The sequence below is a fragment of the Falco cherrug genome, chromosome 12 (assembly GCF_023634085.1).
Source record: "Falco cherrug isolate bFalChe1 chromosome 12, bFalChe1.pri, whole genome shotgun sequence".
In the NCBI taxonomy this organism is placed as follows: domain Eukaryota; kingdom Metazoa; phylum Chordata; class Aves; order Falconiformes; family Falconidae; genus Falco; species Falco cherrug.
Window position 1 is genome coordinate 9,842,632 of NC_073708.1, and position 121,896 is coordinate 9,964,527.

Genomic DNA, 121,896 nt, shown 5'->3' on the forward strand with positions numbered 1-121,896 from the left:
AGATTTGTGGGGGTGGTCCGAATGTCAGGGGCAGCGTGGTGTGGGGAGTGTCACCCCACACCTGCACACCAGGACTAGCCAGGCAGCAGCTCCGGCTCTGCCACTCCATGAAATGATGGTGGGGAAGACCTGGCAGCCTGGCACTGGAGGGGCAGAGACAGAAGCCGTGCTCCGGGGCAGCCCAGCCTAAAGAGCAGCATCCCTACAGGAGATACCATCCCCCACTCCCAATGCTTCTTTCCCACGGTGAGGAGACAGGATAAGTAGATATCTTCCAGACAGCATTCAGAGCAACCTCAGGGAGTGATGTACTGGCACAGGGAGAGCACTGGTCTTGCGGCAAGGCCCAGGCTGTCACCTCCCTCTCCCTGTACATTGCCGGCTTCCCAGAACTGGGCTGTGAAGATGCTTCTGGAGCATGCCATTGCCTTAGGATAGCAGCAGCCTGCTCCAAAACACTGGTTTTGCCCTTGGGATACCCATAAGACCCTGTCCAGAGGCTCTCAGCACCCTCCAGCATTTGACAGGGCACATAAGAGGCCCAAGGGTCCATCAGCACCCCGACGGCTCTGGGGTTCAGATTTGAAAGGGGAGGGCAGCGAACCCCCCAGGGTGCATCCCCCAGGCACTGCAGCATGGCTTTTGAGTGTCTGGTCTGTAGCTTTGCTGGTCCCATTGCTTGCCTCCTGCCTGGAAGGGTGGTAAGATCCTACGCCCCACCCCAGAGCTCCTGTCTCTGCCTGTTCATCCACCATGGCCATCCCCTGGGGACAGCCAGCAGTTCTCATGCATTCTTGTGCTAGCCCTGCTAGCACCAGGCCTGCTAGCCAATGGCCCTGTCCTTAGAGAGGTCACTGGGCAGCAAGGTGTCCCTGTCAAGGGCAGTGTCATCACCCAAGGACGCGTGAGGTGGGTGAGCAGCCAGTGACAGGCAGGAGCTGCATTACCCCATGCCAGTGCTGAGACAACTCATTACGCACTTGGCTGGCTTGAGACTAAATTATAATAAATGCATAATCAACTATTTAAATTTCCAGCAATGGGATGGAAGCGCAGTCGTTTGCCCTGCTGATGCAGGGCTGTAACAAGCACCCTTTCCCCCGGCACCATGGGGCCCATTGCCTTCTCCTGCAGCACACCCACATCCCCAGCAGCTTGGGCAGGCCACCAATTAAAATAGCTTTGGATAGTTAAAATGAAACCAAATGCAAATTACAACGGAGGCCAGGCTGGGGGAGCAGCAGCAGTGGCTTGCCCTTGACACTTATGCTGGGTCTGTTTGCACATGCCACCCAGGGAGCCAGACCTGCTCCACCCGCTGGATGAGCATGCACGTCCTGTGGCAGGAACAGAGCCTGCCAGCGCCGGGTCATGGGATGAAATCTTGACCCCAGAGATGGATGATGGTAAATTCAAAAGACCCTTCCAAAACCTTGCCTGCCACTGGCACACACACTCCCCTGCTCCATCACTCAGGAGCATGACCATGTTTTGCCCGGGAGCAGTTTCCAGTCTCAGTCCACCAGATGCAGGGTTATTTTTAACCTGCTCTCCTCTCTGGCAGGCTCTGGCTTTGGCAGGAGATTTTTGCAGTGCCACAATGCCAGGCTAAGCTTGGAAACATCCTGTGGGGACTGCTGGAGGACCAGATAAATGGCAGAGGCTCTCGCTGGCTGCAGCCACACATGTACTATGTGACAGGCGTACACCAGGCAGCATCCCTCCGGGCAAGCAGCAGGTCTGAGCCAGGCTGCTTCTCCCTGCTGCCTCAGCTAGTGCAGCTTGGGCAGTGCAAAGGGAAAGCAGCAAGGAGGTTCCTCCCTGATGCTTTCCTCACCCTGATACAAGGCCAGAGACCAAATGGAGATGATGTTGCACTGCTACAACCAGACCATGGGGGTCCTTGGTGCTCCGGAGTGAGGGAAGCATCTCCTCCCTGCCGTCTGCTGTGGGTGCTGCTGGAGAACCTAACCCTGGTCTCTGGCCAAGGCAGCAGTGAAATCAAGGGTCCTTCTGGTGGGACTGAGACCCTGGTGGGTGCAATGAGGTGGGATGGGGAGGGGGTTCATCCCAGAGGCACTCTCTGCTCACCGCTGCAGACTTCTACCTCTGCTGTGCTGGCTTCAGCTTGGGGAGCCCCTGGGGTAATCTGAGGAGGCTTCATCCTTGTGCTAGGGAGCTCTCTGTAGCCAGGGCCAGCAGCCCGTCACGCTCCGCGATGTGCTCATCTCCGGCTCGCTGCTATTAATTCACGATCGATACCTCCCTCGGCAGGGTGCCCTTGGTTTGTCGGTACGGTGAGCAGCACACAATAAACCTGCGGCTAACTGCAGCAATTGGGGCACAACACCCACCCCACCCCCACCCCCAGGTTACAACCGGGAGGGTTATGGCTGCCAGGTACCTGCACCCAGGAGGTTTCCAGCATGCATCTCTGTGGCACTACATCCCTCTGAGAAACAGGGTTGCAGCAGGTTGAGATGAGGAGGAGGAGAACAGAACAGGGTGGGACAGACAGACAGACAAGCAAGAGGCAAACAGCCCAGGTGCATGAGTGCCCTTTCCCTTAGGAAGCCAGGTTAAAAGTCACTTCTTTTCCTTGGCGCAATGTGAGACAAGCTGTGCCTACACTTCTCCGGGTCCTGAGCCCTGCCCCCAGGTAATTAGCTCTTTAACTGTCTTCACACCAAAGAGTGATTTAAGGAGCTCGATCTGTTTAGCTTATTAAAGAGCTGGGTAAAGAAGAAACCTGACCACAGCCTTTAAGCACCTGTCTGTGGAGATGATGTATGATATTGAATAGGTCTTTGCAGTAGATGATGAAGACACCACAATGTCCAGCACTGAAAACTCAGCAAATTTCAAGCTGAAAACATGATGAGCACTTTGCTTGTAGGAGCAGTTGGCTGTCTAGGAGATTACTGAGACATGTGATGGGCTCAGCGCCACTTGGAGAAAACTTACATGAATGCTTCCAGCTGCCAGTGCACAGCAATATCCGAGAAGGGCTGTCCCGAGCAGAGGGTGGTGGATGGACAGCCCCTTGGAGAAAGCAAGCAGTACATGGAGCAGCAGGGAAACCTGGGAGTGAAGAGAATAGATATAAGGGAACCAAAACTAGAGAAAGAAGTTGAGTGGAAGTCCTTTAAACCTCCAGACAAGCTTTCACAGTGTGCTCTGGCGCAGGTGTATTCCTTGCAAGTACACGGAACTAATTGCTTTTCCTCATCACCTCCGTGGGCACAAACATACTCTTTGAGTTCTCCCATCATTGTTGCTCCAAATTCTTCAGCTTCCCTCTGAATCAAAGCTTTACTTTATCTCTGCAAGTACAATAGAGGGAAGGAATTGTACACAGAGGAAAGCAATTAAAAATGTTCATTTTTTGTTAAATTGTTGAAAAGACAAAACTGACATAATTTCTTAGCACAGCATGCTCTCAGGAAAGTCACTGTTCAGAGCAAGGACATGGAAATACATGATGACTACCTCACCTTCAGGACCACTAGCTTGGAGCTGGCCATATCTTGCAGCTCCTAGCTCCTAGCTTTGTAGAAACCTAGAGGTCCGTGCCACCAAAGGATCCTGAGGGAGATGTAAAGCAGCGTATGGAGAAGATGCATTTTGTGAGACAGCCAAAGCCACGCCATGCACTCCGTGCTACTGCCAGCTGTAGCCACAGGGTCTTGCAGGTCACAGAGAGCTTGCAAATCTCTGAGCTGGCCTGATGTGGCCCTGGGGATGGTGGTGAGCACCAAAAGCATCCAGACACATTTTCTGCTCCCTGCCCCGTGAGCCTGAACACCTGGTTAGCTGCCTGGCCGGTGGCTTGGTCCAGAGATTTCTCAGTAATTCTTGGAGGTGTTTACTGTCTCATGCTATGTATTTGCATACATCCAATTTACAGTTCCCATCATCTAACTGCCTTGGTAATTGGGCAGCTGGTCTCAGAAATGCTGATTTACCACTCTGCTGATGACATAATGTGTGTTTGCATTTGCAAGAGGCAGCCGTGAAATCCCTCCCTCCTGAAGTGAATTCCACTATTGATTTTGCTTTATTGGATTAATATTACCATGACCTGCTGTTTTACTTGGTGAGTTTAATATACCAGCAGGAACGCACCCATGCAGCTCTTTCACCACAAACTGCATCTCCTGCATGGAGCACTTGCAGCTCCCCGGTCTTGGCACTCCTGCAAGGGAATAATAATCCCTGCCCGCTGGGAACAGCAGCGAGACTGCAGCTGGAAGTGCAAACAGTAAAGGCCACCTCAAAATGTTTCTGGTTGGATTGTGTTTTGCTCTGCCAACAACTGCCTGAGGCTGGGAGCAACTTTACTGCTGCCTCCCCATCTTGCCCCGTGACCACCACTGGCTGCAGGATCCAGCTCAGTGGCCGAGCAGGGGGCTTTGACGTGGCTTGTTCGGGTGGCTGCATGCATCCCTGCTGAGCTCCGTGCACCAACCATCTCTAGTGCTGGCAGTGGCGGTGGTGCCTGAGCTGCCCAGCCCACACTAGCACAGCTGACTCAAGGAGGACAACGTGCAGGACAAGGGAAAATGGTAATGAAGCGTTCCCCGTCGCAGAGTGAGAGCGCTCAGAGCCAGCTTCCCACGCGGCCAGCTGTCTCATGTGCTTTTTACATTTGGTTGCCGTCCAACCTGAAATAAGAGCAGTCTCCAAAGGCAGGCATTTGTCACTGCCCAAAAGGACTCGTGAGCAAGGTCAGCCCGGACCGCTGCAGCACAGCTTGCCGGTGCCTTGTGCTGAAGAAGGGCTTGAGCATACTGTCCCCAAACCCCGGTCCATGTCCCCCTGCAGCCCCCGAGTGCACAGAGAAGGAAACAGCTACAGTGCAGGCTTGCTACAAATAAAATAAGCAAGAAAGTGATTTTGCTTATAGACACCCTTATTCTTGCAGTCCAGAAAAACTGATTATTTTTTTCTGTAGCTGGTAATTCTTGTATTTGCTTATTTCCTAAAGGAAAGCTTTCTCTTCGAAAGCAGAAATGACAAACACCGGTGTTTCATTCATACGGTGCTTCAGAGGCTTGCACATCTCTGCGCCACCTGCTATGGCAGAGAGCAGGTACCTGGGGGACGTGGTGTCGCTTTGCATCACCGACTGGCTCAGGATGTCCAGTCGCAGAGAGCGAGAAGCTTTTAAAATTTCTGTGCAGTCCTTATGTACCAGGACTTACAGCAAAACCTGCTTTTTTCCAGCACTGCACAACACAATTGACTCAGATTTCTTAATGTGCAATTTTGGGTAGCAGAAAACAGGCACCAGAAGGATAATTTCAAGAGAGCAAATGATGAGGAGAACGTCACAAAAATGAAATGCACTGGAAGGAAAAATACTTGCATAAAGCAAGTTGAGGCTGCCTGAACGGGACTGGGCAGTGGATCTCCATCTCTGTGATGGATAATATTGTTTTCTACTAGTTTTTGAGTTGCTTTTATTATCGTGGAGATGCAGGAACAAGCTCGGACCATGCCCTTGGACCGTGCCCACCTCATCCATCCCCGAGCTCTCCGTTTCCCATGCTGGGAGCCCCGCGGGAGGCAGTGGCAGCCGGGGCTCAGGGGGGCCGGGAGCAGCCCCATGCTGATGAGCCCCAATCACCAACTCCACGCAGCAGGTGGGCTCGAGCATATTCAAATGCCAGTCTTCCAGCTTCGCCCATACTAATTTTCTACGGTCTCTTAGTAACTGGCTGGTACAGGTTATGTTAATATAGATCTAAATTCTCCAAAGAGCAGAAAATTAAAGGAAATTATGAATCAATTTACGTTTCATCTGATTCATAAACCTACACACTCTACAAAATGAGTTGATTTGAAATAATTAAGGTTAAGAATGTCCTCATCACCTCTTCAATAATCCTACTAGATGCACTGCATTTTCCCCGTCTTCACTCTTGTTCTCTTTAGCATTTCAAATTGCACAACCCCCTTTGTTTTTTTCCAAACTATTGCAAATTTACCAGGCAATTAAAGAGTGATATGTAATAATAATAACAGCAATAACAATAATAAGAGCAATAGGCTGTGTTTGCAGCAGGAGGAGTAAAATGCTGAAGGAAGGGAGATGAACAGGGAATTCCTGTGTACATGGAGCCCTTTGCAGAGCAGCCCCAGCGCATGTTATTTGTCAAGCCATAGGAATCAGATTATTTATAAGCCCTTTCACATGTCAGAGCAGGACATGGCAGCAGGACTCCTCCTCTGCAAGCAGGCTCTCCCTGCACCTTCAAGACCCTCCCTGGTGCAACAGCCCCCAGCACAAGTGAACATCTTCCTTTGCCTAGCAAACCATGCTCTGCTATAAGAGTTTCTTCTGCAGAGCTGCGAGGATGATCACTCCAACCCTTCCAAGGATTTCTCATTACGGTAATTTTTTTACCAGCAGGTTTTTTTGTCAGGATGATACATTTAAATCAGCTCAACCACAGCTGACTCACATGTGAATAGCCCCCAGTGAGGAGCAGAACCTACTCCTCCCATGGAAATTTTACAGGGAAACGGAGAAGGGATTTTTCCATCGCCCTGGACCTGGCATAACACATCCCCCATGCCATTTTGGTGGTAAGATGACCTAACTGCACCTGGGACCTCACAGTACAAATGCATGGCAATTTTCTTTATCTACTGAAGGTAAAGGAGGGAGAATGGCTGTTTTCATGGATGAATTTCATGACAATGGGATGCACTGCTCCAGTATGCGTTTGCTTCCGTTGCTGATTTTTATCGGCGATTAGTTTGTCAGTGGTTACAAGTCTCTTCATTGGGAAATAAACATCAGCTACATGCAACTACATGGCGGCAGCAGTATTTAGCTCCAACAGACAACTGTTGTCTGTCCGGATTGCTCCAGCTATAAAGCAGAAACTGTCATGCATCCCCAGTACCACTTCCACAGGTCTCCAGGGAGCAACAACGTGTCCTTCCCCACCCGACATCAGACAAGTGTTATGGCGGGGATTTGTGAGCAGGAACTGCCACAGCCTTCTGCTCGGAGTCGGATGCAGCAGGCAGAAAAGTACCCAAGGATCAGGGCCTGATGCCATGAGAAGATGTTTCCTGGTGCCAGCTGAAGGGCTCTGCAGCATTTCCAATGGAGCAGAAGGGCTCTGCAGGCACTGACATGTGATGTTAAATAGAAGTGAATCGTGTCTTTCCTTGGCTTGGCTTGCTGAACCCTTCAGCACTTTGCAAAGGAGAGGGTGTTTGATTTGAGCAGGGCGACGCGGAAGCTCAGTCATCTCCTTCATGCATTGATCCGGCTCCATCCACTGCAAGCCAGAGAATTCGCTCCAATGGTGGGTGACCCTGTGGTTGGTGGCCAGCTGCCTGTCATCTCAGGGAGGGGTGGATTTGTGACCCCCTCCTCAGAAACAGGCCCCCAGGCATGCCAGTCTGCAGAGACACCGCAGGACAAGGCAACCACATCCTGGGCTACTTTGGGATGAGGAAGGACAGGTGATGCAGGGGAGTTATGACATCGTTCTGCTCAGTGCTGGCAAGGCTGCGCCTGAAGTAGTGCCCACTTTGGGTCCCACCCCCAGCTCAGAAGAGGCTTTGGGGAGAAACCAAAGGCTAAGGTGGTCAGGGCCAGATCTAGCACTGGTGATAGTCCTGCTCTGAGCCAGACGGGCTGGATTAGGGGCCAGACAGCAAACTTCAGCGATTCTGGGGTTTGACATGCAAGGTCTTCCCTGCAAGGGAAGGACCGTGACGTCTTTGGGGAGACAAGCATGCCGCTTCTTGGTACGCTGCAGCAACAAGATGAAGACGCTGAACCCTTGTGAACCATAGTCTGAATTGCAGCCTTGCCAAACAGACTCAGCCATGTTCAAATGGTAAGAGAAATGTCCAGGGGCAATGTCAGACCCTGGGACATACAGAGCAATTACAGCAATACCCAACAAGGCAAACCTGAGGCTTAGGAGAGTAGCTGCACTTTTCTCTTTGAGCCTTCCAGTTTGTATTGCATCTCAGGAGCTATTCCCCCTCTTCCTCCCCTCCGTGTGGACCAGCAGCTTGGATTCCACTTGTTGACACAGTTGTAAATCACTCTTGACAAATTTAACGACGACTCAAGGGCAGCAAAGAAACAGTAAACAGCAAAGAATGAATGTTGTTCCTGCTAAAATCAGTGCGTGACCGGTGCATCCTCCCGCAGCCACCTGTGCCTGCCTCTGTGGGGCTGGGAATACGTGCTGACTGTAGCCAGAAAGGTCACTCACCCCCACTTAGAGATAAAATGTCAAATCACAACTGACATCTCACTTAAACTCCCCTAGCCAAGTGTGCTTCAACACACTGCTCCGGGCAGGCTTGTGCCAGCCAAGGCGAGCAGAGCCCCTGGCCCCTTTGCAGGTGGGCTCACCTCTGCAGCTGATGCTCAAGGCTGGGAGCGCTGCCATCCCCAGGAGCTAATGACCACGGGCAGCACAACTCCTGGTTGAACCTTCCTTGTGAGCTGCAGTCCTTGCTCAGTCTTGGATGTTGCCCTGGATGCTGCTGGCTGGCTGGGGCTTTTAACCAGGCACAACCATGTGCATCCTGCAGAAGAGCCCTCTCTCCCATTTCATGCTGCCAGCAAAGCAAGGGGCTGGGTTTTCCCCTAGCACAGGGGCTGGAAGCGGACTCACAGCTCACTGTGCCAGTAACTGAGTCCCCTGTGGGGGTGCAGGCTACTTCTCTTTTAAATAAAACCATGGGGCAAGGTCAAGAGCCCAGCCCCACAGCTAGGATAGCTCATGCCCTTTTGCTCCCTGCTCCAGTCCTCACCAGTACATGCAGAGAGCACAGTGAGCACCCAAGGAGGGGTCCTGTGACCCAAAACCAGGTCGGTCTGTGACATCCTCCTTCCAGCAGCACCAAAGCCGGCACTTGCCTGCCAGGACGCCCAGCTGTAGTTGCCCGTGCTCTGCAGCCACCCTTCCCCCTGGCCCCAGTGCAGGGATTTTCAGGTTTTCATGAGGCTGTGGAGAGCTCCTGTCACCAACATGTCTTGCCTTGATTTGTGTTTCAGCCCTTTTGCTCTGCAGACTCCTGGGGCTTGGGTGTTCTGCGTGCTCCCAGCAGGACCGTGTCAGTCAGAGAAGCAGGCAGGGGTGGAAGAAGCCTGACGGGCTATTTGCATTGATAGCAGGAGATATGATGGGAATGAATATCAAACTGTCATCTCCGTCATCTTGTGGCCAAGGTAACGGTGGGAAGTGGGTTCGCCTTGTTGAATCCCTCTTCAGATGAAAAATAGCTAGCATCAAGCTGCTCTTGCTCACAGATTCCTCCTGTTCAGTTTTTAATATAACGATCCAATTTGCTCAACACAGCTGCAGTTTTTGGGCTCTTTCCAGCTTCCGTGTCTGATACAGAAATTCTGCCTCCTGTGCAGAAAGGAGCTGTCCATCCTTACACAGGATCCGGCCCCTTCCCCCTGCAATGCTCCCCGAACACACTGTCCCCACGCCCCAGCGTGCAGGACAGGAACCGGTACACCTGGGAATCTTTCCTGTACTTTTGAGGTTTTATTGCCCACGACAAAGAGTTTGAAGAGTGCAGACCCGAGAGGGGATGCCCAAGCCAACAGCGCGCAGTCACACCATGCCCTTCCCTTACCCACAGCTCTTTCCCAAAGGCACTGGGAGCTCTTCCTTTAACTGGGCTCTCCCTTGCACACAGGTGCTTTGCTCCCTGAATTCCTTTGCTGCAAGATTAAGGTGTATGGCAAAGAAGCAGAGCTGCCCAGGTGGCGTGGCTCTTGCCTGCAAGAGAAGAGCACCTGGAATTCTTCTGAGGCTTGCTTCCTTGGGTGCGGGGCCAGCCAAGAGATCCCCATTTCTCACCCGGATGGGGGAATCGAAAGTTCCCTGGCCTGCTCAGCTTCACTGAATTACCCTAATCCGGCAGGAGAGGAGGATAACGCAGAAGGGGGTGCCCCCCTCATGCTGCACAACTCTGTGCAGCTAAATAAGAGCTTATTATTCTTAATTCTTGCTTGTTCTTACCCTAAGTGCTGCGGTTTCCCCATGCTGCAGGTCAGCTGAGCCCCCTCCCCACGCCATACAGTCTGCAGCACTTTTCCATCCCCCGCTCAAATCTGACACCACTCCCATGGGGAAGCCAGCGCGCTTGCAAATCGGACCATCTTCCCTCTGCTTAAACAAAACCCATCCTAAATATAACCTTGCCCTGGGCAGTGGCTCGCCAGGCTTCCTGTGCATTGCAAGAGCTGTGCAGCTGTGAAAGCAGCAGTGTCTCCGACGGAGGGCTGCTGGTCCCTCGCCCTGCACACAGTGCTCAGCACCCACGGCTGGGTGCACAGCACCCATTAGCTGCGGGGGATGCTCTGACAGACAGACCCCTCAAACTTTCCCCATTTTACTGAGCAGCCCTGGGAAAGGGACCAGACCTCAACATCTCCCCTCACTGAAGGGCAGCAATCTCTGCACCTTGTCCTCTGTGCCATGCAGCAGGAGTGATGCTCAGGAGCTCTGACCTTCTAAAAGGGGATGTGGAGGTGGCAAAACAAGCCCTGCACCTCTGCTGCCAGGGACAGGCAGGCATGGGGCACTGCCGCTGCTTGGGGGGTGGCTGATGCCATCAAAGGCTCATTTCTGCTTCACTGACAGTGAGAGAAGAGCCATGCAGAAGGGCAGAAATCAGAGGCACAGCGCAGCTCTGGCCAGGCAGTTTGCTCATGCAGCTCCAATTCAGCTTCTTGAAAATGTTGTCCTACTTATTTAATCTTTCAGAAAGATGCCTGATGGGTTTTATAAAGTGTCTGAGTGCAGTTTATGCTCTTGGGCTGCAGAAAATTCAGTGCCTTTTGGTTGTCTCTGAGGGTAATAAAGAAAGAGTTCGGAAGCCTTATTAGGCTTCATTTCCATTTCTCTCCGTGTTGAAGGCATACTAAATAACTCCATCTGGGTGGATTTGGAGTATCCGTCATTTGCTTTTCTTCAGGACAAGCACCAGTATAGATTATGACAAGTTAAAAATTAAACAAAAATCTTACTCAGTCTCTCATTTACTTTATTTTTTCACCTTTTTCCCCATGCCTATCACCTTGCAATTGTAAACAGCTTGGGCAGCTGAACTACTGTTTCTCCCCAGTTCCTCAGTCCCAGACCCTGAGACTTCAAAGGCATACTGAAATCCAGAAAAGAGATGGCTCCCACAAATTCTTATGCTCAGGTCATGTTTCTGTGGCTCTCCAGGAACAAGTGTATTGTATTTCTTCTTCATTCCAGGCTCAGAAGGGTTTTTCTCCCACGTGTTTTGGATCTGTTTCTTTGAACGGAGCAGCCTGAGGGTGACCAAGCACAAAGCAAGTGTAAGATGAGGCTCCCCAGTCATTGAACCTGCCTTTAAATTGGTCCCTTAAACTCCTCCACTGAGTTGTTGCACCCAGGAAGGCTAAAAGTCATTTGGACTCCACAAATTGGGCACAAAGGGAAAAACTGAGTTTCAGGGAGGAAATTTAGCTTTCCCTTAGACTGTTACCTGATGCTACACCCCTGCTTGTACTGGCACTTCTCACCACACACCTGGCTACTGAGCTGGTTGCAAGGTGTGGGGCTTAGGGGGCAGGTGGATGTAATTCAGGTCAGGGAACGAGGCTCCTGGGAACCCGAAGCAGGAGAGGAGCTTTTCTCACCTTCCTAAAAACAACACTTCTATCACAAAAAAGCCACTTGGTTTGCTGCAAGTGACAGAATCCACGCTCTTTGACATTTCTGTTTCCCTGGGAAATTTCTTTTTTACATCCTGTATATTAAAATATATTCTAAATGATTGTTATGTCACAGGGAAATGGCATAGCTATTTTAGTAATTATCTGGCTTATAGATTCAGAGGCTTTAGGGCCAGAAGGGACTATTATCTGCAGAGCCGCAGCCAGAGAAGCTCGCCTGATGATTCCTCCCTCAAGCCCAGCATTTCTGGCCAAGTGACAATCCATCTTTACACAGACAGAAACCCATTCATAACTAGAAAGCATCAAATGCTGGAGAATTTACATCACCTGTGGGTGCCCTGTACCTGTGCAGGGTGCTTGGCAGTTCTCCTCCCCAGCCACCCTGACAGCAGCAGGGGGGCAGCCCACGCGCCCTGCAGCCAGCTCCCGGCTCGCTCTCATTAAGACAGAGCTCTGTTTATAGCAGAAAAAAAGCCAACCCTCTCTGCTTCGACCGTTTCCTTCCTAATGTCTGGAGCAATTGCAGAGGAAGGACGAGCCGAGGCTGGGCTGGCGGCACCAATCCAGCCGGCTGCTGCCATCTACGGCAGGGGCGCACATCGGCCAGGGCTGTGCCAGTTCCGGAGAGCCCAGCCAGGGTACCCATCCCTGCACCATCCATCACCTCCCTTCTCCCCATGGGTGTCAGCATCTGTAACATCCAGGGCAGCACGACTGGACATCACAGACCCTGCCAGAGCCCCTGAGCCTCTCAGTTATTACCCTTTCCTTTCCTATGAGGAGAAACGCCTAGAAGTGGGACCTGGGGCCCTTCACAGAAGCCACAGGGACTCCAGCCCCTGGGGTGTGAGGACCAGTTGATTGCTCCAACACGAGCTGTTGATCTGTTACCTCCAGACCCTCCTTTTGGGGCTGTGAAGAGTCTTGCAAGTGCAGTAGGCAGAGACTGATGCGCTCCCCGCTGCCCGGGAGCCCCTAGCCCCAGCACCCGGTCCCTCGCACCCACTGCAAAGCAGTTGCAGGTGGTTGTGGCATCGTGAGCTGTTTCACCTGCATACCACAGTGGGGGATGAGGAATTAAGTGGACTCTAATTTTATCATCAGGGTTCATTAGGTTAATTAAATACTGTGGATGCACTCCGTTAATCAGCTTTGCAATGGGAGAGTGGTTTCAGCAGGAGTCAAGGAGCTGCTCAGAAGCCACTCAGCTAATGGTGCTAAATCCAATTTCATGCAATGGAACAGCACCGGGGAGATGATTAATGGGTTTCATGTCTCCCCATTTGTGGGGGCTGTCCCCAGCTCCCCCCAGAGCCGAAGGGAGCGGACGGTGGGCTAGCCCACAGTCAGCTTGTTGCTGGCTCGCAGTGCGACGGAGCCTGGTGGAGCTCATTACTCCTTGAAACAATCTTGGGATCTGGGCAAGGGAAAGAAGAAGTTTTTCTGGGCTGGTGTCAGCATCCTGATTCCAGGCAGGGTCAGCCCAACTGCTCCGGTGAGCCTCCTCCCCGTGCCCAGCAGGGAGATGCTGATTTGGAGCCATCACGGCAGAGAACACTCCAGAGCTGCACTGAGGCAGGGCAGTGATTTCAGGGACAGACAACAAATTGCCCATACAAATATATTACTGAATTCAATGATCTAATGCCGTTTGGAAAGGGTTTGCATTTTCATACGTCTGAGAGGAAGATCAGAGACACCACCTTCAAAAAAGCTCTCACGGGCTAGTCCCTCCTCTCTCCTCAGCACACAAGAAGTGACTTTGAAATATGAAACGGCGTTGACGGCAAAGCAGTTGTAATAAAAGTACTCGTTATGCGACTCAAAGGGTGGGGAAAATTATCACCTGAACAAGCAGGAGGATGTGACTAGTGGTGGCGTGAGGACTGGGCTCCACGCAGAGCAGTGACACAGCCGCCCCGTGCTGGGGGATTGCCCCATGCTGCTGAGCCAAGCAGCAGTGGGGGGATCAGAAATAAGGGTCTTTTCCCACACTGCATGAGAGGGAGGAGGGAAGAAGTGGGCACCAGAGCATGCTCCAGCTAGGCATGTTGACTGACAGGCTGTGAAGGAGCTGGCAGAAGGATGGACTGGAGCCGTGATGGGGATAGCATCCCTCGTAACTTCACAGCAGCAAATAAAGGGCAAGTTTACTGGGATTCAGTGATTTTAGAGTGAGTGATAAGAAGAAAATTCATGCCCCTTCTCTGGCTTTTACGAGGACTCTGTGCTCATCAGATAATTCTGATTTTGCTCTTTGGTGAGGCTACAGCTTTGGCTGGTAAAGGTAATGGCACAGGCATGAAATACTTGGGCTTTCCTGGCATTTGAATCTGGACAGTGCAACAGTTTGACTTTAAAAGTTATCAGGAAAAGACACATTAGGTGAGTTAAAACACAGCTGACAAGCTTGTTTTAAGAAGTCGGTATGAGCCAGAAACCCGGAGCCGGTAGGCATCACTGGGGTCTGTGCAGGTCAGGATTTGGCATTTCTGCCGGTAGCTGCTGGAAGTGTTTGCTGCTTGGCCAGGGTGAGCCAAGCGGCCACGAGGGTGAACACAAAAGGCTGAGCTTTGCAGTCTGTGCCAAACGGGGAGACAGGGGTAGGGGCTTCTCAAACAGCTCCCCTTCCCTAGGCTGAGCTAATTTAGCTCTCAGCTTCTGTCCTTAGAGCCTGTGCTCCCATGCTGGCCACCACAGTGGCCTCACCGGCCTCGCTTCGGGATGTCACTGTCCTTGTGCTGGGGAGCCCAAGCCAGCCCCAGCTCTGCAGCTGCATTTTTCCTCCATCATCACATGAACTTGGGTGGTGCTATTTTAAAAGCAAAAATATGTCCATGTGCGCTTTTCTTACAGACAGTAATCTCAGCATCTGTTCAGGCTGCTGAAGCACCTTGTAGCACTGGAATCGCGTGCTCCAATATTTGTTAAAGGACAGGATTATTTTCTGTTGATTTCAGGCTAATCACACAAAGAAAAGCAACATCTGCTGAGTGAATGGGCTCCCAAGGAGAATTAACCACTCTCACACAGAAAAGAATGGGAAAGAGTTGAACCAGCAAGATTCTCTTTAGGAAGAAGAACATTTATTTTTAGCGCCTTGTGTGGCCCCATCCACCCCTCCCTCTTTTCTGCCAGCGCCTGTCGGAGGCAGGCAAATACCGCTGGCATTGGCTTTTCTCCTTCCTCCCCCTCATCCCCAACCCCACATTATGACCCCCTTTCACTGATTGAGCCACTCGGGGAAAAAACACAATTTCTAGCAGGAAAACCTCACAATTTCTAGCATGTTGTCCATCTATCGTGCGGATAAACTTATTTGCCCGTGAAATGAGTGCAACAGAGATTATTTGAATCCATACCAAGGTTACCCATAAAACACAAATCAGCCACACAAAGGTGGAGTGGGGAGCCCCGGTAATAAGATGGAAGCAATATAAGAAACTATCCTAACAGGAGTGTGGTAATTAGAATTGGGCTGTTTGTTTCCCATTGCATGAAGAGGCAAGCCATAAATCAGGAAGGCATCTGCCGTGCAGGATCCAAGGGCTCTCAAAGCAGTAGGAAAAAGCCATCCATCACTGTTAGCGGAAGGAAGATTTGAGTTTAAATTACGGATTCTCAAACTATGCGTTTGCAATTGTTTGGAAACAAAGTCCTCTTTAATTTCTCCCTTGGCTCTGGGAGGGGGCTAAACTGGCTGCAGCAGGGTTCAGCTGATGCCTAATCAGGCCCCAAAAGGAGCAGAAAGGGAAAATAAAATGGGGACCCAAGGGCTCTGGTGTGTAGCTGCTGCTTTCCCACCGAGCACCCACACCTGCCCTCTTACCCACCTTGCCTTCTTTCCTTTGTGGGCATTTTGCCACTTACAGCATGTTTCTGAAATAACCCGGTCCTTGAAACAGAGAAGAGGCAAGAGAGGGACAATCTCAAGAGCTTTCTTCCGGCTGCACACTCCCGCTGGCACGCTTCCCTTCCCACTGACCTCTCTGTGCTTCCACCAGCACCAAAACCTCCTGCAGGGAAGCAGACCCGGGGTGCCCAGGAGATGCAGGCATGTTCCCCCATGCCTGATCCTCTGACAGTCCAGGCACTCGCTCTCAGCCCAGGACAAACCCTGTGCCACAGATTTTTGGACAGATGACCCTTCCCTGGGTGCCAACTTCAGCTGAGGCTGTGGAAATGGTTCCCTCTGGATCCCAACTCCCAGCTCCTCCTGCGGGGCTTGGTCACCCCCGCTAGCCCCATCATGCAGCCTGCAGCTACATCCCCATGTCCCCTTCTTGCCCATTCACTGTCACCCTGCTGGCATGCCCAGCACATCTCCACATCTCCCACAGCCCCGGTTCCCCAGTGCTGAGGGACACCACCCCACCCGGTGTGGCTTGCCACCTCCCTCTGGTGGCACTGGTGATGCTGAGGACCAGCCATGCTCTGGCTCTGGCAGGCAGCTGCTGGGCACAGGGGGCTCTGAGCATCCCTTACCCCGCTTCCCAATGTCCCACCAAGGAGCTGGCTTGGACTCAGCACGGTGGTCCCCACACCTCCTTCCATCCATCTGTCCACCCATCCCAGCAGCAGCAAGCACCCACCTAAGCTGTTCATCCCTTCTCTCGCGAGTGTCCAGCCACAGTGAAATTACGTGAATTCTGTAATGATGGAAACCAGGGCTGTTAACTGTGCTGCTTTAATTCTCCCCCAGCATTTGCAGTCACTGGGTTTTGGGGGCTGATATATATTATTTTTTCATGTGAATACATCTCCAGGCAAGAAAGTTGAGCAACAAACACAGAAATGTTCATTGCTCAGATATGAGAGGTCCCTTAGGAGAATATATCAGAGTTATGGCGTTAGCATGTACAATACATGGGAGTGAGAGTGAAATATTGACTTCGCAGGCCATTGCCTATCGACAGGCTGTGGGAAGAGAGCTGCGGGTGAGGAGCAGAGCCAGGGGAGGTTTTCTAGGTGAGGGTAGGGACCGGTGTGTGTCCCCAAAGTTGTACGTAAGTGCTGAGAGAGACATTTGCCATGAGCTTTGCCCTGGCAGGGCTGGGTGCAGGGAGTGTTTCTGGGAACGCTGCACCCATCTGCAGGCACTGGCCCGAGGGCACAGCTATGGCACAGGTACAGCTGTGGTCTGAGCACCCATGGGATTTTCACATCCCCTTGCACGGGGAAAGGTGTGCACACTCTCACTTTCAGCAAGGGTGAAGACCGACCACTCGTACCTAGCCGGAGAGGAGCTCCCCCAGCCTGGTGGGCTGCACGGAGGTGTCCCAGCCCCTGCCTCACCACTCTCGTAAGTCACTGCATGTCAATCCCCAGATGAACACAGGCGTGTGTCAGAATTAATCATTCTGGCAGTTTACAAGGCAATTAAAGGAAGGGGCCATGTGTCTGATTATACAGCAAATAAGCCTTGGCAAATTACAAACATATCAAAGGTAGTTCCAATTAGCTGCAGTGATTCACGGGGGAGAGCACCCAGGATAACAGCTCCTCCTCATTTTGGTGTCTTACACTCGGGAACCCAGCAATAACATGTCTGAAGATCAAAAGCTGCATTCCCAAATGAAGAATGCTAAGTATTGTATTTATTTATCAGCCACAAGTGAGGCATTGCTACAAGAAGCTTGACAACTAGATGCGGCAATTAACATATCATTTGAATATGGCTACTTGCTTGTCACACAAATAAGGAAGATGCTCTTCTTCCTTGTGCCTTGGTATAGAAGCTGAGAAAAGCCATATTCCTTCTTTCTCATCTCTGGTGCAACATAAAAGCTATGGCCAAAATCCTGCCCTCTGGACGGGGATGATAGGGACAAGGCTAGCTTGGAGTCCCAGGCGTCCTGGGCTCTTGCTGCCGTGAGGGAAGTCTTGCTGTATAAATTCCCTTACATTCAGACAAAACCAGCCTCAAGACCTTTCCTTCCACAGTGATTCAACCTTGGGAACAGCATCCTGATAAACCGTGAATGAATTTCAGACCAGCAGCTCTCCGAGCCAGCACCTTGCGGTGTCACACCCCCAGGGCATCTGCTTGCTGCCGCAGCCCACCCTACCACCCTGCTGCGGGATCGCCAGCAGGGCTCCCTCTCTCTTCAGGTCCTCGCCCTCCTCTTGGGCATCTGCCCTCTGCAATTCCCATCCTCATTGCTGTGTACAGCTCAAACCTTGTGTGGGCAGGGGAACCTGCCAGCCAGCCATGAACAAGCCCATTTGTTGGCTTCTTCCACTTTTGCATTTTCTTTTTCACCTCCATGGTCTGACAGGTAGCGTGGGGCAGCTTGTTTCATTCATTGGGAGTATGTGGAGGAGTGATGATTTAAGAGGATATGATTTACCTTGCAGTGAGGTGGTCTGGCATGATATCTTGGGTGGGCAGCCCTCAGCAGCTTGCTGCAGATGTTTTCTGGCTCCATCTAGATACAACCTAAAAGTTCTGGGAACTGGGGAAGGAGCTGAGCCCTGGTGCTGTATGCTGTGCTTGCTGTGGGGATGGCTAACACTGTACATCAAGAAGGTAAGTTCTGGTTCTTACAGTGAGCAGCTGTTAATACATTTATTGATAAGTTTACTGACAACTATTGTAACTGATCATGCTGAGGATCGTTAAGAATGATGTTTATGCAGTGTGTGTTTCTTATTATGCCTTGTAGGCATGTTTATCATTAATGGGCCAGTGAGATTAGAACAAGACGAATATTGTACAGTATGGCTTCTGCGTGGCTGGGAAGTGGTCAGTGGATATGGGTGTTGCTCCAGCCCGCTGTGGGAGTACTCCTGGTCCTGGGTAGCTCCTACATGTGGAGCCCCGTAGGAGGCTCCCAGGGGTGGGCTCTCACTGCCACTAGCTCCCTGCCATGGCACTGGGACCCTGGGTGCTCCATACCTTCCAGGCTCTCCTAGCTTAGTTGCAGACTGTAAGCTGTCGGGGAGGAACATTAATTTTAGCCAGCACCTGCTTCACTCCCCGGAGTGTGTTTATTTCAGAAGCACCATGTGTTTGTCTTTCTGAAACAAAAATGTTTCAAGACTTGAGGTTTGTGGAGAGCTTCCAAAAACCTGGGCTAATTGCAAATTGAATAGAAATCATAGTGCAAAGAATCATAATGCCTACAAAGACAAAATCTGAGTTTTCAGGTTGTTCCATTAACAGTCTGTCTGCACCCCAGCAGATATCAAAGATGTGCCTGTGTTTTTAAAAACAGCTCTGGAATTGTTCCCAGTCCCACCTCTAAAATAAATAAATACATAAGTGTTTGCCTGATGAGAATGAGCGCTGCCAGCTCATCAGAATAAAATGTCAGCAAATGCCAGCAAGTTCCTGACCTTAATTCAGCGGCTTGCCTTCCTCCCCTTTCTGAAGTTTTTTGCTTCCTTCCTAGCCCTTGCTATTTAGATGTTAATCACCAGGTTTTATTAGGCAGAAAACGAATCTGCTTGCTGTGCTGACCCACATGCCTTGCTTAGCACTTCTTCCACCTGGGACTGTGCATGTGACTGGAGGGACAAGGTGACTCCCTGCCCAAGCCCATCATAAGCTCACAGGCAGTGAGCATTGGGATGCTCTACTGTCACACAGGTGTGTGCTCTAGTGCACTCTTCAACTGCAGGACCATGACCTTAAAATAATTTACTGCTATAGGATTTTGTGGATCTAGAGCACCCAGCTATGAGCTGGATCCTACCTTTCCCATTTGAATGCCTGCCTAAGGGCCAATTTGTTTTATAATTTATTGCTTAGAGCTGCAAAATCTGCCATCTGCTCATTACCACTCATAGCCACGCTCTGCGATGTTTCCCATTCCCACCCACATCCAGCACAATAAAAAAAATATTTGCATACCTGGCCAAAAGCTCTTTTATTATCGTTGTCTGGAGGAGGGGCCTCCCAGGCGCCCCCGAAACCACCATGCTGCGCTGTTCCTGGGGGAGCAACAAGTGCGATGGTGGCTGTGGAGTAATCAGCTGTGTGTGCATGGAATTGCTGGCTCTGGGAGCACTGGCAGCCAGGGAAGGGGGTCCCGGCCTCCTGGGGCTGTGGGGAGTGCTTGCCACCGGCTGCTTCACAGATGGCTGTCCTCTCCTCCCGCAGCCGTGTGGCACAGGGGCTGGGGGGAAGGCTGCAGTGTTGTCATGCTGGTGCAAACAGTGTTTTGAGGTGCCAAGTGCTCTGCAAACATTGCGTTTCCCATGTCTTCCAGGCTAGGTTAAGGATTGCAGGTGGATTCTGTTAGAGGCTGTGGATATTTCAGTAACAAATGTACCTTTCTGCTGGAATTACTGCAGCGTGTATATATAGAGGGTGTGTTTGTATACATAGATAGATAGATATAGATATGCACGCAGGTTTTTTTAAGGGTGAGACCAGACAATGGATGCTGGCACTTGCAGGCCTGACTACCTTTATTAAATACTAGCACGATTATCAGCTCTTCTCTAGTCCCAAACCCTACCAAAGCTTTGTGATGCTTTGAAAACTGCCACAGGCAAACCTGAAACCCTCCTGACCCACTCTTCCAGGCTTTTGGGTACGTGTCCAGTGCGGACCAAAGCGTGCCCAATGGCACCCCAGCACCCGCGGCCTGGAGCGGGGCTGCTGGGCCTGCCTGGAGGGCTCGCCGCTGCGGGCACGCAGTGACATCCTTGGTATATTTTTGTCCGGCTTTCGCATGCCTGGCTGCAAGAACATCCTCAACGGACGGGGGATGGCGGGCGGCGGGGAGCAGGCCGGGGCCGGCCCGGTTTCGAAGCTCCGGGCTGCCGCGCAGGGGGCTGGGACCAGGCCGGCGCCAGCCGTGGCCGCCGGGCCCGGGCTGCCTGTGCTGCACTCCCCGGCCTGCTCAGGAGATGGCAGCCCAGCCTCACAGAGCCACACGCCGCGGCGGGCGGCCGGCGCCGGGAGAGGCCTGGGCAGGGCCCCCGAGCGCCGGGGGCGGAGCGGGGCCGCAGCCGCCTACCCCCGGCACGGCCGCCCGCCCCGCGGGGCCCTGTGCTGGCCCACGGAGGGGCCCTCGGGGACCGCCGGTCGCCCGTGGAGGGGCCCGCGGGGCCCTGTGTTGGCCAGTGGCGGAGCCCGGGGGCCCTGCTCTCCTTTATGGAGGGGCCCGTAGGGCCCTGCCTGTGACCCCCTGGCCCATGGAGGGGCCCTGGTGGCCCTGCCCCCCTTCATGGAGGGACCCTGGGAACCCTACCCGTGCCCCCCTGGCCCATGGAGGGACCCGAGGGGCCCTGCCCTCCTTCATGGAGGGGCCCTGGTGGCCCTGCCCACGCCCCCTGGCACACAGAGGGGCCCGAGGGGCCCTGCCCTCCTTCATGGAGGGGCCCTGGTGGCCCTGCCCACGCCCCCTGGCACACAGAGGGGCCCGAGGGGCCCTGCCCTCCTTCATGGAGAGGCCCGAGGGGCCCTGCCCGCAGCTCCCAGGCCCATAGAGGGGCCCTCGGGGCCCTATGCTCCCTCCTGGAGGGGCCCTCGGCGCCTGCTCGCAGTTCCCTGCCTCATGGAGGAGCCCTTGGGGCCTGCTGAAACCTCTTGTTAATAGATGAGCCCTTCAAAATGTCTTTGTGGTTCACTCGGGGGCCATGTCCCCGATCATAGGTGTCCCTGGCTTTGGGGTCCCCCCCCTGCTGGGGTGGCACACGGGACCTTTGTCCCCGGCTGTTGCGTGAAGGCGGGCGAGCCGCGCAGGGTGGAAGTGCATGGGGCTGCAATAACAAGCAAACCGGTTACACAACTCCAACGTGTGCTTCCAGGGCTTCTAATTATTGATTCTGAGAGCGAGGAAACAGGTTCCGGACCTGCAGGACAAACAAGAGTGTGAGAAATTAATCCTCTCCCTTTCTTTGGAGATCTGTACTTTCTGGTAGTGGACTAGGCTCAATCCTGGGATCAAAAGCCCAGAAAGGGTCTCCCAGGACAAGGTGGTGGCTTGGCAGGCATAGGGCAAAGGCAGGGAGAGCTGGTCACTGATCTTGGAAAAAAAGACAGTGTTTGTTTTTATAACAGGAAGGTGGAATCATGTGAAACGCCAGAAGTATCCCAAACCGCCTGCAGCACCTGTGTCTGGAGCACCTCCTGATGCAGCAAGTACTACCCAAACCACACTCGGGGCAGCAGGTGGGGGCTTTGGGGATAAACAAGTTGCAGGAAGAGTTACACACACACACACACACACACACACACGAGCTGCTGTTTCACACACCACAGCAGTACTGAGCTGCTGATGTGGGGGCCCACAAGCTGATCCAGAAGCAACTGTGGAGTGAGACTCGTCCTTTGGTTCAACCCTGGTATTTTCAGAGGAGGCTCCAGGCACCACAGCAGTTGGTGAAAACAGCCACTGTGACCATGAAAGGGTCCAGAGGAGCTGGCTATGGACTGCCCAGGGCATCCACCACCTACCAGGGGCTGCCAGCAGCCCCAGCGCTGCCAGGCAAACCCACCAAGACTGCCTGGGAGGGACTGGTTTGCTTGCCAGGCTCTGAAGTCTTTCCATCAAACACCAATGTCTGCGCCTGGGGAAAAACCTCCTGAAAGGCACCGTTCACTGAAGAGATGCTCACAAGCCTTCCCACATAGGAATTCAGTTCTTCACCAAATCTACAGGGCTTTGCTAGCTGTGGAAAGCCAGCAGCTGGCAAGACTGTATGTCTTTAATCAAATTTAGTACAGGAGCAGGGCTCCAGAGAAGCTGTGGGATCTCTGTCCCTGGGGATACTTGGAGCCTACCTAGACACAGCCCTGAGCTGCTGCTCTCATCTTGAAGCTTGCCCTCCTCGGTGCAGGCGTTGGACTAGAGACCTCCAGGGGACTTCTCCAGTGGCTGTATCATTCCCAGCACTGGGACTTCAGTGCTGTCAGCTAAAACTTTGCTAGAGGTAAACAGAAACCTTCAGCAAGAAGCCAGAGCATCAAACACCATGGAGCAGATCCTGCCTCAAGACTGTCCCACCAATCTGCCTTCTCCAGACTTAAGTGAGCTCGAGTGCCTTGTGGGTGTTCAGTGCTCTGCACCCTTTTCGCCCAGGGATCTCTGCAAGCGCAGTCACCAAGCTGCTGCAGCTGCAACACACAGCGCTGATCCCCTGCCCCCTTCCAAAACAAGGAGTAAAGGCTTTCAAGAGCCCAGGGCTTGCTGGCATCTTGCCTTCAGTGGGAAATCAGCCCTTGATTCACTAGTCCAAATGCTGACAGCTCCGTGTGATCCCACCCTGAGCGGCACAGCAGCCATTCCCATGCACATCTCCTGGGCATGATGGAACACAGGGATTTCTCAGCCTCTAGGGATGCTGGAAAACTTGCTTTGCTTTGAAGGGAACAATAATTTTTCAGATGTGGCTGGCTCTGTAACTATGTTACAAATGCACGAGTCTGAAAAATCAATGGCCCTGAATCTATTCCACCCAGGAAGGATCAACAGTTAGCACCACTGTGGGCACTGCAGTCATTTAGAAACCCAAGGCACACGAGGGAAACGTGTGCTGGTGTGTAGAAACATGCAAGCAGAGCAATGCAAGGGCTTTGGGAATGGGGGGGTCTCCTGTGGAGCGGGAGGGTGCATCTTGTTCCAAGCATAAGGCCAGCATGAGTTCTCAAGCCATACTGCAGTGAGATGAGCTCCACGGCTGTGTCTGTGGGTACCAAACCCCAGAGGGATAGAGCCTGACCTGCGGATGCATGACGTGTGCTGGGGGGAAGGGGTGACACAGCCTGCGCTTGCAGGCAGAGCTGGGTGAGTGGGTCTCTGTGCGTCTGGAAAGCAGCGGTGGGGTGCTTTCCGTGGGTGGGGGGGGCACTGTACAGCTTTCGGGGCTTCTCTAAAGTAGGGCACAATAGTGTCTGCTCATGACCGTCGTTAAGCACAGGGTGGTGATTTCGGCTTGATTGCCGTCGCGTCGGGTGCCGATACCGAGACCTGGACATAGAGTCCATCGGCCCGCGTGGCTGTAGCAGCCCGGGATCTCCCAGCCAGGGTCTCCCGGCCCCGCTGCCAGCCCCCGGGAAGGTGACACGGTGCTCCGCCACTGCTCTGCGCGCCCCGGGCTCGCCTGGCCCCCCCATCCCGCAACCACGTGCCAGGCTTTTTAATGTTCCTTTATTTATTATATTTGGGGTTTAAAAAAACCAACAACTTCGGCGGGGCCGGGGTGCATACCCGGCACCGCGCACTAGGTGTCAGCGGTGCCTTCCCCGGCGCCCCTCTCGGGTGCTGGTTTTTCGCCGGCTCCCCCGCGGGGGGGTGCGGAGACCCGCGCTGGCAGCCCCCTCCCCGCCCTTCCTCCGCGCTGCGCGGCGGCGCGTCCCCGCCCCGGGGCCGGCCGGTGGCGAGGGGCGGAGGTTCCGCGGCGGCGGCGCCGGGCGCGCTGCAGGGGCAGCCCGGCCGCCGCGGGGCCGCCATGCCCGCCAAGTCCAAGTACAACCTGGTGGACGACCGGCATGACCTCCGCATCCCCCTGCACAACGAGGACGCCTTCCAGCACGGCATCTGCTTCGAGGCCAAGGTGGGCAGCGGCGGGAGAGGTCCGCGGGGGCCCCTGCCCAGCGCTCGCACCCTCACCCCCCGCGATTCCCCGTTTTCCAGCTCTCCCTTCTTGGGTTTTCTCCGCTTTCCCCGGGAGCCCTTCCCGTTGGTGTTGCCTCCTCTTCCCCAAACTCAGCTGCAAAGAGTTGGGTGAGGCTTTCCACCCATCCCGTAAGGATGTGGAAGCTGGCTAGCCGAGTCAAGCGGGAGCGGGGCCACCCTGCTGCTTCACCCCAGCATCCCTCCGTGGCCCTGCATCCCTCCACGTCTCTGCCTTGCGCTGCTTGGGGCCGTTGGCCCCAGGGAGCCGGGGGCTGTGTGCACCTTCCCGGGAAAGGGTCGCGGGCTCGGGCTTTGCCCTGCGTTCCCACCGCCGTGGGTAGTGCTGGAGTGGTGGCTGGCGGGTGGGCGGTGGGTGCCTGCAGGATGCTTTGTACCCTGGTGCTCCGCTCATGGGATAAACCCATCGTGTGTGCAGCCGGAGGAACCGCATGCCACTTGCAGTGCAGTGCAAGAGGTCAGGGCCGCCCGCCTGAAAAAAAATCTTGCTATTTTTCCTTACCATTCTCGCTAGTGGGTTTGGCAGGAAGCGCTCTTTCTTTTTCTTTTTTTCTGTTGGGACCTCTCAGTCTCTTACTCCACTTAGACCGTGGCTTCCCGCTGGCTGAAAGCTTGCAGTCTCGGGGCGGGCTGAGAAAAAGCTGAGCTACCTGTCCGTGGGTCGGTAACGCTGGCTGGCAGTACACCGGGAAGTCGCTGACCATGGAATTTGAAAAGGGAAAACAAAATCCTTCCCTGTTTGCTGTTCCTGGGGGATACAGTTATCACACTGTTGAGATACGCAAGTGAGGTCGACTTGGAAAAACACCTGGTGTGAAATAGTTTTGAGTGGCAGGGAAGCAGGCATCTGTCACCCACTGTTTTCCTCGGAGCACATGTACTGGTAGGGGACACAGATATGGCATCTAATTGTGCACAGTGCCCTGGGGTCAAGGCTGTGGCTCATGGGAGGGTGTTGAAGTGTTGCTTTGCCCCTTTTCTCAGGGCTAGGAGGGTTCCTCTGCAGACACCATCACCCACCCGATGGCAGGCACCCTGCTGCAGAGTATAAAGCAGCAGAGTTGTTTACGGAGCAAACTTAAACCTGCTTTGCAGCTGTTTCCTGGGAAAAACTGTTCAAATTCAGCTTTTCAGCCTTTTGCTCCTGGGTTATTGGAGCCAATTGCCATTTTGTTGCTAGTACCTGCTCACCCCTCACCTGTGGGGAGGCTGCAAAGCATCTCGCCTTCTAAACCCCGTGTGCCTCTTCCATGCCTGGCTTGGGGGGTGAGGAGTGGGATGGGGCTTCAGTTGCCCCTCAGTCTGCTTGTGGCTCATCTTTTTTTCCGTGCTGCTGGGTTTGGCTGCATTAATAGGGTAGTGCGTATTAGTCTTTGTTAGCTCCTCTTTCTCTTATTTGGTATCCTGTGGCACGCGTTGATGCCAAGCACAGTCCGTACAAAACCCATCTTCCGAATTTGTGGGTTTCTCCAGCATCCCCTAATGCCAGATGCAGAATGCAGATGGCTTAGGCAATTACTCCATCCTTTTATTAGATTGCTGGAGATTAATTAAATGCTTACACTCCTTTAGTTCCTTTTATCCCCAAGAATCCGGAGCACTTAAACCAGCGCGGCTCTTGTTTCTGCCAGGCACCCAGTGCGAGTCACAAAAATGAGGAACTCTGATTTAGAGCAGAACTTTGGGGGAAGATTGAAGAAGAAAAATACTCATGTGGGGTGCTGGGACTTGTGTGCCTGTCTCCTAAAAGCCTCCTGGGATCACTGATAGTGCAGGCAGTGGGGATCCTGGTGTTAACAGCCCTCAGCAGCTGGATCAGTGCTCTTTGCTCTGCCGCCTGGGATTCCTGACGAGCTTGCTTGGGGCTCACTGCAGGGGGGTAATGTGGGCTTGGGTCAGTATGTGCTGATTTATTGTTTTAATTTTTAATATTATTTGTAAACTCAGACCTACGCTGTCTGTTGCTGTCTTTAAATGGCACGTGTAGTGGATGTAGTGTGTGTTTTGGTTCATCAGTAGTTGCTGACATCCATGCTGTTGTCCCCTTTGCCTTTCTCCCAAGGGAGTCCTGGCATCCCAGGGGTGAGTGGCTGCAGGCAGTTAGGATTTGGCCATTTTCAAGCACAGAGCAATGGACTCACTCTGAAGCAAGAGGTACTGTCACACGTGATGCCATCAGGAGACTTTGTTGCTTGTCCCCGCTGAAGCCATTTGCAGCCATATGCTCTGGCACAGGGACACTGCGTCTGAGCGAAGTGTCCTCTAAGGATTATGTTAATCCATTTTCTGGACATAAATCCAATAGTTGGAAAATCCCACTCCATCTTCTTAGGAATAGTAATACATTTCACACTTTTGGATCTGTTTTCATTGGCCACCTCTCTTGACATCAGACCCCTGTGTGTCCTGGAGCCGCCTCGGCCAGGCTGCTGGGAGTCGGAGGAGCTGGCTCCAAGGGGAGGCCAGAAGTTCATTTTCTTCTGCGCCTTGTGGTCTGAATTGTTGAGTAAAATCAAAAGCCTGGCCTCTTGGTTTAGCTGAAGCGTTCAGAAGAAGGAGCTGGGAGCTGCAGCATGGCACAGGGGAGCAGACAGAAATTCCCACTTGTGCAATGTTTTTTTGATTAAATAACTGGCTATGTAGAGAGTAAAGACAGCTCGTGTCCTCCTCCACCTCTCTACGCAGCACGGCTCCTCCAGTCCGGGTGAAGAGGAGGGGGATGCAAGCTTACTCCTTATCTTCCCAAGGCCTTGGTGCTGCGGGACAAAACCCAAGGGCCATCTTGTGCAACACCACCAATTCCGCACATTCAGAAATCATGACTCAGGCTACTCCAACGCCTCCAGAGAGATCAGTGTGTAGAGGGTATTAAGTGGGGTGTTGGAGCCTGTCTGGAGTGCCAGACCCCCTGTCTGTTTGAGTGCAGGGGTTCTGGGTGCTGCTGGGTTCGCACAGGCAAGGTGTTACTGGCCCCTGTTAAATCTGCTCTCGGCAGTTTCGCTGGGCTGGGCTCTCCTCCTGCCGTGGAGATCTCGTGGCCCACAGTGAGGTCCCACCTACCGAGTACCCATTATTTGGAAACAGCTGTCAGTCCTTCAGTCCTGAGACTCATTAATCCAGTCACAGTGCTCTAATGTACATGGTTCCCAATGAAGGGGCAGGTGGGTGCAAGGACCCTCTCTGCTGCTCCCCCATCAGCAGTAGAAGGGGCTGTCCAAGCAAACCCTGGTCCTTGGAGAGACCCACCACCTGTCGTCCAGGACTGCCAAGAGCTGGGACGAGACACGTGCTGGTGTTCCCAATCCCAGGCCTGTTTGCAGGTAGATGTGGGGCTGGAGGTTTGGGAGGATTGCTGTTCTTCTGGGCAGCAGGTGGGTTTTTTGCATATGAGTGGTGGTTCGGTTTCTTCTTTTTTTCCCCTTAAGGGATCTTGGCAACCAGGCATTTTCTCTCGTTTGTCAGTACTTTTCTCCTCTTTTGTGCGTGGGAAACTGAAGTCGAACCAAGCATCTGCTGCTGTCTATGTTTGGAGACGGGACATGAAGGAGACTTTATTCTGATTCAGTTATGCCCTTTCCTATGAACCCTGCAGCTCACCTGCCCGCCATCCTTCCGAGGCTGCAAGCGCTGGCAGTGCCTGCCAATTGCTGCAAAGATAAATCATTTATCAGGAAAAAGGATTATAGCCTCAGGTGAACACTATGCAGCGGATGCGTGTTTCCATTCCTGTGTGTATTTTCATGTACATAGGGGCTATACATGAAAGGGTTTTGAAGTGAGTTGAATTGCAGGCAGCTCCGATCAGGGTTTTAGTTCCCATCCTCTGCTTCAGGCTCCCTTCCCAGCGAGGTTCCCTTTCCTCAAGGGCTGGGAAGCTGGAGACAGGTTATGTGAAGCTCTGCACTTCTTTAGCTGGCTGGGAGAGACTTGGCAGCTTTATTTGGGGGCTGTTTGTACTGGCAGCTCTGGGGTATGGTGTGCTCTGTCAGGGCTGCTCAGCCCAGAGCAAAGCTGCTGTGTGATTTAGCCAGGGATTGCTTGCTCAAGGCTATAAATAACCTTCCCAAGTGCCACAAAAGTTCTCATCTTGAAACAGTGGCATATTTCTGCCATACTTGTTAAGTCAGTTCACAGGCTGCTTAGTGAAGCTCTTAGCAAAAAAAAAAAAAAAACCAACAAAAAAACCCCAAACCAAAACCGCCCATCTCTGCTGGGATTTGGCAGGGCTGTGCATGCCCAGACCACGGGTCCCGGCCTGGCAGCGCGTGGGCTTGGCGGATGCCAGAAGGTCCCGAGGAGGGAGCGATGGGTGTGGGATGCTCCCAGCCCTGCTGTCTGGCCGCTGCAGTGCTGGGCTTGCACATCCCATACCTGAAGGCTTGTTAAGTCCCGTAGCTGGGTGTAAGTGCAGGAAGCTTGGCCCCTGCGTGGGGGCAGCTGTGGGCGGCAGGGCTGGGTGGGTATGGAAACGGGGACGAGCGTACAGCCCTACTCTTTTGATATGGAAAAACTTCAGCTTTCCTGCTGCACCTGCTCGCTCTGGGTCCTGGTGTTCCCGCTGCAGGGCCGCTTCCTGCTGCAAAGGTGTCTGCTGTTACCACATGAGCCCTGTTTTGGCTGGCGAGAGGGGAGCGTGGGTGAGGTACACATGGCTCTGGTGGGTGCTGGGGTCTTGGGACCCTCAGAGCTCTGTTTATGGTACTCGAGCCCCAGTGCAGCTCATAGGCAGTGCAAATGATTCTAGTATCAGCAGGCAGATAAGCACTAAATATCCTTAAGGCATCAATTTGACCAGTGCTGCCTGGTGTGAGGTGTCCCAGTGCTAATGCCCGCTGTCTGTCTGGTTGCGTAGCTCTGCATGGATCTGATATGCTGCATTAAACTGCCTGGCTGCCACAGCTAGGTGCACCCTGGTTTCTCGGGGTGCAGAGCCCCATTAAGGGAGGACCGGGCAGGGCTAGAGCCCTCCAGCTCAGCAGAGGCTGCTGCACCTGCCTGCCAGGCTCAGGCTGGAAAGCCAGGGCTTTTTTCCACTGAAGTCAGCTGGCATGCTGACTTTTCCATCCCTTTTGGCCTCTGAGCCTGCACCACCACAGCCTGAATAAACTTCCCCCCATTTCCTTCCAGCGAGGCTGGGTGTTCCTGGGGCGCAGGCAGAGCTGGGGCCGTGCCAGCCCAGCCCCGTGGCTCCTCGGGCAGAGGCCGTGTGTGGGCAACCGGCAAGCGGGAGCACCAGGACAGCGAAAGTCGCAGGAACTGGATTTCTCCTTGCTTTCCCTGATGGCAGCAGCCCTGGGGGAGAAGTTCTTACCAGCCAGGCTGCAGACAGGCTGCGTGTTTCCCTGGGCGCTGGTGAAATAAAGAGGTTTCTTGGGGCACCTGGCTGGGGACTGGTGCCTGAGCACTTTGGCCCTCGCTTTGTGGCACAGCCGTGTGTCATGGTGCCAGTGTCCCAGTACCAGGTACAGCCTCACACGGCCCTGGACTCTTCAGAAATCATGGGACACTTGCACCCCGTATCTGATGTCTGCCACCCAGCTGCCGGTACATCTGGCAACTCCTTCCAGCCAAGCTGGGGTTGAAGCAGGACCCCCTGCTTGGACGAGGCTCCATGGCCCAGGGGATGGCTGTGTACACCGTGGTGCGATGCCCCAGCCTGGGCCTGATGCCAGTGTGTCTCCTCTGCCTGCGCTGCCCCGTTGCCCACCTGCCTGCAGCTCCTTTGCAGAAGCAGTGGCTCCCCATGCGTGGCAAGCTCTCTGACTCAGGGTGGCTTTTGAAGCTGGAAGCCCGGCAGCCAGCCAATCTAGGCTCCCCTGTAAGTTGGGTATGATTCAGCGCTGACCTTTGCATGCAGTGTGGGGCTGGCAGAGCAGCAGTGTGCCTCCCTCGGGAAGGCGGCAGCTCCTCTTTGGGAAGGCTTTCACTGCCCACCACTGCCCACCACCCGCAAGGGATCTCATCAACACTCCTTGGAAGGTGTCCCCCTGGCAGCGATGCAATCGGCCTTCAGGTTTCTGAAAATATCTGCCACCTGCTGTCACAGAAAAAGCACCTTCTCAAGAAAATGAATTTCTGACAGAGCAGAAAAAAAGCAATATTAAACAACGTCAAGGAAAAAAGAGAAACTAAGTGACTTGTGCAAACAGTGGTTTGGCAAAGTGATCTCCTTTGTTTTCTTGTGTTACATTTTTTTCCCTCTGGCCAGGGAAGGACCAGTATTTCCCTGAACTGGACAGGTCTTTCGTAAGCCGTAGGAGGAGGGTGCGTGGTGTGGGCTGTGTCTGGGACAGACAGAGGAACCTGTTTGCAGGGGAGGGGGGCAGCAAGCAAGGTCCCCTCAGGTGCTGAGAAGCCCGGTGGGTGACAGCCACCAAGCCTGTGCAACAGCAGAGAGAGGGGCTGCCCTTTCTAGAGGCCCTGACCGATGGAAGGCTGGATCCCACGCAGGAGGATGAGGAGCAGTGGAGCACACAGGGGACCAGAAGCACCCTGCAAAAGAGGTGCTTTGTGCCTCCCTGCCCGTGCCACCGGGCGTGACGTGGCCCCGAGCAGCTCTGACCGTTTGCAATGCGAGGGCTGCCTTTGTCGGGCTGCCAGAGCGCCTCGTTACAGAAGGGACCCCCTCAGCTGCCCATTCACCAGCACTCTGAGAGGGTGGCCTTTCTTCTCCTAATTGGACCGGGGAGGAGGGGGCTGCCTGGGATTGCCCTCCCCACTGAGCCAGCCGTGCCCCCTGCTTTCAGAACATGGGGATCAGTGACCCCCTGATCCTGCCTGGCTCTTGGGTGCACGTGGGGGGCCCCCACCTCTGCCCCCCATCCCCGGCAGTGTGGTGGGGCCATGGATCTGGAGGTGATTATTTGGAAAAGCCACGTCCTGCATATGTACATATGGTTTCCTCCTCAGTTCCTGGCAGCGTGGGGAGGGTGGGCTCTTTCATGGGTTTATTTTCTTTGTCAGCTCTCTTTCACACAGCTTTATTTTCCCTCCTTTTGTCTCGGGCGCCTTCCTTTCTCCTCCCCGGGCTCAGCCCCAGCCCTGCTGCCTCCCTTTCCCGCAGGGTCGACCTGCTGGTACGGATGCTGGCATGGATGCCAGCTCGAGCCCTGGGAGCCAGGACGCCAGCCCCTGCGGGGACCAGGACCACCACCATGCCTGGCACCCTGCCTGGGGCACATAAGTTTTAAAGGCAGGCAAAAGCCTATGCCTGGGGTCTGGGAGCCCCAGTGCTCAGGGGTCCCTGGGGCTGCTGCCCTGGGAGAGGGGACCTGGGTCTCAGCGTTGGGGTGGGATAGGGGGGAAGTCCCACACCCCGGAGGCTCCGGCTGCTTTGCTGATCCTTGCCTCCGCCTTGCCTGCTTTATCCCACACCTCTTTCCGAAATGGAAGTCGGTGCTGTGAGTAGGAGGGCTGGAGGGGAGTGGAGCAGGAGCGGCCCTCGGTGCGCTTATCGCCTGCAGATCACTGGTAAATAGGGGCGGTTTCTCAGGCCATCCCTGCTCCTCGCCTGGGCAACGGTAGCTTAGCTGACAGGCTGACCTCCGAGTCCACGTTTTTGGGGGGATGCTCACCACATTGGGAAGGGTTACTCCTCTGCCGTGCAGTTCCCATGTGGGATTTCTGCCCTGAAAGCAAAAATAATCTGGGGGGACTTTATCCTTCTGTTGAGTTTTGTGAAATGTGCGAAAAATACCTGGAACCGGAGGGAGAGGTGGGTGTGTTTGGAGCTGTGAGGACAGTAATTGTGTGGAGCGAACCCACACTGGGGCTGGAGCTGCCATGGGCTCTGGCAGGGGCACACTCCCGCGGAATGTGGGATGCAACAGGATGCCCTGGAGCCCAGGCTTAGGAGAAAAGGTGAATCCTGCATGGTTTATGTCCCGCGCCCCTTGGTTTGGGTACACGTGAACGTGCGCTGGAGGGGAATAGCTGAATAAAGGGGTGTAGATAGGACAGCATCAAGACATTCCTACTGTTGGTGCTGTTTCCCAGGAGGGCCATCCAAGGAGGTGCTGCCTGGTTCAAGGTGGTGTCTGGCTTCTGCTCCATCACTTGCTTATGAGGCGACCCAGCCCTGCTGGGGTCCCCCATACAATTATGGGCATGACTGAGTGTGGCTGCTGGCCAAGGTTGTGGTTGTCAGCCAGGAGGTTGGCATTGCTCGAATTCGTGTGGCTGTGGGAGCCAGTGGTGGATGAGGCCGTCTCCTGCCCTGCTGATAGCTGCCGATGCTTGCCCTGTCCTTGCACGTGGCTGTATTCTGCGCCCGCCTGGGGAAGGAAAATGCAGGGAAAAGAAAAACGATTACCCCTCTGGTGGCAGTGACCTCGTGCTGTCGGGAATAGTTGGAAGGAGGCAGATATCCTCTGGCTGCAAATGGCTCTCCCTCTCCTCGTCTAAGCTATAGTCTGCCTTGCAGGTGCATGGGAAGCAGTGCCGGGCAGTCCCACCCAGAGAGCAGCGTGGGGAGGCCGGGTGGGAGAGGTGCTGAGCAGCTGAGATGTTCACCTGGCAGGGGATGGTGGGGGAAGGTCCTTCCTTACGTGCTGCACTGTCATCGTGTGCCCAGGGCTCTGGCTGCCTCAGCCCTCCTCACCTCCTACTTTTTATTGATGATTTCCAGACTTTATGTAAGAAAAGAGAATCGACTGATGTCAGAGATGCCTCTCTTAATATGGCCTGAACCTTTGAAGAGGTGGGAAGGCTCTGCTTAGGGGATGTGACTGAAAATTTATCAAAACCTGTGCTTTTGCAGTCGTGTGGTTGGGGTCTGGGCAGTTAATGTTGCCGTTGCCGGTGGTGTGCATCGTGGGCTTTAATTCCTGCTTACATAAAGCTGCCCTGCACCGTGGCAGCCTGCTCAGCACGTGACAAACATGCCAGCTGTTTGGTGTTTATTTTTATATCCTCTGTCTTCACATCTACTCTCAGCACTGACTGCCCGGTGCCGGCCGCTGGATGCCTGCCTCTGTCTCCACCCCAGGCAGCTGGGGCTGGCCATGCTGGGTGGTTGGGCTTGTCGAGTTTGTGGTGCAGACGTGAGGGTGAGCAAGGAGGGCTCTCTGGGACAGCATGCACACACTAAGCCCAGGCAGGGTCACACAGCCCCCACACTGTGCCCTCAATAGAGGTGGCAGCAGCGTCCCAGCGGAGAGATGCTGGCACTCCCGTGGCAATGCTGGGTGAGAAATAACCCCTCTCCACAGCCCCTTCCTGTGCGGTGACCCCAGCACATGTTCAACCATGTTAACTACTGGTGCTTGAAACCAGTGACCTGGGTTTTCACGGTGCCAGTGAAGGTTATGGCCGTATTCACAGGAACATAGAGCCCTGCCAGCTTTAGTGCCTGTGCTGCGCTGCCGAGGGTTACGTCAGCGCTCATGTCGAGATGAGGCGTGGGAGCACAGGGGGCTAGTAAATAGACTCAAACCACTTTTCTTCTAACTACACGTTTTTAGCGCTCAGCTTTGACTCTTCATCGCTTGTCTGTTTTCTGATCCTTCTTCTGAATCTGCCCTCTTCTATTTTATTTTTAAAAAGGTTTTTGTTCGGCATCTCTCTGTGCTGGGTCACAGTGGTGCTGCCTTTGGTCCCCTTTGAATAGCAAAGCGGTTCCTTTATTCTGGAGGCTTGGCCTGGAGGCTCAGCATTGCTGCAGAAACAGCCAAGGGTTTGACAGTGCTGTAATTAAATACTGAAGGGCCTGTCACAGGACAGGTTGCCCCAGCTATTTTAGGGATATTCCAATATCCAAGTCTCTAATAGATGACTCGGTGCAGCCGAGGGGATATTGGCTTATACCTATGTACTTTGGTTGCGGCATAGATGAATGAGTCCTGCTGGCCTGATCACTGAAGTTATTTTCCTTTTAGAATAAGGGCTGCTGAATTCTTGAAACATTGCAGTGAGGGAACAGCTTCATGGTGGGAGGCGTGTAAGGCTTCAGGTGCAGTGGGCAAAACACCACCTGTTCCCCAGAAGTGTCCCTGGGTTCCTTCCAGGCATGCCATCGAGGCCGTGGTGGGACTATGAGGTTTCCAGTGCCATGGAAACTCAACTAATCTGCTGTTTCTTTCCCCCCAGTACATCGGGAGCCTGGATGTGCCGCGGCCAAACAGCCGGGTGGAGATTGTGACGGCCATGCGGCGGATCAGGGTGAGTGTGGTGAGGATGCTCGTTCCACTTCTGCGTTGGGGTGGTGGGTGCACCGATCCGCCCTCTCTGCTTACAGCCTTTACTTGCATAAATCCTGTTCTCCAGGTTATTCATAACTCTGTATTTTTCACCGTCCTTCTGTCCATTGAGATCTCCATGTAATCCAGCACGATGCCTGCAAGCTTTATGTGCCACACCGTCAGTTTGGAGCATCCCTAGCGCTGGCTGTCCCCTGTGGTACCTGGGCATCCCGTGTGCCGTGGTAGCATGTCTGCAATTTGGAGGATTTCCTCATGCATCAGTCCCAATTAAAAAATAATAGCAAACTACTTGTGGAAGAGGTCTGTTTGTGTTTTACTGCTTGTGTCAATGCTTCAGCTGCATGAGAATTTGGGCACTGCCTGGATATGCCAGCAGGTTAGTGCCTGGTAAATGGCAGTGTGCAAATTAAAGTGCTGAGTAATGAGCTGCTGGGGCCAGCCAGCAGCGAGCTTGTTTAACAGCAAGTAGGTCAGGGGATGTCATCTGGTAATGAAGTCATCTGGCTTCCCAAAATACTTATAGCCAGGGTGCGGGGTGCTCTTGCCATGTAACGCTTGGCTGATAGCCAGGAGAGGAGCTTTTCTTGTGCTCCCTGGCCTCTCGCCTGCAAACTGGAAGGTGTTCAGGGGCAGACTGGGTGGTGAGCAAACCACACACCCGGGGAGCTTGCTGCCCCCAGGGTTAAAACAGCACAAGCCTGACTGCTTTTCGAGGTATGAGACAGCCCTTTGGTTGGACCTTGGTCTGGCATACATGGTGGTATGGCCATAGGCACAGGGAATTTGGTCTGCTCCGTGGGTCACAGCAAGGGGTCTCCCCTGTCTTCCAGGGGTGGCTCTCTCCTTGGAATAACATTCTTAACTGGAAGGAACTGAGGATGCTTGCAGGGATGTTGAGTAATGGATGAGCTGTCTTTCTGGTGGCCTCATGGGATCCTCTAAGCACCGGACCTGCTCGTGCAGCTGAGCAGCCCTACCAGGGCTCTGCTGTCACCCTGCTCCTCTCTCAGCCCCTTCTGTGGACTCAGGCTATAATCTCGTTTTCCCTTTTCTCATCACCAGTGGAAGAGAGGAGTATCATATCCCAAGAAGAGAAGTATTGTATCGCAAGGACACAGATTGCAAGACTCATCTGTTTCAAATTTTCAGGGTGTAAATACTTTGTGGGCTTTTCTCAACAGCTTTCCTACCCCTTGCCCTGTCCTCTTGGTGGTGAACGTTGTGGCCACTGCACAAGCTGGGAAGTCCTTTCTGGCATTAGGTTTGCTCACCTTGGTTCCAGATGAGGTTTGGGGCAGAACAACTGTTACGGTGTCAAGAGCTGTTATAAACAGCTGTTTCCTTCCCTGCCTTTCAAGATAAGACTTTTGAAAGAATGCAGCTCCACCCCCAAAAATCATGTAACTCCACAGCTGTATGGGAGAATGGGCACAACTTTGGGGGCTTAAATAAACCCTAGGCAGAAAAAAAAACCCAAACACCAAAACATCCTTGTTGACAAATATAAATAAACTTAACCATAGTCGAGAAAATCCATAGGTAAAGCTCTGAATGGGCAGGGGAAGGACACAAATTAGGGTAAAATAATGATTTCTCATGGTGAATGATGTGCTTGAAACGTGTGCTCAGGCTTCCCTGACCTAGTGTAAGGCAAGAGAGATGCAAGTCATTGAAAAACCGTGATTTTGCAGATCAGATCTGCCAGGGAGACTTTTAATGCCTGTTTATTTGTTATGGTGTGCTGTTTGTGAAGAGGATGCCAAGATGGTTTGTTTTATGGAAATTTAGTCCTGTAGCCCTTCCCTGGTTTCCCATGTTTTGTGCTGGCCTTGCACCCAGCAGCAAGACGTTACTGCAGCATAGCAAGGGCATTTGTTGGCTGAGCTGGGTGCTGGAAGCTGGTTTCAGTTTGGCTGGAGGTCAAGGAATGCATGTTCTTAAAGCAGAAGGGTAGTTATGTTCTTCAAGGAATAAAGTAATCCCAAAATATTGATATGGGGAAACCAGAGGAAGAAAAATTTTATTTAGGCACAGAAAGCAAGCAATGGGAGATGGTCAGGTGCAAGCTGCAGTGGTTCTGCATGTGGTGTGTGAAGCAGCTGCTGTCCCTGAGGTTTGTATGGATTTTAATGCAGTCCTTGGTTTAGGAAGAAAGTGCTGTGTCCCAGTATGTTCTGAGTTAGTGGCTGCTGGTGAAGGAGGGAGACCCTCGCTGGCTGCCCTGCTGCTGCAGCTCCCCTTTCTCAGTGCTGCCTTCGCCCTAGCCGCTCGCTGGGCTTTGCCTCTGTTTACTAAATGATAAAAAAAAATGATCCTGTCAAGAAGTGAGGAAGCATGCTGCCTGGCTGTGAGGGTCCCGAGGGGGAGAGCGCTCTGGAAGACCCCTGTGCTGGGCTGGGAGCAGGGAGGGATGGGGCCATGAGCAGCAGCAGCTCCTGCAGTGCTGCCTGCCCTCTCCTCCCTGGCAGCTGGGACTGCAGGGCAAGTGCCTCAGGCCTGGCTGATCCCAGCGTCCTGGTTAGGTGGAGACCTGACCCTTTGGGGGCAAAGAGGAGAACACAGCATAGCCAGCATTGCTGGAATTCCTGCTCCGGCAGGGCCCTGCTGCCACTCTCCCTAGAGCAAAGCAGAGCAACGGCTGTGGGCAGAACGGCTCCGCCAGAGCAATATATTTTTATATATATATCTAAAGCCCAAATCTGGTCCCTTTCGTGGGTTGGATTGAGAGGGGTTTCATACAGGGCATCAGTGTTGCAAAGCAGGGGTGCCATCCCCTTCCTACCCCCAGCTGAAGGGCTGGCAGTGGCATGGCCATGGTGACTGCACTGGCTGCAGGGAGAGTTTCTGTCCAGAAGCAGGAGGATGTTGGAGAATTCCCGGGATTCTTACAGCTCAGGGGAGAGAGGAGGGAAGGGGAGGTGCTCAGCCAGCTGCCTCTGCCTTCCTGCTTTTCCTGCTTGAAATGCGTGCTCGGGCTTCCCTGATATAGAGTAAGACAAGGGAGATGCAAGTCATTGAAAGGCCATGGCTTTGCAGCTCAGATCTGCCAGAGAGACTTTTAATGTCTGTTTATTTGTCGCTGGGCTTTCCTGGGATATCAGCTGGGGTTGTTAGAGACACAGCCCCATCCTGCTCTGTGTCTTGGTGCAAATCCCTAGCCCTGAAAGGACTCGGTGGAATGGGACATTAGCCGTGCCAAGGATGCACTTGGACAGCAGTTTTGCAAGCTGCAGCTTTCCTCCAAAGCCTACATCTTCTGGCTGTTTGCTGCAGCTTTCCATCAAAGCTATGTCTTCTGGCTTTCCTGCAGATCACTGATTGCCATGTCAGTACTCATAAATACAACAGGCAAGGACTTGTTTTCCTGGCAAGTGGCTGGGCTTGTGTCTGTACAACTGAATCCCTTCTCCTCATCATCCCAAAACAGGGTGACCCGGTCTGTGTTGCTTCATGCCCTGCACTGCTGGGGTAGGTTGGCCTTCAGAGTGCTCTTTGGCTCCTCAGGATGCAAGGTGTGAGAAACCAATCCGTAAGTCCAGATAGTTACCTGTTGGGCACCTGAACATCAAAAAATCCTAAGCTCAACAGTAATTAAATGGTTGTTAAAGCTGCAGCCAGCCTGTCCTGTTGGGGTGTGCCCGGGGGATCTTCCTTGCCCAGGCTCTCCTGGGAAGCAGCAGCCCAGAGGTCACAGTGCTCTTCTGCTCTGTGCCGGTCACGGGCAAGGCTTGAGAAACTCACATGGGAGCTCATGAGGGTGGTCTGGGACAGGTCGTACACCCATCAGTTGCCAAAGAGGGTGTTATGGTACGGGAGAGCAAGAGCCCAATTGATGCATCTTCCCAACCATGAGGACTATGGGCAGTTTAAAGTGCCTGAGCTAGCTGCAAGACATCCTTTCTTGTTTTCTTTTCTTTCCAGAATGGCTAAGCACATGGGGCCCTAAATGGCAAGGATAACTGTATATTTTTCATGTTGTCGTGATGTAAATATATGCAAATGCTTTCCTCTTTGTGCTCCTGGCATGTCGCCAGTGCTACCTGGCTGGGGCTTGGTGCGGTCGTTCTAGAGAATTTGGAATGATCCCTTTTTTGCTGCTTGGATTGCTGAGTGCAGCTTTAATCCAGGTTTTCTTTGGTGCCAGAAAGGATGAAGTCCTATATAGGCACTTCTTAAAAGCTGCTTCTGTGGAAGTCTTCTGCAAGCCTGTTTCTGGGAAGCGTCCAGCTGAGTTTTGCAGGCTCAGAACAAGGAGACATTTAAAGTATTTTAAAATCTAGCTCCTCTACGCCTCCTACTCTGTCAGGTACATCTGATTTTGTGGAACTTCTGCTGCTTTGCATAGCTGAGCTCTGATTTAGCAAATTGGCAAAATTGCTGAATTTCAACAAGCTTGTTTAAAGCGAGATTTTGCATCCTCTGCTAAGCCACATGCACAGTCGGACTGGTGTGAAAATTAGTGCATGCGGGCAGTTATTTGTGTAGAGCACCTGGTGTAGTTTGAGCTCATTTAATTAAAATATTTCTGAGATATCCCTGTTCTGCCATGGCGAGTTTTTAAAAGCGTTGGGTCATTTACAATGATGCCTTCCTTTTTTTCCTTTTTTTTGGTTTTTTTTCTTTCATCATGCAACGAGCAGCATGGATGTCCCTGCTGTAAAGCAGAGCAGGATTTGAAAGTGAGCTGGCCCTGCGTGCAAGAGCCCTGCCTGGGGGCAGCCCACCCCTGGCTGCCCGTGGGGGACCTGCAGGCAGGCAGCAGGCTGGCCAGGAGATGCTCAAGCTTTGGCCTCCCGAAAAGCTCAGCCTGCTCTTTGCCAAGGCACTCCGTGCAAGGTGAATTATCGCCGGGCTAATGACTTGATGTGATTATCCCAGATGAACAAGATTACGTTGTATTAGATCTGGGAGGAATCGAAGGGATATCTGTAATAATTTCAATTGCTCTTTCAGTGCTCTGACAATCGCAGTAAAAAGACTGAAGGCTTCCGGGCAAGTTCATTGTATTTCTCCCGGCACCACCAACGCCACTTAACTTCTTAATGAAATAACGGCTAGTCTGCTCTTGCTACCAACGTGCTGCCTACTTGATTGCATGAAATAGGTCAGGATCTCATCCTGTGGTTAGTATTTAATGAATAAACTGATTAAATTAGTACCCAGATTCACTGGAGCAGCCTTTTAACCAAGACTACCTATAGGGGAAGGATGGTTTCCAGGAGAGCTGGCCAAAGCGTGGTGGCCCTGGCTTTGCTCTCTGTTTTAATACCATGGCCAGGGTGCGGCAGGTGCTTTCCAGTGATGCTTTGAAGGTTACTGGCAGTGTTAAGTAGTGTGAGTTGTACATAGGCTCTGTTGTAATGCATGTGTAGTAAAATTAGAAGTTGAAGGAGGTGAATGATTCCATGTGGCACAGGGCAGGCATCTGAACTGGTAAGAAGGTGTGGTGTGAGACATTAACGATGGAAAGCAAGGTCTGAGCCCCTGGGGAAGCCAGGTGGGGATGAGGCTTTGGGCACTGCTTGCCAGAGGGACTTCGGAAAGGCACTCCCGGGCAGATGTGAGCAAGTATTGCCTGTGCCGGCTGTCTGCCAGGCTTGCTGGGTCACGCAGTGGCAGGAATGACTGGGCTCAGCCAGATGTGCAACATGATGGGTCCCGAGGAGACGAGGAACAGGCACGTTCCTCTTCCCCCAGTAGCTGGCCTCGTAAGTAAGTCATGATAAGCTCATTGTCTGTTGGCTTTCAGCAGTACCTTAGCTAAGAATCCTCTGCTAGGGTTGGGGCAGCAGCATGTCCCTTGTGGCCAGTCTCCAAACCATGGTGGGGAGGGGAGCTTGGTGGCAGGGGGTCCAGCCTGGGAAAGAGCAGGGGGTTCCCAGCCAGACGGAGAGCTCAGTTGTGGAACCAGTGAGGATGAAGGAAACCGTAACCCAGGTGGGGGAGAGTGCTTTGGGAAAGCTAGTGAGCCAGGAGGTGCATGCTGGCACGTGGTCTTCCCCATACCTCCTGTCTCTCTGAGGAGCTCAGCACTTCTGATCTGGGCGAGTGTCCCAGGGGCAGGCAGTGCTCTGGCAGGAACACATCAGCTGACACTGGGCATGCCAGTGCAAGCAGTGATGCCCTGGTGGGCGATGCTGGCCTGTAGCCAGTCAAATGCCTTTGAGAGGGCTGGAGCCAAGTAGGCACTGAGCCTGGGGTGGGACTGGAGCTGCTGGCAGAAAGCTGGGAGGCAGCAGTGCTTTGTGTCCTCTGCATCTCTGTCACACATCCTTGCCCTGTGTTTGCTTGGGTTGGCCTTTCCTCGGCTGGGCTTCCTTCTCTGAAAGCCGGCAGTGGCTCCCTGTGACTCATCTCACTCCCAGGCTGGGGGCTTTCCCCACCGGCACTCGCCGTGAGTCAAGTTACCAGCTTGCCGATGCCTGAGCCATTGGCAAGTGTCTGCTGGGAGCTGAAGGGAGAGGACGGGGAATAACATCTGCCAGGCTCCCTGAGCATGGGGGGGAGGGCAGACCTTCGCATTGCTCCTTCTCAGCCAGGTGCTACTCTGCCAGCTCCCACCCCCCCTCTAAATTCATGGCCAACACCTAAAGTCATTTCACAAATGTCTGTCCCCTTGTGTGCCCTTGTGCTCCCTCCTCTCACTCCTGCTTCATGCGTGTTCTTCCTTGGAAACGTTACTTCAGGCAGGCTGTAAGTATTGCACTGATGGGTTTCGTTACCTGTTGGGCTCAGCAGAGCACGTGCAGGGGTGTCACTGTGTGCTGGAGAGGTGCCCCCGGCTTTCCGTGGCTCCTTCCTTTGAGGCTCCCATATTGCACACGCGGTTTTGGTAGCACAGCAGGCCCAGTTCAGTGCCAGGGCTCAGCTGCACTGGAAGCAGGGCAGTCTGGTGCTGCAAACCTTGCTTTCTGCGGGAACGTGGCGTAGCTGGAGCACTGATGCACAGAACCTTCTGCAAATGCTGTGGAAGCTGCCAGCGGTGCCCAGGTCGCCCTCCTGCTCCCCGTGTGCCTGCTCTGGCTTTTCCTCCTGCCAAGAAAGGAGTGATGTGTTACATGCTCTGACTCACGGGCATGAACGGATTTAGCCTGGCTGTCAAGGGGGAGGTCTGCAGCTTGCTCTGGGAGCTTTGGGGTCACGAGGGCACTAGTAATTGCTGTTTGTGAGGGTTTGAAGAGTGCTTACAGAAACCATTGTCCTTTGATAGCTCTCTGCTCCTTCTGCAAGGTGACAGAGCTGCCTTTGATTGCCTGACCCTCTAACCTGCATAAACCTCTGCAGAAAGTATTATTACTGAGGGAAGGGACTGTGTTCAGTGTCACCAGCCGTAATGCACCCAGCTCAGTGCTCTCCAGCCCCACCACTGTCACGAAGAGGTGACAGTCTCTTCTACTGCTAGAAACTTGCTAGCAAAGATAACATCTCCACTTACCTTTGCATTTTAGAGTAAATTCCAAACTGCATGTAAGAGGGAGCTCCTGGCAGACCTGAGAGGTGGTTGAGAGGAGAAATGGGTTTGAGAGGGGTACGCTGAGGTATGGCTGATTTCAGGGTCTGCAACTCATCCTAGCATCTCCCAGCACTTCCCTGAGCAGCACAGAAGGTGCCAGAAAGGAGTTCTGTTGGTAGTTCTTACACTGCCCCGGTAGCCAGATGAAAAGCACCACAAAAGTTGGGCTACCTGCTTTCTGGGCTGAGATGGGGAACCGCTGACTTTTGTACTCGGCCGGAGAAGAGAGCTGGACCCATCCCTCTTTTCCAGTTCCTTTGAGGGTGTGTCTCTTCACACCCATGGCATTGCTTTTGTTTGGAGGTTTTTTCTTCTACCACAACATGGAATTTTCCTGTGTTTTTTAATATATCAGGGCTTTCATCGGTTTGCTGCCACAATGGCAGCATTTTACTCTTGGGATGGAGCGGGGTCCAAGTGCTGCCTTGTGCTGAACACTGGAGTTTACGGACCTGAGCAGGAGAGACATGGGCAGCCATATCCTGGGCAGCTGCCTCTTCCAGCCAGGCATGAGTGTGTCCAGAGATGACGCCTGGCTCTTGCTCTGTGATTAGGGGGAGAAATAGCTTAGGAAAAGGAGAGCAAAGAGTAAAAAAAACACTAATAAGCAGGGGGTCACAGGTCAAACAGTATTTAGTATCTGTCTTATGGATGAGAAACTGAGGCATGGGGAGACTAAGTGACCTGCCAGACTCCTTCCGAGGGAGGCATCTCTGCGCAGGGAACCGGACTGAATTAAAATCAAACCAAGCTGAAGCCAACACTTTACATGCTACTCTTGTGTGTGATTCTTTCTGCTCTCGTGCTTCCCTGCCAGTCCTGGAGGGCCAGGGACCTCTTTATTTAATTTGTTGAACTGTTCTCTGCTGCATCACCTTAGAAGAGAGGCAAAACGCAGATTTACAGCCATGCAAAAAAATGCCACGTGCCCCAGTTTCTTCACTGTTAAAATAAATTTTTGGTGGTTTTGGCTTGTTGCGGCAGGAAGATGTTCCAGGGGATGCTGTACACCAAACAGCCGGGGGGAAGAGCAGTGTCAGAGCCTGCCTTGCAGCCTGCAGCAAGGTGCGAAGGATTTTGGCACGGGGGTTTGTGGCTGTGAGAGCTGTAAGGGCGGGTGCGTAACGGTGTGTTCCTGCGGTGTGCGGGAGCAGAGGAAAGGATCGCATCTGTTTTAAGTGGAGAGGCTGCAAAAACTATTGTGTGCGCTGGTCTGTGGAATGGATCTTGTTTAATTATAGAGCTGGTGGAAAGGATGTGTCTATTGTAGGACAGCAGAACAAGCACAGCCGAGAACAAGATAAAGGAGCCGAGTCCTCTCCCAGTCCTAGCGGAGAAGGGCTGTAGCCTGCAAAGCGTGATGAAAGCCCTGGAGGTCCCCTGCCGCCTTCTGCCTGCACCTCTCACCCTGCGGGGAGGCCGTCACGGCCGTGCAGGAGCTGCTGCTGCTTCTCGGCACGGCACTGCAGCCACAGGCCAGGTCCCCGGCTGCCCCGCTGCCCCCGTAGACGATAGTCGGTGGGTGAAGCAATGTGCTTCAACTGGGATTTTTGGAGGGATTGGACTTTCCCAGGCTGGAGTGAAGTCTACCCTGGGCAAAGATGCTACATGAAGAATGTAGCCAAATTTGAATGAATTTTCGGAGAAGAAAACCTTCTCAGGTCAGTCTTCCCCAATGGAGAATGAGGATCCTAGTGGTTCTTAATCTGTCACTTGGTTTTCACCAGCCTGAGTTTAACATGGTGAGAAAAGGCCCAGCCAAATCAGTTCTCCTTGCCATATGCTTGCCTATGGAAACTGCAGATCCCTTTCAGTGGAAACTGTAAAAATCGGCCTGAAGCAGGTATTCATTGCAGGAAACTGCAGCAAAGAAGGTTAAATTTCATCTTAACTCTTCAACTGAGAACAGCCCCGTTCACAGTAAAACTGTGATGTTTACAGTGTTGTTCTTGGATTGCAATAGTGATATGCATTATAAAGAGCCAAGGCCTTTTTCCCCTCCAAGGCCTCCAGTTTTGTTTTGGCATTTTGCTCCAATGACATTTTGTTACTCCCTCTTAACATGATGGATGGGACTGTGCTGGACTCCTTCAAACACTCCCTGATCCCAAGGAATTTCGGGGATGCATGCGTATCTCTCCAGTACTGGAAACACAAAGAGCACGTCTCTGCTGACCTCTACATGCGTGCTAAGGAATCCTTAGTATCTAAAAAAGAGCAATCTGGAGTAATTGGCCCAAAGCTGGTGGTGAGTGTGATTCAGGGTGCAGGTCCTGTTGAGCTTTCTGGGAAGACAGACGCATCTTTCTGTGGTTTGAACGGGTCCGACTTCAACTCCCAGTTAGTCAATCTTCTCCATTTGCCTAAAGTCAAAGACCCTTCGATGTGCCGAAGCTCTCCCCGAGTCCCAGGTCTCAGCTGTGGACAAGTCCCCCCCAGCCTACTCTTTAGATAAGCTGAGTGGAAGGAGTTTGTTTTAACCTCTGGCACTTCAGAGTCTGAGAAACCTGCCTCATGTTCCTGTTGCTTTTTTCTAAACTCTTTTCTATTGCTTCAAGTGTATGATAAAGCAGAACGTTTTATGTCAGGATGGGTATTAGTAGTGATTCCAGCAGCGGCATGTTTTGAGATAGTATCACCTTGCTGTTTTGCTACATGTTGCCCTGCTCATGTGCCCAGGACCACACGCTCTTCAGTGTCCTTTCCACTGGGTGACTCCTATCAATGTCTCCAGGGGTTTTTTAGGATGCATTTCTGCATCATGTGCATGCAGCTTCTGTTCCTTTTTCCTTTGGGAGGCTGCTTGGCCAGTGCCATGTAAAATCAACCTGAAATGAGTGGATGCTGAATTCCTGTACATTTGACATGGAGAGCAAATACTCTTTTTTTCTTCCAGACCTGCATAAAAGTGAGCATTGCTGTGCTCCCCTCGCCATGGGGTTTCCTGGAAGCACAGCACCATTTTGTCACCTGTCTGTCATTGCTTCATTTGGGGCTCCACCAGTGAGGTGGATTTTAGCCCCTTAATCTGGGCTGTGTGGTCACTTTAGATAAAGTTTTTTGTCAAAACGCACGCAAAGGGGGAAACGGCCATGTATTCTCTTCAGTTTCTCAGCCAGACTGATGGGTTTGTGAAGTACACACTTAATTTCAATGAGATAGTTCAGGGTTTCAACTTGCATAGAACTCATGCTGTGCCAAGTTGTACTGCAATCCTTTTGCTAGATATGAAGTCCTGTGCTGGCTGTTTTCTAACTCTGCCTAAAGTCTTGGAGCTTTTATTAGCTTGGAAATTTTTCTGTAAGTCTTTCTAGATCTCTCTAAAGGACGTTCTTCTGACTTGTTGACTAACGTGTAGAATGTAGTGAATGATTTTTAATACCTGCATTAGTTATTGCTGAAATAGGAACCGTGAAACAAGTGTGATACGAATCATTACCTCTTTTCTCCAGTTACAACCCAGAAACATCGTTGAGCACTGCCAGCATCTAATGAGCCCCACAGGGCTGGCTTGTTTCTGCTGTGCCGAGCATTTAATGCTGCTGCTCATTCATTCTTTATTAATTGTCTGAATTTCATAATTGCTGATTTAGTTACACTGTTACCAGCTTGCCTTCCTTCCGTTCATCACTGTATTTAGTAGGGCCTGTAGCCATAGGATGAGGGGTAATGATTTTAAACTCAAGGAGGGTACATTTAGATTAGATATTGGGGAGAAATTCTTTACTGCGAGGGTGTTGAGGCACTGATGCAGGCTGCCCAGAGCAGCTGTGGATGCCCCATCCCTGGAAGTGCTCAAGACCAGGTTGGACAGGACTTGGAGTAACTTGGTTGGAAAGAGATGATCTTTAAAGTCCCTTCTAAACCAAACCATCCTATGATTCTGTAATTCCACCTGGCTGTTCTCATCTGCCTTCTCAGCTGGTCTTACTCAAGCTTTTTATGCAACTGTGGGAGAGCAGCTCTTTGGTGAACAGTAGAAAAATACCAAAATAAATCCTGTATTTCACAACTTAGGGTGTAAATCTCGCCGCGTTCTGATTCGGCTCGCTTTGCTGAGCTGAAACCTTTCTGAAGCACTGCGTGGGCATGTTCTTCTGGTGCCCCTCTCTTTCTCACCTACTTGGGGCGACTCCGCGCTCTCCTGCAGTGTCAGCCCGGTCTCCAGCCCCCTGCGTGGGGGTGGCGATGATCTCAGCTGCCTTGAGGCAGGGTCCCTCTTAGAAAGAAAGCATTTGGGGAAGAAAGCTAATCTTGAACACAGAAATGTTGTTTTCCTGCTGAGGCGGTGGAAGATGCCCAGCTGGGCACTGCCTGCACTGCTCGGCACCGCGTGCTCCCGGGGTCCCCCAGGGCATCGGTTCTTGCCGCGCCAGAAGGAAGCAGGAGTTTAATTAGGGATTACTGTAAACAGGCATGACTAAACTTCTGCAAATGGCAATGCTTTTCGTTAAGCTGAGCTCATTCTAGCACATGGGTTCGAAACCGCTGTAGGCTGAGTGAGTAGAGGCCATTTCAAGGCTATTGTAGCTTCTTACCTTCAAAGGGCGATTGTGAGGAACCGTCACCAAACAGCTAGTGCAGCCACTGCCTTTGCCTGCATAGGTCAAACCAATGCTTATCTAATTAAAAATGCCACAAATTCCAGTCAGATGTGGAGTTCCCAAGGAATGTGCTTCTGCTTCTTTTAGCAACAGGTGGTAAATATTAAAATGTGTACAGCTCATCTCTTGTCTTCTGTCTCCAGGGCTGTGAAAAGCAGTGCGAAAGCAGTGCCTGCAGATGCACACAGAGCCTGCTCCTTCTTTTTGTTAACCGAAGGGAGCAGCTCAAAGCCTAGTTATTTTTGCAACCAGTTCAACCAGTATCCCATAGGCACCCATGCACCAGTTAATCTGTGTGCGCCGTGCTTGGTCATTGGAGATGGCAGCGTGTGAAGGCAGGTGGGAGCCTGCTCTCTCCCACACAGGTCCGGTCCCTGCTGTTATCACTTCCTTGGATTTCTGAAAGGAGTCTAGAGAAAATTTCAAGGCAGGGGGTAGCCTGTGGGACGGTCTCCACTGGCCTTCAGGCCTGGCTGAGAGGCACTGCTTTTCCCAGCCCATGAGCAGTTGCTGCCACTCGGAGCCGTCGCTGTGTGTGCCCAGCCTGGGGGAGAAATTATATGGTTGTGCTGGGATGGGGTCTCTCAGCTTTCTTTTATAAGCTTGGTATTACTTAAGCCCCAATGAAGTGAACAATAACACGTGCGCAGGGACCTGTTGGTGGCTTTGATGAGCTGCTGGGTGGAGCTGAGGGGTGTTGCTGGGGAGCGTGCTCCTGCACCACCGGCTCCATCCCTCATGTGCATTGTGCTGCTGCACCCCTCTGCACAGCGCTGGGCTTCCACAGCACACAGAGTGGCTGCAAGCTGCCTTGGGAGGGGGGATATGCTGGTGTGTCTCAGGTCTCCTTTGAATCTCTGATTTGATGTAATTTAAAAAAAAAAAACAAACCACCACAACACTGTAAGACTGGGACAAGGAGGTATGGAACCCCTAAGGATTTCCTGTAAGGGAGGTAAATAATCTTGTAAATAGAAGTCTGCAAAAGAGGGGGTGAGAATAGGTGCTTCCTAGAGGAACCGTCTCCGTTTAACCCTATGATTGATATTGATTTAATTGGTACCAGTTCTGATTTCTCTGAGATTCCTGTGAAACTGCTCGGATGGAAGATGGCTTTTGTATGTGACCCAGTTTGCCACCTCGACCCGTGAAGCATGCAGGTGGTGAGGGGAGGCTGGCGGAAGCAGATCAAGGCAGCTATCTGGTAGGAAATAGCAAGCCAAGCAGAAAGAATTTATTGTGAAGTATTCAATGTTATTGGAAAATATTTTTTCTGTGATAAATGGGTATGCTGTGATCCAGGGATTGTTTCAAAGAAGCAACTTTAACTCTGCTGCTCTCACAACATGGGTATTTTTAGACTGATTCCCATTTATACCCATCAGTACTCGCAACCGTCACAGACGGATACCAAAATTAAACCTGAAGTTGGATGGGAAAATAGGCATTGACCTTGTCAGTACGAACCAAAATCATCTTATTTCAGACAAACACATGCACCTCGGAGTTGCATTTTCCCATATGTGCAAATGCAAACTCTGGAACCATGGAAGAGTTTTAAAAAGCATCGTTAAGCCCAAGAACAAGCATCCAATACTTCATTACTCCTCCCCCACTTCCAAATTACCATGCCCTTTGATTAAAGTCTAGCTACTGGCAAAACCACCAGCACCGGGGTGTAGACAGTGTGTTGGGGGAAATGTAAGCCTGAGGAGCAGCTCAAATCTGAGCTGGTAGGATGGCAGAGGCATCCAGCTTGTTTGCCCATGCCGTGCTGGCAGTTGTTTGCTGATGGAGCCAGCAGGAATCTTGGTCCTGCCCCGAAACATCTCTGTGATTTCATGCCCCGCAGTGGGAGCCATCCCCACCGCAAGTGCGAGTGCTGCAGGCTGGTTTTGTCCCAGGTTTTGGTGGCAGGAGAGGGGAGCACAAGCAAAGTGGCCACACCAAGGAGATCCCCAAATCTCCCTGCTGTCCTTGTCTGTCTCCCAGCCCCAAGAGAGAGCAGGGAGGTGCTGCTGGCATCCCACGGGTGAGCCCCTGCTGGTGCGTGGTGCACAGGCGTGACCACGGCCATGGCCAGCATGTACTTTACAGCTGCATGTGGGAATTGAGGTGGTAACATGTCTTCACCAGAGCTGCAATGGGATTGCATGCCCCTGGCAAAGGGTCAGGGGAGTCCTCGACAGGCACAGGCAGCAGCACAGCACTTTGGTAGGGCAGCTTAAGGCAGTCTTCTAAAAATGGGTTTCAGTCCATTTATTGCTGATCAGATTAGTAGACTAAGCAGGTATTCCAGCCTGCTCCCCTCCCGCAAGCCTGAGTCCCTGTGGGTTTAAAGTGCAGCCTGGAAAAGCAGACTGTCAGGTTTTGAAGCCTTGTTCAGAAACGCCTCTTGGATGAAGCTGACCGCGTTCCTGGGAGGTATCACACTTTCCAGCTGCTTTATCCCCTGACATCTGCTGCTGCCACGGTAGAGCTGGGGCGATGCACGAAGGAGAGGTGGGCTGGGGCGGGCTGGCATGTGCCTTTGTGCTAGTGGGAGCAGCAGCCCGCAGCGGGAGGGAGTGATGCTGCACGCCTGGGGACCCCGCGGGCAGGGCAGGACCCCCGGCTCTCCGCTGCCCTGCCCGCCTGACAGCCGTGCTCTCGGGAGAGGCAGTGCTGCCTGCGCTCCCTGCCCCGTGGCAGGCTGTGCCCAGCTGCCTGCCACACGCCACTCTGATATTCCCAGACCCGTGTGGGTCAGGGACTCTCTTCTGATCTGCGAGGCTACTCCTGGCCAGGCTGCATCTGTCTGCTGCTGTGCCAAAGCTGTATTTTAAATTATTCTCTTTCTCTCCAGTGCTCTTATCTTTCTGCCACTGCGTTTAGAGATACTGGTCGTGTTCTCCCATTTAGCAGAAATGCTTACACTTCTCTTGGATGGCCAGTGCTCCCGGCTGAAACTCATCAGGAAACCTTTCTCTGTGCTGCTTTCTTGCCCACATAAGCCTGTCTGGGCTTGTACCGTGTGATTCTAATGAGTACTCATCCTGCACAGTGGCATTGCAGCGCATCCTTATCGGGCAGGGTTGCATTTGATGCGTCCTGTATGTGTGGCGCCAGTCCCAGCGCACAGCGTGTCTGCACCTGGCAAGCTGGGCGCAGCGTGTGCCTTGCCGACGCGTGGGCTTTGCCAGCCTTTGGGCCCAGGAAGCTGTTGGTTCACAGGACCCACAGGCACGTCACCGTCCTGTGCTCGCTGCGCTGCCTGCCTCGAGGCGGTGCAGCCCCTCCATCACTGGAAGCCCCGCTTCTCCTCCAGTTAGCAAAGCACCAGAAGGAAAAAAAAGAAGCAATGAGATGTTCCTGGCTGCGGTGTGCTGCCAGTGCTTCGGCAGGACCCTGGCACTGAGTTCTGCATGTTGTTTACCCCACAAAGGGCTAGCGGGCAGCAGGTGCTGCCTACCTGCTCCTTCTGCTTTCCAAGCCCATCGGCTGGGCAGCTCAGCACCCCTGGCCAGGAAGGGGCTGTGTCCCTCCCAGGTTCCCTTTCCTGCACAGCCTGCGGGCACCTGTGAGTCATCCAAGGGCACCAGTGTTGGTGCCATTTCCTTGTGTGTTCAGTAAAGCGAAGTCCTTGTCCCCTGCACAGTGCCGCCGTTAGCCGTTCCTCCCAATTACTGCTGTTAGGATCCTAGCAGGGTTTCTCAGGCTTCCCTCCTGCGGGGTGTGCCTGATCTCCTGTACCTTTCTGAGATTTACTTTCATTCTCTGTGTTTTCAGCAGCAGAAGTTTCAAGGTATGTGGTTTCCCCCCACGGTCATTAATACTTGGAGCTGTGGAGCCTGTGCCTCAGCTGTCATTTTGCAATAAGTTAATTCTTCATCAAGAGAACAGTACCACTCCTCCCCCCAAAGTGCTTTCACTGGTCTGCCACGTCTTTCGTTAGCCTGAGCTGACCTTGGGTTAAAGTCTAACTCTGAAGGTATTTTATTAGCTGCCGTGCCAGGCAGCTGCGAGGAGGAGCCAAGGGAGTGGGCACCGGCTCCCAGCACCCTGCCCCGCTCCCCGGCCAGCGCCAGCCCTGTGCTTGCCGTTGGGTCCCCATGACAAAGGGTGGCAGGAGCCATGGGAGAGCTGCGGGGACATCACAGCAGGCACAGGTCGGAGGGTCCTGGCCAGCCAGCCCTTCGCACTCAGCTAAGGTGGCTCTGCCAGATGCCACTTTGCTCAGGTTTGTGTCCTTTCCATGTAAACACAAAGAAATACAGTTTTCTGGCAGAAAAATACCCCCCTTTCTCTGCTATTTCTTACAGCAGATCTTTTTTCTCCTGCCTCCCAAGCTAGCAGAGTAGCACCGAATTTTGTTAATTCTCAAACCACTGCTCTTTCCCCAGCACAAGCTTGTAATTTTTTTTTTTTAATATGAGGAAGAGGAGGAAGAGGATAGAGGATGGAAGGGGACAGGGACAGCTCGATGCATTTAGGGGAACTTCATTAAAAAATTTTCTGTTTATTTGTGTTCTGCTAGCACAACCTGACCATATTCCTGGTACCATATTCCTGGTACCTTCCCTTCGTGATGGAGAGTGCTAGTGGGCAGACTTAAATCTGTACCCGCCGCAGTTTAGATGGGCTGGAATAAAATGGGGCCAGTTTTATTCAAGTTAACTTTTTTCAGGTGCTTGAGAATGTGGGGGGGTGGGGTGGGGGAATATGATGAATCTAGAAAGACATCATCTCTCCTCTTTAGTGTCTGATCTGCCTAACCTAGTGTGCAGTGCGTGGTTACAAGTTTTCTTACACTTTTACTGTGTAGAAACAGCGTGACAGGGATGGATAACACATTTCTAAGGATGCTGAGTTTTCTGTGCTTTTCACACATACCCGTAATACTTGGATTCATACACAATTTTACTCTAAGCTGACAAGGTTACATGCGCTCTCTATTAAGCAACATATGTTACTCTGTTCTCCAGAAAGGGCAATTTTAATACTCCACCAGTAGGAATATGTTGCACAATGATGCATACCCCAGCTGCCGTTATTTTCCATCTAAAGTTATTTAAATAGTGAACTCTGCATAAAAGGCAAATGTTGAAAATAGACTACTACTAACCTCAGGTGAATGGTAAGGTGCTCATGATCTGATTAAATGGACGTTTCTTTTTTAATTGGGAAGATGAACATCTTTCTTTGTGGGCAGTGTAAAATTAATGGATAATCTGTATTCACCTCTTAGCTGCTTGGGGTTTATGAGTGATCTTTTTTATTAGTGTGACCACCTGTACTTTTTTTCTTGATTATTTTTATATATATCTCTCTCATAGGTTCATTTTCAATGTGTGCTTAAAAATTTTAGTAGAGTGCTTAGAGCTTCAGCTGGAGACTGACTGTGGAGCTGTGCAAGTCCAGGAACAGACTGGTGTCTCTTCCGCTCTTTCCATTTTCTGTGTATTTCCCTGAAATTATTTCCCATCTATCTTCTAGGATTGCCACATTGCTGTAGCCAAGAATTAACCCGAACTTGCGGTATTATTACAGACATTTAAAGATCCAGAATCATACCCAAGATGGGCAAACTACCTGGGTTGAAGGCCAAGAAAGCTCCTCTGACTGTTACACCATTTGGCAGTGAAATGCTGCGTGGTGTGAAACTAAAAAGGGATCATGGGGAAGTTGCACAAATCTTCATTCTTTCCTTGATCCGAAGCTGGATAATTATTTCTATATAATTTCTTTATTAAACAGTAGGCTGGAGCTGGAGCCATCGGTAGCTGAAGATACCATCCTGGTTCCCTCAGTGGAGGGAAATGTGGGGGTCTTTGTCCTGAAGTAGTCACTTAAAATCAGAATGCGGTACCCAGAGAGCACGGAGTGAATTGCTGTCACCCAGCTCCCTGCACCTAGTTGCAGAGGCGCTCCTGTTGCTCCTGTCACAATGCACAGCAAAGCTCCCCCTGAGCATCCCCCTCCTCTCCCAGCAGCAGGGCAGGCTCCGGGCTGGTGGCTTTGAGAAACCCCACTTTTGCTTTGCTTGTTGGCTCAGTGAGAAGCTCGTTAGCAGCCATGGTGTGGATTTTAGTGCATCTTTGGGGATGCAGGCTGTGTTCCCAGCAAGGGTTGTATGGCATTGGTCCGGTGCCCCTGGAAATGTGCAGGTTTTCCTCTCCCCTGGGTCAGCTAGTGCCTGTTGGGTTTGGATTCAGCAGCAGCTGCTGAGGCTGTGCAGACCATCTCAAAGTCCCTTCGGTGGCATTTCCAACCTTGCCATCACCTCTGCTCTCCTCCCAGCAATAGGGAAAGCTAAAATCTTAATGCTTTGCATCCCTCTCTGTTCCCCAGCAGAAGGAGGGATGTTGACAGATGTGGGCAGACCCAGCAGAACTCTGTGCCCAGGGCAGACAGGCTGTGGTCAACAATAACTCCAAGCCAGGGAGGTCCTGATCAGTTGTACAGAGAGATGTTTTCTGTGGCCCCATTAAGTAAAGAGGCTTGCAGGGCAGGTGTTAGCAAGGGCAGGTCCTGTTGATGTGCACCACGTCAGTGAGACCATCTGAGATGTCCAGCAGGAACAAAAAGCCCATACCGGCACCTGTAGTCTGCTAATGGGAAGGATTTGCCATTGCTTCAGAGAAGTCCAAGGAGATAGCAGAGGGCCAGCCACCCCTCCCGGGCTGGGGAATGCCAGGGTGCACGCAGGGCAGCCAGCCCAGCCCCAAGCACTGCTCCTGGCACTCGCCTAGTGCCTCCGGCTGACTGTGACCATCAGCCACTGCCTTCCCGGGAGCTGCGGGGGCTTGCTGGGGTGTGCAAGGACTTGTGGTGAGACGTGCCTTTCTCCTGCCGTAACCAGCAAGCAGTACCCTGGCATGGCAGGGCACTGAGCGGGGCTGGCTGTGGCAGCTGCTGTCACTGCCAACATGAACTGCTGCGCCATGAGCCGGCAGGTCTGAGCACAGGTTCTGCCCTGCGCAGTTTGGGGTTCATCCCTTACAGTCTCTGTGGCTCAAATCTCACATAGAGGAACTACATAAGCCTGATGCCCCCTTGGACTCTAGCCACAGGTACTGCTTGGGGTTAAATCCCGCTGATTTGCTGAATTAGCTTTGTGAACAAAGAGCAAATTGCACACTGTGGCTGTAAGAAGTGGGGTGGCAGCCTAAGAACGGTGTGCCAGGCTCTGCAGAGCTTCCTCTTGGTTTGGTCTGCTGCTCCTCTCTCCTGGGTCCTTTTCCTCCTTTCTTGCACCTATTCACCCAAACTCAAATTTGAAAGCCCCTCAAAACCAGCGATGCATCTCCTGGCCGGTGGGACTCGGCATGCTGCCCTGCGCAGCCCAGGGATGTGTGTGGCGGCTCAGTGGAATTGCTGTTTTATTGAATCCTCTTCCGTGCTAATTTGTTATTAAATTATGGTTAGTGTTTCATTAAAGCCCCAGTGGGCATGAGTTCATTAGATTTTTAGTGGCTAGAGCTGCGCTTCATTGAATGGGAAATGTGTCCCAAAGAGCATCTGAACTCGTCGGAGCGATTGCGCCTGTGAGCTCTGGTTGGGGCGGGATGTGCCGTAGCTCTCTAAGCGCATGGCTCGGACTTGCAAAGGAGCTTTGCTTTTGCCTCGGCATCAGGATAAGGGCCTGGATTTATGCAAGGGCTTAACAAATCTGGCTGGTCGACCTGTCTGAGAATTTGACTTCTTTGATCCAGTCAGTTCTCATTGGAGTTTTGCCGTGAGCTGTCAACACAAAGGGACTTGGGCTTCAGCGTGGCAGAGGCAAAACAGCTTTCTCCATGGCACTCCGCTGTGCCAGGCTCGGGGCGAGCCCGGGCAGAATGCCTTGCTTGCAGCAAGGGATTGTGGAAGCTTCTCCAAGGAGCTTTGCATTGATTTTGTCCCTGAAACATATGCCAGAGCTGGGTAGCATCTTTGTTGAAACATCCTGGCCTGTCTGCATTGCTGTCCTGGGGCTGTTACTCACCCCCAAACCAGGCTAAAAATCAGTCTCTCTAACCCTGAGATATTTTTCAGGGTTGTTGTTTCTTCCAAGCCCATATTAATTAGCACTTGGGATGGCCCAGAATAGAAACCCCACAGCTCCAGGAACGTGGAAATGCAACTTGATGTTTATAATCAATGATGGTTAGGACCAATAAATCAGGCTGCAGCTCCACAAGGTGCCATGCATCACTGTGGGTGCTGCAGAGAGCATCCAGCTCAGCCCACGGCTCCTGGAAAAACGGCATGCAGAGCTTTAGAAGGTGCTGGGTTAATTAATGCAAGGTAGCTGGGCTGGAGCTCACCTTTACAGAGCTAAGTCAAGACATTTCTTTAGTGTTAGGTACCAGACACTGCTGTGACCTCGCTATTGGATTGGTGTCTTAGCAAGGCTCAGAGAGGGTGTTCTTGGATGCGGTTTCACCTCTGCTTGTAACGATGGGGAAGGGGACTATGAGAGAAGGGGAATACAAGAGGGACCCTGATGGGCTTTTTGGTGAGACCCTTCTCCCTGCAGAATGAGCCCTGCAAGCAGCATACAGGTATGTGCTGGGGATTTTTAAGGCTGGCTGTAGCCATGATGGGAGCCTGAGCTCTGCTTTTTCTCGAGCCCATCACCACGGCTTCAGCCCCATAGTGGGTGGGCTTGTACAACTCACCTGGTCTGTGCACTGAGGGGGGCAGAGCTGTGTCCCGTCCCCCCCCCCCCCCCCGCTGTTTTCTGAGTCATCTGTATCTCCCATCCCCATCGGTGGACTTTAAAATGGCTTTGAGGAATTATACTTTCAGCTCTTTTATCATTCGATCACAGGTCAGGGCCAGCAGCTTTTCCTGCCTGCTGGTTCTGGCTGCCAAAGTTAATACATCATGCAGTGCTGGAAATGTCACACCAAGGCTCGAGGCTCGGCACGGACTGGAGGCAGAGCTTTGCATCGGGGCGCCTGCCTTGTGCTCCCTCTGCAGAGAAACTGGCAAAATAATGAGAGGATAAATTAAATTCTTCTTCCTCGGGTGTGCGATGTGCAGGATGCGGGGCTTTCCCGCTGCTGGGCTTTCCTGCTGCTGGGCAGGCACAGAGGGTCTGTCCCTATGGCTGTGCACAGCACCCTGCGTGTGGGACCAGCACACCGGGTACCTGATGTGGGTGCACCCGTGGCAGACTGGTTATGGGACTCCCCAAAAGTCCCACCGCAGGAGGTTGCTCAGCCTAAATGGCTCATCTAGCCTATTCCCCTGCCAGCCCCCTCCCTGCCTGTAAGAATCTAAATGCTAAAGTGGCTGAATTTTGGGGGCTCTAGTTCTCTCCCTGAGCTGGACCAGAGCTTTGTGTTTAGTCACTGATCCTTGAAAGTTCCTGTTGGGTTTTTTTCCTGTCCAGCGACTTCTAATTCAAGTGGGTAATTGCATTATCCCATCTCCCCTGGAGAGGGAGGTTCAAAGAGTCCTCAGTAATCACCTTCAGTTCTATACTGAGCCCAAAAATAACCCCCACTCGAAATGCCGTTTCCTTTACCAGAGCTCAGCAATGGCCACAAGCCAGCAGGGCAGACCGGCCGGCCCTGGGGGCTGGCAGTGCCGGGGAGGTGGCAGTCTCTTTCCAGGGAAGTACAGCCCTTTGGAGGGCCAGAGCAAGTGCCTGAGAAACACCAGTTCACGTTTGCAGCAGCATCCTGAGCTGAGCAAAGCATTATCCACATCCAGGAGCCAGCCTGCCTTGGGGTGTGCTCCTCCAGCTGCTGGGCATGGGGACACTGCAGGGCCCCCCCTGTGCTGTCCTAGTGTGGGTGCGCAGGCTGATGGAGGCATGTGCTCAGGGAGTCATCTGGGATCAGGGAAACCTTTCCCTGTCCCTCTCGCCCCTTCCCAGCAGAGCCTTTTCAGTCCTCCCTGGGGCTTTCCTGGTGCCGGGAGGCTAATTCAGGTTTTTCTTCCATCTCCTGCAGTATGAGTTTAAAGCCAAGAATATCAAGAAGAAGAAAGTGAGTCTCATTGTGTCGGTGGACGGCGTGAAGGTCATTCTGAAGAAGAAGAAGAAGGTAGGCAGCCGTGCCTCAGCAGCAGGAGCCCTCCCCTCACGGTGCAGGGACCTGCAGCATCCTTGAATTTCTGGGGTACTGGTGCACTGAGAGAAGGAGGGAGGGGCTGGAATCAGCCTCGGATGGGCCAGTACTCTCAGGGTGGCTGAGCCAGTCCTGATGCAGGTGTAGAAGAGGCTCAGGGGCCCACATGGGAGGTGATGTGGGACATGGCTGGTCCCCATCAAGACCTGTCCCTTGGCAAAGGGTTGCAGGGGAAAAGCAGCAGAGCTGTGACAAGAGCTTCCCGGGTCTGTCCCTGGATGGTCTGCCCTGTCCTTGATCTCAGGGGCAGCATCTGACGTACTCATTTTCAGCTTCTTTCATTGCAGAAAAAAGAATGGGCCTGGGATGAGAACAAAATGCTCGTCATGCACGATCCCATCTACAGGTGAGCCTGCTTGGTGAGGGGACAGAGGCTCGTGTGGCTCCACCGTGCCACTTACCCCATGCCACACCAGCACCACACTGGGGACTGACTGTGCAGAGCTGCTGCTGTCCCCACAGAGGGCAGCTCCCCTCACGTGCTGTGCTTTCCAAAACTGCCCATCGCTCTTCTTCCATCTTGCTGGCAAAAGCTAAGAGCATGAGGTGTCCGTGTCCTGGGGAAGCTGATGGGAGCAAGAAAGGGCCCCAGCCATGCCAGGGAGGGAGCAGCAGGCACCCCAGTAAGGAGGCCAGCTCTCTGAGCAGGCAAAGCAGAGGGGTGAGGTTTGCTCTTCTCTGTCCCTGGAGGGCTCTGGGACTCCTGTACCTGGGGGCGGAGCGGAGAAAGCCCCATGCTGCCTTTGCAGAATGCTTGCTGCTGCCAAGTCAGCAGGCTAATTTTCCAGCCAAGGCAAAACCACTGCCAAAAAATTTTCTAATGGGCTTTAGCAGGGATGTGCTGCAGAGGCTGGGCATCTGCCAGCACCCCATGCCCTGGGAAGCACTGGCTGTGGCCTCGGCAGTCTCCTGGGCCTGTGGGTAATATGTATGTTGATATCTTCCCTTCCTTTCTGTCTTTGCAGGATATTCTATGTGTCTCATGACTCCCAGGACCTAAAGATCTTCAGCTACATTGCCAGGGATGGGTCTAGCAATGTCTTCAGGTGCAATGTCTTCAAATCCAAGAAGAAGGTAAAGATGCTGGGATGTGCATTCAACCATCGCAGGGTCTCGGTGGGATGGCTGGGGCAGGACCCCATGGCATTGTGCTGCAGCTGGTGGCCCAGAGCACCCTGGGGATCTGAACTCTGGTGCCTCAGTCCCTGTGGCAGCACACCAAGACCCGAGAGCTGTGCCAGGCTGGGGAGGTCACTGGGCAGGGGCAACCCAGCTGAGGTTATGTTCCTTCTCTCCTTTCCTTGCCTGCTGCAGAGCCAAGCCATGCGCATCGTCCGGACGGTGGGACAGGCATTTGAGGTCTGCCACAAGCTGAGCCTGCAGCACACCCAGCAAAATGCAGATGGGCAGGAGGACGGAGACAGTGAGAGGAATGGGGATGATCTGGATGTCCCAGGTATTCTGCGAGGGCAAAGGCAGGGGTGGCATGCGGGTCCTGGAGCCTGGCAGATGTGGTTTGCAGGGTCAGCATCTTCCCCTGCCACTCCTTGCTGGCTGACACCTGCAGGGAATGGATTTGCACAGCAATCTGGCCTGCGGCACCTCGGGCTCAAGCTGGGATCTTGCCCAGCAAGGAGCCTTCGCTAGGTGTTAGCCATCATCCTCGCAGACATCCCCCTTGCTGGGAGCCCATTAGCAGCACCAGGGACTCTGCTGGGCGCCGAAGTACTCTGCGTGCTCGGCTGCACACACTGCAAACATTTCCTTGCTGCTTCCACAGAAGCCCTAAGCTCAGCCCTTCCTCATGTCCCGAGGTGCTCCCGGGGCCGGGACTGGCGCTCTGCGATTCCCTGCATGTGTGAAGCTGCACTTGGGGTCTTGCATCAAGCTCCCAGAGCTGCAGGCAGCCTGCGGACCCCCTGCCCCCTTATCAGCTCCATGGGCAGAGGGTGCAGGGAGGCGTGCTGCTGGCTGGGGGGCTGCTGGTGCAGCCTCATCACCCCAGGCTCTGCCGGGCCCCGGGAAGCTGCTGTGCTCCTTGGTGCTGGTGCCTGCCGTGGAGGGGTGGCAGATGTTTTGCAAGAGGTTGGTCAAACACCTCCAGTGCCCGTTGGGATGCTGGTGGGTGCCCCTGCCCGGCCAGGTGCTGGATCCCCCCCATCCCAACAGGAGCAGCCTGGGCTGTGCCGCCGTTTCCTGCTTGCCTTTGCAACCAGTGCTGTTGTGATGACCTAATCATTGGGCTGTCCTGGACTGGTCATTGTTTGGTTTTCCTCCACACAATGTCCTGGCCGTGATACACAGCTCCCTGGGGATTTCTGAGCATCTGTTTTTAGTGGGTTTTTTTCCACTGTAATCTCTTGTTTACCTTTCTTTAGCTGTCTCTGTGTCTCCTGCTCTTGGTGGCCCACTTGTCTCACATCAGGGGTTTTGGCGGCTGTTCCCCAGGTTTGGTGTGCTGGGGCTGGCTGTGTTTTTGGCCACAAGCCTCATTCAAAGCAGCAGCAGGAAGCACAGCTGTATACCTCCGTACCAGAGCTGGAGGGTGGGTGGCATGGGGGCGGTGGGGACCGACCGGTGGGCATCGCCCACCATGCCGTGGGCGCAGCGTAGCAAGCTCCCACTCCACACGGGCTGTGTTCTGCTCTGACGCTGCTCCCACAGCCTGCCGCCTCACCAGCGTGGAGAGGGCAGCCGCCTCAGCAGAGGAGACGGACATTGATGCCGTGGAGCTGCCGCTGCCTGGAGCCGACATCCTCGACTTCAGCCGCGGCGTGACCGACCTCGACGCTGTGGGCAAGGAGGCGACCGCCTATGCCGACGCCAAGGTGCGTGGGTCCCTGCCCTCCGCTCTCAGGGCATGGTACGGCCCCAGCCCCGGCGGCTCTGATGTGCATCCCAGGGGCCCCAGGATCCGGAGGGATTGTGCAGCATTCCCCAGCTCCTCGGTCAAAGCCATCTGCCGCCGCAGGGCAGCCCTTTGGCTCCGGGCCCAGGGCGCTCCGGAGAGCACTGTGCTGAGCCTCAGCTGTGTGCAGCCACACGGAAAGCGTCTGGGGCAGAGCTGATAGGGATTTTTTCACGCACACAAAAAAAAAAAAAAAGACTGTTTTGATACACTGGAAATTTCATGAGAAGCATCAGCACTTTCGGGAGTTTTCTACAGAAGTATTTGGGCTGTGTTTAATACTGAAAAAATACTGTCTTTGAAGTTTTTCAGCACCCCCAGCAAAGCGAGCATTTGCTTTGAATGCAGCAGCTTCTTTCCTGGGTATTTTGGGGGCTTCTCTGTGCCGCAGCCCGTGTGTGCCTGGTGGCTCTCTGTGGCGAGGGGCACAAGATCACACTTTTTGATGTTGGTGTTTTGCAGAGCTGCCTCCACCCTGAAGATATCTTGACGGCGTCGCCCAAAATGCTGCTGCCCTCGTCCGCCCAGCTGCCTGACCTGGGAACACCCCTCTCTGCCCACCACCAAATGCAGCTCCTCCAGCAGCTCCTGCAGCAGCAGCAGCAGCAGACACAAGTAGCCGTGGCACAGGTTCTCCCCTCCGCTCTCTGCCCAGGGGAAGCAGCAGGCTTCCTGCCCGAGGCGGTGTTGAAGGCGGGCAGCTCCCTGGGGAGGGCAGGCTGCCTCCAGGCCCAGATGCTGAGGTGGTGGCTGTGGGGGAAGCTGGGGCACAGGGGATGGGGAGGGGCCGCCTCCTGGGCTCTGCAGCAAGGGGAGAGGAGTGGCCATTTGCCCTGGCCCCTGCACAAAAGATGAGGTGCTTAGGTCTGCGTGCCACCAGGTTTCTTGGTCCTTTGGCTCCTGTCTGCTTGCCAGCACCTGGCCTCAGCGTTTGCCCCGGCCAAGTGCTGCCTGGGCTGTGCAGCTGACAGCTCGTTCTCCGTGCCGGTATTTCTCATTTAAGCAACTCTAGCTGCTTCATCCAACTGATTACCTTAGCTTTAGTTGTTCCCTGACCCATCTCGGTGCTCTCTGCAATTGCTCGACCTTCTTTCTGGCCTGAGCAATCAGCTCCAGCATCAGAAAGTCAGTATTGGTCCTTCTGGCCAAGCTGCTGCCCCAAGAGCCCATGTGGCTGCTGGGGTCATGGTCTTGGGAAGCTGCTTTCCCTTCTGGAAGAGGGACCTGCATCCTCGGGGAATCCTTGATGTCTGCTCAAGTATGGTGTTGCTACAGGCAAAGCTTGCCAGGCAAGCAGTGCTTCTGCGGTAGGGACTACTCACCTTCAGTAATTCCCAGTCTTTGTGTAGCTGCAGAGCCTTGTGGTGGCAATTTCTTTTTCTTCTTATGGAATAGCCTAATGCCATTTCTTGGCTGGCTCCTGGGATGGCAGCCAGTGGCCTCACCCCCCTCTCTCTTAAGAGCTGATGCCCTGCTCTGGACCCCTGGCCACCCCCAGGGTGGTTCTTGTCACTGAGCTGCTCCCCAGTCTCTTCAGTGCGCACTGTGGTGATTTTGTATTGTAATTTATTAATGAGAAAGCTGGGTCCTATCATGTCAGATGCCTTTCAGATGACTGCATGCATTACATCAACACCTCTGTCAATGGCATTTGTCATCTTCTCTCAAAAAGTATCGAGTCAATTTTTCTTTGAACATGTGGTGGTGAGCACAGGCTTAATTCTTCACTAACAAAGTTGGGAGATCCACTGTGCTGACCAGGGCCTGTGCTTAGTCTATTGCTACGGGGACCATCCTGTAATTATGTTGGCTTGTAATTACTTGGGTGAGGATGAGACGCCATTTAGTTCCCTCACTGACCAGACACTTGCTTTTGCAAGACGTTTCCAGATACCTGTGAGAGTTCGTTGTCTTGAATTAAGGCCAGGAGTCCTTCATGGGTCTTGTCCCAGATATGCAAGATACGATGTTTGGGCTGTGCTTGCATCTTCTCTTGGCATCACATGAGCATCACCTGGCCCCTGCTGCAGGCACCTGTGGTGGAGACAGCTACGGGCTGCAAGGAAGGGTGATTTCCAGGCTGACGCTGCCAGCACCAAGCTTTGGCACCCGCTTAACATTTAAATGTGATTCCATCCCTGCCAGCTCGGCTTGGGGTCTCTGCTTCACCCACCAGTATTTGGGCAGAGAGTCCCTTTCCCACCATGCTGCCGTGCCCGCCCTGCCCTACCAGTGGCGGCAGGAGGAGGAGGTGACTGTTGCTCCTGCTGCAATGGTGTCGAGTGTCTCACCTGGCTGATGGCCCACAGGCAAACCAAAAGGGCTCTCTCTGTGCTGCCTGCTCAGAGTACAAAGTATTGCACCCCTTTGCCCTTGGTCTGACTTCATGGGCAGTTGCAAGTCCCAGCCCCTGGCCTGGCCTCGAGCTCGCTGCGCTTCAGCACTGCTCTGCCAAGGGCACTGCCCCGCTGCCTCGCTGGCTGCGTTTGGGCAGCTCAGGACAAAGCAGGCAGCACCGGCACTGCCTCCTGGTACCCATCCAGGGGGGCAGGTGGTCCCCAGCTGGGCTGCTTTTGGGGCCCTGTAGCCGCAGCAGCACCTCACCCTTAGCAGCCCTCCTCTTCCCCAAGGTCACCTTCCAGGCCAAGGTAAAACTCTTCGTGTTTGTTGGTGGGGCTTTTGTGTTTTGAGGTTTTTTTGTTTGATGTTTAATCTGTGCTCTCCCAGTTGCCCATGAGTTGTGGCTGGTGCAGTCCTTGCAGGCATTTGTAGGAGCTGTGGGTGGGTGGCAGGGAAGGGGTGCTGAGCTGGTGTGGGCTCCGGGTGGCTCCGCGCTGCTCTCCCGTGTCCAGAGTACGCTCCTGGGGCTCTCCTTGCTTGAGCTCAGACCAGAGAGCTGCCCAAGCTGCCCCTGGCAGGGGCTCCTGGCTGGCCTCACCCAGCAGCATCCCACCTTCCCTGGGGCGTGGTGCTGGTGGTACAGATGCTTGCATACGCGTAGTTGTGCTGAAATTAACCATCTTCTTGCCCATGGACTTCCCCTGGACTAACATTAAGGCATTTCTTTCCGGGGCCAGAGCGAGCAGCCAGGTCGCATCCCCAGAGCCACCGTGTCCCAGCAGCACTGCCATCTGTGTTGCTCCAGGCGTGTCGTGCCTGTTGCAGCCGGAGCTGCCTGCAGCTCCAGGGCAGCTCTGATGCTCCAGCCCCTGCTAGCGACAGGCGCCGCTGGCAGGACCCTGTCTCTGGGAAACCTGCCCAGAAAGGCAGCTCGGCCAGGGCTGGCTTGCACCCCCAGCACCATCCGGTTGGTCAAGCCTGTCTTCTCTTCTGCATCCATCTGGCTTCCTTCTGGGCTGCCCTTTCCTTGTGCATTCATGGCACATGTGCCTGGCCAAGAGTTCCAGTCAGTGCCACCTCCCTTTGCCTTGGGCTTTTCCATCAGAGAGGCCAGGGGACCATGCGCTAGATTTTCTGTGCCCTGGTGCAACACTGCTGCTTGCTCCCGCTCCCCATCACATCTGCGGGTACCTGCGGATACCTGCGCTTCTTCATCAAAGCTTGGTGGGATACTGGTGAGCCCCGGTAGATGAGCAGGGGTGGCCGGAGTTGAAGCTCTCAGCCTTCAAGCAGCATCTCCCACACGCTCACCCCTACTTTCCCATCACACAGGTCCACTTGCTGAAGGACCAGCTGGCTGCGGAGGCAGCAGCGCGGCTGGAGGCCCAGGCTCGTGTGCACCAGCTCCTGCTCCAGAACAAGGACTTGCTGCAGCACATCTCGCTCCTGGTCAAACAGGTGCAGGAGCTGGAGCTGAAGCTGGCGGGGAACACCACCAGTAAGCGCTCCTGCCCTTTCTTCTTCTCTCACAGCTAGCTGGGTCTGTGGAGGACATGCATGTGCCTGTTTCTCTTGGGGTTTTTGTGCACTTCCAGTGGTTTTGTGTAGGGAAGTATTAGTGCCCTTCTGGCCTGGCTTGTGCATGTGCGGCAGGGTGCCTGCATGCAGCGTGGGAAGGGGCATGGGGAGGGCTGTATGGACAGGCAGTCACATACGGCTATCAGCTGTACGTCTGCTTTCCCCAGTGGCTGTGTGCTCTAGGCCAGCTCCTTACCTGCCCAAGAGCCCCTCCTTGACCTTCTTCTCCAGCAGATGTGGCCCTCAGCTCCCTGCAGGAGCTGGGGTGGGAGACAGGCAACTTTTTGTCCTGCAAAACTGGCTCTTCGTTGGCCAGCAGCAGCTCCAGGCACCAGTGTCACCAAATGAGCCCCTCCGAATGGTGGCAGTGGGGAGACTGACACCGAAACGGCCCCAGACCGTCCTCCGCTGGCCAGTCTGCAGCCAGCCGTGGTGGCCGGGGGATGCCCAGGCGAGCCGGGGTGGCACTGCCTGTCTCTCAGCTGTGCCCTTCTCTTGCAGCGGGCTCCCAGGACAGTCTGCTGGAGATCACCTTCCGCTCCAACGTCCTCCCCGTCCTCTGCGACCCGACCACCCCGCAGCCCGAGGACACCCACCCGCCACCGCTGGGCTCTGGCTCAGGCTTCCCCAGCACCCTGGGCAGCCCCATAGGTAGGAACGACTGTCTGGTGAAGCTGGAGTGCTACCGCTTTCTGCCAGGCTCGGGGCCACCCGCCCCGGAGCCAGCACTGGGCAGCCTGGAGCTCATCAAGTTCCGCGAGTCGGGCATCGCCTCCGAGTATGAGTCCAACACGGACGAGAGCGAGGAGCGCGACTCCTGGTCCCAGGAGGAACCGCCGCACCTGCTCCATGTCCAGCCCAGGCAGGACCTGGGTGACAGCCTGGAGGATGAGATCGCAGTGTAGGGGTCAGCAGGAGGTGGTGCAGAGCAGCCGGGCCCTGCCGGAGCTGGGGTGGACCCTGGCCGTAGCCCCCTGGCCCTGGCAGGGATGGGACAGCCCAGAGGGAGAGAGGGCAGAGAAGGGAGCGCGATTCTTCCAGCCCGCGGCTGGGAGGTGTGCGGAGGTGAGGATGCAGCCGTGCCGAGGGGGTGCGCTGGGTGTGCTGCGCTCTGGCGTGCATGGGCTTGTGTGCTGAGCTGGAGTGTCCCCGCTTCGCATCGGACAGTGAGCTGACAGCCGCTTGTGCTACCCCTTGGTCCCTGAGCTCCACAAGATGCCTTTCGAGGTTGGGCAGAAACAAGGGGCTCCCTGCTGGATTAGCCACTGCTGCTGGTGGGGCAGCAGTAAAGCAGGTGGAGGTTTTCGCTGGGAGAATGAGAGAGCAGGCATGGGGCAGTGAGCAGGGACAAGAGGGACCAAGGAGGCAGCGTCAGGGCAGTGGGCAGGGACAGAGCTGCTGGTGGGTGGTCTGGCTCTCTGCGTGGCGGAGAGGGTGGGGGACGAGGCCAGGGCCATGCTAGCGGGGTGGTTGGGGTTGGTGATGGTGCGCTGTCAGCGAGGGCGTGTGAGAGGTGAAGCAGCGGGAGATGAGCCTGGGAAGGAGCTGGAAGGATGGGATGAGGTGAGGTTGTGCAGGGTGGCCGGGCACAAGCAGCTCCTGGCAAGGTGATGGTGTCTGTGGCGCTTCCAGGACAGGGTTTGTCCCAGCCTAAGGCAGAGGGAGGTCACACAGGCACTGCCCACTTCTCTCCCAGGCTGCGGAGCAGAGAGGAAGGCATGGCTTGGTGCGGAGCAGGGAGCCAGGGCAGACAGCACGGGGCTGTGGAGTGTCCTTTCCCTCATTGTCCAGTCCTTGGGCTCCTTGGTATGGCTGCGAGGTTTCAAAGCCTTTCTGGTGCTCTCAAGTCATGTTTTCAAGCACTTCCCTGCACCCCCCATCACCACAGGCTCCCTGCTTTGCTTTGTAGAAACCCCTCCCATTTCCCAGCACTTGTTTGCTCCCAGACCAGGGCTGGGGGATGCAGTGCTGGTGTCGACCTTGTGCAGGGATGGGCACATTTGCCACCCCTTGATGGGGAGCAAACTGCTTCTTCTGCAGTGGGGCTCCTTCCTGCCTCTGGTTTGTACCCTCCAGAAAAGTGAATCCAAGACCTCAGAATCCCCCACCAGAACCCAAGGTAACCATGGCTGAGAGCCGCCTGGAGATCATCCCAACCTCCAAGGGATCCAGAGCTTGTTTCTTTTCTACAAACACATTTATTAGCTGCCTGTTGCTGCAGCCTGTAAGAGGCCACAGCTGAAGGGGTGTGAACCAGTCCTAATGTCCCCCCTGCTCCCTGTGGAAACACTCGATGGATGAGGTGGGAATTGGCACCGTTACCTTCCTCCCCATACACCCTTCTATCCTGCTTCTGCTTTGCTTTGTTGCTTCCCTGCTGCTCTTGCCTTTGCCAGCTCTGTCTCTGCTAGATCTGCCTGCAACTAACCCCTAGCTGAGGATCTCCCAGACATGAACTCTTGCTCTCCTCCAGGGCTTAGCCCAGCTGCTGAGGAAGGTCCATCACTTCTTTCTGCCCTTTGGAACTGAGAGCTGCTGAGGAGTGAGGTGTGGGTGAGACCCTCGGGGTCGGTACGGGCTGTGCTATGCACCCTCTGCCGCAGGAGGCTGGGTGCTGTGAGGAGTAGAGTCCTAGTGGGAGGGATGGATGTGTTTCGGTGTCCCTAGCAGTGGCCTGGTGTCCAGGGGAGCCCCCTGCACTGGCCATGGAGGAGGCAGAGTGGGAGTGGGTGCTGTTTGGGACACGGGTGCTCCTGTCCTCTGGCCACCAATACCTCCATATGTCCTGTCCCACCCTGCTGTGTGCCAGCCCCTCTGCTGGGGACCCCGACACCCCACTGCCAGCTCACAGTGGTTGGAGGTGAAAGCATGGGGTGGGAAGCTGGTCTCCCCAGAGGGAAGAGGCGGGGATGACAGCATGCACAGGACGTGGTGCAGGCAGCGTAGGGATGTGTGGGTGAGCTCAGAGCGCGACTTCCATGTGGGCAGACAGATCGCGCAGGAGAGGGGACTGCAGGAGCTTGGCCCTATGCACAGGGCAGATGAAGGGAAAGCCTGGGAGGAGCAGCAGCAGGCAAGAGCTCTCTTCCAGGCTGTGCTGTCTCAGAAAGCAGCTAGGGCTGAGCCATCTCCCCACACCACTGCTCCTGCCCGTCCCTGCCACACATGCCCAGCCCAGGCTGTGCCCCACAAGGAGCTGTCGGGACCAGCCGCGGGCTCAGGCTGCTGCCCAGCGCTCTGCGCGCAGGGGACGGTGGTGGGTGCCCCACAGGCTGAGGGTGCTGCTGGAGCTGGATGGGACCCTGCCAGCGTCCCGCTGCACCACAAGTGTACATGTGTAAATGATCCTTCTCCTCAGTCAGCGCTGCCTCCAAGATGCCTCTCTAGCCTCTCACTTTTGTTATGGGCCTTGACTGGGGATTTATAGCTATATTTTTTTGTCCTTTCTTTTCCTACAACTGTTGTGTTACTAACTGTTGACTCAATCTTATCTGGGAAACCAATCTGTCAATGTAAGTGCACTTAACCCTTGGGTGTTGTCATTAGTCGACTGGCTTTTGCTAAATAAATCTTTCTATTTCTCAAGGCTTTCTGTCGTCTCTTCCTTCTCACTGACTCTCTTTCTGTACTTCTCTCCCCCTCCACGCTGGGAGTCGGCACCGGCTGTGGCATCCCTTGCACAGACCCCTCCAACCTAAGCACCCTCCCCAGTGGGACCCTCGTTTGTGCCCACCAGAGCGAGGTGCCTGAACATTGCTGGGAGTAGCGGGGGGTTCAGCCTTCCCCTTCCGCCACTGCACAGCCCAGGCTCGTCTCAGGGCTGACCCCACAGCTCATGGGTGCCGGGGCACCCCCAGCATCAGCAGAGCTCCCTGCAGAGATGCTAAGCGGCGCTTTCAGGGGCTCGTGCGATTTTTGGCCGCTGGGGAAGGAGAAGTCAGGAAGAGCCTCTTAAAGGATGGCGGAAATGTTGTGCAGGCAAGAGCAGCAGGCAGACGGGGCTGGCTGCTCCTAAAACGATTTATTCCGGCGCCGGCAGGAGCAATGGAGCAGTGCCCTCCCGCGGCGGCTGCACCGCTGGCTGGGCTGCACCGCTGCCTTGGGAGCTGCAGCCTCCTGCGCCTTGCAGGGCCTTGAGCTTGCGGTAGTACACCTTGCAGCTGTAGCCCTCCTGGGAGCTGTGCTGGATGTGGGTCTTGACCATCCACAGTGTGGGGAAGAGGCGGCAGCACGACATGCACTGGTAGCCGTGCCGGGTCACTGGCTGCCCCTGGGAAGCAGCAAGGATGTCCCCGACCATGATGCTGGCTCTGCTGCTGGCCAGCCTGTCCCACTCGGGGGGCTGGGGCTCGTCTGAGGAGCCAGAGGAGGAGCAGACAATCTCTGAGAGGTCATCAGGCTCCTCGTCCTCCTGGGTGCTGGTGGCTGAGCCGCAGGAGAGGCAGCCCCAGTGCTGCTGGGTGGCTCCTTCGGTGCACACAAAGTAGCTGTAGGGCGAGCACCAGGGCCGGTAGATGGTGCAGGTACTGGCAGGGGGCTCACTGACCGATGGGGTTGCGGGGCTGCTGGCTGCGGAGGAAAGGGTCTGCAGTGACTCACGGGTCCCCGTAAGAACCTGGCCCCTGCAGGGTTGGGAGCTGTGCTGGAGACCCTTCCTCTGTGTCTCCATGGGATGCAGAGGTGGCTGGTTCTATCCCAGTATGTCCCCCCGGCATGGAGGGTAGCATCCCTCCCCTCATGGGGCATGGGTAGAGATGGGCGCAGGGTGGTGGTGGGCGCTGAGGCACCAGCACAGCACCGGGCTCACCCAGCAGCCGGCTGGAGCCGTCTCGCAGAGGGCTGCGCTGGCTGGCACAGGGGCAGCAAGGTGGGGACTGAGCTGGCACTCCTAGGGGCAGCACCCACAACTTTGAGGATTCCTACTGGGAAGACACAGGGGAGAAACCAGTGTAGCTCAGAGGTGGAGTGTGACTGCATGAGCCCACCAGGTTCCCAGAAAGCACCCGCTGCCACAGACCCACCTGGTCCCCTTTTCCCCACCCATGCAGGAGGATGTGCCCAGCAAAACCCCTTGGTGGCCACCTGCCCACCAGCCCTCGCTGTGCTGCGGGAAGCTGAGCAGTGCCAGGGCTGTGCCCGGGGGAGCCCTCCCCATGGCAGGCTCACCGGGAAGGCTGGCAGTGCCCCAGGGGCATGGGGCCTCCAGGCTTCTTGTCCTGGTGCCACAGGGCATGGCCCTGATAGAAACGGTGGGCTCCACAAAGCTCTCCATCACCCTCGCGTAGCCGCTGTGTGGCTCCTGTGCCACGGTACCCATGCTGTTATTTGGCTGATGTCATAAAAGGCATGATGTCACACGTGTGTGCAGTACATAGCAGGATACTCTGGGCAGTGTGCTCAGCCCCCAGGACCTCTGGGGAGCTTGGCCAGCGCAAGGGGAGAGCCAGCTTGGGCTGGAGAGGGAGCCTTGTGGGGGTGGGCAGTGCAGAGCCCAGGCTGTGTGTGCCCCCAGAGAGCCCCTGCTGCTTTGTGGGTGCCTGGCTGGCACCACACGAGATGTCTCTGCAGGCAGCACGACAGGTCTGGGCAGGGGGTCGGCAGCACGTCTTGCCCAGCAGCGCGGAAGGGACTTGCCTGCTGTCCCCTTGCCATTCCCTTGGTAAATCCTCTCTCTCTCTCTTTCTTTCCACAACCTGCTTCCCAAGTCACTCGGTGTCAGGTAAGAGATGCTCTCAGTGTGATGGCAGTGCCAGTGTGGAGCCTTGGGCTTGCCGCTACCCCAACTCACCCTATGCTATCCCCAGTGCATGCACTGCCCTGTGCAGCCCTGGCATGGCCTGGCTGCCCACAGCCTCTGCGGGGCCGCAGGAGCAGCCTCCCCAGCCCCCAGATTGTGTTCCCATGCTGCTGGGTTGGGAACTGGCAGGCAGCTCTGGGACATGCCATCCCTGCCAGGGTCCCCCCTCCAGCCTGGCTCACACCCCCTCTCTGTTCTCTTTCCCACTCCAGTGGACCAGAGCATGTTTGAGAACGCCAGCGCCAGCACGGCACCTACCCCCCGGCCACAGCACATCCCTGCCACGGCGGGCACCCCGTTGCAGCCCTCCCGCCCCGCCAGCAGCCAGCACCTCCGCAACCTGGGCAAGGCCATGGGGGCCAAGGTGAATGACCTCCTGCGCCGCAAGGAGCCAGCCGGCCTCCCTGTCGTGGGAGTGATGGAGGTGAACGCCAGCGCTGGGGCCATGCTGGACACGGGACAGCCGGCTAGTGAGGATGGGTGAGCACCTCCATGGCGTACACCCCACGGCGGGGCCATTGGGACAGGCTGGAGGGGCCTCAGCACGGGGCTGTATGTGACTTCTCTGTGCTTGCAGGGCTGTGGGGCTGGATGCCTTTCCCCGGCTGGAACCCCCGCCCCCTGTCACCAAGAAGCGGATGCCGCGTGCCCTGAAGACCCCACAGGACATGCTCATCGCACCACAGCCGGCAGGGACCAGCCCAAGGAGCAGCACGGAAGAGCCCCCTGAACCGCCCACAGCCCACCCTGACCCTGCAGAGGAGCAGTCGGGGATGAGGGACCCGTCCCCTCCAGAATGCCCTGGGGTTGCCAGCATGATGGGCACCCCAGAGTCCAGCGGGGACCAGCCCACCGGTGCCCTCCCCGTGCCCGACCTCATCCATAAGGGCAGCCTGGATAGCCAGAGGCGAGTGGGCGAGAGGGCTGCTGAGACCTCACCCTGCACAGAGAAGCCCTCGCGGAGACAGGGGCTGCTGGAGCATGAGCCACCGGGGAGCATGGGGCAGACGGAGCCACATACCCCCAGCTGGGAGGTGGAAGGGCCCCATCCCGACCTACTGTCCTTCGAGTAGCGGCGGGGGAGCTGTGACAAGGGCACCGTGGGGGCTGGCTCTCCCAAACATGTCTCTCGCTGCTACTTGCTGGTTTTGGGGTCATTATTTTGGAGAGTGGGGGGAGCGCTGGGGTGGCAGGAGCCATTGCTGCCCCAGCGTGGGGTGTGGGGAGCCATGACACCCCACTTCTCCCCAAACACCCATGGGGGCACGGCCCATCCTGCTATGGTTTCTGCAGCCCCATCCCAGTCAGTGCAAAGCTCCCGTCCTGCCACGGCGCCACCATCCTGTCCGCAGCCAGGGGCCATGCTGAGCTGGGGACCAAGGGTGGGCTCGCCCAGCAGCCTGGGTCCTTGTGCGTGGGAGCAGAAATGCCAGCCTGCCCCCAGCCCTGTTGGCTTTGCCGGGGTGAGTGTCCCACACTGTTCCCCACATCTGCGATGACTGCCCCTGTCCGGAGGATTTCCCAGCCTATGTTGTGTGCTTGCTGAGATACCCCGTCCCGGGGTGCCAGCAGGCTCACCCAGCCCTAGTGCCTGATGCCAGGGAGCCAGATGGCAGATGTGCCCCAGACCGCCTCCAGGTACTGACCCCTCAGCGTTATTCCTCCCAAGTGCCATCTCTTTGCAGTGAAGCCCCAGCCTCAGAGATGCGCTTGCAGTGCAGGCTTTGTGGGGAGCGGGGCTGGATGCCTGGGGCCGCATGGCTGCTGGCCATTGGCTCTGGTGGGGAGTGGAGCTCCCCAGGAGAACCCTCTCCAGCTCCTGCTTGTTTCTTGGTCTTGCCCCAGCCACCACCCAAGCAGGAAGCCCACCACCCCTCTCCTTCCTTTCCTGGGGCAGTGATGTCTTTGCGAGACTGGGATGCAGGAAGCCATGCGGTCCTCTGATACTGCTCTATGATTGTTTCACCATGAATTACAGGAGAGGTTAGGCAGCCTGTGGACCCTTGGGCTGGTGCAAGGAAGCAGCTGTGAGATGGCACTTTTTGCTCGGAACTTTTACATGCGTCCTCACTGCAAAAGTGCTTTTGAGAAAAAAAAGCTCCAAAGACCAGATTCTGTCTGGAGGAAGCTAGGGAGTCATGGATGGGGTACCTCTGCTCGCAGCTTCTCCTGGGCGACACAGGGTGGCTGGGCTGAAGCAATGTCTTCCACCACCCAAAGCCACGTTGTGGTCCTGCTGAAGGAAGGAGGTTGTGAGCATGGCTGCCTTTGCCCTGGGAGTAGCCGCTGTGCCTCCTTGCCTGGCGGCGTGGCGGCTTTCGTGGTGGCGCTGGGGCTCTGCAGTGCTCAGCCACTGGGAAGGCCTCACTCAAGAGCGAAGGAGATGCCAGAGACGCACAGAGCCTGTGGTCGGTGCTGAGGTATAACACACCCTGTGTATAATGTGATTATGTTGTGCATGGCTGATGCCACCCCACAAACAGAAATCTACATGAGTATGTATATGTGTATGCTGCCTAGACCTACACTGCATTGTATATGTTCATGGAAAGAAGGGCTTGTAGCCACTTTTTGAGGAACCAGCATCTTCCAACCCTGCCAATCACAAAAGAACCTCACTGCTGGTCCAGTCCCTCTATTTATGTTGTCTAGGGTGTGTATGTAGTTTGGGACAAAATATGCAGATTGCACAATAAATATTTTTTTTTTCTTTTTTACTCACCGACACGTAGCTGTCCCTTGATGGAAGGGGACTGCCAACCCCAGCTCAGTATAGCCCTGAAGCCCCTGAGCAAGGCCAGGTACCTGCCAGGTGCTCATGCAGGGGGGGCTGCACAGCCAAGGAGTGAGGCAGTGGCCCTGGCAGCCCAGCCCCATGGAGGTGAGGGGAGCTGGAGAAAGCTGCCATCCAGTTCCATACTGCTGGACTGATCGCATAGGACGACAGGGTCTGCTGTGTTAAAGCCGTGGGTTTAAGGGAAGTATCCCCGCAAAGCACCGCCAGAGGCCTGACACCTACAAAGGGCACCCCAGTCCTGGAAGCCAGGCCCGGTGGCACAGCCAGGCACTCATCAGGCGAGTCTGGCAGTGCCCAGGCTGAGCGTGGCATGGCTGCCTGGTTGAGCTTGGTGCTGAGGGGATGGGACCCCCAGTCAGTGGCTGGGCTGAGGGGGTAGGACCCCCACAGCTGCTGAGGGACTGAAGCCCGCCCGCTTCGGGGCTGAGGGGAGGACAGATCCCCGGCGCTGAGGGCACCGAAGCCTGTCTGCTCCTATGCTGAGGGGAAGACTGGCCGCGGGGGTGAGGGGACCGCAGCCCACCCGCTCCGGGGCTTGAGGGGAGGACAGGCCTCGGGGTTGAGGTGACAGGCCCGCCCGCTCCGAGGCGGAGGGGAGGATTGGCCCCGGGGCTGACGGGATGAACCGCCGGGGCTGAGGGGACCCCAGCCCTTCCGCTGCGGGCCTGAGGAGAGGCCGGGCCGCGGGTGCTGAGGGGCCGCGGGCCCGCGGGCAAGGCCCGCCCCGCTGTCGGCCCCGCCCCGCTGTCGGCCCCGCCCCGCTGTCGGCCCCGCCCCGCGGGAGGGGAGGTCCCGCCGGGAGCTGCCGCCACCGCCCCGCCCCGTTTCCGGTGTCATGGCGGCCGGAGCGCGGCGGAGGCCGGCGCCGGGGCGGGCGGCGGTAGCGCGGCAGCGGCGGGGCAGCGGGAGCGGCGGGGGGGCGATGTGAGGCGGGGCGGCGCCATGTCGGGGTGCGTGTGGGGCGCGGCGCCGCTGCTGGAGGCGCTGGGCCGGCTGTGGGAGGTACAGGCGCCGCTGGGCAGCGGCTCCTCGGCCTCCGTCTACCGGGTGCGCTGCTGCGGGGACCCGCGGGCCCCCCCCGGTGCCGTCAAGGAGTTCGTGCCGCCCCCGCCGCGGCCCGGCCCGGCTCGCCGCCCCGGGGCCCGCCCGCCCGCCGCCGACTGCGCGGAGTACGGCTTCCGCAAGGAGCGCGCCGCGCTCGAGCACCTCCGCGGGCACCGCAACATCGGTAACGGCACCGCGGCCGCCGCGGGGTCCCCCCAGGGCCAGGCGGCGCCCCCCCCCCCCAGCAGGGAGGGGAGCCCCCAGACCCTTTGAGAATGCGCGTTCCCTCGCCCCCAGGCAGAGCCCCGCTGGCAGGGCTCGGTCCGCAGCCCGGTGCGCCCCTCCCCGCCCTCCCCGGATCCCCAGCCCGGTGCGCCCCCCCCTCCCTCCCCGGCCCCCCAGCCCGGTGTCCGGCCCCCCCACGGCCCCCCAGCCCGGTGCACTACCCCCACCCACCCTCCCAGGACCCTCGGCCCAGTGCATTCCCCCTCCCCAGCCCCCCAGCCCGGTGTCTGTCCCCCCCCCACGGACCCCCAGCCCGGTGTCCATCCTCATGTCCCCCCCAGGGCCCACCAGCCCGGTGCACCTCCCAAGCTTGGCACCCCTAGGTGGGCAGGTTTGATGGCCCTGTGCCCAGACACGCCGAAGCAGTGTCCCTGCAGTGGGTGCTTCCTGGTACCCCCCTGCCCCGGGGCAGGCTCCTGGGTATCCCCCACCCCTTCCCTGGGCTGGGGGCCTGTAGGTGACGTCCCTGGGGTGGGCAGGAGCAGGAGATGGTGTCACCCTTTGGGCTGGCAGAGTAGGTGGCCACAGGCAGGGCACCCCAGAGTCCCTTTTTGGGCACGGCTGGCTGAGCTGCCCCAGCAAGAGCTGTGCTGCCTGCTAGCCCCCCTGCTAGCCCCCCTGCTAGCCCCCCAACTGTGGCAGGAGCCCCTGGTCTGCCGTGTGGGTGGGAATGAGCCTGTGGGGGGAGGGAGCCTGTGTGTCAGAGGCGGCTGCTGGAAGCCCCCAGGTTCACCTGCTTCTCTTTGGGTTTCTTTGTCGGTGCGACAGGGTTTTTAATGCTTTTTAATACCTAGACACCCAGACAGAGTTCAGGTTCCCACTGTGCTAGATCTGTCACAGGAGGAGGCTGACACATCCCAAGAAGGGTGGTATTACCTCTGTTTTACCTACTGGGACCTGCTTATCCATGTCCCAGAGATTGTCCTGAGCGGGAGCACCCATCCCTGTCGCTTTCGCAGAGCCTGGCAGGGTGCTGTGAGACCAGCCTGTCCTCCAAAGCCCGTAGGGGTGACATGGCTGGTTTTCCCTTGCCGCTTGCCTGTGGTATCTGGTTCTCCATCTCTGAACATCACACCTTGTAAAACAGATGAGCTGCCTCCTGCAGCTTTTGTGGTCTTCTGGGCAGTAGTGGAGAGTGGTGGAACATGATGACAGTGTAATTGCTTGTTACTGATGCCTGTCACTGTGTCTCACCATAGTGACACTGTATGGCGTGTTCACCAACCACTACTCTGCAAATGGCCCGTCTCGCTGTCTCCTGCTGGAGCTGCTGGACATCAGCGTGTCTGAGCTGCTGCTGCACTCCAGCAACCAGGGCTGCTCCATGTGGATGATCCAACACTGCGCCCGAGATGTTCTCGAAGCCCTGGCTTTCCTGCACCACAAAGGCTACGTGCATGCAGACCTCAAGCCACGCAACATCCTGTGGAGTGCAGAGGAGGAGTGCTTTAAGCTCATTGACTTTGGACTTAGCTTCAAAGAAGGGAATCAGGTTTGGAACATGCTGCTCTCAAAGCAGTTGTCTGTGTTGGTTTGTGTGAGTCTGTGATGCTTTCAGCTCATGAGCGTAGCAGTTGACGTGACCTGATGAGAGCAGTAGCTGAGCTGGTGCAGAGGGTTTCCTGGAAAAGGCTAAAATGTTGTCTGACCCCAGAAACAGGAGCTCGTGTTCCCATTCTCTGTCTGTTTCTGTTTCTCTGGTTTCTGTTGACGTCTTAACCTTTGCATTACACATGACAACGAATTCCAAAGTTAATGATGCACTGATGAAAGCGATGTCTCAGCTTCCTGGAAAGTTTGCTAGTTTTCATGTGGTCAGATGAGTGGGAACACCCAGATCTGTGGAATGTCCTTTTATCATCCCTTATCGTATGTAGTCATAATCCAGGCTTCACCGTGAGCCTCCCCAATCAATTGCATTATCTCTGGCAGTGTCCTTATGCCTGTCTTTACTTTCATCCTATCTTCAGCAGCTTCCCTGTTTCAGGAAGTCTTAATATTTCTTTCCCATGTTACTGTGTTGATGAAAGCCCATACTGTGGTTGTGGGTGGGCAGGGTCCACTCTTTACTGATGTGAACAGATCTCTGCCTGTCCTGCTCTGCTTTTCCCATTTGTTGGGCTTTCACTCCCTCTTCATGCTGTCACTTTTTTGTTTTGGTTGTACTGGGTTTTGTAGGTTTGTCCTTGCCCATTTTATTGTGTTCCGTGGCCTCTGATGAAAGTGGAGAGCCTCAGGAGGTTCTGCTGTAGGCTTGATAGGGTTTTTTTCACCCCTACCTCTCTCAGTAATGGCCCGTGAGGGGTATCAGTAAAGTTTTTCATCAGGTAACCTCTTAGCCCTTTAATCACTGGGTGATGGACAGTAAGTCTAGTAAACAGGCTATGGTTTTTCTGTGCAGACGCTGTCCTGGCTTGTCCCTATTCCATGCAGTCTTACTCATTTAGAGGCTTTAAATTCATATACTATTTTAACTGGTTTACCTGGTATTTGATGGTACAGCCCACTGATCTGTGACTATCAGAGGACTGTGTGGGTGACCTGTCTCTGAATTCTTTCATACAGGAGCTGGTTTTAATGTTTGTACTTCTTAACTCCTCCATGTTGTCTTCACTTCTCCCACGTTCTTGGCTGAATGCTGGTTTCTGCTGGTAATCTGTTGCTGTCTATCAGAAAAAAACATTCTCTTGGTGTCCTGTGTCTAATGCAGATTTTTTTTTTAATTCAGGTCTGTGTTCTGCTGCTTGCTCTGTAAGTTGCCTCATAATAGTTGATCAGGTGTTTTATTTGCTTCTGTGGTTCCTGCCAGTCTGCTTTCTTTGGGCTGATTTGCCCTTGCCTGTTCTCAAAAATATGCTGGCTATATGACTAACCTTCTGACCCTGCTCTGAATGTGCACCGGGTATCAGCTTCCCCTCGCTTTCCCACCCCTGCCTTGGGCAGCAGCATACACGCATGATTTCCTTGTCTGAGTCAAGACTATACTACTTTTATTTGTGATAGCTTTGCTGAGCTTATCCTTGCATAACTTTTCACATTGTTGCTGTGTAACAGATAATAGCTGTACATAGCACAAGGCCTCAGCCACTTATATCTCTCACAATTATTTAGATGGTAGGAGTGAAATTCCATCTTGCTGTTTTTGCTGGTGCCATTGACCACATTTTTTTCCCTATCTCTAAATGTTTTTTGGTGGGGCTGCTAAATTGCTGATTTTGCCATGCTGGAGGTTCTGCTCTTTGCTGATAGGAGGATGGGCTCTGATGGGTAATTTGTGTATCAATTTTTTTTAAGTTCATAAACCACTTTTGAGCTCTGTTGCCGGAAAATGTCTTCTGTAAACTCTGTTTTCAATCAGAAACTTAGATAACTTTGGTTTGAATATATTCCCCTGGTAAGAATTCCCAATCCTGCGCCTTGTTCAGGAGGTAGGCTTGCCTATTCCTCTGTCATTCCTTGAGTTGCATCAGTGTGTCTAAAATGAGCCCTCCCGTGTTAAAAAGGTGCAGCGTGCAGTTTGTCTTTGGACCCTTAGAAGACTTGGCTAGACAAAGCCACAGCTGGCTGATGGGGTATTGGCTGTGAGCAGGAGGCTGGACTGGAGACCTTCAGAGCAGCCCCTCCAGCCAGCACTTGTGTGGTTCTATAATTTCCTGTTTTCTTCTAAGGAGGCAGTGGGTGGGCATTTTATTTTACTCAGCCAGCCACAGCAGCTGGGCAGGTGTTGATTGCCGCAGCACTTCTGGCTGCAAGGGGAAGAAGGAAGAGATGCGTGGGAAGCATCTTTGATAATTTCCTTGTGAGAGCGTTAGGTGTCTGCTTCATTCTTTCAATGTTTTGTTCCAGAGAATGTCAGTACTTGAATAATGGCAGCTGTTACTGATCCCCACTCTTCAGACCGGGTTGTTTGTGCTCTCATGCAGCCAATGTGAGAGCGTGTTGTGGGTGTCCGAGACTTATCCTGAAACTTCTAGCATCTTCTGCGCTTATGAGAGTTAATGGGCCAGTCTGCAGTGACATCCAGCCTCTTCCTCCCAGCAGTGCTGTCTTTCAGAGTGATCAGATGTTAGTGGAGTGCCTGCTGTTTTGCTGGGAGATGTTTTCCAGTCAGTCTGGGTTTTTTTTCCTCATCAGCACAGCAGTATAGCGAGTTGAACTGCCTGCCTAACATGACTGTCTGTACAAGGCTTTCTGTCAATGTAGCGGTAGTATTTTGGTGATCTGTTTGGAAGGATGTCTGTGGACTGATTTAAGGATAGAGTGGAGAACCTGGATCTGGAAGATTAATGTTTTCTGTGTGTTTCATCTTCCATAGGATGTGAAATATATTCAGACAGACGGGTATCGGGCTCCAGAGGCAGAACTGCAGAACTGCCTGGCACAGGCAGGGCTCCAGAGCGAGACGGAGTGTACCTCTGCTGTGGATCTGTGGAGTCTGGGAATTGTTTTACTGGAAATGTTCTCAGGAATGAAACTGAAACATACAGTCCAATCTCAGGAATGGAAGGTGAGTGAGAGCTGCTGCAGGCATTCTTGCTTGCATCGAACAAGTCCTCCTGCTTCTTGTTCATAACCTGGATTTGTGAGCTAGCACCTGGCAACTAGAGAGTGTTTTCAGGATGTTCCTCTAATCCTGTTGCCTGGAGAATTAAGGTTCCAGAGCCATAAAGACCCGCCTGCCCTGTGGGTCTGGCATGTCTGAAGGCTGCCTGTGTTCAGGTTACTGAAAGCTAAGGGATCCGGGAGTCTGTGTTTGGAGCCTGTGTCTTGCCAGAGTTTGGGAGGCGAGTTGCGCTGGCTGTAGTGTGGCACAGAAGCAAGAATGAAATGTATGGCTGATGGCTGCCAGCTAGTTCAGCAGCACAATGACAGAGGAATTATTTGCTGGTTTTAGTCTAATAGTAGCTCCGATTTAGGGATCTTCTTGTAAGTCTGTATCCTGAGAAAACAAGGGGAAGGCTCTGTGCTGCAAGCCTAGAGCCTGACTCTGTCCTTCGTTCTGTATGAAACAATATTGTTTTGTGTTCCCCTTCCCAGTAAGTATCCTTTCACCATCATGACATCCACAGTAGCAGCAAATTTGGCTGTGCCTAGAAATTTCCAGCTTTTGCACAGGGAAACGGGGAAAAACTTTGTCTGCTTTGGGCCTGCTGGTTTAACATGTGAGGCTTGAGCACTGGGGATCTCTCACAAAATGCCACAGTACCAGAGCCCTCTGCATGCAGTCCAGAAGATGGTGGGATGTTGCAAGCTTTGCGTTGGTGATTTTTTTTTTTTTTCCTCCCTAAGCACTGTTTCTTTTTCGTTCCAGACAAACAGTTCTGCCATCATTGATCGCATATTTGCCAGTGAAGGGGTGGTTAATTCAGCCATTCCAGCTTATCACCTCAGAGACCTTATCAAAAGGTATCTTATAATATTTACTGTTGCTTAAAGATGTGCTCTGTGAAGTCTTATACTTTGCTCTTGGTAACTTAGAGCCCACACCTAACACTTTTTTTTTTGTTGTTGTTTTTTTAAATCTCCCTCTGCTGTGCTAGTAACAAGTGCAAGCATTAGCGGAGATGCTTCAGCTCCTCTGATTTTGGCACAGTTTGGAATAAGCACATAAAGAATATCAGTCATTGTATTAATTACTTGCTCTTTCAGTGTTTTGCATTTCCTGCCAATGAGGTTGTATTTGGAGAAGACTGCAGACTTTGATGCTTTAGGGGAGTGTTGTCAGAAATGAGGGGAGCAGACAGACACTGCTGCTCCTCCACCACTGTCAAGATTCAAATGCACTTGTGCACTCCCTACTGAGAGGTCTGCTGTGGGGATTGTTTTTGCTGTCCTGTGACTCTGCTCTGAGGCTACAGAGTGATTGAGGACACAACTTGGCAGAAATAATATCAGGAGCTTCTAGTAAAGCCGAGTAGGGGATGTTCTCAGGCAAGCCCTGGGCTATTACCTGCTTTGAATCCCATTTATGGAAAGATGTGGGAGCTCCTTGGAGTGTGATTTCTTTCCTGAGTCTGCATGTGTGCCTGAGACATGGGCTGAATGGCTCGGGGACGTGGAGCTGGAACGTGCCATGTTCCTTGTGAACTTGTAAATGACTTCCATCATCTGGTGCTGAGAGACATCGAGAAGGATGCCCTACTGTACCATGTACCCAAAATGCTTTCAGGGAATCGTTCTGGTGTGCTTTAGCTGTGAATTGGAAGACATGCTTCTCCCTCTTCTCTTTGTACCATAAGCACCCCAAAGACAGGGTATTCCTCTGTACTGGCTTCCAACCCGAGTTGAATTTGTTGATGCGGGAATGTCACGTGCAAGGTCATAAAGGTGTCTTCTCTTCCAGCATGCTTCATTGTGACCAAGGAAAGCGAGCCTCCGCTGAGAAGGCTTTATGCAGCCCGTTCTTCAGCATTCCCTTTGGTAAGCTGTGCATGTCAACCGTGCTCACGGCTTTCTCAGCATGTACTGGAAGCAGGGCCGAGTGCAGTTAAATTGTGGTGGTTCTGGTTTTGGCCTGGTTGCTGCTCCTTTGCTCTTTGCTGGCGCTTGCCAGCCCTCTGTGGTACTACAGCAGGCGGGTCGGAGCAATGCCTGTACTCTCAGTGCTGCCCTGCCCCTCTTGCTCTGTGAGCTGTCGCTTTTTCCTTGGTTGGACTCCCATTAAATTCTGCCCAGATCCAACTGACCAAGAGTGTATCAGCAGCGCCATTCGTGAAAGGACAAAAATAACTAAGGTATCTACCTAGTACTGTGACCGTGAAGGTGCTTTTGAAGAGTGCGGTGCTATTTGTGGCAAGTGGATGGTTTTTCTTAAGACAGGCGTTTCCCAGTTCAGAAGCCAGGAATGTGAGTGACTAGGGTGGTGGGAGCATCTGCTCCTGCCTCCTCTGCTCAGGTCCAGTAGTCCCACTGTGTTCCTGTGGTGCGAGCCTGTTTTTGCAGTGACTGGCCTGCCTCCTCTGGTGCCTGTGTGGCAGGTCATGGATAGATGTCAGTGTTGTTTTCACTGGCACTTTCTCTTCAATTTAATAAAATGGTGATGTTTTCCCAGGACCAGCCCCATGTGGGTTGCAGGCTGTCAGCAAAAGATGGGCTGTGTTTAGGCCCATATCCGTGTTTTCTGTTCCAAAAGCAACACGGTAGCATTCTCCAGAGCTTGCCTGCTTTCAAGAACACCAGCAAAGAGCTCTGCATCCAGTTTTTCTGCAGCATAAATTAATGCTTCAGGCATCCAGCTTCTGGCTAGGCTAGCATTTTCCCTTGGATCTAGCCCTGCTTTTTTTGAGCTGCTTGGTGTACCTTGCAGTGAAGGTTGTATATTGCCTGTTGAGGTCATGTCAAGATACTGGAGTTCCTCTGTATTAGGCAAAGGTAATAACAAACTCGCTCCTGTATTCAGGCTTCTCTTGCATCTCAGAAACTGGGACTGTTGTAATCAAAGCCACTTTCTGTGGCTGAACCTTGCAGCCAGTATTGCTTTAGAGCAGCGGGAATAGTATTTTGGCAGTACTTTCTGGTCTAGTTTTAACACAGGCCTCTGACTGTACCTGGGAAGGTGCTTCTGTGGTTAGCACTACGAGTTTATGTAACAGCTTCAGTTTTCCGTAGTTCTCTTTGCTGGTTCTCTGCTTTGCCAAACTTGTACATACACTTGTCTGCACAAAGAAGCATTTACTGTTGCTTTCCTGGGAAGTCAGAAAACGATCTGTCGTTGCCTTTCACTTGGACACGGTTTTTCTGTTGAGAGCAAAGACAGCTGAGAATGGCTTTCCTTGCCATTTACAGCCAAGTTTTGACTTTCAAGTTCATCAACTTCTTTCCTGAGCTGCCTGCAGGCTCTGTTGTCAGAGTGGTTGGTATCACCTGGCACTTTGAAGAGGACCAGAAGGGCTGGGCAGAAAGTACCTCCTAAGGTGGAAGGGTATTGCAAGAAATGCAGTTGTCACTTGGTTACGGGAAGGCCAGATGGCTCTGAGTCCTAGGAGTTGGTTTGTTTCCCTGTCTGAAAAAGAGATGTGAAATGGACAGACTGACTTGAACAAAAGGGGCAACATACAAGACCGAGGCAACACTTAAATATTTTTAATATTCCTTTCATTCCCATTTCCATCTGATGTTGTCTCTTGGTTGCCAACAGTCCGGTGGAGGAATGGTCCCAGAGGTTTGCTTGGAGCTGGAGCATGCCTGGTTATCTGAATGCAGCACCTTTCTTCAAAGGGCTGTCCCACAGTCCTGTCTGGGCGTCGTCTAGACTGATAAGGTGTTTCATACTCTAAGCTTTTCATAAGGACTCTTCCATGTCAGGCAGGAGGAGATTTATAGTGTGTGTGCTTGTCTGTCATCTCCTCTTGCACTATGATATCAATGCCTTCAGTCTGTGCCTAGCAGAGATGTCTGCTCCCTCATTTGTATTGTGTGCTTAGCTTGGAAAAGTATTTCCAAGGAAATAATGGCCCACTATGTTTGTAAACATAGTCAGAAGGCTCAGATGGGAGAACTGGAGCCGTTTCTTCCCTTTTCTCTCCCCTCTCTCACTGTCAAGTGGGGGAACTGTGAGATACTGCTATTGTGTTTGGCTACTGTAGCTGCCAATACAAACAAAACGTTAACACTCTCCAAGCACTGCAAGTTGGGCTCCCAGGTCTTAAATTCCTGACTGGCCTGCCAGTTCTTTTCAGGAATGTGTCTGTGGAAAAGTGGTACTGTCCCTGCTGTTTTGAGTTTCTAGAGGACTGAGTGTCCTCTCAGACGTGACTCCCATAATTTGGCTTCAGTCTGGCCACCTTGGCTGTTTCTTTATTCCACGCTAGCATCTCTGCTACACTGTTCCAGGCCATCCTGGAGCTGCTTGTTTTCTAGAGCCATGTGCTCTGTGGCGGCGGGCTGTATTTCTGCTCCTGTAAAGCTGTTGACAGGATCACTGTTCACCCACCTTGCGGCCACCTTCTTGTGGCTATGCCTCATTCTACAGCACTGCATTGTTTAAGTAACTAAGTAGTTTTCCCCATTTCTCTTGCAAGATTGCACCGGTGGTCTTCAAAACAGCGCATTGCAGTTGGATTTTGAAGGGGGAATGGTTTACATGGGGTTTAGGGAAGAACTGAAAGATACCCTAGAAAATGCCGAGGCTTGTGCCTTAGTAGAGCTTAAGAATTGGAGTTGCAGAAGCTGGCCAGCCTGTTTTCAGCTTGTCTCGGAGCAGTAGCAGGAGAGGCAAGTTGCAGAGTAGTTCTTTCATCTCGTGTCTCTGTATATACAGGGCAGTTTGTTTAACTAGCATAGCGTTTAAGGTCACATCAGTTTCTGAACCTGAGCTAAGCAGACGTAACTCTATTCTTAATTTCTGCTAGCTTTGTAATTTTAAAAGCAATTTCAGGTGCTGGCCTCAGTATAATTGCAGAGTGCGCTGAACCCTTTGGAAGAGCGTCTCAGTGCACAAGTGAAGAGAAGTTGGAAATGGGGCACACAGGTGGTAGTGGAGAGAAAGCAGAACTACTGCAAAGAGCAGTAAGTGCTTGTGTATGATAGTGTATATTGAGTCATCTTCCTGTTTTCTTGCTCCTTTGGGTTTTGATTTCTATTCTCTAATTCTTTGTGTTTCAAACAGCTCCCCATATCGAAGATTTGGTAATGCTCCCCACGCCTGTGCTGAGGCTGCTAAATGTTCTAAGTGACGCTTCTCTGCAGTGTGAAGAAGAATATGAAGGTTGGTGCAAGCCATGCAATTTCAATATAGCAGTGTCATCTTACAGACTGTTTTGTTTGGCTTTGGGGATGTGAGAGCAAGCAGGAGGGCAATTAATAGGCTCAGGAACAGCAAACAAAGAGCTGCTCAGCTGAGATTCGATACCAGTGGGTCAACTATACCAACAGAGAATAGACTAAGAGATTGAAACAGAAAGCAGAGCTTGTAGCGAGTTCTTGATGGATCCCAGATTTTATAAAAAAAAAAAAAAAAATTAAAAAAAAGTTTTTTTTCTCCTTTGGTTAAATGCCAACAGACCTCATAATGCGTTTGTGGCTGTGAGCTTCCACTGGACATGTACAGGACTGTGGAGCCCAGTAGCAGAGATCCTTAAAAATTTGCTAATGAACTTACCCAATATCTCAGCAGAGAACTGAAGTACCTCATTGGAGTTCTTAAACTGTAGCAAAAACTATGCATGGTAGGTGGCAAGGCATGTCAGTGGAATTTGCATTTTTGCTTGCTCTCAGATCCACGTGAGTGGCAAAAGCTAGAGAGCTCTGGGGATATGAGTTTAAGAGACTGGGTTCTGCTCATACAAAGAAGGGTTTGTGGCAGCCACTTTAGTTCCCCTCCTCCAAGCACCATAACAAAAAGAAAAAAAAAAAGCACTCACAGATCCCAGATGTTTTAGCTAGTGGAAGGCCAGACTTTGTGTGCAAGGAAAAGCACTGTCCATGTGCTCCAGAGCGTGCCGTTGGGGATTCACTGCCTGCCGGTCTGTGCTCTGAGCCTTGGTTCAGACACTTGTCTCATTATGCAGCTGTTAAGCAGTGTCACCTTCTGCCCTGGCACGTCTTGATTGTTTATTTCAAATTGAAAGGAAAAGGCTATATGTTGACTGAGTGTTCTTGATGTGTTCATCTGGCCTTTGTTTGTTTCTTGGCTCATTCTCATTTGCAAAACGCAAGACAACCAGCTCTTTCCTTTGTCAGATATCCTGGAAGACATAAGGGAGGAGTGTCAGAAATATGGACCAGTGGTTTCCTTGCTTATTCCAAAGGAGAATCCTGGTAAAGGCCAAGTAAGTGAATTAAGAGGCTGTGTATTCCCACATACACTCCATGTGCTGCAGGACTGCCTCTCAGCTCCTGAAAATCTCCTGGCTGATGACAGTGCTAAAAATAGCTGGTTATCTTGAAGGATGGCACAGGTTCCTTCCCCGTTATGTAAGGCTGCCTAACCTGGGAGGTGCCCAGACAGCTTCAGCAGGGGAGCCGGGATATGGGCAGGATGAGGAGAAGCCAAGGGGTGGGAGAAGATGTAGAGCAGCATCATACTTTGTCCCACCTTACCGAGCACGCTCCCTTTAGAAATGAGGAGCAAGAGATGAAATTCCAGTTCAGAGATGCAGCTCCTTCCTTTTTAGCTGTACTGCTGTGGGCTCAACCAAGGGTAGAGGGGAAAAATTTGTTCAGGAACAGTTTCCCCGGTTGCATGGGTGGGAGGGAGCGAGTGGCATGCTGCACTGGAAGTCCTGTTTCTCCTCTCTCTTTTTTCAGGTCTTTGTTGAATATGCAAATGCTGGTGATTCCAAAGCTGCCCAAAAAATGCTGACTGGAAAGATTTTTGATGGCAAGTTTGTTGTGGCTACGTTTTACCCACTGAGTGCCTATAAGAGAGGATATCTGTACCAAAACTTGCTGTAGGCAGTAGCAACAATCAGGAGAGTTGTCTTGCTCCTCTTCCTCACGTGTTTTACAGTTGAATGTACAAAAGAGCTTCCTAGCCCTGCTTCAGAGTCATCTGTGAAGGAGAGATGCAAAGGACTTTAACTGGGCTTTGAAACCTTTACTGCTGCTTTGTGATGTGCAGAGGAGGCTGGGATGGCTTTCAGCGTGTGCTTGTGTGTATGTTGTGCTTGCTCGTTTACATCGGGTGTGTGGCTTTGCCCCGGCGGGCGCTCGGGTGGCAGGAGTGGTGACTGTGGGAGCCTGGGAGGCCAAGCAGATCTTGGCAAGCCCTTGTAAGTGGTTGAAGTGAGGCCATTGAAAGTCTTGGCCTTAGCACTTGACTTTGCTCTGAGGAGAGGATTTCTTTAAGATTTCCTATCCCTGTAACATGTGCTCTTCTCCAGTGTGGGGGAGGAGGAGGAAGGCTTACCTGCTTTTTGTTGATATCTCTAATAAATAAACAAGCAGAAGCACCATCCTTTCTAAACCAAACCAGGAGGACTTTTGAGTCTTCACATCACACAGAGCAGAGGGAGGTGGTGAAATCGGATCTGCTGAGCCTACAGTGTTACCCTGTCGCTGCCTCATGACCTGAGAGGAGCCATCCATCCAGCCTGGCCCACGTGGCGTGCTGGGCTTAGGCAGCGAGGTGTGGGTGACGCTGCGGTGAGCTGAACTTGCTTGTATGCCTGGGGTGGGCAGGGGCTGCTGGTGGATACGTGTGGTCAGAGCAGTGCAGCCTCAGTCCCAACAGACCTGTAAGCACTTTGTAGCCTGAGGTGATATATGAAAACCCTGTTGTGTGGAGTCATCTTTCTAGCTTATACCCTGTGCTGGCACTGATGCTCCCTAGCTCTGGTGCCAAATCATCTGTAATACGTAAGCGTCCTTAGGTGGTATTTTTGGAAAAGAGTGCTACAGCACACAGTATTCTTTGTATCTCAGCAGGACTCCTGCCCTGCAAGTCTTGTAAGAAAGAACAAATATTTGTCCGTCAAAGGTCCCACGCTTGGCTTTTCTGTGTTGTGCATTTTGGTTTTGCATTAACCCATTAGACTTGTAGGTTAGAAGCACTGACACTTTTGGTCCTTCGTAGGTTACATAAAGGGCCTGAGGCAATCTGAGATCCTGTATGGAAAGGGCTCTGTCAGTAATCAGACTTAACCGGTCAGGAGAAGGTCGTTCCGGGTTATCAGGGACAACAGCCACATGCTTTGGGGGGAAAAAATCCCTGGGCGAGCAGCATGGCTGCTCCCCCCAGAGCATGCTCTCTGCTGCTGTGGCTTCAGTGCACAGGTGGGAGCTGCCGTCTGGGGCAGGCGGTGGCTTTTTCCCAGGGGGGTGCAAACCCGTGCACCCAGCGGACCCTCTCCCTGCAGAGGGGGCACTTTGCTCCTGGCAAGTGCAGTGTGAAACAGCCCTCCTTAGAGGGGCACCAGCATATCCTGGCTCATGGCCCTGGTGCAGTTTTTGTGAGGAGGAGAGCCCTCGTGAATTCTTTTCTCCAGCTGAAACACTTGCAGGCAGCTGCCTGAACCATCTCTGATCTTCCCTGGAATAATACCTGAATTACCTTACAGTTTACTTTTTGCGTCTTGCTGATGCTGGACTTGCTGGAATCCCGCACTTCAAAGTTCCACTTGAAATTTTTTTGCCCTGTGCACGTGTGTGCGGTATGTCAGGAGATCCGATGTCTGTAGCATTTCAGGAGCTTGAGTTCCTCCCTGTGCTGGTGTGTAGTCCTGTCTGCTGTGGCCCTTCCCAAACTCTCCCAGAAAGGACCAATCTCTCTGAATTTTTCTCTTGCCTTTGAGGTGGTAAGTTTTCCAGGGAGGGGAGTGGGGAAATCCCACAATGAGTTTTAAGGTGTGATCTGCCCATCAGACTTTTTCTGGGAATTATGCTACTTTGGTGTACATAGCTGTGAAGCAGCTTTGCATAGATGGAGTGAGTGATTCATTGCTTTTAATGTAACTGTCCTTGCAGTGAAGCACCTTTAGTGTCTGGGAGGAATTGGATGATTAACTGGGTGAAGGTTTCTCCTATGTGAAGAGGAGTGTTAAAAGCACTCCAAGCATTGGTAGGTGTTGACTGACCTCCTCAATTCTGGGTTTTTGCTTTCCCTGGTGGGCTGAGCCATGGGTGAAAGCAGTTTGGCCCAAAATTCACGTGTTGGATGCCATCGTGTCAGCAGCGTTGAGCTGGCTGCGTGTGTGCCTGTCAGCTGGCAGCAGCAGACTGAGAGCCCCAGCCCCGCTGAGTGCCAGCCCATGTGGGGACATGGGGAGCTCCCCCGTGTGTGGGGCGTGAGGTCTGTCACCTACAGAGGTACCAGGGCAGGGAGATGCTGGGCTGCAGGTGCAGAACTTCAGTGCATTTAAGTTCTCACATGTGTTTGTCTGGGGCTGTGAGCTGCTCTGTCATCTTTCGAGCACATCTTTTTCAGTCAGAACTATGCTTTGAACTTGCAACTAAAGATGAAGAGCCGTGCCAGGATTAATCTTTAGAGAGGAGCTACAACCTGTTCCTGCAACATGGTAGAGCTGTTCTACCAGATTTTGGCTAGGGTTTTGTTCAGCTGCTTTAAAGGAGCTAAATAAATCTTCAAGATGCAAACTCCTGCTACCAGATTTTCTCTCTGGATGCTCATTGTTCAGGCTTGAGCACTGAGCTGGGCAAAACCCCCAAAGCTGCTTTTTTTAATTATTCTTTTTAATTTTCCTCCTGGCAAGAGTTGGAAGATGCTGATCTCTGCCCTGTCACTGTACTCTGCCCCTGGCATCCCTCCGGAGGCTGTGGGGTACAAGGAGGTTTAGAAGCTCCTTGGAGCAGAAGCATTTTATCTTTATTCCTCATCCTCTACCTTCAAAGCCTTTTTCTGTCAAGCTGAAGCTCGCTCTAGTGTCTCAGTGATCTGTTGGTGGCATGGCATAAGTTTCAGCCCTGCTAAAGCCTGTGAGTTTCTTAACTCTGTAGATTGTATCCGAAGTGTGTGTGGCGATTCAATCCAAGGTGTCTTGTCGTGGTGTGTGCCTGGGGGGCCTGGCTTTCCTCACCTCCAATGTACTGCCAGCTGGAGTTGCAGAAGCATTGATGCTTTCTACTCAGATGCTTGCTGGGTTTCTCATTCTGTGCTGCTGACACAATATAGCCCTTGGGGTAGCACCCACCTATGTCCTAGCTAGGCGACAGCTAAACGTAAAAACCCACAGGCTGCCTTTGAGGGAGAGCTCTGCTTGCAGTGGGGGGAAAGGGATGAAGGATGGAGCCCTTGGAGCCAGCTGGGGAGGGCTGCCTTGGTGGGATGCCAGGGCAGGATGCAGCCCTCCTCCCCCCACTGGAGCAGGCAGTCGAGGGGCTGTGTCCCCTGGGAGCGTGTGAGTGAACCAGGAAATGCGGTGCTCTGCTGTTCCTTGGTGGTGGGGTTTTGTAGCTGCTCTGACACAGAATGTCACCGCTCATTGAAGAGTAGCATCCTTCCTCTGCCACCAGCGTCTGCGCGGGAGCAGCGAGGGAGAAGGTTCTTTGCACTTCCACCGATTTATCATATGCAAGGAGGGTAAACTGGTTTTTAAATCACTGGCCGAAGCACAAGTTAGCTCCAATCTTAGTTGTATTCCTCGTTTTCTCACTGCTCTCCAGCCTCCGAAGCTGGCAGCCTGAGCACCATGGTGCCCCCAGGTTGTACCCCGCGAGGGGCTCGGTGCTCCCACAGCCCCGTGCGCCCCCTCGGTCCCTGTCAGCTGTTGTACCCCGCACGCAGCGTTGCTGAGCAGATGTGTGCTTGATACAGGTGATTAATAAACGATGCTTCAGTACGAAGCGGTTGTCCGGCGTGACTTTCTGGGACACCGCCGCCACAGGAGGCCTGTCACCCCGTGCCGGGCCGGCCGGGCGACGGGGCCGTGACCCAGCCACGGCGGTGCTGGCGCCTTATGCTCAGTGGCTGAAAATTCCGGTGGGGGCCGGGCCGGGTCCCCTCGTGCCCCGCCGTGTCCCCCGGGCTCCGCTGGCCGGCGCCACCCGCGCGCTCCCTGCGCTCGCCATGGCGTAACGGTTTCCGAAATGATGTCACCGGAGGGAGCGCGGGCTGGGTCGGGCGGCGCCCCCGGGCCTTGCACAACTTCCCGCAGCCGGGCGGGCGTGGGCCGAGGCGGGCGGGGTTCTGGCTGCAGCCCACGCGGGTTTTACCCCATGCTCCCCTAAGGAAGGCACAGCGGAGCCGCGCTGGGGTTGGCCCGGGCACGGCTGCCCGTGGGGCTCCTGTGCAGAGCCCCCGCCTGCCCCGCTGGGGGGAGGTTCCCCCTCCTGCGGCGCGAAGGGGTGCTGCCCGTCCGCCCCGGGGGGGTCCCGCAGCGCCGCGTCACGCGTGGGCCGGGAGGGCGGGGCCGTTACGGGAAGGGCCGCTCCCGCCCCGCCCGCACGGAGGGACCCGGGCCGGCGCGCTGACGTGGCAGCCGTTACCATAGCACCCGCGGGGGGCACGCGCGCCCCTCCGCCACCACCGCTCCGATTGGCGGCGCCGCTGGGGAAGGGGGCGGGCTGCCACGCGCTCCTTCCCTCCACGCCCATTGGGTGAGCGGCGGGCACGCGTCGCGCGGGGTGCACCCGCCGCGGTGACATTGCACCCCGCAGCCAATGAGGGAGCGGGACGTACCGCCGCCGCTTGCTATTGGCGGCCCCGCGGCGGCGGGGGTCTATAAAAGGGCGGCGGGGGGGGCGCGGCGGCCCCGTGGCGGCGGGCGGGATGGAGGCGGTAGAGGACCCCGCGGGCGAGGCGCTGCGGCAGCGGCTGGCGGCAGGCGGGCAGGACCATGTCCTGCGCTTCTGGCCCGAGCTGGGCGACGCGGCCCGCCGGGCGCTGGCGGCGGAGCTGCGCGACATGGACGTGGTCGAGATCAACCGCTTCTTCCGCCGCGCCCGCGGGAACGGCGGTACCGGCGGGGCGGCGGCGGGGCTGGACGCGCGGATGGAGCCGGTGCCGCGGGACGTGCTGGGCAGCGCCTATCGCGACCGCGGGCTGGTGCCGGGCTGGGAGAGCCGCGGTAGGTGCGGGGGGCCGGCGGGGCCCGGCGCGGCGCGGTGCCGGCGCGGCGGGCCCCACGCGTGTGTGCTCTCCCGGGCGCAGGGCTGGCGGAGATCGCGGGGAGTCGCGTGGCCGCGCTGCTGCTGGCCGGCGGGCAGGGCACCCGCCTCGGCGTCCCCTACCCCAAGGGCATGTGCGACGTGGGGCTGCCCTCCCGCAAGACCCTCTTCCATCTCCAGGCCCAGCGCCTGCGGCGGCTGCAGCAGCTGGCGGAGGAGCAGCACGGCACCCCCTGCCACATCCCCTGGTGAGCGCCCTGCCCTGCGCCCCCGGGTGGCCTCGGTGGGGCCAGCCTCGTGGGGTGGCCTTGGTGGGTCACAGGGATGCTAGCCCCCTTGGTGTCAGCAGCCCACAGGCTGGTGGCAGCCCGGTTGGTGTCCATAGCCCGCAGGTCGGTGCTAACCCCTTTGGCAGTCCGAGGGCCCGTGGGTCAGTGCTGACCCTGTTGGTGTCCGTAGCCCGTGGCGTGGTGCCAGCCCAGTGGGTGTCAGTAGCCCACCGGTCAGTGCTCGGCAGCCTGAAGGCCTGGGGTTCAGTGCTGACCCCCGTGGTGTTTGTAGCCCATGGGCTGGTGCTAGCTCTGCTGATGCCAGTAGCCCACGGGTCGGTGGCAGCCCGAGGGCCTGTGGGTCAGTGCTGACCCCCTTGGTGTTAGTAGCCCGTGGGTCATTTCCAGCCTCCTTGGCAGCCTGAGGGCCCATAAGTCGATGCACACCCTCTTGCCTGCTCAAGTCCTGAGGTGCAGTAGGGTTGTGGAGGTGAGTGTTTGAAGGAGGGGTGAAACCCCTCGTTGGCTTGCCAAAGAGGTGGGACCGCACCAGGTCAGATCATTCTGAATGCTCGGGCAAGGGGGAAGAAGCCTGCCATGGGTGTTGTGGCTGGGGCTGTTTGCCATGTTTGGGCTGAGGGGTGTGAGACCCTGCCTCTCCTCACTGCTCATCATCTCTCTCCTGCGCTGTGACAGGTACATCATGACAAGTGGCCGGACTATGGAGTCCACCAAGGAGTTCTTCCTGAAGCATCGCTATTTTGGCTTGAAGAAGGAAAACATTATCTTCTTCCAGCAGGGCATGCTGCCTGCCCTGGGGTTTGATGGGAAGATCCTGCTGGAGGAGAAGGGCAAGATTGCTATGGCACCAGGTTGGTGGCCAGGAGGAACTGGCGGGAGGGGTGCATGGGGTGAGACACAGTGTTGAGAACAAGCTTTTGGAGCCTGCATAGGGCAGCCTTACAGCGTGATGTGGCCCATGGGTGACACAGGCTGGGAGGTGTCCATCTTGGTGGGGGGAGGACCAGGGTGGGGTATGGCTGGGCTGGTGACCCTCCACCCTGGCTCCATGGGGAAGGAAGATGGGTGTGGGTGGTTGACGGGACAGCTGAGTGTTGCTGCTGCATCCCCAGTGTCTTGTTCCCTTTACAGATGGCAACGGGGGCCTGTATCGTGCCCTGGGGGCACACGGCATCGTGGATGACATGGAGCGGAGGGGCGTGCAGAGCGTCCACGTCTACTGCGTGGACAACATCCTGGTGAAGGTGGCTGACCCCAGGTTCATCGGGTTCTGTTTGGAGAAGGGAGCAGACTGTGGGGCCAAGGTATGGTTTCCAGGGAAGGCAGGCACCACTTCCCTAACTCCTCATCCTTTCTTTGCCAGCTTGCTGCAGTCAGGAGGGATTGCTAAGCACCAGAAGCTTGCTGGTGGATTAGCATGTGCTGCCAGAATCCCACCTGCCCCTCAGGTCTGGCATCCCAGGGGATGCAGGTCATCACTGACCCCTGCCTGGCACTGCCCCTTCCCTCCCTTGGGAACGTGGCACTGACAACCCTAGGGCTCACAGGTTCCCTAGTCCCTGGGCCCAAGAGCTGCCAGGGAGCCCTGGATGCTGGGTGGCTGTGGGGAGCGGCAGGAATCCGGGCTGCCCGTGCAAGCTGCCAGCTGTCCCCAGCCGTGACGTCCTGGGCACTGGACCAGGACAGGGTGGGTGCAGCTGACTGCTGACGCTGAGCTCAGCCCCGTGTCTCCCGGGTAGGACGTTACACACCCAGAGCTTTATTTAAGGGCTGGATTAACAGCCAAAGGGGCTGAGTGATTGTGTTTGCGTTGGGCTTGGCTCTGACAAACAAATGAGAAGGCTTGCTGGCCTTGGAAGGTTTCTGAGTGAGCTGGGAAAGGGAAAGCAGTTCCTCCTCCTGGCCTGAGCGAGAGAAGGAGAAAATAAACCTTAGCAGGCAGAAAGGAGAAAGTCCTGTGGCCCTGCTGTGGTGGCAGTGACGAGTAGGGATTTGCTGAGGGGGTCCCATGCCCAGAGGGAGGTGTGTAGGATGCGAGGAAGAGGAGGGAGGTCAGGTGTAGGGTGATGGCACTGCTGAACCAGCAGCCTCCTGCCTGTGCGCTGCAAGCTGGCTGTTCGCAGGCGGGCTGGGTGCTAAAAATATCCATGCCCTCTGCCAGCCACGTGCGGGCTTGGTGCCAGATCCTGCCCGCATGCTCTTGAGTATACCTGGCACCCTGTGACCCAGCCCTGCCATCTCACCCAGTTCTGGTCGCCAGCACCAAAAGCAGCTGGGAGGGGAGGGCTCCAGCATCCCTATCCCTGCACTTTCCTGTGCAGGCAAACACCGTTCTACAGGGGCTGCTAGATACAGGAATACATTTGAAGTGCAGGGCTTTGGAGATCTTTCCCCAACAGTGCTTCCCTTGGGCAGGTGGTGGAGAAGACCAACCCCACAGAGCCGGTTGGCGTGGTGTGCCGAGTGGATGGTGTCTACCAGGTGGTGGAGTACAGTGAGATCTCCCTGGTCACTGCCCAGAAACGGGGCCCAGACGGACGGCTGCTCTTCAATGCAGGCAACATCGCCAATCACTACTTCACCACTGCCTTCCTGAAAGATATAGTCAAGTAAGGGCCTGCTGGGGTGCTGGAGGAGGAGCGCTGGTGCTGAGCCGAGCTGGCTGCCCCAGCCACCTGTGCCTTGCTTTCTGCTGGTTGAGCTCCAGCTGTTTGCAGCTGTGCTGGGGTGAGGCCTGTGGGGCTCTGGTCCCTGGCCCCAGCATGCACGGCCTGACCCCCAACTTCACGTGGTCCCTTCCTTCAGCTAAAGTTCCCCTTGGTCATTCCGCTGGTGCCAGAGTGCAGGCCCGTGGGGCTGTCCTCTCCTGGCTGCCATGGGGATGAACAGCCCCTGCCTCGGGGCGGGGGGGGGTTGGGGGCCAGTGCAGAGCAGCCATCCTGCTGCAGCAGTGTCTGAGCCGGGGAGGCTGGAAATGTGCCTTGCTTGGGTGACCGACACCTCTTCCTTGGCCCATTGCAGCACTTACGAACCGCAGCTGCAGCACCATGTAGCAGAGAAGAAGATCCCACATGTGGACATCGCTACAGGGCAGCTGATCCAACCGGAGAAGCCCAATGGGATCAAGATGGAAAAGTTTGTCTTTGACATCTTCCAGTTTTCCAAGTATGTTCTTTTCTCTCTGTGGGGAGCAGGCTGCTGGCTCTTCCTCGGGCAGCTTGGAGACCCTCTGGGGGGGTGCCGGGGTTGTGCTCAGGCAATGGGACAGGATCCCAGCTCCCGTGCTGTTTGACAGCAGTGGATGATTGTGCTCTGAGATGAGCAGGGACGTGAACAGCAGGAGGGACAGGTGCTTCCTGACCTTGGGAGAAGCCAAAGTGACAGGGAGCAGCCGTGTTTCCCAAACCTGAACCTCCTGTGCCCTGTTTCCCCTCCCCCACCAGGAAGTTTGTGGTGTACGAGGTGCTGCGTGAGGATGAGTTTTCTCCTCTGAAGAATGCAGACAGCCAGAACGGCAAGGACAACCCCACCACAGCCCGACATGCCTTGATGTCCCTGCACCACTGCTGGGTTCTCAATGCAGGGGGGCACTTTGTGGATGAAAATGGCACGCGCATCCCTGCCATTCCTCGGTGAGTTGCTGCTCCCAGCACTCCTGCATCCTTTCTGGGCTGGATATAAAGCACCGGGCAGTCCCCTGAAACCAGTGCTCCTGAAACCAGCGTTGCTGGAGTGACCAGCTCTAGGTCCCTTCTCCCAGGTGGTCTGTGGGGTAGAGCTGGGTGCGGGCTGGGTGGTGGCTGCTGGAGGGATGCTGGCTCAGTCAGCAGGAGCTTTCCTTCTTGATTGAATGCCTTTGAACCAAATCATGCCGATCTCTACTGCATAGCCAAGGTTGCTTGTGCAAGAATGAGGTGGCTTTCTAAAGCCCAAGTGTGCCAGCAGACCCCTGCAGCAGCCAGGCTGGGGTTGCAGCATCACTCAACCCAGAGACCTCCCGCCACCCCTGTTTGGAGAACAGCAAACCCCAGACTTTGTTTTTTCCCCACCCTTGCTAACCCTTGTTTATTCCCATGTAGCGTCACAAACGGAAGGTCAGATGCCACCCCAGCAGATGTCAATGACAAGTAACTATACCGTGCAGCGTGTATGGTGGCGGGGCTGTGCTTAGGCACTAACGGGCTGTAGGTGAAGCAGCGTGCCAGGCTGCAGTTGCCGCGATGGGTGCGTGCTGGTGAGCAGGTGCCCGTAGTGACTAACGGGGCTGGGGGCTGCATGCTGGGGGTGGGGCATGTCTCACTACAGGACCCTGCGGCTGCCGCTTCTCACGGTGGCGGGCGGTAGGCAGCGTCTGCTCCCTCCTTGGCTCCTTTCCGCAGAAGTGGGGATAACTGGAAGGGGCTTGTGCTGCTGGTACAAACGCAGGGCAGTGGGCTGTCTGCGCGCAGCCCTGAAGGCAGGATGCTGTTGGGAAACACGCTGGCGTGTCCCTTCAGTTACGCTCCGCTGTGCGTCACACCGTGGCGTAGCACAGCCCGGGCTGATCCCAGCCGGTCCCTAGCTGGAGGTGGCTGCCATCTCCCGGTGTCCGCCAGGCATCCGGGCAGATGGAAACGGGATTAAAAACACAAAGTAAACAGCAAGCGGGCTTTGATGTAGCATGTGCAAATCTCAGTGTGGGCGGCCAGCTGTGCTTTGTGTGACTTCAGCTCTTGAGTTTTGAAGATCCAGACTGTGACACCAGGGAAAGCCCCTGGCTCAGCACTCAAAAGTTTACAGAAGTAAATGGGAAAGTTGACAGAAACGTTAAAGCAACTTCTGTAATAGCAGCGTGTTCTTCTGCAGGTGCAGGGCACATAGAGCTGGTGAGTGTAAAATGACTTGCAGAGCAAGCTAGCCCGTTGCCTTCCCTTTTTTCAGGAGAAGTTGTACTTTCTGGTGGGATACACCTGGGGTCTTTGTTTTTAGTTCAAGGCTCCAAATGATTTGAGGCTTATTACTAGGCCATCACACTAGTTACAGTGTAGGATAAAGGAGGCACTTTATCCTACACATCTGTCAATGCCAGTTAACGGCAATTTTTTTTTTTTTTTTTTTTTCAAAAAAATATCTGGAAATTAATCCAGCTCTAAGGCAAACACAAGTGCAAGGGCTGGGTTAGGATGGGTGAGTTATATTTACTCGCAGATGGAACAGGAGGGGGCTGAGTGAGTGCGTGGCGGCAATGACGTTGTCACAGGTGACATGCTGCAGTGGCGAGAGGGTGTGAAGGGATACCCTGGGGTGCTGCTGTGGTTCCTCATCGGCTCCGCATGGCTGCACTCCCTGGGGCCAGGCTTATGTGCCGGCTGGATCCAGGGAGCATCCTCAGGATCCTACAAAGGCTTCTGGCAGCAGGAGTGCGGTTAGGGACCCCCGCAGACCCTGCCCAGCAGTGCTGCTGCGGCTGTTCTCGGGGGCAGGCAGAGCTGGTGTGGGTCTGCTGTTGTCCTCGCCAGCTCTGGCTTGCGTGCAGAAAGGAGGAGCTGAGACAATTGATCTGAAAGGCAAAGGCAGGAGGAGCAGGCAGTGCCGCAGGGAGTATTCCTGAGCAAGCAGACAGGCTTACCCTGTGTCCTCAGGTTGTGCTTTAAACAAAGAGTATATTTAAAAAAAAGACCTGTTGTGACAAGCCAAACGGGAAGGTGCTGTGAGTGCATCTTTCATCATGCCAAGGGTGCAAGAGGAGGAGGAGGAAGGGGTGACTGGCTTGCATGCAGCATCAAGTACAGCAGGGCGGTGGTCCAGGCCAGGGGCATAGGTGCTGCTGTAGTTGCCTACACGGAAAGGCATGTAGATCCTCATTAAAGCCGCATCTAAAACTCTTCTCTTTCAGTCGCTGCTGGTACCTAAACTTTAGCTTGCGCCTCTGTGGAAGCCACGCAAGGCTTGACTAACTCAGGGCAGCTCTGCACTGGCGGGGTCTTTGTGGGCCGGCAGCCACCGGTGCCCCAGACAGCCGCTGACCCCCGCACTGGCATCTGTGAGACCTCTGGGCACCACCCGTGTCCCTGGTGGGATGTAGCTAACCCTCCTGCCCTTTTTTTATCATTCTCTGCAGCTTGAAGGATGCAAATGACCTGCCAATCCAGTGTGAAATTTCTCCCCTTGTCTCCTATGGAGGAGAAGTGAGTACTGGCTCTCCAGAGCTCGGGTGCCCTTGCAGATTAACCAGCGGGGTGGGGGGCTGGCAGGGCACACACATGAGCCCTGGCCGGGGAGGGGGTGTAAGCCACAAAAGCATGACATGAATTCACTGTGGAGCTTTTTGAGGCAGTGTCCCCTAAGCTGCTGGCACAGGAGGGGACCAGAGCCACCTGTGAGGAGGTCAGCAGAGCAGATGACATGTGGTGTGTTCCTCAAGAGCTGCCTTGTCCTCCCTTAGGGTCTGGAAAAATACGTGAAGGACCGAGAATTTCGTGCACCTTTGATTATCGATGAGGATGGCATCCACGAGCTGGTGAAGAATGGGATGTAGTGGCAGCATGGTGCCCAAGCCAGGCTGCCCGTCCCACTGCTGGGCTGCGAGTTCAGACACATGAAGGTTTTTGGCTGTTACTGATAGGGGCTGGTCCTGCTTGCTCTGGCCCTGTGCAGAGGAGGATGTAACCCACTTGGTTCTTGCCATGTTGTACGCTTCTATTTATATGTTAATTTAAAACCCAAACACTTTATGGATTCTCCTGCCACAAAGCACAGCTATGGTGCTGCTTTTTGTGCTCTAGGCTGTGGGCATTTGTTTTTAAACATGTATATAGTAATAGTCATTGTACATGCAGAGGATTTTTATGGTACGGGGCTGGGGTTAATCTTGAATTTTTATTTTTCTCAAATCTACATGACTATTTTTTTTATTAGGGTCCTTGTCATTGCCCATGTCCTCCCTTTTGGTCATCCTTTTTATGTTGCACAACTGGAAGCACCCGATTAAACTCGTGAGTCCCTCCTGTCTGTCATCTGGTGGCGTTTTAGTGATGGTGGCTTTCTGCAGAGGCTCTGCTGCTAGAACAGAGGGCTGGCTGTGTCACACCAAGTGCCCCACTCTGCCCAGCATAGCAGGGTTTGCTGCGGGGGGGCTGCAGGCAGCTCCTCTGGCCTGTGACACTCATTTGGGGCATTGCCGCAGGAAGCGGAAGGCTGCATTTCCCTCTTGAGTTTCAGCAAATGGTGGCGAGCCCTGAGCAGGTAGGAACAGGCAGGTGTGCTGTGCTGCGCTGCCACAGTGCTTGGGATGAACCCAGCCTGGCACGGTGCCCTCCGGCTGTGCTGCGTGCCCACTGCTTTTCCAAGGAGGGCTCCTGCTGGAGCCCAGATCCCCACAGTGGGGTGTCCTATGCCCTTGGGCAGAGCAGCTCTGCTGCCTCCCCTTCAGCTTGCCGGGGGAGATGGTGCTCAGCCAGCTCCTCTCCTCCTCCCAAGCCCCACCACAGCCTCTACTGGGGGGGTGGGGGCACAGCCACCCACTGTACTGCAGCTGCCTGGGGGGGATTTTCCCTTGCAGGGCTGGGACTGGGGCCCAAACTGCTCCCCTGGGGAAAGTCACCCGTCCCCCAAGTGCCAAGGTGGCTGTCGGGCACCCCGGGCTCAACTGAGCACTTGGCCCCCCCAGGCAGCATGCCTGGGAAGCTGGGGCCATGTGGGGGGTCCTGGCCGGTGCTGTGGCTGCTGGTGGCTCGCCATGGGCCAGCTGGGCTGTGTGTGGCCAAGGCAGGCTGGCAGCTGCGGGTCCTGGGGGGGATGGCCTGGGATGGGGGCCAGAGTAGATGCAAGGAGCTGGTGCGGAGTGCTGTGGGTGGTCTGCACAGCCCCCCATCTGCTGGGCCCTGGGAGCAGGCACTGCGAGGAAGGGATATCTGCTCTCCAGGGAGCAGGTGGACGCCCCCAAAGCTGCTCTTCCTTGGCATGGGGCAGGCAGCAGCTGGAGGATGGTGTGGCCCACCTTGGGGGAATGCACGTGGTCCTAGGAGCAGTAATGAGCAGGAGCGAGGGTCTGCACAGTGGGCCCGAGGGGATCACTGCTCTGACCGGCTTCACAGCTGCTGGGAGGAGTGGAGCAGGAGGTGTTGTTCACTTTGCATTTTTTGGCTCTGCACATCGACACCTTTGCGTTGGGTCCTGGGATGGAGCGATGTGGTGCTGGCTGCTGCCAAGTCATCTGAGCGCCAGTCCTGGGTAGCAGGAGGTGAGCAGAGCGGAGCTGGCTTGTGTTTGTGCCAGCATGCACGTAGGGCAGCCTGTGTGCCGGCAAGGGCTTCATTCTGCCAGCTGATCCAAGGTGGCACGTGGGGCATGGCACAGAGCCCTGCAGTGGGCACCGCGTGAGCCTGCTCCTTGCCAGCCCTCCCATAGCTGTGCTGCTGCAACCACTGCACCCGCCGCATCCATGGCTGGGCTGGGCTGGCACCGCAGCCCCTCTCTGGTGGCAGCAGTGAGGGTCACCAGCATCCTGCCACGGGCAGGGGATGGCTCTCCCTGCTTGTGACTGGGTTTGCTCGGCTGGAGGGCAGGCAGGTTGGGAGCCCCAGGAGGTGGCTGGTTTAGGAGCAAGGCTGTAGCCAGGCTGTGAGGTGCCGGGTGGGATGGGAGCACTTTTTGGGAGCACCGACTTGCTGCTAGAGGTGCTGCTTTCCTCCCACAGCGGTGTGGGTGCTGGCATAAAATACAGCCAAAACACTAGTCTTAAAAAAAAAAAAAATGCTTTTTTTTTAAAAAAAAGATTTTAATTACGTTTTTACCTATTGCACAAAAATGAACGTGATCTGACGATTATTATTTTCTCCCTGCCCTGTTGTGTAGTCAGCGGCCGCGGTGCCAAGCTAGTGCCTGGAAATGATGCAAAACCACGACTTCAGCATGCAGCCTGGGGAGCCCCAGCGCTGCTTCCACACCGTGTGCCAGGGCCAGGCAGCCCCCGGCCGGTGTCCGTGCCGTGTGTACCCACGCAGGGCACGGGCACCCTTCCCACCAGGGGCTGGGAGTGGGGCAGCCCCTGCCCCTGCGGGACCCTCCAGGCCAGCGATGGGGCCTTGTGGAGACCCCCCATCACCTGCATTCTGGGGGTGTCCCGCCTGACCCTGATACTCCACGGTGCAGGAGGAGGGTCCTGAACACTGTGCCATCCTGCAACCACGGGAGCGAGCGCTGGAAAGCAAAACCCTGCCTATTGCTTTAAGTTCCCTCACTGGCCATGGGGATTTTTTTTTTTTTTTTTTTCATTTTTTCTCTTGCGCTATGAATGGGTTTTGCTGTAAATTATAGCTTTGCACACATTCCCTTGGGCCGAGGAAAATAACCTCCGTCGAAAAGGCAGCCTGGATTGGTGACTGGCTCCCCCTCTCCGCTCCCTAATTGAAACCAAATGTGCAAGATGTAGGATTGTGGGATTTCTGGCCGGCTCCCAGGAATCCGCAGAATGCAAACGCGCTCCCAGAGGCATCTTGCATCAGCCCGGGGAAGTTTGCTCCTCGCCTGGCTCCCCTGGCCCGGGCGAGGGGCGAGGAGCCCGCCCGGCCGCCACCGCCGCCCCGCTCCGGTGAGTAGCTCTCGGGTGCGTGGGGAGATGTTTGTCCCCGGGTTGGGGTCTGGGGGGGATGTGGGGTCAGCCGTGCTCCGTAGAGGGGCCAGAGCGTGGGGTTGGCTGGGAAGGGGCTGGGGCACAGCAGGGCAGTGTCCCCTCCCGGGGAGGTGACATTTGGCCCCTTCCCTCCAGTTTTGTCCCCACTGCCAGCATTGTCCCCCCTGTGCCTCGTGCCAGGCCAGTGTTGCGTGGTGGCCCTCTAACAGACCTGTGTGTCTGTTGGCAGAGCCAGCGGCGGTGCTGGGCTAGCCAGAGAGGCCCCACTGTCCCCAGGGACCCCCTCGCCAGGCACCAGGTCACACTGGCAAGGGGACACAGGGCCACCGGGCTGGTCGTCCTGAGCATCCTGCCCCCTGTCCTGGTGCTGGGGACCTGCTTGTGGCACCCCAGCCCTGCACTGTGGCAGAGCCCCTCTGTGCGCCGGGGCACGGGGCAAGGAGGAGGGCTGCAAGCTCCCAGCTGGCAGGGAAGGCTGGCAGGGTGCAGCACCCACAGGTCCACATCCCCGGGCCCCTTGGCCACCGGCTGTGCCGCTGGCGGGTCTCCCCAGGGCAGCTGGCACCGGCGGGGACGCATTGGACTCCCCTTGCACCCTGTACGACTGCAATGCCCCCAGCTGAGCCGGCCAACCTGTGGCTGGGGAGGTGCTTGCCTATGGAGAAAATGGGGCTGCATCCAGCCCAGAGAAGGTCTAAAATGGCATTTTTTGGAAGGAAGGAGAACTACGGGTCCCGGCATGCTGCACTACCCTCCCGCCGAGGCTGCGCCGGCGGCACAGCATGCTGGGGGCTGTAGTGCCCGCTGGGGTGGGGGTCCTGAACCCTCTTACTGAAACACTGCGTGCCTTGGGTCATGGCCCAGGGTTGCAGGGAGCCTCGTGCCACTTGGGGACATTCCCTCCAGCGTGGCCTTGGTGCTTCCCACCCGCCTGCCATGCCAGCAGGTGGGGAGTCCCTGGCCCCGCGTGAGGGCAGGGACTCTGCAGTGGGAGCCCTGGGAGACCCTGTGTCCGGGAGCTGGGGTGCACAGGGGGTGTGGGCTGCTGCTGTGCAGCCCCTTCCCCATGGACAGTGCTCCTCTGGTGCCAGCAAGGACAGTGGTGCCCACCTGGGGAGCGAGCTGGGGACTTCTACAGCCAGCGTGGGCTGGGAGCTAGAGGGACCACGGCTCGCGTGGTGTTTGTTTCTAAACAAATACGGATTTGATTTCCCCCCCTGGTGATTTCAGTAGAATAAGAAGGGCAGGAAATAAAAAGGGAAAACAAAAATACAGCAGCTGAGGGAAGGTCCTGAGTCCAGGCGACGCTAAGGAGGAGCTCCAAAAACTCTCTGCACTAAATATTTCCAGTGATCGAAAAGTTTCGGTAAACATTTTCAGGCAAAACGTTGCAAAGCCATCCCTTTTGCAGGGCTGTTGGAACAAAAATTATTTCCAGCTGGGTTGCCAGTACTGCTTGGCCAGTTTGACCGCGTGTCCCTTAGCCCCCAGCCTTGATGCCTGAGTCACTGTCTCCCTGTTGTCCCCCAGTCCCACTCCCCTGAGGAGCGACAAGTGCTTCCCGATGGCCACGCTGGGATAATTTCCCTATATTAGACTAAATGTAAGCACATTCCCTGCGGGAGATTACGGCATCTGGTATCCTGATGCTTAAAGGGTTTACTCAGCCTGAAAGAATAGTGGGGAAAAAAATATCCCTAGATGTTTTTTTGGAATGTAGAAGGAAATTAAGATTTTTAATGTTGGGGGAACTGGCCATCATCAAACACAGGAGCCTTGTGTGCACCTCTCAGCGATGCAGCTGAAATTCCCAGTTGCAGCTGAGTGAGTTGCAACTAACTAAACTTTCCCAGCTGGGAATGTATTTTAAAAAAGAGGAACCGCATAGGTTTTTTTTCAAAAACAAAGGGGAAAAAGTCACCCTAAGTCGAGGTGTTTATTTTTACCTCCTGCAGAGCTCATGGCGTTTAGCAGAGATCCCCTGGGAATGCAGCCATGCGCTGCTGGGTGCAGAGAGCCTCTGGCAGGGTGTGGGTGGCATCCCCCGGGGCTTTGCACTCCCCTTGGATGCTGGCACGGTCCCAGCAAGCCTGCCTCGCTCCTGCCGGGCCAAGCCCCCCGGTTCTGCTAGCCAGCGGGGCTGTGTCCAGCACCTCCCAGCTGGGCTCTGCAGGATGGAGGCATCCCACCCTATGGCAGCTGCTTCAGCGTGGGCTCGGGCTCGCTCTTGCCGGTGGGGTGGGCACAGGCAGACACAGCCAAGCACCCACCTGTGGTGTCACCGATGCTTAGCCAGCTTGGGGACCTGTCAACCCAGCCCAGACATCCCTGTATGGCAGGACTTGGCTGGGATTTACCCCAGCACTTGAGTGCAGCCAGGACCTGTATGGCCAGGAGCTATGGTCCCCTTAACCCCCAAGTTAATAAGTTGTTCCTGCAAAAGTTAATGTGCATGTAAATTAGATTAAAATAACATTTTATTTTTTTTTTTTAAATAAAAGGAGGACTAATCTGCATCCAATGCTTGTGTGAAGGGCTGTCCCAGGAGGACAGATATCCTCTTGGCAAATAAGGGAAGGGGGTGCTGGGGGCAGGGTTGGTTTCAGGGTGTCCCTGGTGTGTCCTCCATGGTGCCATGTCCCGTGGGGGGCCTCCAGAGGTGTGTGTGTGCAGCAGGAGCTACTGGGGGTCTGGGGCATCCTGGCAGCCAAGGGTGAGCCAGGGCCATGGCCGCTGCCCTGCAAAGTGGTGGTGGTGGCAGGGCTGACTCAGAGGCAGGGACATCCCAGAGCTGGGGCCAGGGGGAATCCCCTCATGCCATGGGCTGCACGCTGCCCTGAGGAGCCCCACTCGCACTGGTCCTTTCTCCCCTTGTTGCAGCCTGAGCCCTGCTGCCAGGACCCTCGGTCCCCTCCAGCCCCACACTCCTCTAGAGGCAGCGGGTACAAGCTGGTTCCCGCTCCCTCTGTCACACCTTTCTGTGTCACCCATGTCCCCGAGATCCGCTCCACCGGAGAGAACTGTCACAATAAATACACTGTAAATCTCAGGCCATTATCTGCTATTATCTCTCCCGAGCCAGCAGGCAGAGAAACCGCTGGTTGCAACACGCTATTATTTAGTTATACGATGGGGTTGTGCAACGTCTTGCTTTCAAAGCCATCCAAGGGCGGCCGGCCCAGCCTTTCTGCCCATCGGTGGAGCCGGACGGCGCCGGCCCTAAGCAGAGTCCCGGGAGGTTTGTGTAGCTCCCTGTGGCCCTTTCATGTGGCCGGCTCCAGGACGTGGCATGCCGTGGCTGCCAGGGTGGTGGTGGAGGGGATGGGACACAGGGACCCCTTTGACCACCATCGCAGATGTGAGGCTTGGGGCTCTGCTCTGGGGCTGAGGTGGGGACGCAGGGTCTCGTGCCGGGGAAGCCCTCTTGTCCTCGGCTGACCATCCCAAGCAGGACTGGCATTTCCCCATGGCTCAGCTTGACAAGTCCTGGCTCTGTCTCTGCAGGACTGCCGACATGCTGACCACCCCCAGGCCAGCCCTGCTGCTGCTGCTGCTTCTGCTGCACATCCCACAGGCTGTGAGAGCCCAGGTCAACCCAGGTAAGTGAGATGGTGACCGGGTGGCTGCAGGAGCCACGGGGTGTGTTTCCAGGGCTGTGCTCCTGTCAGGGCATCTGGGCTTGGGCTTGTGCCATATCCACCATCGCCGAGACTTTCCCAGCTCTGCGAGCAGTGTGTGATGGCCCCCCAAGCCCACACCTGCCCTGGGCACTGCTGTCCTGCATGTGGCTTGGCCACAGCTGGTGACACAGTAAGCATCCTCCGTGTGCTGTGGGTGCCTATCCTGGCACTGGCGGGGTGGTGGGGCACAGGCAAAGCGCTGCAGCTGGAGCCCCAGGTGCTGAGCAGGGCCCTTCTTCATCGGGGCTCATTGAGCCTGCTCAGTTTTGAGGCTGCGGCGTGCAGAAGGTGAGGCACCGGGGTATTGTTTGCTGCCGCTGGGACATGCTTTCTTTGGTGGTTTCGCAGCAAGCCAAGGTTGGCTTTTGTAAAGCGGCTTGACTAGGTGCCTGGCTTCTGCTCAGAAACCACAACACTGCGCCAGATGTCAGCGAGAGATGTGTATTTAAGTGGTGGTTTCTGCAGGGCTCAGCCCCCTCCTGTGCTGCAGGGATGGACGCAGAGCCCAGGCTTCCTCAGTGTGTCAGGGTTTCCCCAGGGCATCCCTGTAACAAGTCCCTTCAAAGGCTTCTTCTATCCATCGGAAGTCTGCTGGGTCTTCCCTGAAGGTTGCATGGTGCTTAGGGAAGCAATTCTGTTTCTTCTGCAGCCATCCAGGGCTGACAGTGCTGGCTTTGCCTGGCCAGGATGGTTATTACCTAGGGCAAAAGAGCTAGGCACGTTCAGCAAGAATTAAATGGGAATTCAGCGGGAGTTGCACTCTGCAGAACATTGCAAATGTGAAAGATGGAGCCAAGAAGCGATGCTCCCCATTGTGCTGAGGGTCATGCCGAAGATGTTCCCATCCCACAGTGGGATGCAGGGGATGGTCTCTGTGGCATGGGGACCTGGGCATGGGAGCTGGCTGCCAGGTGGCACCACATGCTGGGATGCAGGCTCCTTGCTGGTGCAGCATGGGGCCAGCTGGAGGCGGTGGAAGCAGGAGGTGGCCTTGGCACTGCACCCTTGCCTGGGCCCTGCCACCTCTGTGCGGGTGTTTGCTCGGGGTGGCTTGCGGAGGGAGCACTGTGGGCTGGAGCCGGCGGCCAGACAGTAAACATGGCCAAACAAGCTGGCCTTTCAGCAGCTCTCTTGGCAGCCAGGCGTGAAAAAATAACTCCTGGGAAGTGGTGTGGATGCAGTGCCGGGGGAGCCGGCTGCCGCTCGAGGATGCAGCCCGCCCGCCACCCCGGGTACTTTTCCACTGGCAGCTGGAGCAGGAGCAGGGCTGGTGATGGGAGCTGTGGGGACAGTGGGGACAGCGAGCGCCTACCTTTGTCGCTGGTACCCCAGGCAGGTGGGGGAGCAACGGGGCAGCGGAGAACAGGTTGCTGCGGGTGGGTTTTTTGGGCAAGCAGCCTCTGGAGCGAGCCCTCTGGATGCCCCCAGAAAGAGGAGCGTGGGGACAGCAGTGCCAAGCCACGGGCTCTCCCTTCCCGCAGCTGAAATGCTTGCCAGTAAGGCTGGAGGGATCTCCAGGGACCAGGTGTGCCCAGCAGCCCTTGGAACGCTGCCTTCCCTTGCTCCCAGCTTTGCTTCGAGCTGGGCTGGCATCTGCTTCTGGCCAGTGGCTCCGTTTGCTCGGGCAGGTGTGTGCCTGTGCAGAACCATCCCGCCACCCTTCATCCCCTCTCTGTAAGCCAGCGGGATGAAGAGCTCTGCGCCTGAGCTGCCCGTGGTGCTGTGGATGTGCCGCAGCCCCAGCAGTGCCATGTGTCTTGGCTGGCGAGGCGAGGAGGCATGCCCGCTCAGCACCCTGCTGGTCTCGTTGCAGCGGTGTGCCGGTACCCCTTGGGGATGTCAGGCGGGCACATCCCCGATGAGGACATCTCAGCCTCCAGCCAGTGGTCAGAGTCCACAGCCGCCAAGTACGGACGGTGAGTGCAGGGACCTTCCTGCAACAGCCACGGCAGGGTCTGGGCTGCCACAGAGGGGCAAAAGGTGGACATGGGGCTGGTTTCAGCTGCTGGAACGGTTCCTCCACTCTGGCTTCGCAGGCTGGACTCGGAGGATGGCGATGGTGCCTGGTGCCCTGAGATCCCAGTGGAGCCTGATGACCTGAAGGAATTCCTGCAGATCGACCTGCGCGCCCTGCACTTCATCACACTGGTGGGCACCCAGGGCCGCCACGCTGGTGGCCATGGCAATGAGTTTGCACCCATGTATAAGATCAACTACAGCCGGGACGGCACCCGCTGGATCTCCTGGAGGAACCGGCACGGGAAGCAGGTGAGGAGATGGGCAGGGGCTGCACCGGGCACTGGGTAAGGGGCTGCACCTGCCCATCCCCATGGTGCTTCTCTCTCCTCAGGTGCTGGATGGAAACACCAACCCCTATGACATTGTCCTCAAGGACCTGGAGCCACCCCTCATCGCCCGCTTCGTCCGCTTCATCCCTGTCACTGACCACTCCATGAACGTCTGCCTGCGCGTGGAGCTGTACGGCTGCGTCTGGCTGGGTGGGTGCAGCCCTGTGCCTTGCCCGTGTCACCGGAGCCCGGTGAGGGGGATGCCTGTCCCGCTGGGGGCTGGCAGAGCCCTGAGTGGGGTGTCAAGCATGGGCTGCCGCTCACCCTCTCCTCCCCACAGATGGGCTGGTATCCTACAACGCACCAGCCGGGCAGCAGCTCATCCTTCCCGGCGGCACCGTCATCTACCTGAACGACTCGGTGTACGATGGGGCATTCGGGTACAGGTGAGGACCCGGCAGGCTCATGCATGTTGTGGGTGCCGTGCTGGGCAGGAGGAGATGGGGGTGTTTCTTCCCTGCATTTGCAGACTGATGGGCTGATCCTCAGCAGAGAAAATACTTGGGGTGTCCCTGAAGCGGGGGACATGGCCAGCTCTGGGAGGCTGCACATCATGGTGGGGAAAGCACTCCCAGACCTCCGCTCAGATTTGCACTGACTGCACTGCATGCGCAGCACCCCGCAGCCTTTTCCAGAGAGAACAATAAGAAGAACAAAAACCCCTGCTGAATTTTCCAGGGGCTGCGAGGAGCTGCTGGAGGGGGATGGGTGGGTGGGTTGCTGGGTGGTGGCAGATTTGCAGGATTGGCAAGAGTCACGCTCCTTTTCCCCTTCACACACACCAGCATGACAGAGGGCCTGGGCCAGCTGACGGATGGGGTGTCGGGGCTGGATGACTTCACGCAGACCCACGAGTACCACGTCTGGCCGGGCTACGACTACGTTGGCTGGCGCAATGAGAGCACCGCTGGTGGCTACGTGGAGATCACCTTCGAGTTCGACCGCATCAGGAACTTCACTGCCATGAAGGTCCGTGCGCCCCCCGCCCTGTTCCCTGTCCCTGTCCCCCACTGTGGCTGCGCTGACAGGCTGCCCCACAGGTCCACTGCAACAACATGTTCGCCAAAGGGGTGAAGATCTTCAAGGAGGTGCAGTGCTATTTTCGGTCTGACGCTAGCGAGTGGGAGCCTGGTGCCGTCTCCTCAGTGCCGGTGCTGGATGACGTGAACCCCAGCGCCCGCTTCGTCACCGTGCCCCTGCTCCACCGCATGGCCAGTGCCATCAAGTGCCAGTACTACTTCGCCGACGCCTGGATGATGTTCAGCGAGATCACTTTCCAGTCAGGTACCTGCTACCACCGGTCCCACCGGGACCGGACACTCCTGGGGGGCTGTTTCAAGGAGGCAGTGGGGCTGTGGGGTACCCACGCCCCCCACTCTGATGCTGTCCTCTTCTCCCTTGCCAGACGCAGCCATGTACAACAACTCGGTGCCCCCCCCTGAGGCACCTGTGGTCCCTACCACTTATGGTAAGGCATCAAAAAGCACGTCACCCTGAGCTGGGTGGGGGGATGCTCTGAGGGGGGTCTGCCCTGTCCGATGGAGGAAAGGGGCAGTGGCTCTCCACACACCACAGCATGACAGGCTCTTGCTGTCCCTTTCTCCTGCCAGACCCCACACTCAAGGTAGATGACAGCAACACACGCATCCTGATTGGGTGCCTGGTGGCAATCATCTTCATCCTGGTGGCCATCATCGTCATCATATTGTGGCGGCAGTTCTGGCAGAAGATGCTGGAGAAGGTGGGCAAGCGTGGGGTAGCTTGTGAGGTGCTCCAGGGTGGTGGGCTTGTCCCAGAACGGGGAAAGCAGACTCCACATGGGGGCTGATGTTCCCTTCCCCTCTTTGGGAAGGTTGTGATTTGCACCCATCTCCCAAGCAAGGGGATTTAGCTGAGCAGGGTGGTGATGCTGGGATCTTCCTGCTCTCCCACCCCTCTATCCTAAAGCTGGGCTGGGGAAGAGGAACCTGAGGAGGGGGTCTCACTGCAGCCCCCGGCTAATCGAGGGCAGTCACGAAGGTGGTGTAGTGAAACTCTTCTCCGCAGAGGCAGACAATAGAAAGGGGTGACATGAGGACCAGCATCTTCCCTAGATGGGTGCTGCAGCCCTGGGACAGGGAGCTAGAGAGGGGAGCTTGGGTCTGAGCACAGGCTTGGTGCCATGGAGCACAGGACACCCCGTCCTGCCAGTGCCATGGGGACCCGCTGCCCAGCTGTCTCCTCCCTTGTGCCTCTCTCACAGGCGTCGCGGAGGATGCTGGATGACGAAATGACCGTCAGCCTCTCCCTGCCCAGCGAATCTAGCATGTTCAACCACAACCGCTCCTCCTCCTCCAGCGAGCAGGAGTCCAGCTCAACCTATGACCGCATATTCCCCCTGGGACCTGACTACCAGGAGCCCTCCCGCCTGATCCGCAAGCTGCCCGAGTTCACCCCAGGGGAGGAGGACACGGGTGAGAGCCAGGACACCCTGCATGCCCTGAGCCCCCTGCTGAAGCCCCCTCTCCCCAGCCCCAGCTCCTGGCCAATCTCCAAACATTTAAGCACAGAGGGGTGGGGGGAGGTCACCCATGCTCCTGTGCATCCTGCTTGGAGGTCACGCAGAGCCTGCGGCCGGGAACCATCGCCGGTGTCCATTGCCAGGCTAAGCTGTGTCCCCAGCGCATCCTTGGGATGCTCTGGCATCTCCTCCTTGGTGAAGTCTGGTGCCTGGGGCTGGGCTGGTGCATTTGTCAGTGGCGAGGAAGGGGCAGAGCAGCCTGTGATGCCTGCAGGAGCCCAGCCATGCTGGGGCAGCACGGCAGCTCTGGGGAGGACGGGGACGGAGAAGCCGGTGGCTGGAGTGTGAGCGGGTGCCAGGGAGCGGAGAGTGCAGGGCAGGACACCCACGGAGGTGCTGGCCCTGCTGTCCCTCCCCAGGCTGCAGCGGCCCCGTGAAGCCATCCCAGGCCAGTGTCCCCGAGGGCGTCCCCCACTATGCAGAGGCAGACATCGTGAACCTGCAGGGTGTGACAGGCGGCAACACCTACTCAGTGCCGGCCCTCACCATGGACCTGCTCTCCGGCAAGGATGTGGCCGTCGAGGAGTTCCCCAGGAAGCTGCTGACCTTCAAGGAGAAGCTGGGGGAAGGCCAGTTTGGGGAGGTGAGTGGCAGCTGGACCTGCTCTGAGGCAGGCTCGGGCAAGGCTCTTCCCAGTTTGCAGGGGCCGGGGGAGGCTGCCAGCCCACAGAGGTAATGGCTGCCCTGGGCACCCCTCCAGGTTCACCTCTGTGAAGTGGAGGGGATGGAGAAGTTCAAGGTGAAGGACTTTCTTCTGGAGGGCTTGGACGCCAGCTCCAACCGCCCCGTGCTGGTGGCTGTGAAGATGCTGCGAGCGGATGCCAACAAGAACGCCAGGTATGGGGCTGGGAGTGCACACACCCTGGCATTGCCCCCCATGTAGGGTCCCCCAGGAGAGCCGGGATGCTTGGAAAGCATCCCCCGCCTGCAGCAGCCAGGCGCTTGGTGCAGCTGCGAGGAACACACATCTGAGCTGTCTGGGGCTGCTGGGCTGCTGCAATTCAGGACTCTTGGTCCTCGCTGGTCCTAATCAGCTCCCCAGTGCCCCACCAACCCACTGAGGTCACCCCAAAGCCGTGTGTGGATCAGCCCTGAGCTTCCCCTTGTGGCTTCCATTCCCAGGGGAGGGGGGACCCGCAGGTCCCCCATGAGGCTTGGATGGGAGGACGGCACACGGGTGGCATGTTTGGCCAGTCCGTGCGCACCTCCGTGCCCCTCGGGGTCTGTCTATCCGATCCGTGTGGTTTCTGTTCCGGAAAGGAATGATTTTCTGAAGGAAATCAAGATCATGTCGCGGCTGAAGGACCCCAACATCATCCGGCTGCTGGCGGTGTGCATTGCGGACGACCCTCTGTGCATGATTACAGAGTACATGGAGAATGGAGACCTCAATCAATTCCTGTCCCGCCAGCAGGCAGGCAGCCCCCCCGCCGGCCATGCGCCCACTGTCAGGTAGCACTGCCCGGGACAGGCAGGGGCAGGCAGCGCTGCCTGCTCTAGGCACGCTGCTCGGCAATGGGGCACCTGCTCGGGGCCATGGACCCCATGGCTGCCGTCCTTCCTGGCATCTCAGTCCTACTTTGTGTTCCCCCCCCCGGCAGCTACAGTGACCTGCACTTCATGGCCACCCAGATCGCCTCTGGCATGAAGTACCTCTCCTCCCTCAACTTTGTGCACCGAGACCTGGCCACACGCAACTGCCTGGTGGGGAAGCAGTACACCATCAAGATTGCAGACTTCGGCATGAGCAGGAATCTCTACAGCGGGGACTACTACCGCATCCAGGGGCGGGCGGTGCTCCCCATCCGCTGGATGTCTTGGGAGAGCATCCTGCTGGTACGTGGGGGCTGAGGTCCTCTGACGGATGCGACGTGGACCTGGGGCTGCTCACAGTCTTGGTTCCTTGGGCTGGGGGGTGCAGAAGGGATGGGGAATTCTCTCCTTCCTGGAGCCTAGCTTTGGGGTGAAGCATGCAGAAAGGCATGGCAGGAGAAGAGGACAAAGGTGATCTTTGGTGTCCAACCTTTGGGAGGAATGCTTGATATTTTCTCATGGCCATGATCAGACATGGAAGAGGGAGGAGGGTTACATTATCTCAGCAAGGAGCTGAGTCCTTACCAAGCCCCAGCTCTTAGAGCAGTTGCTGCAAGCTGGACCTGGAGCTCACCAGGCTCTGGCCCCAGGCAGAGAGCCGGTCCGTGGGACAAGCCCTGCTCTGGGCCCAGGTCTGGAAGCTGAAGCAACCCAAAAGATGTATTGAATCCTGAGCACGTAGGGCTTATGGAGCAGGATGGGGTAATGCCTGTGCCTGACCCTCCTCTGCTCCCTCTGGCCAGGGCAAGTTCACGACAGCCAGTGATGTGTGGGCATTCGGCGTGACGCTGTGGGAGACCTTCACGCTCTGCCGGGAGCAGCCCTACTCCCAGCTCTCCGACGAGCAGGTCATCGAAAACACCGGCGAGTTCTTCCGGGACCAGGGCCGGCAGGTAGAGATGGGACAGGACAGGATGGGCCGGGATGGAATGGGATGGGGCTGGGTGAGAGGGGATGGGACAGGATGGGACATGACAGGCAGTGGTGTGCTGGGGACACCAGGGTCTTGGGGAAAGACTTTAAGGTGACCAGATAGGGAGCCTGGCTATGTGGGAGTTATGGGACAGGAGCTCCTCTGGGAAGGAGCCCTGGTGAAGGGCCTGGCGCAGCAAATCCTGCACTTTACACAGCCCTGGGCACCGCCAGCCTGCTGACCCCACTCTGGTGTTTAGCCAGGCTGGGAAACATTCCCAGGACCTGCACTTTGCTGTCTGGATGTCCCCTCGCCCCTCAACACACAGCAGCACAGCCCCTTGCCTCACTGCAGGGAGCGGTTTGCTTTTTTATTTCCGTGTCAGTAAGTCTCTCCCTTTGTCATCTTTGCTTTTTGTTTTGAAGACCTACCTTCCCCAGCCTGCACTTTGCCCTGACTCAGTCTATAAGCTAATGCTCAGCTGCTGGAGACGGGACACTAAAGATCGGCCATCCTTCCAGGACATCCATTGCCTTCTCCAAGAGTCAGCCAGTGAAGAATGACCTTTTGCTCCCCCGCAGCCTGGTCCCCATCCCTTCCCATTCCCAGAGGAGCCCCATACGCAAACTGAAGCCACTTCACTCGGACTTAGCAATAAAACCCAGGCAGCTGGTCTTGTTCTCATTGTACAGTGAAGCCTCAGAAGAAAACCCCAAGGGCAGCAAGGAGAGCCACGGCATGGGACGATTCGGACCTCCTGCTTGCTTGCTGACCCGAGCCCAGGAGCGACGTGGGCTGAGATGAGGGTTATTTATTGACACAGTGTGTTCTTGGTGATGATGACCAGGACAGAGCAGCTTCTCTCCCCTGGTTGGAGGGGAGAAACATCAGCTGGACCTTCTCCATGAGGAATCTCCTGGCCCATACATGGGGCAGGTGCCTGGGGAAGGGATGCGTGCGGGTACGTGCCCGCTGGAGCAGGGACCGTCCAGCAGCCACAACCTGCTCAAGGAGGAGCTGGGAGTTGCCGCTAGCTCACAGCGGGCTGTGCAATTACAGGGAGAAAACAAAAACTCCCCAGACATTTTGGACTTTGGATATGCTGTGTGGAGGGGCAGGAAGCCCCGTCCCTGCTGGCCAGACCCCAGTTGCACAGGGAGAAGCCTGGTGTGCTGCCGGCTCCTTGCCTGGCTGCTGGGGTGGGCAGCGTGCTCAGCTGCAGCTCCTCCCTGTCAGCCAGGGAGGAGTGGGCATGCCAGCCCCGATGAGAAACATGCCAAGGGGACCTCCTCTCACCACCCACAGCCACTCTAGAGCTGCTCAACTGCCCACAAAATGCATTTTGGATGCCCCACGGGTGCTGCACAGCAGCAGGATGTTAGCACCTTTCACCTCCAAGGGGAAATCTTCAGGTCCTCCTCTCCCAGGATAAATCCACATCTCCACCTGCCGTGAGAGGAATTGCACATAGCAGAGCTTTCACCGGCTGCTGCCCAATGCCCAAGCCTGCAACAGCCCGTGGGCATGGAGCAGCAGGCACCCCAGCTCTCCCTGGCTCTTGGCCCAGAGATCGCAGCTCGGCTAAAGCACCTGGACTCTGGTGCCCTGAGCATCCCACAGCAGTCTGGCACCAGTCCGTCCTTCCAGATCCGGCAGCTCCGTGAGCAAACTGGACAGGTGCCAAAGCCGCATGTCCCCCAGGAGCCCTGGCAGGGTACCCATCATGCCCCCGTATCGGACCCTCCTGCTGCTGGACAGGAGGAACTTTGTACTTTGAGAGTACACGGACCCCTCCATACTTTCGTATGCATTAATTCAGCACCATCAAGTCACGCGTGGCACAGTTTCCAGTATACTATTGCTAAGGCATGTATATATTCAGTAGATGCACCTACATATAGGGGCAAACCCGCTGAAGAGACACTTGCTACGTGAATCTGCTTGCATGGTTTCCTTGTGGCACTTCAGAATGCAGCTCGCCTCCTCTGTGGGCATCCCCGGGAGCCCGGCCAGTACCCACCGGCTGGGGTGCTTGGGGGCTGCACTGTGTGCCCTGAGATGCTGTGTGGGGAGAGCTTGGGGGAGCACACACGGGTAAGCACAAGAGATGGAGGAAGGATGCTGAAGAGACCTGCTGGTTGACCCACAGCAGTTGTCCATCTCCTTGGGTGACAGGGAGGGAGGGCGCTCTGAGGCTCAGCATCCGCATCAGGAGATGTCACCAGCAGGGACCGAGGTGTGATGGTGGGTCTGGCAGAGGGGAGGGCAGGGGTAGGGGTCTGTGCTCTGTGGGCAGGCTGGCTGGTCTCCCTGCACGTGGTTCTGCTGGCTGTGGCAGAGGAGATCTCGTCCTTGCTGTGTGTGTTACTGGTGGCCACACGGCACGCTGTGGCTGAACCAGGAGCGAGGACAGGCTTTGTTCATGCCACTTAATTGATATCTGTCTCTGGCCTCAGATGCCTTCTACCTGCTCAGGGAGCACTGCAGCCTCTCCCAGCCCTGTCTCAGCAAGCTGGGAGCTGGGAGCATCAGGCCAGGCAGGGGCACATCTGCCCAAGGACACCGCAGACCCCGCCAACCCGACCCCTGGGCTTTGTGCCTGGGCACCCTGCACTGGGTGCACATGGCCGTGGGCCATGGCTCAGGGAGGTGCTGGGGGCTGGCGTGTCCATCCTCTGCTCCAGCCATGACACCAGCCCACCAGGAGAAGGGTGGCAGCTGGCATCTCTGGCAGGGTCTGGGCATCCAGACTTCTGCCACAGTAGCACCGGGAAACAGTGACCTGGTGGTGCTTCTGTTTGGCTGCAAAACGTCTCTCTGTGGCGAAGGATGGGAGGGCAGAGCGTGCCAGGGCTGCCTGCGGAAAGCCTGCCTGCTGCAGCGGCGGAGCACAATGGGCTTGCCTTTGCCAGGCTGGCAAGGCAAGGCAGAGTGGCAAGGCAGGGGAAGGCAAGGCAAGCCAAAGCAGCAAGGCAAAGCAAGACAAAACAGTGAGGCAAGGCAAGGAAACGAGGCCAAGTATCGCGGCAAGGCATAACAAGGTGAGGCAAGGCAGCAAGGCACGGTATGACAGGGCAAGGCAAGCCTGGGCAACGCATGGCAAAGCAGCATGGCGAGGAGAGCAGCTCGAAAGAGTAGGCGTGGCCTTCGCACAGGGGAGTGGCCGTCATGTGGGGCGTGGCCTCAACATGGGGGCGTGTCCAAGAGGGCGTGTCCCCTTGCGCCCCGCCCCCTCCGCTCGGCCCACCATCACGCCACCGGCGGCGCAGTCCCCGCCCCCTCCGCGCGCGGCGATTGGCGGGGGCAGCGGAGCGGGGCGGGGCGTCACCGCCGGGCGCCCTTATAGTGCGGGGGAGGGGCGGCGGTAGCGGTGGCAGCGTGATGGAGCGGGTGGTGCTGGTGACCGGTGCTAGCGGGTGGGGAACGGGAGCGCGAACGGGAGGAGGAGGAGGAGGGGGAACGGGAGCGCGAACGGGAGGGGGAGGAGGGGGAACGGGAGCGCGAACGGGAGGGGGAGCGGGAGCGCGAACGGGAGGAGGAGCGGGAACGGGAGCGGGCGCGGGTCAGCCGGCGGGTGACACGGTGCCGTTGCAGCGGCGTGGGGCTGGCGCTGTGCCGGCGGCTGCTGGAGGAGGATGGCCGCATCCACCTCTGCATCGCCTGCCGCAACGCCCAGAAGAGCGAAGCCACGCGGGACCTCATCCTGGACACCCACCCCGCCGCCCAGGTCTCCACCGTGGAGGTGGACCTGGGTAACCTGGCCTCTGTCCTGCGCGTCGCCCGTGAGCTGCGCTGCAGGTACGGGGCCCCCGTGCCGGGGTCCGTCTGTCCCCCTTCCCCCCCTCCGCCACCCCGCCGGGGCCCCCTCACCCCTGTGCTCTGCCCCACGCAGGTTCCAGCACCTGGACTTTGTCTACCTCAACGCTGGGATCATGCCCAACCCACACGTGAACTTCAAGGCGCTCTGGCATGGCCTGCTCACCGGGTAGGAGATGCCGGGGGGGGGCCGGCTGACAGCGGCCAGGGTGTGCCCCTGGGTCCCAGGCCAGACCCCATCACGTCCCAGTGGGATGCGTGGCCTTGTGTGGGGTGGCCTTGGCAGCTGGGGTGTTGTGGGGCACCCGGGGCTGCTGCTGATCCCGGGTACCTAGAAGGTGATGCCAGGTACCGGGTGAACACCGCCGGCACGCTGCCGGGGGGGGGGGGGGGGAAGGCTGCTGCTGCTGGGTCTCCTTGCTGTTGTTTTGGTTCTGCTGTAGGTTTTTGTAGTTGTTTTCAGCTGCGGATTGCGTGTTTTGTGAAGCTAATGGTTGGTGTGGGTGTAAGTGCTGTGAGGCTGAGCATCTCCGTCCTGTAAGCCCCGTGGGGATGTTGAGCGAGGGAGCGAAGGGGCTGGCGCTGAGTCCCATGCTGTTGTTGGGGTGTTGGCCAGAGGTGCTAGACTGCTTTCCTTACCTGAATTAGGGTTTAGTTCTATGCTGGAGCTTGATTTTTGTTACCTGAATATGAAATGGGAGAGTAAGACTTCTTTTTTTTTTTTTCTTTAATGGTACTTTACTGTGGGGAAAGGAAGGGACAAGTCATCTCTGCTCAAGTCAGTACTGAGACGCTCACAAATAACGAGACTGGGATACTCTGATAACTTTTTTCCCGTCATTTTTTTCATGAATCCTTTGAAGGTGAAACTAGAGAGCCCATGTGGTGCCTGTGAGTTGGGGAGCAATAGGTGTCTCCTGACAGTGTTCCTAACTCACATCCTTGGCTTTCAGGAGGGTGCTTCACATGCTGACCACTGCGGAAGGCATCATGACCCAGACAGACAGGCTGAACGGAGATGGACTTCAGGAGGTGTTTGCTACCAACCTTTTTGGACACTTTATCCTGGTGAGGCTGCGTGTGAGGGCCGAGGTGTGCCTGGTGTGGGTAGGGGTGGGTGCAGGCAGTACTGGTGAATTGGTTCTGGCTTACAGGTTTGGATGATGCTGCAGCCTGGCAGGTAACGAATGATAGGGCAAAGGCTCCATTTAAATAGCAATTGAAAGCAGCATTGAAAGGATTGATATAATTTTAAGGTTATTCTAGTTAGCTAGTGAATAGAGGTGAGCCATACCTAATTCTCTCTGTGTGTCCGAAGTGAATACTGAGGCTCGGCTGTGTTAAATCCTGAGGGCTCAGCTGAGCTGTGCAAGCGAATGGCAGCTGCTTCTAAATGTTCCTGGTGGACTTTGGGCCAAAGTCAACGTGAGCAGTGGCCACTGGCTTGTCTAGTGAAGACTGGCCAAGAAAGCTGACATAAGGTTGCAGCTTTTGAGAACTGTAAAGCTATACTGTAAAACTTGACAACTACTGTGTTAAGTAAGTTAAAAATTCTCTTGCAGGTTCGTCAACTTGAGTCTCTACTCTGCGGTAACGAAAAGCCCTCACGACTCATCTGGACCTCTTCCAGCAATGCCAGGGAGTCTGCCTTCAGCCTCTCTGACTATCAGCATGCCAAGGGGCAGGAATCATACAGTTCCTCCAAATATGCTACTGACCTGACAAGTGTGGTTTTGAACAGGAAATTTAATAAGCAGGTGATGATGGGGTTTGTATGTCTGAAGAAACCTAATGAGCTCCTACTATTTATAATTATCATTACATTGTTGTTGCCTAGTTGCATTCATTCATAGCAATCCTATATGTTCCTTAATGCACATGTAGATGCTAAACACGCCTGAGGTTGAACTGGTGGTGTGGGTGGTAGAGAATCTGCCAGAGAGATTGCTTCTGGGGTTCTTGTTGGAAAAACTTCTGAAAGAGAAGACTTTAAGAGCTGTCCCTGCCTTGCAAGCTCTAGCCGTCTCTTCAGACTAAAGAATTGGTCTTAAAGAGCAAAGAGCTGCGGCTCTTTTCAGGCGTACCTGCCTGTCAGAACAGGGCTGCACTGGCAGCTTTGCCTGCGAGCTCTTGAGGTGCAGGCTCTGCTGTCTCTCCTGATGGCTCCAACGCTGCTGTTCACATTTGTTATACGAAGATGTATGAGCAACTTGCCTTCCCTGTCACGGGGGACTGCCAGCCTTTGTTGGCAAGCTGCAGCCCTAGTCCAGTGATGGTGATTGCACTCTTTAGAAGTACTTCAGGAGAAAATGGCTTTGTCCTAGAAGGCTGAGCCCTTATCTCTTAAGTGCGAGGTAGCCTTTGACCTGAGTGGGCTGTAATTTATGGGATGACTGCTGGTGGTGCTGAGCCGCATGGAGGCTGCAACATGAGGTGATGTGTTGGGAGGCTGCACCTTCTGTCTCGTGGGCTTGCAACAGGCACAGCTTTAACTTGACCATCTTCAACTTAAACTTCTCAGAAGTCCTGACATCTAATCACTCTCTAGCTCTGGTAACTTCAGAGAGGAGAATACCTACTGTTTACTAGTCCATACTCACCTTCATTTTCTTGCTGAGAAGTACTAAGACGGAAGGATTATGATCCGTTTTTAAACTGACTGTTGTGTATTTGCACACTGACTCGGTTTCTCCTCTGCAGGGTCTGTATTCCAGTGTTGTTTGTCCTGGTCTCGTTATGTCTAACATGACCTACAGAATTTTGCCAGTTTTCCTGTGGAAGCTGCTGATGCCCATCATGTGGCTGGTAAGTGGATCTCCTGGCTGGTTTTGGGTTGAGGTAGCTCTGCTGTGATACACTTCACCGCAAGTGATGCGCAGCGTGCTTCTGGCTCCTTGCCACCTGTGCTGCTATACACTTCTGTTGGATGGAGCAGGCTGGCCCCTCTGCAAACCTTCCCATTGCCACCTTGGTGCCCTGATTTCCAAGCTGAGTTCAGAGGTCTGGCGCTGGGCAGCACTGTGCACAGAGCCGGGGTTCTGCCCTTTGGTCACAGCGGTGTTTGTAAAGGCTCGCCTTGGAAGGGTAGCCAGCCTGCTGAGGGCCTGTGAGGCACCATCGCTTTGGTGGCAGCAGAGCCGAGGACAAAACTTGGCCCCTGTGCTTTGAAATGCTGTTTGTTTCTAGAACAGACTCTGTATCTTTCAGTGTTCTCCTTTCCATCCGTCCAGAAGGCCATGTCTCCTGCTGTCTTCTTTCCCTCCCTCTGGAAGCCAAAGCCTCCTGCACTCTATTGCCTCTTCCCCAAAACTTTCCTTGTCTTTATTCCTCTGGGCTCTAGCTTTTTACATTCGCTACGGTTCTGCCCCTGAAGGCTGTCTGCTGTAAGCTTTGGTGCTCTTGCTGCAAGATTGGCCTTTCCCCTTAAGCTGCCCCAGTTGGCAGCAGCTGATCCTGGTGGATCACGTTTCTCCTAGCAGGGGAGAGGCAATGCCTTCTCGGTTGTCCTGGGTGCTGGCAGCACTGCAGATCCTCTCTGCCTCCTGCCCTACGTGTGCTTGAGGCCGTTCAGGGAGAGGTGCCCACAAAGCATATGTGTGGCCCGTTGCCTCTTGCTTTGGGGGTGAGTGTGGCACAGGGCTTCCCGATCTGCTGGGTGGCTCCAGAAGATAGTTTGTGGTGATAAAGGGATGCTTTAGTCGTAAGCACACAGTGTTACCTGAGTCAGCTTTGAGAAGCCTTTCTACCTCTAGTAAATTATCTGGCGTGGCTGGGCTGCAGGGGGCTTGCCAAAGAACCCATGGGCCACAATACAGATTCTGTCATTACTTTTCCCCCTCAGATCCGATTTTTTGCCAAAACTTACACTCTGACACCGTATAATGGAGCAGAAGCTCATGTAAGTAGTTCACAAAAATTGATTTTAATATTCCCTCCTCCTGGGTAGCCCTTCCAGGGTCTGCTGGCTTGAGCAAAGAGCCTCTGGCAAGGCTGGTGGGTGGGTGCTGTGTTTCAGCCCTCAGCAGTGTACAGCGGGGGGGCTGGGGGCCCAGCTGTGAGCGAGGTTGATCCACCAGCTGATGCTTTATGACCTTCATCAGGTACCCATAAAATAAACTGTTTTGGAGAAAAAACTATTCCTTCTATCTCAGTGCGGGGAAGGCTGCTCTCCCTGTTGGCAGCCCAGCAGCCGTAGACGTGCTGGCATGGGGGTGGAGGTGGGTGGTGCAGGGCGCAGTGTGTCTCAAGCACAGCAGCGACCCAACTTAGCCACGTTAGTGGTTCAGCACTGGGACACAAGCCTGGGGTACTGTTGGCTCAGACAGGTCACAGCTGAGGGGAGCCAGCTCAGAACTTTTTCTCTAGATACCGGGTCTTCCCCTGCTCGATGGAAGCCCCTGTGGCGTGTTCTGCTGCATCCATGGGCAGCTGGGTTGCTGGCCGCAGGCTTGGCTGGGGCAGTGTGCACCAGACTCAGACACGCTTCTGCTGTCCTTCCTAGGTGTGGCTGTTCAAACAGAAGCCGGAGCACCTGGATGCACTTGTCAAGTACCACAGCTGTACTTCTGGACTGGGGAAGAACTACGTGGAACCCAGAAAGGTAAATGGCAGTCTCCTGCTGCAGGGGACTTGGCTAGGGGTCTTGCCATCTCCCTTGCATGGAAGGGTTGGTGCCAAGGGTGTCCTGTGGCTGGAGTGGAAACAAGAGGCCTGTTGAATGCTGAGCAGCAAGGAGGGATCTGACATTATCTGTGAGGTTTCCTAGAGTGACTTGGTTCAGGCTGGAGTCTGGAAGGCGGTGGAGGTGATGGTTAAAACAGGGTGAGTGCCTAGTGGTGCTTCCCCAAAATACATTCTGGCTTGTGCCCTGGTGACAGATGTCTCTGCTTCCCTCTCTGTGACCGCAGAAGCTCTGGAGATGCACCCTGCCTGTCCCCAGAGCTGCCCTCAGCATCTCTGCTGGCTGCCACCTGAGTGGTGGTCTCACACTGCTGTTCTTACTGTCTTCCAGATTGATGTGGATGAGGACACTGCTGAGAAACTTTACCAAAAGCTGTTGGAGCTGGAGAGGGAGACTCTGGAGAGATACAGTGATCTCCTAGATTAAGTACAGCCAGTGTCAGTGGGATCAACAGTCTCGTATTCAGTAACGTGGGCTTTCTTCATTCTGGTGCTACTTATGTTGCCTGCTGTTCTGCAGGCACGTGGCTTTGGACCCCGTCTTCTCAACAGAAGGTGAACAGTTCCTGAAAATGGAAATGTGAAAACTGAAGAGAAATACTTAGTCTTTTTGGTATAGGATTTTTTTCTGGCATAAACAGGAGACCTAGAGTAGGTGGAGACTGTTTTAACACAGTTGCAATGCGGCGTCTTGCAAAAGCATGACTGAACTGTGCGCAGTTCGGGAACAGCCCCAAAACATGTGGTTTAAATCTGGCTTAGCGCAGGAAAGGCAACAGTCTGGGGTGCTTCCCTGTGTCTTGGCTCTACCAGTCTTTCTAGATGGCTCGAACACATTACCTGTGGTGGATCCTGAAGTACTTGAAGGCTCGATCTTCAGCAGAGCTACTCTTACACTTGTGCACCAAAGCTGGGGACAGCTTGCCGGACGTGCTCAACAAGGTTGAACCTTACTGGAAGCCAGGCTTTGCACAGCGTCTGAGGCCAAGCTCCTGAAGGGCTGGCCTGAGAAGCGCACCCCCTGCCCCAGCTGTGGGGACAGATGTCTTGCTGGGTATGGGGCCATAAAGGTTCTAACCATGACTGGCTGGAAAGACTGAAGCTGTTGCTGTTAACCTCGGCTCAGGGCTAGTCTGTGCTGTTTTTAGCAAGAGTGAGAGGTTACCGTGTCATTTTATCTATTTAATTCTCTTTTTACATAAATCTACTGTACAGAGTAATCTTCCTGTTGTCTGTCTGGGGAGCTTCACCAGGTACCTGGTGTACTTCAAATGCTGCAATGAATAAATGACTGGAACTGACTTGTCCTTGCCGCAGTGGTGGTTTTACTCCAAGAGCCAGCCGCTTTTGACTCAGAGGGCTGGAAGGGAGGCTGGTTTATTGCCTTGCACAATGAGCCCGTGCATACCTGGGGAGTGCGGGGTCTCTTCTCTCCTGCTGCAGGCGAGCTGTTAACTACCTCTTTGGGCTTACTTCTCATTCCTACTAGTTAATAAAAGACATGAGTGGCTTCTGAAGACTTCGCTGTGGTTTTGTGTGTTGAGCACCTGTGGGGTTTAAAAGATTATTTCCCAGCCTTAGGCACTTGGGAGACAGACGTCTCTGGTGCTTGCTCACCCTGTTGTGTCATGTAATTACTGATTTAATGCTCCCTCATAAGGGAGGATTACAGTGTGCCCAGGCGCTTCCATGGGCGCTGGCGAGGGCCAGGTGAGGTTAGGAGGGAGGCTGTGCTGCTCAGCCCTGTGCCGCCTGGGCCAAGGTGGAGATGACCTGTGCTCTGGAGCTGTGGCTGCGCCCGTAAGGAGGGGCCGGCTGTGGGGTCCGTGTAGGAAACTGCAGAAGCACAGAGCTGGCAGAAGCTCATCATTGAGTTGGCTCGTATGGATACAGATTTAAAGAATCTTACTTTTTTCTTATTTTTTTTTTTTTAACTCCTTCCCTCCATCGGCTGTTCTTGAGCACCCCTGCGAAGTATGGGGTACTGCTAGCATGGTGGTGTCTGTAGTAGGAAATAGTTCAGTTCTGAGTTTGGGCTGAGCAGCACCTCTCAGCTCAGCCCTCACGTGAGGCTACCTGAGCTCCCAGCGCCGGTGTGGGGGGGAGCACGGTCTGTTTTGGCCTGACATCCGAACAGAGTGAGAGGTTGGCCATTGTGGAGTGATGCTTCCCTCGGCTATGGCTGTACCTGTTCAGAGTTGTGAAGCAGCTTGGGGTGTGCTCACGTGGACTTTTACATAAATGCGATAGTGTCTGTCCCAGCACCACATCTGGGTGCTGTGGCTTTGTTCAGTTGCATCCTGAAACCCCTGGGGCTAGAGGCCCCCCCCCTTTTTGGGTGCCTTTCCTTCTCCATGGGGAAGGAGTCAGTGGCTGCCTGTCCCTTCAACTTGGTGTGCTTGATCCTCACAGCATCTTACAGCAGTATT

General features: G+C 55.1%; 7 protein-coding genes across 9 annotated transcripts; 6 read left to right on the forward strand and 1 right to left on the reverse strand.

Moving 5' to 3' along the window:
- The first annotated feature begins 24,026 nt into the window (after positions 1-24,026).
- On the forward strand, positions 24,027-67,740 carry NOS1AP (nitric oxide synthase 1 adaptor protein). 2 transcript variants are annotated; one of them, XM_027798209.2, is made up of 10 exons: positions 24,027-24,223; positions 34,390-34,461; positions 56,546-56,638; positions 56,995-57,068; positions 57,688-57,796; positions 58,037-58,178; positions 59,387-59,550; positions 60,093-60,260; positions 63,303-63,468; positions 64,050-67,740. In XM_027798209.2, exons 1-10 carry the CDS (start codon positions 24,119-24,121, stop codon positions 64,451-64,453), a joined length of 1,497 nt encoding a protein of 498 aa, XP_027654010.2. In that variant the 5' UTR covers positions 24,027-24,118; the 3' UTR covers positions 64,454-67,740. The 2 variants fall into 2 exon arrangements, with proteins under 2 accessions (XP_027654010.2, XP_027654011.2); XM_027798210.2 differs by having other exon boundaries at positions 24,028-24,223; positions 57,010-57,068.
- SPATA46 (spermatogenesis associated 46) lies at positions 67,570-68,234 on the reverse strand. The gene has a single exon (XM_027798211.2). The coding sequence runs from the start codon at positions 68,215-68,217 to the stop codon at positions 67,570-67,572; it is 648 nt and encodes a 215-aa protein (XP_027654012.2). The 5' UTR covers positions 68,218-68,234.
- Positions 68,235-68,800: 566 nt separating this feature from the next.
- Positions 68,801-72,067, forward strand: C12H1orf226 (chromosome 12 C1orf226 homolog). The gene is given in 6 exon segments (XM_005434213.3): positions 68,801-68,928; positions 68,931-69,004; positions 69,006-69,089; positions 69,091-69,157; positions 69,558-69,825; positions 69,923-72,067. Coding segments are annotated over 6 exon segments (1,023 nt in total). The 5' UTR covers positions 68,801-68,894; the 3' UTR covers positions 70,419-72,067.
- Positions 72,068-72,968: 901 nt separating this feature from the next.
- Positions 72,969-88,711, forward strand: UHMK1 (U2AF homology motif kinase 1). Its single transcript, XM_055724887.1, has 8 exons — positions 72,969-73,370; positions 74,671-74,963; positions 77,787-77,978; positions 78,783-78,877; positions 79,815-79,891; positions 83,079-83,177; positions 84,152-84,240; positions 84,719-88,711. The coding sequence occupies exons 1-8, from the start codon at positions 73,085-73,087 to the stop codon at positions 84,863-84,865; spliced, it is 1,278 nt and encodes a 425-aa protein (XP_055580862.1). The 5' UTR covers positions 72,969-73,084; the 3' UTR covers positions 84,866-88,711.
- Positions 88,712-89,619: 908 nt separating this feature from the next.
- Positions 89,620-97,254, forward strand: UAP1 (UDP-N-acetylglucosamine pyrophosphorylase 1). Of its 2 annotated transcripts, XM_055725045.1 has the most exons (10): positions 89,620-89,934; positions 90,018-90,222; positions 90,940-91,115; positions 91,396-91,568; positions 92,680-92,873; positions 93,286-93,429; positions 93,708-93,896; positions 94,344-94,391; positions 96,365-96,431; positions 96,689-97,254. In XM_055725045.1, exons 1-10 carry the CDS (start codon positions 89,637-89,639, stop codon positions 96,779-96,781), a joined length of 1,587 nt encoding a protein of 528 aa, XP_055581020.1. In that variant the 5' UTR covers positions 89,620-89,636; the 3' UTR covers positions 96,782-97,254. The 2 variants fall into 2 exon arrangements, with proteins under 2 accessions (XP_055581020.1, XP_055581021.1); XM_055725046.1 differs by lacking the exon at positions 94,344-94,391.
- A 2,310-nt stretch (positions 97,255-99,564) lies between these two features.
- On the forward strand, positions 99,565-112,907 carry DDR2 (discoidin domain receptor tyrosine kinase 2). The gene is made up of 17 exons (XM_055724996.1): positions 99,565-99,835; positions 103,382-103,476; positions 105,371-105,473; positions 105,594-105,825; positions 105,908-106,055; positions 106,186-106,291; positions 106,691-106,874; positions 106,946-107,189; positions 107,311-107,373; positions 107,516-107,646; positions 108,148-108,358; positions 108,825-109,048; positions 109,166-109,302; positions 109,726-109,917; positions 110,067-110,301; positions 110,802-110,951; positions 111,397-112,907. The coding sequence occupies exons 2-17, from the start codon at positions 103,392-103,394 to the stop codon at positions 111,532-111,534; spliced, it is 2,583 nt and encodes an 860-aa protein (XP_055580971.1). The 5' UTR covers positions 99,565-99,835; positions 103,382-103,391; the 3' UTR covers positions 111,535-112,907.
- A 1,394-nt stretch (positions 112,908-114,301) lies between these two features.
- Positions 114,302-120,986, forward strand: HSD17B7 (hydroxysteroid 17-beta dehydrogenase 7). The gene is made up of 9 exons (XM_055724997.1): positions 114,302-114,387; positions 114,566-114,769; positions 114,864-114,956; positions 115,741-115,855; positions 116,350-116,544; positions 117,488-117,592; positions 118,629-118,685; positions 119,289-119,387; positions 119,799-120,986. The coding sequence occupies exons 1-9, from the start codon at positions 114,353-114,355 to the stop codon at positions 119,892-119,894; spliced, it is 999 nt and encodes a 332-aa protein (XP_055580972.1). The 5' UTR covers positions 114,302-114,352; the 3' UTR covers positions 119,895-120,986.
- The last annotated feature ends 910 nt before the right edge of the window (positions 120,987-121,896 follow it).

Bases quoted from the DNA above. Each gene is read 5' to 3' on its own strand.
- HSD17B7 (XM_055724997.1), top strand. From the start codon at position 114,353: ATGGAGCGGGTGGTGCTGGTGACCGGTGCTAGCGG. The intron at 114,388-114,565 runs GTGGGGAACGGG...GTGCCGTTGCAG, and splicing joins CTGGTGACCGGTGCTAGCGG to CGGCGTGGGGCTGGCGCTGT. The intron at 115,856-116,349 runs GTGAGGCTGCGT...ATTCTCTTGCAG, and splicing joins TTTTTGGACACTTTATCCTG to GTTCGTCAACTTGAGTCTCT.
- UHMK1 (XM_055724887.1), top strand. From the start codon at position 73,085: ATGTCGGGGTGCGTGTGGGGCGCGGCGCCGCTGCTGGAGGCGCTGGGC. The intron at 77,979-78,782 runs GTGAGTGAGAGC...TTTTCGTTCCAG, and splicing joins TCCAATCTCAGGAATGGAAG to ACAAACAGTTCTGCCATCAT. The intron at 79,892-83,078 runs GTAAGCTGTGCA...TGTTTCAAACAG, and splicing joins GTTCTTCAGCATTCCCTTTG to CTCCCCATATCGAAGATTTG.
- UAP1 (XM_055725045.1), top strand. From the start codon at position 89,637: ATGGAGGCGGTAGAGGACCCCGCGGGCGAGGCGCTGCGGCAGCGGCTG. The intron at 89,935-90,017 runs GTAGGTGCGGGG...TCCCGGGCGCAG, and splicing joins GCCGGGCTGGGAGAGCCGCG to GGCTGGCGGAGATCGCGGGG. The intron at 93,897-94,343 runs GTGAGTTGCTGC...ATTCCCATGTAG, and splicing joins CGCATCCCTGCCATTCCTCG to CGTCACAAACGGAAGGTCAG.
- SPATA46 (XM_027798211.2), bottom strand. From the start codon at position 68,217: ATGGAGACACAGAGGAAGGGTCTCCAGCACAGCTCCCAACCCTGCAGG.
- DDR2 (XM_055724996.1), top strand. From the start codon at position 103,392: ATGCTGACCACCCCCAGGCCAGCCCTGCTGCTGCTGCTGCTTCTGCTG. The intron at 103,477-105,370 runs GTAAGTGAGATG...GTCTCGTTGCAG, and splicing joins GAGAGCCCAGGTCAACCCAG to CGGTGTGCCGGTACCCCTTG. The intron at 110,952-111,396 runs GTAGAGATGGGA...TTTGTTTTGAAG, and splicing joins TCCGGGACCAGGGCCGGCAG to ACCTACCTTCCCCAGCCTGC.
- NOS1AP (XM_027798209.2), top strand. From the start codon at position 24,119: ATGCCCGCCAAGTCCAAGTACAACCTGGTGGACGACCGGCATGACCTC. The intron at 24,224-34,389 runs GTGGGCAGCGGC...CTTTCCCCCCAG, and splicing joins GCATCTGCTTCGAGGCCAAG to TACATCGGGAGCCTGGATGT. The intron at 34,462-56,545 runs GTGAGTGTGGTG...CATCTCCTGCAG, and splicing joins CGGCCATGCGGCGGATCAGG to TATGAGTTTAAAGCCAAGAA.